A 103,948-nucleotide genomic window follows, 5' to 3' on the forward strand; every position below is an offset into this window, starting at 1 on the left:
AAGACCAAAAACCGCCCTGGAAAATATTTCTAAAAGCGTCTCCTGCCATTGACGGATTTATGAACATATAAATATCAACAGAAATCAAGGCCACACAAAGAACAGAAGCTAGAGTCACTGATGTTAGCTTTCCACACAGAAAATACTTCTCCCTGGATAACACGGAAAATATTTCTTCTTTGATAAGTCACCGAAAAGTCAATCAGAGGGTTCTGGTTAATTTTGGAGACACACATGACGCCACATATAAGCCATGCTTTCACGAAGACGGAGTGGTGGTTATTTTTCTCTTTCCAGTTTTCAGATAAACTTCTTTTCAACTTTTGATCTCTATGGGAAAAAACAGCATGAACTTAGAGGAGAACTTAGAAATAAAGAGAACTGGTGGTGTAGGTCAGTGGTAGTGAGCCTGCCTAGAAGGCCAGGATCCTTATTTCTTTCCTGACACCACAGAAACAAAAAAATAAAATAATAAAAATTAGGATTTTTCTGTACTTCTAAATTGGCTTCAGATAAGAAATACACTGTTTCGGCAGCGACTCAATACAATAAATCATTTTAACGGAAGAGTTCATGCCGCCAATCTGACATCCCTAATGATAAATTTTATAAATTACTCTGGCTGAGCTTCTTTCCCTCTGATAAACAGCATGGGAGCCATTTCTTACCATCACAGTTTTGGTCTTGCCTGATGGTCACATGAAAATGTTTTCATGTAGCTAAAGCTTATTTGGAGAGTTGCTTTGGTCAGTGCTGTTTGGGGAAATCTTCAAGTAAAGTATACAGCAAGATCTACGCATTATTTTACACACACACACACACACACACACACACACAGATAGAAATGAATACAAATTCACTCTGTAGAATCATGACACATAACACTCTTTTTGCTTCTCCTGACTAACTGTGCTATACTTTTCTCTCCCTCACTGCACAGCCCCTTAGCAGCACTAAGTGGCCATGTTGGGCCTGAGCTGGAATCCTGATGCTGGTCACAGGGAAGCCAGGATGTTCCTGGCACAGCTAGCTTACCTGAAGCAGCTCTGTTTTCACGCTTTCTCTGCCCTCAGCACACTGCTTGCTAGATCTCTGATGTGTTCCCAGGCCACCTGCACATGGGCAGACTCCACAGTGCGAGCACACACGGCAAAACGCAGCACAAACTTGTCTCGGAGATGACACGGAACCAAGTGGATTTTTTTGGTGCTGTTTATTCTTTGTAAGAGAGTTTCATTCAACTGGTTGGAGCCCTGGGAGAATGAAAAAGCAGATCCATTGCATAACATAAAGTCTAGTAACACCTAGAGATAGTAGACAATGGAAAAGCCTTCTTTTCTTGTCTCTTATCTGTAAGATCGCAGAAAGTTTGATGAAATGACTAGCGAGGGCTTACAGAACACTTCGCCCTGTTATAGTGTGTCCCCTTGATCTGTATTATCAGAAGTTGACCTTATTCTCTAACTTTGTTTAAGAAAGATGAGGGTCCCTGGAGGCACTGTCAACAAATAGATGAGGATAAACTATGTGACGCTGTCTCTGGTACACCAGAGCAGCTTTAGATAGTGTTCCCACGGGAGGTGTCAACAACAGAGACAATGAAGACCCCAGGCAAGGCAAGCTGTTTTCCGAGAAGAATCTCAAAAGGGCATTTGTAAGTGCGGGAATGGGGGATTATGGATAATCTCTTTACAGCTTCTCTAGAAAAAGAAGAGTCAACAAACTGGAGACAGAGAGGCCAGAGCCCTCCACTCCCAGTGACTGACCATAGATAAGAGGACCTTATCAAACAACACACTGCAAGCCTTCACTTTCCAGCTGGGCCCCAAGTAGACAGGCTGATAGCTGCTCTCAGTCTATCTCTTTCCCTCTCTGGATAAACTGTCATGAAATGGCTTCCCAGCTGCTAAGCCTTTCAGTTTAGTACAAGGGGCTGCTTTTGTGCGTCACTCCCTAATAGTAACACCCTTGCTAGGCTGGACCGTTTATTCTGGAACTTAAGGGTCGAGAGGTAGGAGGATGCATGTAAAAGAAAGTATTACCTCTGCCTAGACCAGGGTAGCTGAACAGTTGCTGGATACAGAAAAACTGTTCTTCGGCTTGGACAGTTCACATGCCTCTAGCTTTGGGTCTGAGTGTGACAGCTTAGAAAATCTTAAGTACACAGTGAAGGGCCTACAAGCTATTTGTACTGTTGGTGTAAATGCTAGAACTGAACAATAAGGTCCTAGTCAAGGAAGATGGAGACATGAACTATGGTACTAAGAGAATGAGCTTTAAAAAAACAACTCGGTGTGAGAGCACACATTTGAAATTCATATAACACAGAAAACAAAAGCCAAGTGCTTAGGAAAAAGTTGTGAGCCAGTTTTCGGTTGCTTTAATTTAGGAAGGATTTTCATGAAGTAGGACAAAAGCAAACAGAAATGATCAGAGTTGCAATCATGAAAAGGCAAAAAGGTAGGACTGCAGAGATGGCTCAGTGGTTAAAAGAACTGACTGCTCTTCCAGAGGTCCTGTGTTCGATCCCCAGCAACCACATGGTGGCTATCTGTAATGAGATCTGATGCCCTCTTCTGGAGTGTCTAAAGACAGCTACAGTTTACTCACATACATGAAATAAAATAAAATAAGTAAGATAAGAGGAGTCTGTCTAGGGAGGAACAAATAACTATGCCATCTCATACTTTATGTCTAATAATGGGCCACAAGGGCCATAGCTTGGTGGAAGGGCAGTTGCCTAGCACCCGTGAGACCCTAGTTTTAATGCCCAATGCCACAAAAACAAATTCTGTATAGTGGATGCTACTTTGAGCCAGCAGAATGGGGCATACCTGTAACCTCACTTTTTGAGAGATAAAGATGAAGCTATATAAACAGTTTGAAGGTAGCTTGGGCTACATGTGATTCTGTCTCAAATCAGATTGGAAACAACAAGGACATGGGGGGTTGTACAATATAGTTATACAGGCAAAAAAATTAAGAAATGGTGCTTGGCTAACATGCTTAAGAAAAAAAGCATAATTGTGGCAAGGAGATAGCAAAGGTTTACAGAAGAAGAGGTTTTTTAGTCAGAGAGTCTGGAAGGTGAGTGTGTGAGGGCTGTGCACACTACCAGGTATGTGAGAAGGAACAGGAACTGAGGCAAAGTATATCTGGTATACTCTTAAATTATACAAATCCACCAATAGTCTTAGCCTTGAAGGCATCATCTTGCCAAGAGTGAAGCAAACAATCACAAAAGCAGTATTATGTAGCAGAAGACAAACACGTTCTGAAGTCATATGATGGTGGTGGCCTCACAACCCTACAGCTATACCAGAAATCACAAAAATGGACAAGCTAAAGGCCAACATGAGTTACAACTCAATAAAACTATTAAAACCAAAATATAAGCATCCCACAAAACTGAAAATATCTCACAGCAGCATCCTACAGTGATGAAAACGAATACGTGGGGGACAGAGAAGTCAGCACAGTAGCAACACCAGTGTTGGTAGACCTGCCACATCCCATGCCCCACACACTGAACTCCAGGGACAAGTATACTTGAGGCTTCCCACACAGGCTGCCTATGGCCTACTTCCTTAGTCCTTTCTTAGACATTAGATTTTATGTTAGCAGAAAGTGTGGGGCTCTTCTCTTGTCCCAATGCTAGTGCTTGACCCTTCTAGAATCTCCCATGCTTGGATCTCATCTCACAGCTCTGAGAAGCAAGATGAGCAAAAGAGATGGTACCTGGGGTGCAGCACCATGAAAATGATATATCCCAGGTTGCTCCTTCTCATGATTGCTGTCTAGGCTTGGACAAGAGGGACTCCTAGCAAGACCTTTAGAACTAATTCAGAAACTTCCAGTCAAGTGTAGGGGCGTTCGTCTGCAGACCCAGCTACTTGAGAGAATTGGAAGTTTCAGGTCAGCCTAAACTGACATTGTGGGGCCCTTGTCTCTTATTTTTTTAAAAGGGGAGAAAAGGAAAGTGGGTTCTGGGAATGTAGCATACTGTGGACTTGTCCAGCGTCTGTGAAGCTCTGGGTTCCATCCCAGTACTGTAAAAAGGAGGAGAGGAAGGCGAGGAGGAAGAAAACAAAACATAAAACTGTTGGCCTATTAAAAGCCATCTTCGTAATGGCCAGAGCATCTGGTTTCATTTATAAGACAGTGATGAACAGGGCCTTTTGAGTAACATGGTTGTGTAAGTCTCTGCAAAGATAGCTTACTCCCATGCCGATCTGGGCAGGCTTCCCTCACAAAGAGAACACGGAGCCCAGGTACCCCCTCTGTGCAGGAATCTTGCAGAGGTATATATAGCCAGATGACTGGGACAGTGGGGTTTGTTTATCAACCCGGTTCCCAGATGTGCTGATGCTGTGTGTCCACAGGTGACCTGGTCACTGAGGCCACAGACAGCTCAGCAGAGGATTACAGTTCCAGAGGTATTGGATGGACTCTTGGCATTGGATCAAGAGGAAAGCATCCAATCACATCATAGGAAACTGGGCAGAGAGTCCACGGAGTAGAGTCTACTGGGCCAGTCAGCCAGCCAGCATGGCCTGCTAAGCACCACAGGTCATGTTATGTAGCCCTTGGCAACTGGTACACAACTTTGCTTGTGGATATCATGAATAATACTTTATCTTATTCAACAAAAACAAAGATGGCTGAAATTGGCATAACATACCTTTAGTCGGAAGCAGACCAACCCAAGAATGACTTCTGTGCAAATTTCAAAGCGAGGGTCCTGGCGTACCAGGGACTCAAATTCATGAGACAGCTCCACGTGCTGGAAAAAGAGAAGGGAAACTTGCTGTCTTTCTCATCACAACTTAAGCCTAACCCTGGCCACCCAGTACCTTATAGGGCTGTATATCTATTTGTCATTCAGATGTGCTGAGCAATGTACTCATTTTCTTCCATCCATAGATCTATGTTTTAACCCCTCCTTCTTTGATAATTTTATAATAGACATTATAAAGAAATAGTTGAAAGACTCTAAAAGAAAGGAAGGCCACCTTGACCTTCTCATGATAGCTTAAAATATTGTGAAAAAACTTTACTAATTTGAAGATAGGAAAGACTCTAGCTAGAAATTAGTGTCGTAGTGAAGGCCTTAGTCCTACCTGGGTTCAGCTGAGATTCATCCATATCAGCTCTATCTGATGTGGACACTGGGGTGACTCTTCTGCAACAAGTGGGGCAGTGGTCCCAGCCTGATTCTAGCTTATAGGAAAGAATCGCCCTTATCTGTCACATTCAAGAACTGTGTGCCCTTTCTCTGGTGTGATGCTTCGTGCTTGTGATCACAGCACCTGGAAGACTCTGTGAGTCTGAGGCCAACCTGATCGACATACAGAGCCCTAGGCCAACCAAGGCTATGTACTGAGACCCTATCTCCAAATAAATAATAAAATAATAAAATATATTTTTAAAAGGCTACGTGATCACATTGAATACACCAATGTATTTAATCTCTAGATGTTTATAGAATTTGAAAACTGATTAAAACCACATATGAACATCCGATCACTGTCCAGGGGCACACTTAGCTGATTGGAACCTCCTGGCAGCCAGCACTAGCTTCCACAAGGCCTATCCTTTAGAGGAACTGAAGCACACAAAGCAAGTACCCATATAAATGCCATAGAAGCAATTTTCCCAAGTCATCCCACCAGGGGGCACCAAAGATTCAGGACTAAAATGAGCTTCCTTTAGCTCAAGCCTAGGAACACCATCTTTGACCGTTCCTATAGTTCCCTGTGAAGGCTGGATTGGGGCCTTTCCAGAAAGAGGTGTGGTGTGTCTTTAACCTGGCACAGGCTAATCACAGTGAGCTGTCCCGAACTGAGAGTCATCACCATCTTTAACTGATAAACCACTTGGGGTTTCTTTCTTATTACACACAAGTTGACTCACCCTCCTTATCCCTTTTGCAATTAGATCAGGGACTATCTAGAAATCTACACACACTCTAGGTTTCCAGTTCTTTCCCCTGTGTAGCTGCTCACAGTGCTTGATGTTTGCACACATTTCCTTACAACAGTTTTGTGATCTGGACAGATGCCAGTTTATAGCCTGTGACAGGTACTCTGCAAACAAATGCTTTTCTGCTAGTAGAGGGGCCTTGGGCATTCAGCCCCTGCCTTTGGCTGCACATCTGGTAATGCAGTGGGACTTAAGGGGAAAGTTGTCACCACCACAGGCTGGAAACCACAGGCATGCTTGCCTCATCAGGATGATGTTGTGGCTTAGAAAGGACGCAGCTGAAGTCATTGGGCCCTCTGCATCCAACTAAATGGTTAGACAAGTCCTGGTTCATATTCAGGCCTTAGCGTCCCCAGCTGCTGAAAAATTTAAAAAGTAGGGTAGTAGGACTTAGAGCTAATCAGTGGTTCCTCAAGGTAGTTTAATGCATATCAGACTGACCCGAATGGCTTGTTGGAACAGAAGGTTTATACTGCCCAGGAAGCCTGCTTGAGACAAAAGGACTAGACGATCTCTATCCCAACCAACTGAAAGGCCTTAGTTTGGGAGGTTTTGTGTTTGTTGTTGTTTGATTGCTTGTTTTGTTTCGTGTTATTCGTGGTACTGGGGGAGAAAACATTGTGTTCTCAGTATTAGCAGTGAAATCTGCTGCTGCACGGATATTTGGAAGACAGTAAATTTACACAATGCTTTTAATGAACTTCCTGGAGCTGATAACCTACATTCTAATGAGAGCGTCTTAGAAGATACACAGGACCAGTTTGTGAGTGCCTTAATCATAAAGACCCGAACTACAGCCCGATTCGAACACTGTGATTGAATCGCTGTTTCAGACAACAGCAGACCATGGCCGCCCTCTCTTTCCAGCCTGAACTTTCCAGCCTATGGGCTGGGCTTCCCCTCCCCCAGAAGCTCTTTCCTATGTAATCCAGACATTTTGGCCTCTTACTCCCCCCTCGCTCCCCCTCGCTTCCCCTCGCTCCCCCTCGCTCCCCCTCTCTCCCCTTCTCTGCATTCTCTCACTCCCTGCATGCGCATGCTCTTTCTCTTTCTCTCTTCCCCCTCCCCTCGGTCTCCCTCCTCATGGCGACTGCCCTCGCCTCGTTTCTTGGGACCAGTGAAACCGCCCCAGAGCTGCTTCCCAAGAAACCTGCCTTTATTCAAACCTGGTTTGAACTGACTCGTCTCCCTGGCGGAGAATAACTTATCACATCCATTCCCCTGTCCCCAAAGGCCTGTCCCTTCTAGGAAACTGTCTATCTCAGCTTGTATATGAAAATTCTGATGCCCTCATGTTTATGAAAGGGCCTCATGATGTACTTTTCAGAGCTTATCCCTGTTGTTAGGCGACGCTTGATGGTGTTTGCTTACAAAGACACCCGAATTCGGTTCTGAGCTTCCTAGGACCCCACCGTTCGAAGGGTACTCAGATAAACAAAGAAGGCAGTCAGTCACCTTTCGGATGTAAGCCTGCAGTCCCTTGACTCCGTACATCCTGAAAACAAACCACATTTTCAAGGAGCGAAATCTTCGCCCCAGTGGGATCTGCCAGTGCTGAAACAAAATATAAAGAACCAGTCAGCGAGAAGCCCGTAAGCAGCCAGGCTCCATTTTAGCTCCTTGGTCGGCCGGTTTCTCCTGGAAGCAGCCAGTTGCCTATAGAATGGCGGGCGGCTTGACGTGTGAGCTGGGGAGAAGAAGAGGGAGACAGGACAGAAGAAACACTGACCGAGGGGCACTGAACTTTGCTAGTTTCAGTGCACAGATGTCTGCCGAGTACACCCCAAAGGAAGCACTCCGGGAAGAAATAGGAAAGATGTGGACCTGCCCTAGGCAGCCTCTGTGGGGGCAAGAGGTCATGCAGGCAGAGGGAGAGGGTGCTGAACTCCTTGTGTGTCTGCTTTTCTCTGCCCAGACGCACTGAAACTGCACTCTGAAACAGTATCAGCGCCTTTGTCTCTCTGACCTCTGGGGAGTGACCCCTAATACCCTTTAACCAAAGGAGCCTGCCTCTGCTTCTCCAAGCTTTTCCAGACGGTCGGCTGACAGGCTGTTCACACTGGCTCCTCACATTCTCCTCGGTGGTGATGGATGATGGTTGGAAAAGCAATAAAAGCACGTAGGAAAGGGCAGGCATGAGACACAGGCCTGTCGGGAGGATGGTCTTGCACTACTTCCTGCCTTTCTTTGAAATTCTTTTACTTGAGCTTACAAAGGGCACGCTGGGGGAGGGGGGCTCTTTACTTCTTATCTATCCCCTGGTCTCCAGTCCTGGTGGAGAAAAAGAGCAGTCTCTCTTCTGGGTGGTGTTCTACAGTCGGGAAAAGCACCCTAAACTCCACACCGCTGTCTGCCATCAGAAACACAGCTAAGAATTAGCCTTAGAAACATCTAAGAATCAGCTCAGTGCTGCTTCTAGGAAAAGAGAGATTGTTTTTTAAATACGGTCCTTGGTCGTTCCTCCCTGAATAAGGGAGTGAGCTACGTGAAATTTGAGACAACACCTAACGTATACACTGTTTTCCTTATACATATATGCCTACGGTATAATTCCTTTTTGTTGAGGCACAGTTTCATTAGGTAGCCCCAGCTGGCGTGGACTCACTTGGTAGGCTAGGTTGGAAGGGCTAGGGGAGCCTCCTGCCCCGCCGCCTGAGTACTGAGATTAAAGGTGTGCACCATCGTACTTTACTCCCTAGCTTAATTCCTTACTATTAAACTGTTTCTTTATGAAGGCCTCTGGCCTTCCTGATTTATTATGCAGCAGGCATACAATTTTACCAGTGTATAAAATCAGAATGAGACAATAAGGCCATAGGATGTGCAAAATTGGTGGGTTTTCTTTTTTTCTTGTTTTTTTTTTTCTTTTTAAAATTATGTATGTATGTATGTATGTATGTATGTATGTATGTATGTATGTATGTATTTGTTTTTAAATTTCACTTCTGCGAAGCTTAAATACCACTGTGGGGACACCAGACCTCATGCCAAGTTCATTTAATATAGTGGAGGTTCTGCTGACAGTGGCTTACAGACTTGCTAAGCTCTGGTTACTGTAGACTGGGAGCGTTTTCTCTCAAAAGTCTGGCATTAGTACCCCCACAAAAGTATTACAAATCCAAAGCCCAGAGCAATGTCAGGGCGCAAAAATTTTTAAGTGACCCTATCCTCAAACTCCTTTTAATATGATTCTCACAGAATCCCTCACATAGTGCTTTCTAAAAGGTAACGTGGATCCTAGCTAGGGATGGCATATACAAAGTTAAAGGAGAGAATGGATAGCTCTGGCCGTACCCTTGTATGCACATGTCCTGGATTTTTCCCGTGGTACAAGCTTCCCTGAAACTCTGGCCTGGGGAAAAATAGAACTAAGATTCCCTGGTAGCCCGCACCTGCCAGCCTGCAGCTGTTATCAGAAGACGGACGGGTACTCCATGTCTAGGAGAGGTAATCCTGCTAGCCCTTTTTATCAGCGGCTGACATACTGCCCCAAGAATTTAGACACACTACTTCGGACGAGATGCTTTGATCGTGCCCTGGGCTCACCATGCACACCCACCTCCCCACCCTGCAAATAAGCCAGGTCGTCTGTCTTTCTTTCTTTTTTTTTTTTTTTCCGAGTCAGAGAGGCAGCAGATGAAGTGGGCCCCTTCACATTCCGAGGGAGGGAACAGATGAAGTGGGCCCCTTCATTTTCCGAGAGAGGGAACAGATGCAGTGGGCCCCTTCGTGTTCCCGGCCTGGCTTGGCTTCTATTCTTGGAAGAAGCCTCCCAGCATTACTTGCGGTTCCAAATTCCTTTCCAGAGCAAAGCTGGGACAACCTGGTGTTTTCAAAAATCCAGAAAACATTTGTGGCGAATAAAAAAAAATGGAGAAAGAAGTAAAGTGAGCAGAGGAAAGTCTGCCAAGGGTACGATCTCCTGTCCAAGAGGCTGGCTCTTCTCTGACTCTGCCCTAGCACTGCCTAGGACAATGCCCCAAGCACAGGCAGAAGGCAGGGGGAAAAATGGCCACGTGGGGTGTGGAGACGGACCCTTGAGGGAGCCGAAAGCAAATCTCCTTCCACTTGTGGAAGGCACTTGGGGCTGGGCCTGCTAAACAGAGGCGTCTGATTTACTGCAAAGCTACCTAATATGTCTATCAGAGCACATTTAGAAGGTGCCTCTTGTGGCCTTCCGCTCAGGAACATGGGAGGGAGGTTGGGGGGGGGGGGACAGCAGCAGCACAGTAGGGACTTGTCACTTCAGAGTTTAGATTACAATGGGCAAAAACCACTCACTTACCCTGTAGTCAGTGATGAGTCCTGGAGAAAAGAGAAAGACAGAAAGAGGCCATTAGAGAGAGCTATCTTTTCTTCCCCCAGGCTTATGTTCTAAATGATGACTTCTGCGGCAGACATGAAACTATCCAAGGACTGGCTAGGGCTACGTGTTCTCTGTGGCTCATTCAAGGTAACCGATTCAAGGGGAGTCCCTGAGAGCAGGATGCCCAGGACACATTTGGAAGGCTGAATTATTAATGGAGCTGGTGATACAAAGAATGATTCAAATACTAAGAGGGTGGGGGTGGTTTTCGTGCCCGTGTTCAAGGCCGTTGGCTGGCATCTGGCACAGAGCAGCTGCTCCATCAATACACTCTTGAGTCAAATTCCTCACACTGGACTCAGTGCCCTCATATTGGTTTGGAAAGACTGTTTAGCACTCTGATGTTCTCTGGAGCCCACTGCCCTAGATCCGAGGACAGTGTGAGGAAGAAGGCCCTGCGAGGAGTCACAAACCACAGTTTCTAGAGTGTCCTGGACACAGACTAGGGGAAAACACAAAGGTTGGCTGCAGCCCTGCTGGGCACAATAGGGAGTCACATATTAGGCACCTTGGAAACCTCTCCCATAAACACAGGCCAAGCAAAGCATGCTGCAGCTTGTACACATCCCTGCTTTCTAGGCAACAGCAACTTCAGCATGGTCGTTTTAGCTGGAACAACCTAATGCACCCACCATGCATTGCACCCGAGGGCTCACATTCTATATTCAGAACTTCTGAAGTCATTGTATGACTTCACTGGGCATCAGGAAAGTCTAGGTCTTGTCTCAGCTAGGATTACGTGGCAGCACCAGGGCCATGCATAACTACCAGTCTCAGCCTATCTTTTGACTAACTCAGAGACAAAGCCTACACAGTTCTATACAGGGTCTTCGACTCCCATCCCACACTCTGACCTTTTCCCCTGGAGCCTCTTGTCAGCATCAGAGCTCATAAACAAACTTGACAGCAGTGGCACGGTGTCAAAAAATAACCTGATAGTGACTCACAAGGGCCCAAGGTACCTGGTCATAACTGCATGACTCATAAGTGAAAATGAATGTTTGACATCGCCCTCACGGAACGTATGTGCCTGGGCCATCTGATAGAGCACCGTTAGTCACATTCAGCTATTTTATTCAAGTCATTGTGTGAAACTAAAGGAAATTGAAAAGGTTGTTCTGCCAGATGAGCCATCTTTCAAGTGTCATCTTCCCCGCTGTGGGTTAGAGGCTGCCATGTGGGCAGCACAGAATTGTAGACCGTTTCCTTGTTGCAGGAAACACAGTGGAAGGACGGGAACAACTGACCACTGTAAGGAGAAGGATTTAGACACAATCGCTCTGGAAGAGAGGGGAGCAGGAGTGGAAATGTGCGTCTTTGTGAGTCTGTTTCGCTGGGTTTGAGTGAAGACTGGCCTCAACACCTGATCTCCTTGTACAGCCAGAGTTGGCAGAAGTAATGCCAACTCTTCCCCTAAACCAGCAAGTTCCTATGATGACAGCTGATAACGCACTGTGGACGGTTTATTATGTCTTACATGCCTACTACATCTTTAACCCTTCATCAATTATTTTGACACAGCCAACTTGTAAATAGAACATTAAAGCACTAAAACTCTGAGAACTACACTATATTGACAATTGTGGTTTGAATGGCAAATGCCTCTCATGAGCTCATAGATTTAAACATTTGGCCCCCCGTTTGTGGTACTGTTTAAGGGAACCTTTGAGAGGCAGAGCCTTGCTGGAGAAACTTCATCACTGGGGGGGGGGGGGTGGGCTTTTCATAGCCTTGCCCTACTTCCTGTTCTCACTCTCTCTGCTTCCTGTATGTGGATGAGACTGTGACCTGTTCCTGTCCAGCCTTACCTTTGTCAGGCCTTTCTCACCACAGTAGACACTATCCCTCTGGAACTGGAAGCCAAAATAAACACTTTCCTCGGTTGCTTTTGTTCGTGATATTTTATTGTAGCAACAGAAAAGCAATTAATACAGAAATATTTGCATCTGGGATGCTGAATTAGGAAATCTAGTTTAACGCTGACTCTCGTTTCCACTTTGCAAAATAGATCGTTATTAACACAGATTATATCTGAAAAGCCCACTTAATGAAAGCAACAATTTCCTTCTTTTGGCAGCAGAAGTCAGCATTTTCTGTTCCATAAAAATCTCAGGCTGGGGATACAGGCTCGGTTGGTAGAATGGTTGCCCAGCATGCATGAAAACCTGGATTTGATCCCCGGAATCATAAACTGGGTGTGGTGGCACATTTCTGTAATCCCAGCACTAGGGAGGTGGAGGCATGACCATTACAAGCATGAGGTCACCACTGCTGGTTACACAGTTGAGTAGAAATACTTGTCGGTGGATTTCTGCTCTCTTGGTGCCCTTCAGACCCCAGCCTACACTCCTAATTTTATACTGGAGGCTGTGGCCTACAAACAAGGCTAATAGGTACATAGGGCGTGGTGCTTTATGCTTTTTAAAGACTTCAGCTGTGTTGGTATAGCAAGATTCAATGAAGAGAGAGTGGCAAAATGTCCCCTGCGTCTCTCTGTACCAGGGAACGTTCTGTCAGCACTTCAAGCCACCGTTCTAGTTTTAGTAGATAGTGACCGTAAAGAAGTGACTTGTAGCCAGGAGGCGGTGCCTTTTATCCCCGGCACTCAGGAGACAATGGCAGGCAGATCTCTGTGAGTTCGAGGCCAGAGTGGTTTATAAAGTGAGTTCCAGGACAGCCAGAGAAACTGTGAACCCTGCCTAAAAATAAAGAAAAGGAGGAGGAAGAGGAGGAGTGTAGAGCTATTGGAAGGTAACTTTGGATCCTTAAGAGGTAAGGGCCTATTAGAATGGTCTTAGGCCCCTGGAGATAGATGTGCGTTGAACATGAGAGCCAGGTTTTCTTTTCCCCTTCTCTCCCCTCTGACTTAAGAAATGTCATAATGTGAGCACTTGTTTTGCTACATGCTCCCACCATGGTGTGCTTCTTTCAACAAAGGTTCACATCTATGAGACTGCCCCATCTTTACTTGAGCTTCTAGAACCATGAATTAATCGCCCCAGGCATCTCACTGCAGTAACGGCCAGACCAGGCTGACTGGCTGACTTATACCGTCACCGAGCTGAAACACCTCATTGTGTCTGCTTTCTGTCATGGTCTCTGGGAAGCACATGGCTTAATTAGAGGCCACCCCAGTTACTGCGGGCTTCCTGCTATGGCTTCTGAAAGGAGTCTGTGTGCCCCACCCCCTCCCCCACACACTTCTCTCTCACTGCTTACTTGTCCTCTTCCTGGGCAGTCTGGGCAGACACTGAGCCTCCTTAACTCTCAGGTAATCAGCACCAGGCATGGAACACAAATCTCCCACAAAATGCAGAAGTGTGCATTGATCCAGCAGCCCTACCTAAGTTTTCTTCATATTTTCTCTTCATTTCCTTTCTCTACCCAGGTTTCCTTCTTTACTTTTCTTTCTTTCTTTCTTTCTTTCTTTCTTTCCTTCTTTCTTTCTTCCTTCCTTCCTTCCTTCCTTTCTTCCTTCCTTTCTTTCTTTCTTTCTTTCTTTCTTTCTTTCTTTCTTTCTTTCTTTCTTTATGGTATGGATGGATGTTGTGAAAATCCTGGGTTTTTTTTTGTTTTTTTGTTTTTTTTTTTTTTTTTTTAGGAAAGACATCAGCACAGTCGCTATTCTAAGTGTTTTGTGTCTTGGAAGACGTGCGTGTACATGTACCGGGGCTGATGGCTGCAGTCCTCTCCCACACGTCACTCAGGCTCTTGGTGCTTGTGGGGGAAGGGAGGAGCCTTGGCCTGAGAAATCCAGCCACTGCCCCCAACTCAGCACAGCATAGAAGTTTCCAGAGTAAACCAGGAGAGCACAAAGGAAGGTGCTATGGGTTTCCTAGCATTCCAGTGCAGTCTGGAAGAACACCCTAATCACACTGCACCCGCAGGCAGGCCTGCTCACCTGAGTCCTGATGACTGTGCTTCAGATAAACGGGGTCCATATTAAAGGCACCGGTTAAGTCCGTTCTCCTTTTCACCCTGATTTGAGAGAACAAAAGAGAAGGTTTGCAAACCCCGGCGGGGACAGAGATTCCCTAAAGAGATATCTGTACCTCTCCCTTTGGCTGTCAGACTTTTAAGAACACCGATTGGAATTTCCCCAGGAATGTCAAACTGGAAAAAAGAAAAGGCTGGTAGGCCGGGCCAGCCAGAGGGTAACTTGTCTCCCAGAAACAGGTTTCACCTAGTTCCAAGGACTTGTCAGACCACTTTTGTAGGAGACAGTGGAGCCAGGGCAGTGATGGGCTAGACCACACATTGACCAGGACTGCTTACTTATGCATATCCCTTGCTCTTTATTTAAACCTGATTTCCATGTCAGGACCCAGAAATGTGGGGAAAGGAACACTGGGCCCCTTTGTGTCTATTCTCAATGTGGCCACACTGAGGAAACATTCTGTTGTTGTTCTTTATCATTATTATGTCTCTTGATTGGCATATTGAGGGTAGGTGGGCAAGCTTTGCTTGTCAGAGCTGCCAGGGCCCAGGCTCTGATGCTAAACACTCAGAGTACACACCTTGCTGGACAGATATGTACATCTGGACTCTACACTGCGCCGGCTTCTGTTGCTTCACGTTTCGCATTTGAGATTGCATTTGCCTCTGTACTGGCCTTTTATTCCCAACCGTTAGTACTGTTTCAGTGTGGCTTTCTGTGTGTTGGTTTTAGCCGAATTTTTTGTTTTTCTGCTACTGGAGATCACATCCACGGCCTTGTTCATTCTAAGTAAGCCACATCAGCAGCCCATGACTGCGATCCTCCTTTGTATTTTTGATCACTGATGGGGCTGGCTACTCTCTACTAAGAGGCTTTGTATCAGACCCTGCATCCAAGTGGCACACATGTACGTTAAATAAATGAAGAGAGAGAGAGAGAGAGAGAGAGAGAGAGAGAGAGAGAGAGAGAGAGAGAGTGTATGTGTGTGTGTGTGTGTGTGTGAGAGAGAGAGAGAGAGAGAGAGAGAGAGTCCTTTTTTTAAAAAAAATATTTAAACTTAGGGGCCAAGCATAGTGAGAAGTATATGCCTTTGCCTTTTGTTTTATCCAACAGGGGTATTTTACCCTAATGCTTTTCTGAACCTGATGTGTTAACTCTGTTTCTTTCTTTCTTTCTTTCTTTCTTTCTTTCTTTCTTTTTTTTTTTTTTTTGTATAGAACAGTTTATTCAGAACATGGGGAGGAGAGCGGAGGGGTTGTAGAGACAGAGAGAGGCAGAGAGAGGAGAAGAGGGCTGCCATGAGCACGTGGTGAGAGGGGGGAGAGGAATGGGGAGAGAGTGGGGGAAGAACAAGAGGGTAACTCTGTTTCTTTAACATGATGAATGACATTCCCTAGCCATCTAACATACACACATGTCTGGAAAATGCTGATGCTGGACTGTTCAACTATTTTGTTAAACAGCACCGGGTTTTGCTGAAGGGGTTTTGCAGAGGTTAGGCAGCTCGGGGCCAAGGACTGCTGCAAAACTCATCACACAAGAGATTTATTAACTTAGAATTCAAAAGGCTAAGTTCGTGGGGTTATCCTACGCTTTGTCTTTTGGGGCTCCTCACCTGGTTTTCTGAAATTAGCTTGATGACATACGCTGTTCCCTGTAAACTACATTTGTTATCGAACTGACACCCCCCACCCCCCACCCCCACTGACCGCTGAGCAGCCTGGGGGGGGTGTTTAATATTTTAAGAATCCAGTGTATGAGTTTGGGGGTTTTCTATTTACTCTTCAAACATTGGAAAAAAGAAGTTTTTGTAGGTTTATGTGTGTGTCGTTGTGGACGTCTTGATTACGTTCCTCTTTCTGTACAATCCCAAAGTTTCTGCAGCCAAACCCTTCCGTCGTCGGCTACAACCGACCAGTGTGTCTTGTTTATTTGTTTCCTTGGCTGTGGTGCTGGGGAATGAATCCAGGACCTTAAATGTGCTAAGGCAGGAGCGATCGCCGAGAACCCAGGCCTTCTTTTATTTTCTTATTCATCTTTCCTGAGATCCTTTGTCTAACTAGATGGAACAATGGCTGATATCTGGCTTTGTCAATCCTCTCTGCGGCTCTGATGGAAAAAGGACATCGAGCCCCATATGAAGGAGTTCAAATATCAAATGAACGTAAAAGCTTATAAACAAAATAATGAGCTCATTAAGAGACTATTTACTATGCTATAGTGATTGCCAGTTTCAGAAGCTTCCATTATCTTGTCCATTTTAATATTTAAAGAAGTCAACCAAAGTATTTATGTTACATTTATGGGCAAACTATTGGTGAAATCTCATTAAACAAAAAAAGAGACAATTCTGTTTTAAAGATTACAAAACAAAAGACAGAGCAAAGCAAAATAAAGCAAGCGAACAAAAACACCTCCAAATCAACCAAACTATTAAAAACAAAAAATCAGGGAGCATATATATATTTGCTTTTTATTTTAGTTAAACCTTAAAACGTACCTGTAAAACATTAACTTGGGACTGTTGACTTGTGTCACATTTTGCAGGGTCTGCAAATGTTGACCACCTGGACCATTTGTATTTACAGATCTCTTGACTGACTGACTCTGGTTTTGCTTTATTTTGACAGGGCAGAACACATTACCAGGGCTAGCGAGAGATTTTTTTTTTTTCTTTTTAAATTATTATTCAGTGGATAGATGTTCAGGAAAGGCGAAAGACCGTTGAAAATGTTCTCGGATTTCATCGTCTAAGTGACTCCGTGACTCCCTGCCACACCATACAAGGCGCCATCTCCCCCTAAAGCCCTCTGCAAACACTCAGAGGGGCCCGCCACCTCCCCAAACCCCTCCCCACCAGCATGCCCCACAGAACCCCTCCGTGAAGGCAGCTGGGCAGAGAAATGCCGGATGGGGATGTTGTGTCTAGCTAGTGACCTTTTGCCTTTAGGCTGTACTTTCTGGGCTAAAATTCAGGGCCTTTTGTAGTGTTCGGAGAGAAAACACAGTCAATAACTGTTTGAGTGAAAGTTGTAGCAGAATGGCTGCCTAATTTTGGTCCCTCTTCACCAAAACACAACCCCTTTCTTCAGCTCCTTCTGGGCCCCTTGATGAATGATCCCCCGCCCCCTCGGTTCCCTGAGCACATCTCTGTGCCTGGGAGTGTCAGATACGAGCTGCTTCCTGTATCTGCTTTTAAATGGTATGCACGAAGTCCAGAATTCTTTCGTACTCTTTTACTCAGCCCGGCACTTTAAGACATCAGTCCACCGGGCCTGATAAGGATCACTCTGAACCCTTTCACAGGAGAAACATCCCTCCCCCTTGTGCCCCCAGCCCTTTCTACCTATCTCTCTATCTGTCTTTCTGAAGGAATCTTGTTGCTCAAGCTGGTCTCAAACTCCAAGGCCTGAAGTAAATCTCTTATCTCAACTTCCTGAGTAGAGACTGTAGGTGCCTACCACCACTGTATTTCTGGATTAGGCCTTAAGCTCTAGCTTCCTTGCTCATAAAACAGGGCAGCAATTCGTGACCCGCAGAGCAATTCAGAGGGAGAGATAAGCTGTGAAGTGCTACATAAATAACAGGCATTTGCTTAGAAGGTAAAATTCTTCAGCAAAGCCCCCTCCCATCCCCACAGGGCGCTGCAGTAAATGTCTGGCATAAGGGTGCTTGTTTCTGGCAAGCCCTTGGTTACTTCTCTTAGGACCAGAAAAAAGTAGAATTCTGTCCATGAGACTGAAGGACTCAGTTGCATGCTGGTTCTTGGCAGAAGTCTGGTGTTGTCACCTAACCTGGCATATCCCTTCAAAAAAAAAAAAAAAAAAAAAAAAGCTGTGCTGTGAGCAACTGTGAAGCTTGTGTTTTCTGGGAGCATCAAGCTTGACCAGGATAAACAGCCTCGTAGGGCTCATGTGCCCTGCCCAGGGCTCTTCAGCTCTAAACCATCCTGATTATGAGACCAACATTTTGAAAATAAGCACGTGTATCTAAAAACACCAAGTTTCAAATTTAGCAGCTTGTCTAAAACAAACTCAAAGCCCCATCTTCCAATGGTTTTGAAATAACCTGCAACTCTTTTTCGACCAGCTCTGAGGTCGGCATTGTCCATTCCACCTCCGGGCCTTCGTGTGCACACTTTCTCACCCCTGCCTGTTCGTTCCCTGTTCAGATGCCTGGTCAAATGTCACTTCCCCAAAGGGCCTTTTCCTGACCTTCCTATCATAAATAACCTGTCAGTGAATGAAAGAGGCGATTCATGGCGTCCTGTGAGCTTTTCCTTCTCATAACCTCTCCTCTGTTCATTGCTCACCCAAATCTCTCTCTCCATCTCCCCCCCAGCCTTCCCCCCCCCCACAGCTTCCCACTCACAGACCCTGAAGCCGCCATCACCTACATTTTATGTTCTGTCGCCTACTATTTTATCTTGTTTCTTAGCTTGCGTCTGTTCTTATTTTATTTCCTGGCACTCTGTGGCCAAGACCACGAGAGTATAAAATATTTTTTGTTTTGTTTTAAGTTCATGCTGCTCAGACCCAAAGGAACTATAAATTTTCTTTTAGTTGCTATCCGAATGTTGAATCCGAATCCTGAAGTAATTAGAAGTTAGGGACTTCGAGGTTTATTAGTTTACAGTGGTTCAGCCTGAGTAAGGCAATGACTGAATACTTCTTATAAAAGATACTCCCTCACCCCGTCCACTGGGTGTGAGCACAAAAAGAAGGAATTGTGTACAAGAAAATGAACCCTAACTTACATGTCAAATCTACCAGGGCCTTAAATTTTTCAACATCTAAGATTGTGAGAAAGAAATTTGTTATCTACTGAGCCTGTGGTATTTTGTTAAAGCAACTGAAATCAACTACCACACACTTTATGGTTTGGATAAATATACCTCCAAAGGCCCAGAAGATACTTGTCTCCAACCAATAGCAATATTAATATGTGACAAAGCCAGCCTTCCAGAGAGGAGGCCTAGTTGGAAATCTTCTGCTGTCAAGCTGTGTGCTCTTGAAAGTGATAATAGGGACCCAGGTCCTTCCTATCTTTTTGTTGTCGCAGCTGGGTGGAGCAAATAGCGTCCCCATCATGTCCCTCCATGCTAAGCCGACTCACCATAAGCCACAGTAATGGAATCTAGACTTGACCATAGACTCGAGTTTCTGAAACTGTAAACCCAAATGCTTTTCTTCTTTTTAAGTGGACTCTTTTCAGTATTTTGTTATTGTAACAGAAAGCGGGATAGTGCAGAGGGTGGAAGTTCTCATATTCAGGCCTGGCCAACCTGAGCGCAATCCTCAGATCCCACAAGATGTTAGCAGCAGTGGCTAACATCTAAGTGTTGCCCTGACTTCTACAAACGTTCCACAGTTTTGTGTATGCCTACACACACACACACACACACACACACACACACACACACACACACGTCACACCACACTCACATACACCACACCACACAGCACACATACACACACACACACACACACACACACACACAAATTAATAAATAAAATTAGTAAAATGTTATTAAAATCTTAGGTGAAAAGAATGTGGCTGAAAAGAATTTGATTTTACAGTAGTTAAAAGATTGCAAATAAACTACAAAAACAATACATTGATTATTTGGTAAACTAAGGGATTTGACCACATTTGCCTAAATTGAGTGAGAGCTGTGCGCCTTCCTGTTTTAAAGTAAAATATCACCCATTTAATTACATTATACTCTGAGCAATTTTGCAAAGTTAGCATATTGAAAACATTAACCTTACATACTAACAAAATTCAAGCAAAAGCTTGCCCCTGGTCACGAGAGTGATTAATCAATTTCTTACCCAGATTTTTTTTTTTTTTTAAAGAAACAAGTTTCATCTGTCCCTGTGTCAGTCCCAGCCATTAGGTCTTAAGGTGTCATTGCATGGGACACTACTACTTGATTTTAAAACTTATTTTTCTCAGGATAACAAAAGTGATTATTGCACTGTTACTAAGAATTTCCAGAGAATTTTAAAGACACGGAACTTTATTCTCAGCGAGTCCTCATAAGTATTTAGATTGTTTAAGTCGGAGTTAGACCAAGAGACTGATGATAAATCTAAGACTAAATACACAGAAGCAACAGAATTAAATATAAAAACTGAAATTTCCTGGGATTTGTTGTCTGCTCTCGAGAGATAAGTCAAATGGCCAGGTTGCCTGTGTCCACCTGCTTGTCCCTTAAGCTAATCTGTCGCAACAATACACTAGAGATAAAAGTTTACAGGCAGAGGGAGATTGAGCAAGAATTCCAGCAGCGGCCTTGAAATGGAGGCAAACGGTAGACTAAGTGGCCATTAGTGCATTCCCTCGGATCTCCCGCGAGCCCCGGATGTGTTCTGGCAAGTAGGCCTCCCTCTCTGGGACCACAGAGGCAGGGGCCAGCACGGGTGACCAGTATCTGAACAACAGAGAAACTTACCACATGGCGGAGCAGTCAAAATTCACCAAAAGCCACTTGTGGGGATTAAAGTTAAAGGAATCTGCAAACTGTAGGGGAATAAAAAAAAAAAACGGCAAAGCGAAATAATTTAGTCATAGCTTTTCAGGGAGAAAGCAAGACCTTGTGTGCTCTAAGAACTCGCAATTTAGGTTCCAGGCTCTTAGATCACACGAGATTCCCTGCATGAGAGTTCAAAGCAGTGGAAATCCTGAATATTCCGTTTATAAAGTACTGTGTCCAGAATATGTGTATTGGGCCCACAAATACTTTAAGTACATCATCCCTTCAGCTTCCTGACCCATCAAACTTCTCAGAATATATTTTGATGATGACAGGAAAGAGAAAAATCTCATAACTAATCTAAGGTGATTAGAAATCGCCCCCCTTTAATTTAACTGGAGGTTCTTTGGCCAGCATGACGCAGAATCACAGCGCTCTCTATGTACCTAAGTGCTTCCCTCCTCGATTTTAAAGACGAGGTCTAAGTTCAGTGATCTCCCGACAGTTGCCAGCTTCTTGGCTGCAGGGTCACAGACAACAACTGTAGCTTTGCTGAGCATGCTTTCAAGGAGAAAATAGATTTCAACCGCCAGCCACAGCTAAAAGGCTCCTGGGTCTCAGCTGTGCACTCACAAATCCAAGAGCTTCACAAAGGCTGCTTTCTGCCATTTTCCAAAAGCAGGCCTCCGGTTCCTGGGTTACTGATGAGAGGAAACGGGTCCATGCGAGTGCCGGGGGATTTTCCTCGGAGCTTAGTTTAGAGAGAAGCAAGGCTCAGTGTAGCCCGGTTTCCTAAGGGGACATCTTTCAAACTTCCCAAGGCTTTACAGGGTTACTCCTCTTTATTTCATTCCAGGGACCCTCGCTAAGGAGGTAGCAAAGCCCTAGGGGGCCGGGTTGGTGTCAGTGGGGCCAGCCGAAGCAAGCTTCCATATGGACCCAAGCTGGAGGTGTCGATTCATTTCCTCCCAGGTTTCAGAAAAAGTAATTTTGAGAAGGAGACAGGAAATTACAGCAAGTTTCATTTGTTGATAAAAGGAAACAAAAGGTTAAAGCGGAGCATTGTTTGCTGGGGATTTTATTAGTTCCCTCCACTGGGGCTGATCTGTTTAAACTTCTTTCATTAAGGTACAGTGATATTTTCCTCCCGCTGACAGAGAGGACGGCCCTTATCTGCAAGGGTCGGGCCACAGCAGGATATTGCGGCCGCTTATCTGACCACGGAGCAGCGGAGCCCTCGGCCAGGCAAGGAGAGAGCAATCCCACTAATGGAGGAGAAATTGCAGCGAGTCCTTGTCCCTGTGAGTGCTGTGAATGGTGTCTGCTGTTGATAGGATCTGGTTGCGGTGCCCATCGCCCTGGTGGTCTGACTGTCCGGCACCCCTCTGTGAAAGGTGAAACCTTTGAGTTGTCAGTGCAGCCTGAAGAAGATCAGGAAACCTTAAACCGCGGACCGAAGACAGGAGCTTCCAGCCTAGGCCTGACTTCAGGATAGGCAAAGGAGAAGCCTACCTTCTCCCCTCCACTATGCTGAGGGGCAGATGGGTTGACTGTCCTTCATCTGAAATGCTTCTTTATATCTAAAAGTATTTACACATATAGGGTGAAGTAGATTAGCTACAGGACCCAAATCTTATATTTCTAAACATGAAATATAAGTGTTCCAAGACACAGCTTGAAAGTTCTTTTACTAAGTGTTTTTCTTTTTTCTTTTTTCTTTTTTTCTTTCTTTTTTTTTTTTTTAATTTCTAAGTATGAGACAAAGCTTCGTGGGATGGAATTTAGCACTTTGGCATGATATCAGGGGTTGGGAAGCTTCAGATTTTGGAGCACTTTGGATGTTGGAGTTTGGATTAGAAACGTCACACACCATCAATCATCCCTTAGATCCAAACATCCACAAAACTAGTAAGGGGTTTGGCATCACAATTATAGGACCACGGCTTCCCATGTGTTAACACAAACCCCAGCACTAAGTGATTTCGACCTCTTTCTACCTCCTAGGATGGATTCAAGTTAGCGTGTATGAAATGCTCAGTAAGAGGATGCTTACTAGTGAGTGCTCAGAGTGGACATACAAACCACAAGGCTATTGGTTCATCGACAAGAAGGAGGATTCTTTTCTTCAAAGATGGGACAATTTGTATTCCATACCTTTGACAGTCGCTTTTCTGTTATTACAGTCTTACGAGAATTCAAAACAGTCATTAGAAAATTGATCGGCAAGTCTGACACAGAAGCAGAAAGAGGTTTAGGGGGGAGTCTCTTTAAGCCCTGCTGAAAAATAATGAAAGCATCTAATGCACGCTCACTTTTCCCCGTGCACTGCGCTCGGCTTAAACCCTTTAAGTGTGATTAACGCAGCCACCCCTTAGGCTAGCTGTACAAAAGAGTCATCACTGGTAAATCCACTTTATGATATGACGGAGGATGCTTGCCCTGCCCAAGGGCACACGACAATTCAAGCCTGGAAGGGTGAAGCCTGCAAGCTGATCCTGCATCCATTACAAGGTGAAGTCTCAGGAAACCACTCCCTCCAAAAAGAAAACAATTCTTTTCTGGCAAAAGCACTGAGTCCCCTAACTTAGCATCTCACTCCTTGAACACACTTCTACAGGAGGCCTCTTGGGGTTCTTCAGTGTATTAATCTGCTAGTTGCCAGGTGGAAAGCTTCCTAGCCTATGGACAGCCTGACAGTAAATTCTGCCAAAGTCTGGAAAGATGGACAGTGGGGCCCAGCTAAATTAGGTCTGTTAAGCCTGCTGTTTTATGCTCTGTTTCTCTGGGGTGAGTAGAGTCCTGGCTGTTTTGATCGTTACTTCTCAACAAAGAGTTTCATTTGGGATGTCAGGATACATTTTGTAATTTTCAGAAGAGTCCGCAGGACATTTAAAATGCATCGGTGACTATCTATGGAATATTGGCCACTGTGACTGACTGTCTTACTCAGGTCTATGAGAAGAATGTGGACAACTTACTGAGCCAGATTGTAGGGGATTGCAAGTTGACATTTTAAATTATTGTTTCACTGGAATTCATAGCAATTTTTCTTTTACTCATAAATATTTTTCCATAGCTTTATACATATAAGTCTAACCTATGATGCATACACAGTTCTGCCCAGGATTTATAGCAACTGGAAAATAGCTGTCTGCCTCAGGAGAGCCTCAAAAGTCAGGCTGCATGACTGGAATGTCCTCAGCCCCTGTCCTGAGGTACTGTATTTATTAAGTTAGTTTTCATTTTTTAAAATTGTGCGCATGGGAGCAGGGCACAGTCTATCTACATGTATGGAGTGCAGGGGTGCACAGGCCAGAGTCATCCCGTCTCCTACAGTTGCAGTAATGAGAATAGATGCTGGAAATCAAACTCAGAACTTCTGCAATAACAGCACACATGTTTATTCCCCGATTAATTTCTCCAGCTCCTTGAGGGTGTTTAATTTCTAATAGCCATCGTAACTGGCTAGAGAGTAGTTTGCCGAAATAAACCAAAGCAATAAGAGTTGGGGTGTCCAATTCTTATAAAAGGAGATTTCCCTGATGACCTTGGGGTAACTGTGTTGCTCGGTGGTAGACTACTTGCCACAGGAACACAGGAGGCCAGTAGGCTTGCTTCCCAGTGCAAAAACAAGAGTCCTTACTGAACAGCTTACTCACCTCCACGCCATTCAGAAGATGCCGGAACTCAGGACAGATAAAGGCACTGCCTGCATACGCAGCATCAATGTGCAGCCATATACCCTCCTGGTTGCCTAGCATCAAAAGCAAAAGGTGAGTTCTCACCTGGACACACCCCCATCCTGTGTGTCTAGCATACATAACACCTATGTATACCGTATTAATAGTACGTGTGGGACAAATAGCTGGATCTCCAAAAGGCCCTCCAATCAGGAGACTTTAGAACTTAGGGCAGAGGTACCAGCAGCTCCTGCCATCTCTGCAGCCCAGAGACTGCTTGGCAAAGGCAGGAAACACAAGCAATCACTGGTTCCTGGCTTCCTCATTCCACACACCTTGAGTGCACACCCTCGTTGTATTTGCTAATCTCTTCTCAAGCCCTCCTTTCAGAAACAGCCTTATGGAAGGTAAGACACATGACCCATACTCTGAGGGTCTTGGTGGCCAATTTCACCAGATTTGGAATCACTCAGAAAGACAAAACTCTTGGCATGTCTGTGAGGATATTTCTAGGGAGGGTTAACGGAGGGTGACAGACCCACCCTGAAAGCGGGTGGCATCTTCCAGTGTAGTAGGTCACATATAAAGAAGTCCCAGGAAAGACACTGTCACCTTTCTGCCTCAGGTGCTATCTCATAATCGGCAGGTGCTGTTCTCTGTTGGTATTTTACTACACCTTTCTCAGCCTTCCCCGATAGACTCAGTACCAGAAACTTTTCAATTGTCTCTAGGTTTTTCAGCAGTAGATAGGGTCTCTGGAGCATCAGTTTCCTAGACTGAGCAGCAACCAAGTTCCTTGTGTCTCTACATAGAGGCAGCCATTGTAGACAATCTAATACATCTCATTTTTATAACATGTATGTGTATAGATGCGTGCATAGGGTATACACACATTCATTTGATTGATCTGTTCCTCTAGAAAACCCTGCAAATACACGCACTAATGATTAGCCTGCCTCTTCCTTGTCCACCACAAACTTAGGTAATTTATCTTAAACTACACTTGGCTCCTGTCATAAGTAACTTATGCTTCGTAACTGAATTCTCCTGCTTTTCTCTTGCTACGATAAAAAATACCTTAACAACTGCTACTTAAAGGAGAGTGGGTTTACTTGGTTCGAGGTTCGAGATAGAGAAGCTCTGACCATGGGAGCTTAGAGCGGGTCATCCTGTTCAACCTATGACCAAGAAGCAGAAAATGATAACCATTTGCCCCCACCTAGCTTTCTACTTTTTAATGAAGTGCAGGACTCTAAACCAGAGAATTGTGTTACCACTTTTAGGGTGGGATTTCTACCTCAATTAACTTAATCCAGATAATCCCCTAAAGGTCTGGCCAGCAGCTAATCTAATCTAAATTAGGGTACTGGTGTGCCTGGTGTGTCTCCTGCAAGAGTCCAGATGCTATCAAGTCGACAAACATCACTAACCTTCTCTCCCACCACACAAAAGAGCCTTAAAGATAGAGTGCTCACATTCTTTGAGGATGAGAAAGCCTCCTTGGCAAGCGTATATGTGCCCTTAGTCACGTAACCTAAGCTGTATTCTGAGGGTAAGGCTGATAACTACAGCTTTGAGTAGACACTAGATAATGCTATTCTGTCACGTTGGAGTCAGTGAAAAATTATTAATTTTTGAACAGAGTATAGTGGCACACACCTTTAATCCTAGCACTCAGAAGACAGAGGCAGCTAGATCTCCATGAGTTAGAGGCGAGCCTGGTCTAAAAAGCAAGTTCCAGGACAGCCGAACTGGGTCTCAAAAAAAAAAAAAAAAAGAATTAATTTTCTTGTCTTGTGTAGCAATATACAAATATTCTCTGGTAGTTCCTGAAATTCACAAATTTTATAAAATGCCCACCTCACTTCACCCAGCTTCCCAAAGTTATATTAATAACTTTTTAAAAAATTTAATTAATAATAATGGCTCCTAGGGAAAGAAGACTGGCCAGAAAAGCTGCAAGGTATGCTGGGATCCCCAGGTTGCAGCTTCTGTGAGATATCAGCCAAGCTGGGTTTGGCTTTTCAGTGATGGAGCTACTCCTGAGTAATCCATGCTCCTTTGAGCAACTTCTCACCCAAATGCCTGTAAATAACTCCAATACAATCAATGTTTCACTAAGTTGGATGTTTGTGGAATTGTTAATTAATTTGGGTCTTTAATTAGTTTCTTGTCTGAGGTGAGTAATGCTTCTCTGTGTCTTATCTAGGAAAAACACACCATGAGAAACAGCTCAAGTACCCAATATAGTCACAAGGTAGTTAAGATAGGAAGGGTGAAGCTACAGAGAGGACAGCGGGCAGCATCTCTGCACAGGTGAAGAGCCTGATGCCCTTGGATTTATACAGAATGACAGATCCACCTGATTTTCCATTCATAATGGCCTAATATTATTGTGTGTGCTGTGAGAAAAAATGAGTCATTGTGAATTCTGCTGATAAAAGATATAAGAAACATTTCAAAGCTTTGATTCAGTTATTCTTCAAAGTAAGACTTTTGGTAAATCAAGGTCATATGAATATAAACTTGTGGATACCACTATGTCAGGACACCATCAAAAACTAAGGTACATGAAGAAACCCCAGTCATCTGAAGCAAGGGTGAAGGTGTCAGTCTCATCCGGTATTAAGAGGCTCCCCAGTTGGGTTCAGCAAGAAACAGAGTCTTAGGACAACACAAGACTCTCCCCAAGGAGCAACAGGATTGTAATGGACGGCCATCACAGCCATTACTCAGATTAAACGTGAGGCCGGAAGAACTTTACATTCCTTTGTAAGACAAAATAAGCTGTAATTTAAATGTCTATTAAATCCTAGCCTTCAGGGTAAGGGCATTGCCTTTGGGAAGTAGGCAGATCATCATGGTGGAATTCTGAGACACCAGACAGACTGCTTGTACCCTTTACCATGTGATCATACATAGAAAGTGCCATTAGCCAGTTCTCTCTAGTCATCAAATCAACTGGTGCCTTGCTCCTGCCTTTCTATACACCAGAAGTGTAAATAATGAATTCCTGCTGTTTACAAACCCTAGGGTCTGTGCTGTTGTGTGGAGCATTCCAAATGGACTAAAATAAGACAATGCCATGTTTTCCATGGGTGCTGCTTGGGTACCACATAGACCTCTATTTTTAGATTTTTTTTTTTTTTTTTTTTTGGTCTGAGGTCCTCTAATTTAGCTCCACAGATCCTATTGTTTATGTTCAATTCAGGATATCGGATGAAGGAGTGAGACAGAACAAGATGGAGCACCTTCATGGGTCAAGCATAAGAAACCCTCATATCTTGGCATGGGGAAGGTAGGTTCTAGAAGACCATTTAGGCTTCTCTTTCTCTCACACCTTTCTGTTGTTCCTCCCGTATCCTCCACCCTGAGAGAAGGGCATGCTGAATAAGTCAGTAAAGCCTTGAAAAGAAAGCAGGCCATTCAGCTGTAAGTGTCTCAGAGCCTGTTTAATAGCATCCAGACAAGAGAGAACTTAGTAGGGAATAACCAAGGCCACCCGCTCTAGAATGCTTCACCCATAAACCTGGTTCAGTAGGTAGGAAAATAATCTATACTGGTGGTTCAAGTTTACCTGCAAAATCTAATCTCTCTCTATTCTGGTTTCTGAGAGATGACCTATAGACCTCTGTTTTCACCTGGGACTTTGGCCCCAGAAAGTCTGATACTATGATTTGTGATAGGGACACTGGGCAATTTTCACTTCTGGAGGAGTTGGTCTATAAAGGTATTTTATACTAGTTGGGCTTCCATGAGGGCCTGAGTAGAACCAAATCCACAGAAAAATAAATGGCAAAAGCTTAAGGGACCTTCCTGCTAGGGAAATGTCATTACTCAGGGCACATGGTTATACTTTATACATAGCGAGAGCATTTCATACCCTATGACTCCTCCAGAGTTCACCAGAAGCCCTGTGTGCTCACACTTCAAGGGTGTCCTGTATGTCTTCTTGACTGATTTTAATGTCTCGTCTTCAGCCACTCCTGTGAGATAGTTCTCAGAAGGGTTAGAGTCTTTAGCAGTTTATGGGATCTAAAGGAGTTAGAAGAGTCCTTAGGTTGTAGTCAGTGTCCAAACAAGGGTACTCAGTCGCAAAGACGGCCTTGTGGAGACTATCTTCTTCAACTTGGATCAACCACAAACTCCAACAAGAAATAACTCACAAATGCTCCTTAAAGCTTCTCTATGGCCTTCTCCTGGTCCTAAGGGGAAAAGGGAGTGGCACTGGCAATGTCTGTGTGTTCTGCATCTTGCATGATTGGCTGATACCAGCCCCATCATCCAGGTGTTCCAGCATTTGAACACATGTAGAAATTATGTGGATGTAGTACGAACACACAACAGCCAGATACAGAGAATTACAGATGTCCGACATATTATCACTGAGGCTGCGCCACCTATGGCTTCCGAAGCCACTGGCCTCCTGTTGTGACTACAACCGATTGTCTAAGAGGCCACAACAATATGCAGAAGCCAGGCCAGGTTGACCATGGCAGTACAATGAAGCTGTGGCAGGCTATAATATCCCCATCCTTCCCCTATTCCCCTTCCTTGGTGTCCCCATGTGTGTATCTAAGGCTGCCACCCCTCTGTCCATTTACTGTAACTTATCCTCTCCTTAATAAATGCCACTCTCTACCACCACCCCACTCCCCCAGCAAACAAAAGACAGGAGACTACAAAGACTTAACTATAAGACACCACCACCGGTTAATAATGCCGCACTCATATACGAACATGGAAAAACATGGCCATGCATGAGAGGGTTAGGTGTTGGCCTGTTAGCATCTCTGACACTGTCCAACAGCAATCTCTGGGTTTGAACCCAAACTGCAAAGAGCATATCAGGCCCTGCCCACAGGACCCAGACCGCCTGACAGAGGGAGCTGGAGGACAGCAGGGCAGCCTGAGCCCTGTTCATCCAGCCCTGTGAGCATTAATGGCAGGGGTCACCTGCTGGCTGTCATCTTCCTGCTCCTGTGGGGAGCCAGATTGAGTTCAGGGATAGCAGCCTTGTAGTCTCTATCTGGCAGAAGACTTCAGTGCTTTAAATCCGATAGCCCTGGGGAATGACATCAGCCGGCTGTTGGCCAGGACATTCAGTCCTTGGCCTGACATCTGAGTCAGAGGACTTCGACTTGCTTGGCTGAGCTTGTGAAGGTCTGCAGCTAACGAGGCCCACAGTACAGCCATAGCTTCAGATGGCCAGCTAGTTCAGTGTGTTCTCAGCCTGCTGTGTGTGGCTGTCTTTAGCCAGTAATAATCACAGCTGTGCCATAGCTCAGAACAGGTGGAGCCAAATCCTGGGTGAATGGCCACACTGTGTCCACCCCACTTCTCACGGTTGGTGATGAGCCTCACGGTCTTGGCAGTACAAACATGTATTACACGCAGTACATGCCTTTCCTACAGCCTATTGTCTGCAAGAACTCCCCTGAGCTGCACTGTGAAGGAAATACTGTTTTACCATTATGAGAACCGTTTTTCTTTCCAATTTTTAGATAGGGGAAAATGAAGGTCAGAATTTAAGACATGCAGCTGTAAGCTATAAGCCTCTCTGCCACTTAAGGTCACGGCCAGCCCCCACCTCCACCATTGTCTCCTGCTGGCCAAGGGAGAAGAACCCATTCCTGAGAAGAGACCACAAGCAAATCAAGGGGTTAGGAGAGGTGGGAAACGTGCTTGGCCCACAAGGAGTGACAATGAAACCAAATGCCAAGCAGGTGGCGTGATGTCTGGCACAAGTCGGAGGACTGAGGTCAGAGAGCTTGCTAGGGACAGCTCCACCCGAGCCTTCACATCCCTGAGAAACAGGGAAGGGTGAGCTTCATGGGCTGATATATCCTTGGTGCCTTAGAAACAGTTCCAAGGCCTGCTGAGTTCCCAGAGCTCATAACAAAGGTGAAACTTTAGAAACACGGGCATTTATTCATTTTGCAACTAACCCAGAATTCTAGTCTCGACAAGAAAGACAAAATGTCCTGACTGAGGGAATAAAGAGGCAAGCATGAGGCCAGGAAATTATCTGAAGCGGAATATCCTTTGTAGAAGTTCAGCTTGAAAGTGTTGATTTGCTAAGTCCACACTAACAACTATGTACTGCTTACTGATGGGCACGTCTGAGGAATTTGTCATTCTACAAGGCAGTCCTTGGGAAAGCACTGTAGCGATGTGCTTATAGGCACCTCAGAAGGAATACGTGGCATTCTAACCAGTGCTTACCCTCACGGAAAATGTCACACAGCACAGCACAGCAAAATCAATATGTCAGTCTGTCTTTCCTTTGTTTCTTTTGAGATAGGGCTTCTCTGGCTGTCCTGGAACTCATTCCATAGACCAGGCTGACCTCAGAGACCCGCCTGCTTCAGCCTTTCAAGTGCTGGGATTAAAAGCATATGCCAACATTCTCTGGCTTACAATTATTTATTTTCTTAAAAAGATACTTTAAAGTGGGTGTGGCTAAAGGCTGGGTTGAAGCACAAACACTTCATGCTATGTGTATGCCATGCCTACACAGCACCTTCAAGGAAGGCTAGTAGGGTAGTTGCTCCAAATATTGAAGAGCTAAGTTGCCTTAACATGGCCACCATATCCTAAACATTATATTAACATGGAGTGCTTGGACACTTTCTCTCCTTTATAGCATATCACTGTTAAGCTTAGCCATTGTTTAGTTAGCTCAAACTCTGAGTTTGTGGGATTTAAGACAATACGGTTACATTATTGTAAATATAAGACAAAACATGCAAATCATGATGATTAGAATTATTGATGATAAGCACCCCTCAAAGAGAAAGGTTGGGTAAAACTCCCCACTCCATGTCAAAAGGAAAACAGAATTCGATACTTACAGATGGGACCCACTTCTAGGAGATTGTCAAAAGAGCAGCAAGATGTGGTTCCTAGTGTGGCAACCACCTAGGAGGTAAAAAACAAACAACCTTTTTAGTGCCCACTTTGCTGTTGTAACCCAGCCAGTGGCTTGCTTAAGTATAATCCTAGTGAATATCTATGTGGAGATGGAAACCCATGCATATGTGCTTAATCTTTTGATTAAAGTGCCATGGGGAGAAAGAGAACAAACCTATGAACAGAAGTCGGAACTGTGGGCTGGGAAGATGGCTCACTGGGTCAGAATGCTTTCTGTGAAACCAAAAGGAACTGAGTTCACATCCCCAGCTCCTACCTATAACCTAGGCAGGGCCTCACGAGTTTGTAACCCCAGCACTGGAGGGGCAGGCACTGGTGAATGCTGAAGACTTTCTGGTCAATTGGCTTAGCTAAAACAGTGAGCTTCAGATTCTGTGAGAGACACTGCCTAAAAGAGTAATAAAAGGGCTGGAAACATGACTTGGCGTTAAGAACTCTTACTACTCTTATAGAAGATCCAGGTTTGGTTCCCAGAGCTCACATGACTGCTCATAACTGTCAATAACTCCAGTTTCAGGGGATCCAGGCAAATACATGGTACAAATACATAAATACAAGCAAAACATTCACAACCATAATGTGTGTGTGTGATTTTAAAATATATATTTATATATAGTTGAGAACACAATACGGACACCAATATCTTTCTGTGGCCTCTACACACGCATGTATAGATATGCTATGAACATGTACATGTGGGCATATACCACATTCACAGAAAACACACACACATACACACACACACACACACACACACACACACACACACTGCTGTGCAGCAATTTTCTCCAAGATAAAATTATCTATCTTGGAGAGATGATCCTTAAGACACAGGAAGTTCTAAGGAGAAGTCAAACATTCCATCCTGCAGAAAAGCTCTTTAAGCTCAGGAAGTAAACAACTCAATGGCTTCAGGAAGTCCTTAAAACTAGCCAGATTCAGTAGGCTCTTCCACCAAAAGCATATATAAACAGAAAGGACTTCTAAGAGAACTTGTCAGATGAGCTGCCTGGAAGAGGGTCAGACCAACAGAACTACCTGCAAAGGACACTCCAGCCTGTTGTTTTGCCTTTGCTTCAGGATTCCAGCTGTCATTTAAGCAGGGGGAGGCTTGGGTGATACAGTTGCCTTGAGTCATTTCTGTTCCTGTAACCAACCCCTTACCCATACTCTTAGAAGTAGTATACTTACTCAGTAAAACTCATTGGTTTACTATATTAGACTTTGGTGACATTCTTGCTTTGATCTCTCATGCGTTCCCAATCTGGGGTGGGTGGATGCTTGTTCAAATTTCTTTAGAAATAGTTACACACATATACACACCATGAATATACACAAATCTGAGCTTGAGGCTAGGAACTTCCTCCGGTTTTCATGGATGATAACCCACACTTAACTTACAAAAGATTTTCAAGGTATGGTGCTTTGAGTAAAAAAGAGGAAATTCAGTGATATGAATAGTTATCTCTATACACTATTTTATCAGTTGTATCTGTTGGAGCTAAGAACACAGTTCCCATAGAATAAAGAATTTAGGCATTTTCCCCCTCATTTGGTGTTGGTGATAGTGATGGTTGTGGTGGTGGTAGTGGTGTGTGTGCATGTGTGTAAAACACAGTGCAAGCACACCAGAGAGGACATGCATTGAGGCCACATAGGATGTGTGGAGGAGTAGAATGGTTCTCAGAGAGCCACAGCTAAGGCCAGTTAAGACACACCAGAACATCCTCCCAAAGATTTGCTTCAGTCTTCCAAAGGTCTCTGAGAAAGTTCTATTGCTGTTGACAATGATGCTAACTGTTGTGCTGAGAAACCATAGGGTATTGTGGGTCCTGCAATGGGAAACATGACCCAGAATCCATCCTCTCAGCGCCTTGTGGTGATATTGGCCACGTTGGACATTCATGTGACTGGCTCTTCCTCCAGACCCACAATGTTCTTTGGTTTTGTTTTTGTTTGTTTGTTTTGTTTTTTTTTTTAAGATTTATTTACTTTAGTTATATGAGTACACTGTTGTTATCTTCAGACACATCAGAAGAGGGCATCAGATCCCACTACAGATGGTTGTGAGTCACCATGTAGTTTCTGGGAATTGAACTCAGGACCTCTGGAAGAGCAGTCAGTGTTCTTAATCGCTGACCCATCTCTCCAGCCCTCACAATGTTCTTGAAACCAGGTCTTTATATAGTAGGAATTAGTACTCTGCTAGATGTGTAACTGTCGCTGATGTATTTGATGAACTGACACCAGGTGATTAAAATAAAAAGTCTTGCTTATGAAAATTAAGGGTCAGTCTGATCCTGGAGAGATCATGCCGTTGGGATAGTGAACGTTCTCCTTTGGCTTGATGGAAACATGTAATTGCATGCACCCTTGTGTCAATTGCACGTCAAATGTCAAGGGTACATGACTGTTCAAGTCTCCCCAGAAACAGTGTTACATAATACTCTTTGAACAATGTTTTCACCATCGTGTCAAGTCCCCCTCTCCAATAATGTTGACTACACTACGGGACCCAAATTTATACATGGTTATCTCCAAGGTCTTTCTGGTTCCGTTTTACAGATGACCACCTATGGTTTGCCCTGAAAGTCAAACCTACCTCCCATCAGATAATAGCTTTTTCCCAGGTGACCTGGCATCTGTGGGTGTCTCACCTGGCTGCCCGAGTCCTGCTGCTTACCTAGAAGCCTGTGTTTGTGGGAGGTGCTTGGCACTATGTCTCATAGGCAGTGCCTTTACTGAGTTTTTCTATAATCAATTGGAGGAAATGGTGGTAAAGTAAGCGCTGGCAGGGCTCTGACAGGTTCTCTGTAATACCTACTTATGTCCATTAAGGTCTTCTCCTCACAGAACTGTCCTCAGACTCGGCAGAGGCAATTTAAATGCAGGTGGGGCTGGAGAGATGATTCAGTGGTTAAGAGCACTGGTTGCTCTTGCAGAGGACCCAGGTTCAATCCCCAGGACCCATATGAGAGCTCACAACTGTCTATAACTCCAGTTCCAGAGTATCTGACACCCTTACACAGACATGCCTGCAGGCAAAACTACTAATGCAAAACAAGTAAATTATAAGGTGGTGGTAAATGCTCATCTTCAATCCTAGCACACCGGGGAGGCCAGAGCAGGGGGATCTTTGTGAGTTCACGGCCTCTCTGGTATACAGAGAGAGTTCCAGGACCGCTAGAACTACACAGAGAAAGCTCTTCCAACCCTCTCTCAGTAAGTAAGTAAGTAAGTAAGTAAGTAAGTAAGTAAGTAAGTAAGTAAGTAAATAAATAAATAAATAATACAGGCTTTGTGATTACGCAGGTGCGGTGACCCAGCAGATCACAAATGCCACCCACTAAGATAGGTTGTCATCCCTACTCACAGGTCCCAAGAGGAGAACCATGTCATACCATCAATACACCATGGGGCCCTAAGAAGAAGCTCTAGAACCTGTCAAAGGTAAGCTCACAACTGTGAGCAGAAGCCTTTCTCTTGGTGTTCATGGGAAGTTACAGGCAAGGCAAAGAGGCTGCTTTGGTTAGTTTTAGTGGCTTAGACTGCCTGGAATGATTTGGTACCTGGCTGGTTCAGAGGTAAATATGACAGGGAGACAGCCCACTGGCAGGAGAACCTCACAGGCGTATGAGTGGTGGCTTTGCCACTCAGTCTTGATTCAGAAGAGGTAAGCCCTCTTGTGACATCTTTGCCCAAAGATGTCAGAACATCAGAAAAGTAGACAACGAAAGTCAGGAGAGGTCACATGGGTCTGCTCTCCTAGCTCTCAGGAGTGGAGGCAGCTGGACCTCAGATTTGGACTATGTCAGTTTAGACTATATAGGAAGAGCATCTCAGGGAAGGCAAGAAGGTTCAGCACATAAAGCTTCTTGCCACCAGCCTGATGACCTGGGTTTGATGTCCAGGGCACAATAAATATAAATGTAATATATTTTCAAAACAGGAAGACCCTGTTTCAAAACGACAACAACAACAAAAACCAAATGGGTGTGTGTGTGTGTGTGTGTGTGTGTGTGTGTGTATGAGAGAGAGAGAGAGAGAGAGAGAGAGAGAGAGAGAGAGAGAGAGAGAATACATATATATTTGTGATGACCCAGCAGATCACAAAGTCATCCACTGAAGAAAGGTTGTCATCCCTACTTACAGGACCCAAGAAGAAGACCATGTCATGCCATCAGGTATACCATGGGGCTCAGTTGTATTACCTTGGGAAACATACCAAGGTAATACCGGTGCCAATGAACTTCCAGGCTCTCCTTTCCTGGAGCCTCAGATTTTCTCCATCTCAGCCCAGTTCCTTCACTTTATACACTCAACATTATCTCTGCTATTTGTAATTTCACCCTGATATTTACCTAAATGTTAAAATTTTTTTGCTTTAGATACCTGGCTAACTGGGGTTAATTCATTGTATGACTCAAAGTGCTTTGTCTGTGTTATTTGGGGTAAAAAATTGTATGGTCTCAGTAAAAACAGTTTGGCTTGAGATATTAAGACTGCATTATTGTCCCCATTCTGTGTCTCTTGGAAATGATATATCTACAGTGCAGTGATTGCCTCACTCCATCTCATTTTCTCCTCTAAACACTAATTGGCCTAAGAACAACAATTTCTGCTGCTAAATTCATACATGTTAAACATTCGCTTGTTAAAATCAGCTGTTATCTATTACTGGGCGTGCAGAGTTTAGAGGGGGATTTCTGCCAAGTATGATTACTGCTTATCGCCTGAGATGAGCTTGTGGTCAAACATAAACGTTCGTGCTTAAATTTGCAGGCAATTATTGATTTCCTTGTATTGAGCTTGAAACAACTGTGCACAAACAACAGCATTCTATCTCGTTCTGCAAGGAGTCCTGCTGGAGAATAAAAACGAGCTGGTTGAGTGCTTTGTTTGCTGTTTCTGGGGTCACTCATCACAATGGCCTTAGATAGGCTCACCATCCCTGCTTCATACTTAACTAAAGGAAGGTGCCAGAGCAGGTAATTGTCCAAAAGCACGTAGGCAAGTACCGATTAACTGATACTGATAGCTACACCTTTGGAGGGCAGGGTCTTAAGTGTTTGCCAGAGGCCCCAGTCCTTCCTAGCTGCAGAGCAGCGCCGTGGGCAGGCAGAGGGGGAGATGGTGCAGGGGGCTGCACGGGCAGTGTTCTAATGGCTTGTCCACGTGCCGTGGAGCTACAAGTCAGCTTGTCCTAATTCTCAGAAGCCATATTAAAGCTAGCACCTGCTCTGCTCCAGGCTCTGATTACCCCGGCTCAGCATCACTCAGCGCCGCTAACCTGATTTCAGTGGGCTCTGCAGAGCCCTAATCACATTTGTGCAGCAGGGGGAGGAGGGCAGGAGCCTGAGCGAGGCTCTATCTTGAGAGCCTGAGGCCTTCCTGCTGGTGACAGAGCCTGTGTGACCTCCTCCTCCCCTGCCGTCCGAACCCCACCAGCCCTTTCTCCTCACAGCCGTTGCCCTTTGCTGATTTTATTAAGTTGGCTTATTGGAGAAGCCAGCTATCATGAAGAAAATAGAAAGACAGAGACTTTATTATAAAACCCAAGCTAGTCCCTGGAAGAACAGAGTCAGCTTTCTTGGTCAAACTCTACCAAAATATGCCTCTTATTCTTGGGAGTTGGTCTCCAGTTCCAGACGCTTGAAATTCTTGAGGTATACTGAAGGCTACACACCTTTATCCCAGGAGAGCACATGTGGCCGTTACACAGGCACACACAGAAATACTTATGACCACAAAGAAGCCTTAGAAAACTAAGACAAGGCCGAGCTACCCTCCCTTCCCCATCTGAGGCAGGAGGGTGTATCCTAGTCGAATAGCCCCAAGCTGCACGTTGAAATAACAAACCAACCATTTGTGCTGTTCCAAAAAAGCCTGTGCTTTTTCACACTAATGAGTGTTATTGGTCCTTATACCCTAAGCAAAAAAAAAAAAAGCAAGGCACCATGAGTCCCTGCCTGTCCAACCTCTATTATAGAGTTGCTTAGCAACAGGCATTATTGATCCTCATCAAAGCTGATTGCATTTTCTACTCTTGTCTGTATATGTAAGTCACCATGAAATGGTGCAAAGACTAGACATATCTAGGCATATCTGTATCTTTGCCCCAAGAAACCATTTTAAGAGGAAATAGACCATGATTGGTCAGATATCCTCAGAGATGGTACAAGGTACACTGAGATGCAAGCGTTTGATAAATGTATGGCATAGATGGAAAGGTCACACAGTTCATTTGTGTATGAATAGCAACAGTATCCATATATATACATACATACATATATATGTATATATATATATGTATATATATATATGTATATTTGCAATATGGGTATTTAAAGCACTATTCAAAAACTGGAATAGCTCCTGTGTAAAAACAGAACTTTATTTGAATGTACTGTGCAGTGTTCACTTAATGTTCCTGTGTTTTGCCTCAGCCAATTTCTCCAGTTGAGCACATGAATACAGTTGACCCTCTGTATCTGAGGTTTGATTTTAGGTTGGGTTCCAACAACCTCAAATCAAAATACTAGGAAAAATTCACTCTCCACAAGATAGAACCCACTTTTGACACTGCTTGGGTGGCCAAGAATCTGAGACCACAGACTTAGGGGAAAACTGAACACTACTGTTCTGCTATAGGAATGGAGCAATAAAACAACTCTTAATGGCATCCTGCTCCACTCATACATCACTGTCTCACTCGGCCATCATTAGGGAAGCCTCCTCCTGTAGTAGATGGGAACTAATGCACACAGAATAAGAGACTGCTCAGTCCTAAAAGGGAGGTATTCATCAAACTCCTGCCCTCAGGGCTCAGGGAACTCTATGGGAGAGGAGGCGAAAAGATTGTAGGAGCCAAGGGGGGTTGAACGATACCAAAGAAACAGTGTCTTCCAGACAAAACAGGACTGATACACACATGAGCCGACAGAGTCCGAGGCAGCAGGCACAGAGCCTGCGCAGACCCAAACCAGACAGGATTCCAGAACTGGGGTGGAGAAGTGGCTCCCATCTCTGGCCAAAGATTTATCTCCATTTCAAAATTGCTTGCAGAGGAAAAATTAGTTTCTCCAAAGGAGTCTCACTGAGTATATGAAACACACTTCAGGGCAGGCCCCATACTTAACGCAGATGGCAAATAAAAATGAACTCAAAGGTACTTTTTGAAGATTTTTTTTTTGTCCCTATTACTTTGTTTGAACATTTTTTTAAAAAAGCCTTGTTGGTCTTTTACTTGTATATTATGGCTTCTGGTTTTGTGTTTTTAAGGTAGGTGTGTGTGGTGTTTGTGTGGTATGTGTGTGAGTGTGTGTGTGGCCTGTGTGTGTGTGTGTGTGTGTGTGGTCTGTATGTGAGTGTATGTGTATGCATTTTTTGTGATCTTTCTTTGTTTCTCTTTTCTTTCTTTTATTTGTTCGTTCTTTCTTTTTGGTTTTGGTTTAGAAAAGTCTTTCTTGTCTTTTGCCTGTACATTATGGCTTCTGATTTTGTGTTTCTAAGGTATGTGGTGTGTGTGTGTGTGTGTGTGTGTGTGTGTGTGTGTGTGTGTGTGTTCTGAGTCTCTGTGTTTATGTGTGTGTATGCATTTCTTGTGTCTTTCTTTCTATTTGTTAGTCTGTTCATTTTATTTTATTCTTGTTTGTCCTCTTTTTTTGTTTGTTTTCTTAAGAGACAGAGACAAAGAATGTGCAGAATTGTCAGGGTGGAGAGGTGGGAAGGACTTGGGAGGAGATGAAAGACAGAAAGCTGTGATTCAAATATATAATACAAAAATAAATCTCTTTTCAATTGAAAGTAAAGATTTAAAAATATTAGGGAAACATTCCAGAAAGTTCCAATGAAGCTACTTTATTCAGACACTAGAAATACTTAAATATGTAGGAAGGTACCAGGTTATATGCAAAGACGTAACCTTTCATCTAAGGCTCTTGAGCATCCACAGGCATCCTAGAAACAATATCCTGTGCATAGTGAGAAACAACTGTACTCACAAACCTCTCTTTTCTGCACATTTTCCACAAGCCCAATGTATATATTGAATGTAAACATTTCATTACAAAAAAATTAAACTGAACACAGTAATGCAGGAAACCTGAGAGGGTGCTGGTTAGTTTTTTGTCAACTTGACACAAGCTAGAGTCCTAAGGGAATAGGGAATCTCGACTGAGAAAATACTTCCATCAAATTGGCCTGTAAGCAAGTCTGTGGGGGCATTTTCTTGATTAATGTGTGGTGTGAGAGGTCTAAGCTCACTGTGGGAAATACTACCTCTGGGCAGATGGTCTGGATTGTTTAAGAAAATTGAGCAAACCCTGAGAATGAGCCAGGAAACAGGACTGCTCCATGGCCTTTGCTTCACTCCCTGCCTCCAAGTTTTTGATTTGAGTTCCTTCCCTGACTTCCTTTCTTAGGCACTGAGCCATTTTTTGAAGACTTTTTATTTTTTTAATTTTAATTACACATATATATGTGGATATGTGCATGTCAGAGACCAGAGGGAGTGTCAGATTTCCTGTGATCTGACTGGGGTGGGTTTCTGGGAATTGAACCAGGTCCTCAGGAAGAGCAGCCAGCGATCTTAACCACTGTCTCCAGCCCTGCCCTTAACTTCCTCTGTGAAATACTGTGACTGGGTTGTACAAGTTAAATAAACCCTTTCCTCCCCAAGCTGTGTTTGGTCAGTGTTTATTGCAGCAATAGAAAGCAAACTAAGTCAGGGGTATTATATGCCACATAGAAAAAATTAGGAAGCTGCAGAAGAAGGACTTCTCACATTAATAGTCAGCCTCATGAAGAATAGAAAGGTTGAGGAAACTGATCAGTCAGTAAAAATGTCTGCCATGAAAGCTTGAAGGCTGGAGTTTGACACCAGCATCCAAGTAAAACACTGGGTGAGGCAGCATGTGCCTATAATCTTACTGCTTGAGGAGGTGGAAAACAAGTAGATCCCAGAGCTCACTGAGAAGCCAACTTAGCTCTAAATTCAGTGAGACAGCTTGTCTCAGGAATTAATAACGGGGTGATGGTGGTGGTGGCGGCACACGTCTTTAATCCCAACACTTGGGATACAGAAGCATCTCTAAGTTCTAAGCCATCCTGGGCTATAGAGCGAGTTCCAGGACAGCCAAGAATACAGAGAAACCCTGTCTTGAAAAACCAAAAATAAATCAGTAAATCTAAATAAAAATGAAGATGGAGGACAATTGAGCAATGGAAGGAAGTAGGTAACATTGACAGTACATGTACATACACAAGGACATGTGCACATATTAGTACATGTAAATAACATGTATACACACGCATGTCTACACCACGCACCGACAAAAATACAGACACTCTAGTGTGTGTTACAGCATGGAGGAACACTGGAGCTCTTCTGCTAAGTGAAGAAGTATCTTTCATGAAAAGAAGGACCTAGAAGAACTCGAAGCAATGAAATTGATAGAGACACATAAGGTAAAAGAGTGATTTCCAGGGGCCTGAGGGAAGGAAAGTTACCATCTAATGACATAAAATGTCAATCTTGTGAGGGAAAGGGAGTTTTTTGTATTGGCAAATGTAATGATTTCACATAAACCAATCACTTGAACATTCAGTAGCTTAGGAAGTTATATGTACATGCACAGAGTTGCAAGGAGGAAAATTTAATATTATAACAATGATTATTCTGAAAGCTCATATTTCATAACACACACCCAGATGGTGCCTGACTTGAGGTGGTGCAACTTCAGACTCTCACGCTGTGGCAGTGATACACAGCAGAAAGTTCAGGTCGAGTGTTCTAAACAGCACTGAGCTACACATTTGGAAGTGGTTAATGTATTTTACACTATGTTTATTTTCCCAAAATCAAAAATTAAAAAATTCACAGAGGGTAAAGGGGCAGGGTGGACAACACAGCAGCAACAAATAACTTCTCATGATGCTGACGGGACAGTCCCCCCAAGAAAACAGCAAGCCTTATTAAAATGCATCTTTCATCAAAATGTACAAACTAAAAATTGAATAACCTGTGGAAAGCGATGAGACAACCCTCACAGTTGAAGACTTAAATGCAAGAAACATAAATGTGATAAAGACATGTTCGAATTGCAAAGTGCCATTAATTATTTGATTTAATAAATCTGTAAAATACTTCATATAAAAATCATAAAAATGTAACTTCCTCACATGTTTATATGAAACATTCACTAATGCAAGTCACATTCTGGGCCGTAAAAGACATCTCAGTAAATTTGAGAGAATAGTTATTATACAATATATGTTTTTAAATTACAGTGGAATTTAACTAGAAAACAAGTAACTAAGAAAATAGCTAGAGTTAGATAGATATATTCCAGACTTTGAATAATCATAAAACACATACTAAATGTCAAAGAAGAATCCCCAAGAAATACCAAAAAGTACTTCAGCTCATAGAAAATGATACTGCATCTCAAGATAATTTATCAGTGAGAGTGCTTAATGAGAGACTTACAGCATTTAACGCATAAACTAGAAGACAAGTCTAATCTATAATCTAAGTGATCACCTTAGAAAATTAGTAAAACAACAACATTAAGTGCAAAATGATCATAAGAAAATAAAGAGAAATATCAATAAATCAATGAAATGGAAAAATAGTAAAAAGTTGATTCTTTGAAAACATCAATAAATGTGAAAGACTCAGTCCAGATTAAACAATGACAAAACAATGAAGTCAAAAATTATTGACATTAAAACTGGAACCATCCATTCATTGCCTTGAAAAGGCAATAGAAAATATCGTGGACTCTGAGTTCATAGAGATTAAAGGGATGATCAGAAATATCGTGGGCTCAAAGTCCACAAAATTTAAAGATGCAAATGAAATGCATAGTTTTCTTGAGAAGTTCAACGTAAATCTTACAGAAATGTGTAATCTCAGTAGAGCTGCATTTCTGAAATTATGTGAGTAGTCAGTAACTTGCAGAATTAAAAAGTACCATCCTCAGCTGGGTTCCTCAGTTGTTCCACTGAACATTTCAGAAAGAAATGTGAAAACAAAACAAAACAAAACAAAACAAAACAAAAAACAAAAAAACAAAAAAAAAAAAAAAAAAAAAAAAAACAGCTCATCTATGATACTAACATTGCCACAATATCCAAACGAGACAGGAGCTTCAGGAAAGGCTATGATAGCCAAGTATCATAAACATAGATGTAAGAATCTTTCATAAAATATTAGCACAATTATCCAACAGTATGAAAAGAATTATATACTACAACCAAGTGTGCTTTACTTTAGACTGCTGGTTGAATGTTCAAAACCAAATATCATCTGGCTAAAGAAAACATATCATTACATATGATCTGAAGCAAAGTTACCTCTAGGCAAACCAGGATTATGTGCAACTTCCTCAGCTTGATAATAGCCATGAGTCTCGTGGTAGATATTAAATGAATCTGAAGTTTATAATCAAGAGTTAAAAAAACTCTAAAAGGAAAGAGAATTCATTTTAATTTAAGCCAACTTAACTATGTGCCTGAAATAACCAAGACAGTGTGGTCTTAGAAACAGCAAGAGATGTCTGGAGAGATGGCTCAGCGGTTAAGAGCACTGACTTCTCTTGCAGAGGTCCCAAGTTCAATTCCCAGCAACCACATAGTGTCACACAGTCATCTGGAATAGAATCTGACGCCCCCTTCTGGTGTGTCTGAAGACAGCTCCAGTGTATTTATATACATAAGACAAATCTTTAAAAAGAAAGGAACACAAAGAAAGAAAGAAAGAAAGAAAGAAAGAAAGAAAGAAAGAAAGAAAGAAAGAAAGAAAGAAAGAGCCAGACCAGTGGGCCAGAAATAGGTCTATACATGTAAGCCAAGCAGTGGTTGAAGGAGAAATGGTTGTTTAATGGAGGAAGTATAGTCTTTCAACAGATCACTCTGAAACAATGGCTCATCACAAGACTCACATACGCACACCCTCAAAGGACTGTAAACATATTTTACCGCTTTCACAAGACTCAGCTGAAAATAGATTATAGATTTAAGTATAGAGTAGGAAACTACCAAGTGCCTAGAATGTAACACTGAAGAAAATCTATCTGGTCATGGTGTTGAATCAGTTGGCTGGAGTCCCTTTGTTCTGTTTATACAGAAATAATGTGTAGCCAAGGAGACAACCTTCGAGTTCTGGGCCCTTTTGTTTCCCTTGGTGCTTTGCAGCAGTGAGTGACGGCAGTAAGCAGGTGGGAGCAACAGCAGGTGGTGCCTTCTAGTGTTACAATCTTCATGCATGCCTTGAATATTGGGACTCTAAGCGCTGTACGTGCTACAGCTCTTGTGTAAGCCTAGAAAGCTGGGATTTTTCAGCCCTTGCTTGTAATTAGGGTTGAAGTTTGTGGGCCGCAGAGTATAAGGGTTTCTCAGCTCTTGACAGCAGCCGGTGTCACAAATCTTGTGTAGGCCAAGGAAGTTGAGATTCCTGAACCCCACACTCTGAACGGTGTTACGTGCTAGCCCCGGGGGCCTCTGAGACTCTTGGTCTTAACATCTGACAGGTCTCTGGAATGTCTCTGGCAAACAGGGCCTGCAGTTTTTCTTTTCTGACACAGTACGCCCTTTTCTTCTACTCCAGTCTCAGCTGCCCACCTTCTCCCCATTGCCTCTCCGTGTCCCACCCTCGCAGCTCATCCGGGTCTTCTTCAGCTGTCAAAACAGCTGCCTTGCCTCCCTCACCGGCCAGCCTGCCAACTTGCTCAGCTGTCGCTGCTACTGCCATACACGGCTGCCTTTGCCATCTCAGCAGCTTCGCTCTTTCTGTTGCTCAGCCTCACTTCTAAAAGAAAAGAAAGACCACGGGAGAGACCCCTTTTATGAGGCCTAATGTTACCACACCAGGGAAGGCAACACAGTACAACGTATTGAGGCTGACACACTTAGCCTGGGAAGGCAGAGAGTTCAACCTGAGAACAGGCATTCAGGCAGAAAAGTGCCTTTTGTTTTGAACCCATACAGCCTTACCTCTTAGCACCAATCACACCACTGAGACCCGTTTTGGGATCAATCTCAGCCTTCTCTCTTTACCACCAGTCAGAGCGGTTTCTTTGCTAGGCCAGTGTGGTGGTTTCCTTTTGGCTTACGTGGATGTGGTTGCAGGCTTAGACAGATATAGCTCTTGGAAGCTTGAGGTAGCACATAGGCTGGCCTGAACTGCTTCAAACAGCCCTGGCTGAAGCAATGCTTTTCAGTACTTGGGACAATCAACTATGGCCGTCTTGTTTAGTTTTCTCAATGTCTGCGAACTGTTTCCAGTGGTTGGCGCTGGTGTAAGGGTGGTTGAGTATTTGGCTTGACAGCTCTGTTCCAGCTAAGGCAGCAAGGGAGAGTATAACGCTGCTAATTAGGGAGTCACATTGGGTCATTCTTCTACGTGTTTGCTTCTGAGGAAAGAGACATCACAAAGAGTACTTAAAGACTGTTTCATTAACACTGATAGCTAGCGTTGTTTCTTGGTTTTGTTTGTTTTAATGGTATTTAGCACTATTCCAAGGAAGGAAAGGTTCCTTGAATTATCCTGGCTAATAAACTTTTATGTGTAACACCGAAGGTCTGAATCTGTGGAAGGAACGGATAAATGGCACCTCACTAAAATTAGATATCTGTCTGACAAAAGACACAGATCCAGACCAGAACAACAAGCCACAGACTGCGAGAAGACATTTGGAAAACATGTAAGTCAGTATGGAAAGTTTCTATTCTATTTTTTGTCTGTGAATCTGCAGTATGACTTGAATGTGGAATGTCCCACACGGGCTTATGTGTTTCAACACTTGCACAGATGGCGGTGTGGCTTTAGAAGGCTGTAGGCTATTTGGGACATGGGGCCTAGCTAGGGGAAGTGGGTCATTGTAGGGCAAGCCTTATGGGTTCTTGGCCGGCTCCCTTCTAGCCTGAGCTCTCTGGTTTTTGACTGCTAATGTGATTTAACAGCTGCCTCAAATTCCAACTGCCCTCCAAACAGCCCCTGCTGCCATCTGATAGCCTGTGTTCCTTAAACCAGGAGCCAGAATAATTCCTTCCTCCTTGAATTATTTCTGGTAGGTATTCTGTCACGGCAGCAACCTAAAACTGCTCTAACAAAATCAGTCTGTTACCAAAAAAAAATCAACCCAGGGTTGACATTGATGGCTGCCAGGGAAGGAGAGTCGAGTTTTCCTTAAGGGTGCGGCCCTTGGTATGTCAACTGTGCTCCATTGGATGGTCTCACCCCCATGAGTATCTAGGCAATGCAAAATAGACTCAGTGGGTTATTTAAAAAAAAAGACACAGATTTGTGAGTAGATAGGGAGGTGTGGGTAATTTCTGAAAATAACTAGGGAGAGGAACTGGGGGTAAATATTGTCAAAATGCATTGTACAAAATTCTCAGTGAATTCATAAAACATTATATTTAAAAAGAAAAAATTACAAATCAACGCAGGAGTTGGAAAGATATACATACTGTTTTTGCAGAGAATCCAATTTCAGTCTCTAACATCCATCATGGGGCAGCTTACAACCACCTATAACTAACTGTGGCTCTAAAGGAGTCCAGCAACTTCTCTGGACTCTGAGGGAGCCTGCTCTCTCTCTCTCTCTCTCTCTCTCTCTCTCTCTCTCTCTCTCTCTCTCTCTCTCACACACACACACACACACATACACACACATGAGCACGCACAAGTTCTAACACGCACTTAAAATGATTTCACATTTTACTAAAAACATATGGATGGCGAATATCCACATGAAAAGATATTTAACATTATCAGTCATCAGAGAAATGATTATTATGACCCTAGGAGATGTTATTATACCCCTCTCCATAGAACTCCAACAAAGAAGAGTGATAACACAAATGCTCGTGAGGAAGCCAAAGACCGTGAACTTTTCTAGCTGAACAGCAGAGAGATGAGACAGTCTATTAATTTCTTACAACATGTATCCCAAAGAAACGGAACGGTTTCTCTGTCCTACTTATCTGCATTAACGTTCCCAGATGCTTTCTGCGCATGGGTGGAAAATGAGAGCAACTAAAGTGTTTCTCACTAGGTGATGGAGGAGCAAGTCCTGAGCTACACAGTTTGCTACCAAGTCTGTGGTAGAGCAGCCAAACAGACCTAGATGGATGGCAAAGGCACAGCTCAGAGTGAAAAGATGCCATTCTCAGCTTTTCATGGACTATGTGACCCATTTGTGTGACATCCCAATATCACCGAAACTTAGAACACAAAACAGATTGTGAGAATAACAGAAGACAAGAAGGGGAGAGTGAAGGAAGGGGCATCAGAAAAGTATATCCGTTCAGAAACAAAACATTTCAGCATTTGAACTCAGAGAGTAGTTAGAGGAGTCTATAAATGTAAAGACAGAACTATATACCACAGTTCTATTCGCTGTGACACTTGGGAAGGGGGAGGGTGTAGGATGTCTTTGTTTTAATTTTGTAATCTTTAGAAGATTTTTCTTTTGTTATTTTAAACGATGTGCTTGTGTCTGTGTATGGATGTGTGCATAGGAGGGCAGGTGCGCACACAGGCCAGCGCCATTCAATTTTCCTGGAGTTATAAGCAGCTATGACACAGGTGTTGGGAACTAAACTTGTGTCTCCTACAAGAGCAGCTCATTCTCTTAGTCAATGTGCCAGTTCTCCAGCCCCTGGGATTTTTAATGAATTCATAATTGTTTCAAGATTAAAAGTTACAGATTTTAATATTTATAATTAAAATGACAGCTTTAGACAATTAACTAAACAAGCTAAAGAGAACACTGGAGAGATATGAGCAGGTCAGGTCAAACCATAGATTTCTTTTTTATTACAGACACAAAGCATGGAAATGAGTGGACGAGGTACCTGACATTCAGTAGAAAGATGTAACTACGTGTACCCATCGCCCTAGAGTGAAAGGAGTGAGGAAACAGGGAGAAGTACACTGTGAGAAGAAAACAATGGATATTTCCCAAAACTGCTACTACTGATGTGGGAAGGCTCTTCTTAATTGTAAGCAGGACCATACACCCATCACAGGACATCTGGGCTGCCAAAAGTGGAGAAACAAATCTGAACCTGAGTGTGCATGCATTCATTACTCTTGATGCAATCACTTAGACTGTGAGCTCAAAATACAAAACAAGCCGGGGCTTGAAAGATGGCTCTGTCTTTAAGAGCACTGGCTATTCTCCCAGAGGACTGGAGTCTGAGTCCCGGGACACTACAATCTAATGATGTGCAGAATATATCCAGCAAAATTCAAAATAAAATAAAAATCTTTAAAAAAAAAGCACCCTTCTGACTTATGTCAGGAAAATTTCTGTCAAACGTAAACAGAAAATAAAGATGTTTTTATGGAGATAAAATTCACCGACCATCCTGTCGATTCACTAAGATAAACTCTAAATATGTTTCATATAAAATAAAATAAGAAATATAAAATAAATGAATATTAATGAAACATAATGTAGAGTTATCTAGACTTAGGTTGCTCTTGTAACATTGCAATGTCTAGTAGAGTTAAAATACATGTAGATTTAAATAAAATAATCACACAAAAGATGTTGGGGACATATAATTTAAAAAATAACCAAGATATTAAAAAATCAGCTATAGGAAAACATATATAAGAAGTGAGCCAAACAGAAAATAAATACCAAAATGGTAGATAACATTTAAAACCATCAGCATTTAGCTTGGGTGTAGATGAGGAACTTTGGTAACAATTGTTACAGTGGGTTTAAAAACAAATTTTAAAAAGAGCAACAGTCATGGGTGGCTCACCTGGGTGTTCCCAGGTAAACACACAGAGCTAGAGAGAAAGAGAACATTTCCTAACAGCAAGAAGTGAGACTTCCAGACACCCCAACACCACTTGTTGAAGATGTGGGTTTTGTCTTTATATTTTTTGTCAAAAATCAGATGACTGTAGGTACTGTCTTACTTAGACATTTGATTCTTACTTTATACCTTCCAGAAAGATCTATTTAAAAATGTACTAAAGACCCCAATACTGTGCCCAAAATATCTAGAGGGGACAATGAGAGGCACCGTTCAGGGTATAGACTCCGGTAAACTTCCCTATAGAACCCCAGGTGTACAGGAAACAAGGCCACCAGTCACAAGCTGGCAAGCATGAAATGAGAAAGATTCTGTGCTCCACTGGAGACTGAGTGAAGGCGCAGCACAGGAAGGAGAGAAAATCCTTGCCAGCTATGCATCTGACAGAGGATCAGAGTCTAGAATATGCAGGGGACTAAAAAACCTAATTATCAAGGAAACAAACCCTATTAAAAATGGGCTGAACACGGAACAGAGAGTTCTTAAAATGAAGAAATACAAATGTCCAAGAAATATTCTTAGCCAGCAGGGAAATGCAAATTAAAACTACATTGGTGTTTTACCTTACCCCAGTCACAGTGGTCAAGAGCAAGAAAACAAATGACAGTAAATGCTTTTGAGGTGTGAGAAAACAGGAGCACTCACTAGTGATTGGATACAAACTGGTGCAGCCACCATAGAATTCAATGTGAAGCTTCCTCCAAAAGTGAGTACCTTGTATACCTTGTGACCTAGCTATATCATTCTAGGGCCTATACCCAAAGAACCCTAACTACAGACTCTTTTATATGCACAGAGAATATATATCCATACACACACATATATAATAGATAATATAGTCTTATATATACAGAGAATATATATTCATAGATATATATACAAACAGGCACACATATATACATAAATTCATACATACATACACACACTGATAACTGCTCATCCATATTCATGGCTGCCCTGTTCGCAATACCGAGGAAATAGAATCAGCCATCTATTAGCTAACAAATGGATAATGAAGACGTGCTTTTTACTCATGGTAAAATTTAGTTTCACTTTAAAGGAAAACAAAATTCAAGTGGATGGAGTCAGGTAATAATGGACCCAGAAAGACTAACACCACATTTTATCGCCCATATGTGGACCCTAGTGGCAATCTTTCAATTTGTGTGTTTACCTTGAAGTATAAAAACCAGGATGAAAGAATAGTAGAACACAGGTGGTGTGAAGGTGGATAGGATAATGGAACAGAAAAGAGTGCATGGGGAGAGAGATAAGGAGTGCGGTGTCAAGCAGGAGCTGAGGAGGGATAACTTGACACTGGAGAGTGATTTAAAAAGCCTTATGAAAAGTTATTATGCCATGAGTTTACCACCACCAGTAATAATAATAATGATAACAACAACAGCAATAATAATAATAATAAAAAGGTTTGGATGCAGCTACCCTACACAAGATGTTAAGGCTACTCCTAAGAGCCCTGGGTTCCATCTCCAACACTGAAAAACAAAGGGGACAATAGAGATTCTTCTAAACATCTTTTTCAAACCCAGATGCACACTGCAATCTTGCTATTTAATGTGCCTGGTTCCACCCGTGGTCATGCTTCCAAAATTCTACAGGAAAGGGGCCCAGAGTCAGCATTCCTAAAGCTCCCTTGGGTAATACTGTGTAGCCAGACAGAATATCCACAGAGCCACAGTCATGACATTCTAATTGCTTCAAACATGACATATTAGTCCCAGGCAGAACATACTGCTGAGGCTATGTCAGAAACATGACAATTCCCAGATTCCAGGTGCATCCCCCACTAGAATGCAAATCTAGGCACAAAAGAGGCTGCATGCCATTTGGCTAGCTAGCTAGTTTTATGTTGGAGGGAAAAGTTACTGTTTGCTCTCAAGCCTCACACAAAAGAACCTTCTTAGCATCTGCTGAGAACAACCAAACCTGGGCAGGAAAGCTTATACTTATTCTTTTTTAAAATATAACTTTATTCCTCATTATTTTGATACACACTATAACACATTCTGATTACTATGTGGGGCATTTCTCGTTCAAGTCACCACAACAAGGGAAGACAATGACTACCTCTTCCCAGCACACACACAGACACACACACACACTGTAAACTCTACCCCAGGCCCAGAGAGGACCCAGAGGACCCTACAACAAGGGAAGACAATGAGTACTTCTTCCCAACACACACACACACACACACACACACACACACACATACACACACACTACAAACTCTACCCCAGGCCCAGGGAGGATCCAGAGGACCCTACAACAAGGGAAGATAATAACTACTTCTTCCCAGCACACACACACACACACACACACATACACACACACACACACATACACACACATATACACACACACTACAAACTCTACCCCAAGCCCAGAGAGGACCCAGAGGACCCTACAACAAGGGAAGACAATGAGTACTTCTTCCCAGCACACACACACACACACACACACACACATACACACACACTACAAACTCTACCCCAGGCCCAGGGAGGATCCAGAGGACCCTACAACAAGGGAAGATAATAACTACTTCTTCCCAGCACACACACACACACACACACACATACACACACATATACACACACACTACAAACTCTACCCCAAGCCCAGAGAGGACCCAGAGGACCCTACAACAAGGGAAGACAATGAGTACTTCTTCCCAGCACACACATACACACACACACACACACACACACACACACACACACACACACACACTACAAACTCTACCCCAGGCCCAGGGAGGATCCAGAGGACCCTACAACAAGGGAAGATAATAACTACTTCTTCCCAGCACACACACACACACACACACACACACACACACATACACACATATACACACACACTACAAACTCTACCCCAAGCCCAGAGAGGACCCAGAGGACCCTACAACAAGGGAAGACAATGAGTACTTCTTCCCAGCACACACACACACACACACACACACACACACACACACACACACACACATACACACACACTACAAACTCTACCCCAGGCCCAGGGAGGATCCAGAGGACCCTACAACAAGGGAAGATAATAACTACTTCTTCCCAGCACACACACACACACACACACACACACACATACACACACATATACACACACACTACAAACTCTACCCCAAGCCCAGAGAGGACCCAGAGGACCCTACAACAAGGGAAGACAGTGAGTACTTCTTCCCAGCACACACACACACACACACACACACACATACACACACACTACAAACTCTACCCCAGGCCCAGGGAGGATCCAGAGGACCCTACAACAAGGGAAGATAATAACTACTTCTTCCCAGCACACACACACACACACACACACACACACACACACACATACACACATATACACACACACTACAAACTTTACCCCAAGCCCAGAGAGGACCCAGAGGACCCTACAACAAGGGAAGACAATGAGTACTTCTTCCCAGCACACACACACACACACACACTCACACATACACACACACACACATACACACACACACACACACACACCTCAAACTCTACCCCAGACCTAGACAGGATCCAGAGGACCCTATAACAAGGGAAGACAATGACTACCTCTTCTCAGCACACACACACACACATACACACACACACACACACACACACACACATAGACACACACACACAGACACACACACCCCTCAAACTCTATCCTGGGTAGAAGACCCCCATAGTGCAGTCATCATTGAACTTTGAACTTACAAAGAATGGAATCAGACCAGCTGCCTTGTCTTGCTCCAAGGCCTCCTGAAGGGCAGAAGCTCTCATGGAAAAGTTGCCATCGGAAGGAATTGCTTTTAATTTTACTCCACCAATCAATCCAGCTCTTTCTACAGAGGAGTGCGCCTGTGACAAGAATGAGAAGGAAGGCAAGAATAGCCCCTGAGTCACAGGTTCTGCAGAGCACTTCTGGGTTCTTGATACCCCATGAAGGTGACAGAGTTGATATCTTTCCCCCCTCTTTTTTGAAAGCACCCCTTTCCTGGACTTGTTTCTTTCCTAAGGGTCTTGTTTTCCAGTCTAACGCATCCTACCAGAGTGGGTGTTGGCTCTACATTAAGTTCTTCATCCACTTGTGTGATTTTAAATACACATAGATTTAAGTGTATAACAATTTGCACACCAAAGGAGACAAACAGGGCTATATGATAAAAGAATACACTGAGAGTGGGAGGGGGAGCACACTCCTTTAATCCCAGCACTTGGGAGGCAGGGGCAGGCAGCTCTCTAAGTTTGAGGCCAGCCTGGTCTACAGAGTTCCAGGTCAGCTGGGCCTACACAGAGAACCTATTTCAAGCCCCCCATCCTACCCCTTAAAAAACAAAAAAAAAAAAAAACAAAAAACAAAACAAAACAAAAAAAAAACCTGACAAGATAAAATAAAGAAAAAAAATAGGAACAGTGAACAGAAAAGTCAAGTAAGTACAGTAAGTGGGCTAAAACTACTAACTTTCTATTTACTTCTATTTGTAGGGTTTTGTGAGCACCATAAATGAACTTTAAGTCAGCCCTCTCAAGCCACAAGCTGGACTGACTGAGTGCTCACAGCAGAGATGTTTTTTTATCCCTTTTAGAAATAAAAAAAAAGTAGGCTTTGAGAACGTACATGATTTACAAAGCTGGGATTTGGCATCAGGTTAGAGCCTCACTTCCAATTTTTCCACAGTGGAGCTTGAAAGGCAGGCCACAGGGGCCCTGAGCAGTTCCACACTACAGAAATGGTATCCTGCCAGTTGTGGAGGCTCTCAGTACGTGTATTTTATTTCTGACTAGATCTATCAAGCTCCCACGATAGAATAAGGAGTTCCTCCGCCCCGTGATCCCAGAGGAACAGCTTTTGGATTTGACGTGATGCTAGCTGTTCCTTGGACTCAGCTCTGCGGTGGAGGATGGGGGTGGGGGATGCTGGGTGTTGGGTCAATGCCTATACCAGCACATTTACCTGATCAGATGTGTAAGCAACCAGCTTTTCCATGATTGCAGCTTCTGTCAGCTCTGGGGAGGATGCCTGCCGCTGGCGGATAACTTTAGTTCGAGCAGCCAGTAGGGCCACCAAGGTGGCTTCACTGGCACTTCCCTGAAGCCAAGAGAAAAAGGCCAAATGGAATTTGAAATGTTGCAAAGAAGTCCCAGTCTAAACTTTTGGAAGACATATTATTTATGTCCATAGTTTCCTTTAAAAGTTGAGCCAGAAATTGCAAAATTCACTTTTTTTTTTTTTTTTTTTTTTTTTTTTTTTTGCATCTAACATCTGCAGGGGCTGGTTTAGCTCTTGTAATTAGTTTGACATTGTTTTATCCATATTATGTCCCAGTGAGCTAACCCTCTGATCCTGTAGCATATACAAGACTCTGCAGGTGTTCTCTCAGGGGTTCCTTAGGCCTGGTCTGGGACATACTGTCTCCACTTCCATCAGAGGAAGAGACTGATCCAGGGCAACCTGCCCAATTCCTGCTCTGTGTTCCTATGCATGTGGACAGAACAATTTGTATTTGCTTATAACATAGGAATGCATTTTCCTTGACACGCAGAGGTTGACTTGGAAAGTTTCTCCCAGTCCTTATTGTAACAAGCTGAACTGTGCTCCCTCCCTTTAATCCATGTACTCAATCTTTGGACCCCAGCAACTCAGAATTATCCTGCACTTATAGAAATATGACCTTTTAAACAAAACCCAGTTCACACTCTATGCATACGGGTAGTCTTAGTGCTAAGGAGGCTGAGGCTTGAGGATTACTGTGAGTTCAAGGCCAGCCTGGGTATATAACAGGCACCAAGCAAGCCTAGGCTACGGTTTGAGAGAGTCTCAAAATACCTGTAAGAAACGAAGGAAAAAGGCAAGACTGTTAGAAAGCAGTAAAGAGGGCGGGAGAGACAGAAGGGAATGTAAAGTAATAATGAAATCTCTAGGGTAGACCGGGAACCAACCTGAATGGTGTGCTGAGAAGAAATGAGGCAGCAGACATGCCGTGCATGGAGGTGAGGCCATGAGAAAGCAGAAGGGAGAAGGCAGTCATGAGCAATTCAAGACTAAACCTCAGGAAAAACAATCCTGCTGACACCTCCATCTTTGCCTTCAGACTTCATGCAGGGACTCAGTCGGGAGCAAAGAACGTGCTGTTCCAGCCATCTTTGCCCTGTGCTTTCTTATGGCAGGCCTAGTGAAGCAGTGCAAGAAATCCCAACCGTTCGCTTCGGCAAAGTGGAAAAGTTTTGTATGCAATTCATCTTTTGATTGAGAGTGAGAGAAATGGGTTCCGTGCCCACTGTATTACTTATCCGGTTTCATTTGTAAAACAATCTTATTTTTAATGGTTTTCCTCCTCACATGGGCCTCTGTCACATCCCAGCAGATTTGCAGTCTGACTTGGGCAAAGTTAAAAATGAAGCTCCGTCTCATCTTTCTTGGTACCTCCTAGAGTTTATGCTGAGCTTCCCTGGGAGAGAAATCCCAGGAGCAACCCATCAGATTTCTGCTGACTCTGACAGTTTATAAGACCATGGAGTATTTCAGCTAAATATCCAGCGAATTGTGTAGAAGTGTTAAATTTTCCTATTCGTATTTTACCCCCACTCCCTTCATCAATCACGATCTCCCACTGTGATTTTTCCCATCCGCTGCTTTTACTTAGTCTTTTGAATCAAGTCCTGTTCCCTGAAGAGTGGGGAGAGCTTTCAAGCTAGGTCCACGGATGGCTATTTCTGCCGCGGTGATGCATGAGTTCAGATAAACAGAGCACGGTCTTCACTCGGCCTCTGAGTGACTCACACATTTCCTTCGGGCTGTACTTCCAACACTCGTCCTGCATAGTTTCAGACCACGTCAAAGAAGGCCGACAAGACTGGCCGCCATTTCAGGAAATTCAAGTCTGTGAGAGCAGACACTGCGTCTCCCAGTTTGCCTGTACATCCCATTGTTTTTCCCTCCTGGCTTGCCTATTTCAGACTCCCTGGCCACATTTTGTTTTTCAGGGGTCTGTCTGTTAAAAACTAAATCGGGGGCGCCTGGCATGGTGGCGCATGCCCTTAATCCCGGCACTCAAGAGGCAGAGGCAGAGGCAGGAGAATCTTTGTGAGTTCGAGGCCAACCTGGTCTACAAAGCGGGTCCAGGACAGCCAAGGCTATGTTTTACAAGAGAACCCCTGTCTCAAAAAAGCAAAACAAAACATTCAAAAGGTGGATAGTGGTACAGGCCTTTAACCCCTGCACTCAGAAGACAGACAGAGATAGGCTGTTCTCTACTTTTGAGTCCACCCTGGTCTACATAGTGAGTTCCAGGACGTCCAGGGCTATATAGTGCGACGTTGTCTTGACAAAAAAAGGGGGAAAAATTTTTTTTTAATCTACCTTTTCTTCAGAGCCCTGAACACCATTATAATTCTGAGTAGTTTACTATGGACTTGGAGGGCACTCCATATTCTGACAGAAATGTCTTTCTTTTTGTCAACAAAACATAATGTAAGAAATACCAACAAAGTTAGGTGTAAAAAAATAATCATTTTTAGAATATTGGATCTCAACATGATCCAATTCGGGCAAATTTGAACAAGGCAAGCGGCCCACGCTGATCGTTGTGTTTCGTGGCAGAGAAACGGGGGTGGTGTGGGGGGAGTGGGGGGCATTGAACAGCCCTGAGCTGTACGGAGCTAAGCCCACACACTTGATCCTTCCTTTACCTGGAACCGGTTTTCCCCACGTCTTTGTGTGGCTCGCCAATGCCTTTGCTTCAGACAAAGGTTGCCATGGCGAGCCTGCTCTGAGGTGGGAGGGACCTTTTGGGAGAGTCCGGTGCTCCGGGCTGCTGATGTCCTGAGCGAAAGGTCCTTTCATCTTCTAGGTTTTACAAATGTCACCTCACACAGGGTAAGAAATTGGCAGCTTTTCTTCCACGAGAGCTTTCAAACCCAATTAAGAGACCCATTTTGCAGGTCTCATTTGTCCGGCCTCTCAGTGATGGTGTGCCGTTGGGCTCAGACACCCACTGCTGCGCCTCCGATGCTAAGCTGTGATTACAGCTCTGAGGGGATCGATAAGGCAGGCTGCCTCGCGGGCTGTCACTGGGCTCAGTGCTCTTTAAGGCCTCACAAATTACAGGCAATCAGCCTCATGAGCTGAAAAGGGCCAGCCAGCTCCCTGCAGTAAACACAAGGAAGTCTGCTTTCCACCAACCCAAACGAAGTGGGTTGAGCTCAACAGGGCTTTGTTGAAGCCTGGGCTGAGAGATGCCAGAATTAGCCCTAACCTAAGGCTGGGACTTCTCAAAATGAGATTGCCATTACTGAAAAGATGGTTTAACCCAACGGCAGCATTCAAACCTCCAGACGCTCTCCCAAGCAAAAAGCCTGAGCAAACTGGTGATAAATACTTAACATCAATTAGTTCCTGCTGCTGGACTTGTCTAAGCCTCAATTTTTTTTGCTATGAAAACTGAGGCTGATAATGCAACCAATCCTCATAAGTATACTGAGGATGAAAATCGATTATATAAAGCACATTAAATAGGCTAGAACGCAGTCAGATTTATAATAGTTACTCAATAAACGTTGTTAACTTGTAAAATTTTTTTGAGAAGTACCAAACCAGAAGATTCATCTTCGGATGCTAAAGACTGGAAAATGAAATTGTTTTCACTGGATGGCAAGTGACCCAGAAGTACTCTCTTCTGTGGTCCTCTTCTGGTCTCAGTGGAGCCCTTATGTGACAGGAGGAGGAAGCTGATGGTCTTGGAAGACAGTTGTTCCTCATCCTAAAGGCTGTCCTCCAAAATCTTACACAACTAAAAAGAGTAATATGACATGAAGATCTTAGGTGTTATTTACATAAATTGTGGCGCATCATAAATTGTACAGTAATAATATTCTCAAAAAATATTTGGACAAGATGGGTGGGGGCGACCCACATGAGAGTAAGGGGGGGGGGGTGAGGGAGAGTGCCGGAGAAAGGAGATAGATAAAAAATAAAGTACCACAGCCTGTGTGTGGCAGTGCTGTGGTGAAGCCCACTGCTTTGTTTACTCCTGAAAAATAAGTCAAGAAAACGTTTTTCAAAAGCTGAGGGCCAGCAAGACAGCGGAGTGAGAAGAGATTAAGAAGAGATGTCCTTCGAGTCTAGTGACTCACAGGAAGGTACCAAAAAAAAAAAAGAACTCAACGTCACAAAGTTGTCCTCTGACCTCCCCGAGAGAGTCATGGCATAAGGACCCGTGTGCACCCACGTGTCCACATACAATAGTAACAGTAGTAAGAAATTAAAATATTCACACCGTGAAAAATATAAGAAAATATTATGCCGAAAATGTATATGTATTGTATCATCTCAGTGTGTGTAGCACAGGCAGACAGAGATACTGGCCTGTATCTAGAGAAAATTAGGCTCTAAAATAGTTACTGTATTTTTCCATTTTACAGTGAGTGCCCATTATCCATAAGTACAGAGGACACGATCATTTTTAAAAGTAACAAAGTGTAATCGAAATTGACATGGGAGATAGTAAATTGGCAATGGGGAAAATTACAGTGATACACAGAAAACCATGAGCAATTCACTGAAAATATAGAGGAGAAGAGGAGAAAAATTACCAAAAAGAAAATATCCAGAGAGAGAGAGAGAGAGAACTTAAGAAAAAAACGGTATTAAGTCTATGGAAACTTAAGCCTCTGAAAAGAGTTGAAATGGCCTCCTCACTAACATAATGTAGGACAGAAGGAATGCCCCAAGGTAGACAAAGGGCCGAGGCAGCAGGGTTTACCAATGCTAAAATCTCAGCCAAGATGTGGAGTTACGCTGAAAAGTCTGCTCTAGGGTCAGACCTACTGTGAAGAGTGAGATGCCTGCCCAGAAATAAATAAACAATAATTCCGGGCCATGCCTCTGAAGACAGCTCTGCTGGCCTCTGAAGCCCTGAATGGCTGCAGACTTTCTCTGGACACTCTGACTTGATTGTCCTAGACTGTGCATTTTGGGGACATGTGCTGCAGCCCCTTCTCAGGCTGAAAGAACACCCATGAGAAGCCTTTTTGTAACATTACCCAAGGAAGTTTGGCTGTGCTGCACAACCTCTGGGGAAAAAAAAAAAAAAAAACCGTTTTGTGAAATGATATTGGGACTTCCCTAGAACATTTCTGGTTCACGGTATCCGTTTATACTTCGGTTATGATACAGTATATATGTACACTTACTTATTACATATATGCAGTAGCCAGTAGTATATTATAATAACAATCCATATGATAACATTTATTATTTATTTTTAATAGGGTCTCATGTGGCCAAAGTTGGCATGAATTCACCAAAGATGACCATGAACTCCTGATCCTCCTGCTTCCTCCTCTCAACTGTTGGTATTACAGGTGAGTCTCAGCCCACCTAACTCTGGTAGTTCATTTTTATCAGCTCCTTACTTCCAGTGACAAAGGGACATACTCAAAGGATGGAGAGTGGTTTGAGCCATAGGACTGTTAGCCTGCCCATTCTAATGCATTAGAACGAACAATATTGACCTTCACAGGCCCACTGCTGAGTCTGACTCTCTACCAGCAGAGGCTAGGAACCCACTGAGAACAAATCCCTTCAGGACTCCCCTGCAGGCTGCATGCAACACAGGCTACATCTCCCAGCACCAAGATGCCAGGCCTCTTTCCCAGACTGAGATTGTTTACCTTTCAGGGTGAAGGGGACTTTGCTAACGTGATTACATTAAGAACACTGACTTGGAAAGATTACCTTGGATTATCAGAGTGGACCCAATCCTATCACACGGGTCCTTAAAAGTGGAGACCCGATTTCACATCTGCAGTTAGAACATCACAGTAAGAGAAAGGTCAGTGAGATGGAACGCAGCTGCTTTGGGAGGTGGAGATGGGAGTTGCAGGCCAAGGAATTCCAGAAGGCTTTAGAAAACTTGAGGAGGTGGGGAGATGGATTTTTTCCCTTGGGCTTCTAAGATGACAATCTTGATTTTGGTTCATGAAAACTTTCAGACTTTCAGAACCATAGGCTAAGAAATATATTTGAAGCCACTAAACTATGTGCAGCACCCTTAAGAAAGAGACCATACACTGGAGGTTAAGACACGTGTGAAGTTAAAACAAATAGTCCCAGGACTAAAAACCAAGGGCCTTGCTTCCTAGTTTAGTTTGTCCACACTGGACATATGATCTTCCAAAAAGGCATTCTCCTATTAGCTCTGGTGCTCTCATGCGTAAAGTATGTGGAACCATCCCTGCTTATCAGAGTTTCTGAGAAAACTGTGTGTGTGTGTGTGTGTGTGTGTGTGTGTGTGTGCGTGTGTGTATACATACATTAAAATTCCTTTACTCTAAGGTTAGTAATACTTTCTCAGTGTTACAAACATGAACTTGACATGAGAAAAATAACATAAGGAGGAGTGATGAGTTAAGGTAGTTCATCTTCTGTGTTACAAAATGGTTTTTTTTAAGATGCACATTTGCCAGGGCATGGTGGTACATTCTTTTAATCCCAGCACTTGGGAGGCAGAGCAGGTGGACCTCTGAGCTCAAGGCCAGCCTGCTCTCCATAGTGAGTTCCATGCTTTAAAAAAGGGCGTAAATCCCAATCATTCACTCTGAAGATCCTGGTGGAATGGAAAATTCACCACGGCTGTCATTTGCATCTGTTGTGTACCTCATGTAAGCTCTACAGTTGTTCGTGATGAATACGAAGAATGAATTAAACGTATGCACAGACATAGCAGAAGCCTTAGGTAAGCTGCTGGCATGCAGACAAATAACACATAGAGCCAAGTAGCACATACAGCCATTGAGGCATGGCCACAGCTGTCACTGGTGGTAAAGACAGGGCTCTGTGGTGGCAGTAAGACCTTAAGTTCTAGAATGCACAGACACAAGGTCTATATCTTCCAAGCTAGAAGCTGAGGGGTATGTTATCAGTTGTTTTGTGCCTCAGTTTCCTTGGTTGTCAAATACAGTACCCAATTCACAGTGAGATGTCAGTGCATCTGGAAAGTGCTTAGGCATGGTGGCCAGCAACGGATAATCCCAACATCTGCCCATGCTGTGGCCACTGTTCTGTCTACTGGGAGGGCCAGCAGAGATGAGGACTTGTCACAGGTCATGGGAAACAGCACCAGGATCTAAATCCAGATCCCATCAACTCCAGGAGCAGAGTTCCCTAGCTTTTCCTGTTCTCTGGAAAAAACCTAAAGGCACTACAAAAAGCAACGTGGGCATTGCTTTCTGTTTGCAGCTGTGGTCCTTTGTGGAGCCCACACTGGGAAAAGTCTGCCTTCTCACTCCCCCCTCCTACCCCCCTTACCTGGATCACTCCTCCCCCTTCCCCAGCTCTTCCAGCCAAAAAGGCCTCTGGCAGCTCCAGCATCTTCCCCAGCCAATCCATCATCACTGTCTCCAGCTCTGTGCACGCTGGGCTTGCAGCCTGCAGTGGGGGTTGGGGGAGAAAGTGAACAGCTAAGCCACAGGGCAGCTGGCCTCTGCACAAAAGAGCGACACAGGAAAGCATTGTTTCTTTGGTGGTTTTTATTTGATCAATTTAACAAAAAGTTCACATTTTTGCCCCCCAAATCCACCCTTGGTGGGGAATTAATCCCTTGGTTTCTGGGATTTGAGTGTGTCTCCCACATTCATATGTTGAAACCTGAACCCGAAATGAGAGTATTAAGAGGCGGGGGACTTTACGGGTCAACCAGCCTGTGTGGCTCCTTGCTCATGAACTGAGGGAAAGCGGGTCGTCTCAGGAGTGGATTAGATGGAAACGAGGAAGTTCACCCCAAGAACAGAAGTTTTTGTCTGCTTCGTGCGGGCCTGCTGCACATTCTCTGCTGCCACCACACAGCAGACCAGATGCCAGATGCCAGTAGCGTGTTCTTCACACCCTCGAGTAGACGGCTAATGTTTATAAAGGATTCAGGCTATGGTATTTTGTTCTCCCCCAGAAAACGGATTGAGACAATGCTATGTTCTCATTTCCCAGAGATCCCAGGGAGCCTGGGGGGTTGGCTCTGCCAGGAGGCCTGGAAGCAGGGCCTGTCAGCATTGACAGAGCTTTACAAGGAGGACATTTTCTCTGCTCGCCCTCATCTCCTTCCAGATGAGCTCCATCAGGGATCCACGGAGGGCAGATAGCTATGAAGCCCTTTTGAGTTAACTCACCAACTGTACCATCTCTCCACGACAGGTCACAGGGCATAAGCTGAAAACAGTCCCCAGCCCCACCACGCACACAGCCGTGGTTCTCTAAGAGCTAATGCTGAAACAAGGGCCCAGTTGCTGAACAATTTGGGGTCCGTGCCTGGCTAAATCCCAGATTTAAACTCTCTCAATCTCAGATGGGTCTCAAATGCTTGAACTCAGTCTCAGACATAGATTCTTTCACCTGTGCAGAATGGCACCATGCCTGCCTGCTTGTGCATGGTGTGTTTGATCATAAAACAGAACATTATATTAAAAAAAAAAAAAAAAAAAAAAACTACTGGAAGGCTCCTCAGTGGCCACGAACAAATGTGCAGGATGGGGCCAAGGAAAAGGGCACTGGCTACTTTGCTCCACTAGGTGACACCAGACAAGCCACTCATCTTATATAGTCTTTTAATTCACCAGTGACTTGGTGTCTGGCTTCTCTCCTCAAATTGCACACCGAAGGTGTACTCTCTGGTCCAGGCAAAAGTGATGTGAGCCTCCATTTTTGTTTGGGTCTTTACCTAAGGGGCATAACATGACCAGGGTGCTCTTGTGCATTCTGGAATTCCAACACATTAATGACAGGAGGAACTGAAGATCGTCACCCTGATTGGTCAGATGGCTATCCCCATCCTGGTAGGTTCTGTGGCGGCCAGGTTAATGCTAATTCCCAGCATAGGAACCAGCACCCCATGTTAAAAACCACAGCTATCCAGCAACACAACCTCTATGTCAGAAAAGTAGGCATTTCCTTACTCAAGACCACCCTAGGAAAGCAGATAAATCAGAGGTTGATGCTGGGTCCCAGACAGATACACAGTGGCTTGTGGAGCAGCAGACCTACATCGACGGAACCTGCCACAACAACATTTAATGAAAGTAAATAAAGAATACTTCTCCTGGTCTGTTTCCAGGAGAAGAAGGTCCCAAGTACAGTGGTGCCTGTTCAGCAGGAAGACCATCTCAGCCCTTCCTATGAGCTGTGACACCCACTAGCCCAGTCCCTGAGGGTCCCAGCTGGAAGAAAACCAGGTGCCATGTGGTGAGTCAGTCAGCTCAGCCGGGCCCTGATGGTTGCCGTGAATTCATAAGCTGGACTCCCCCTTCTATATCCCAGGTCCTTGCTCAATGTTAGTCAATACCATTGGGCTCCAAGGCACAAATATGAGAAATACTCTCTAACAGAGAGTCAAAGACAGTTCTAGGCTTTGGGGAACTCTTCATGTGTGAGCAGGCCCTGATCCTGAGAGCCAGTGGCATCTGCTTCAAATCTTGTCTGAAGCACACAGCTGGCACACAGAGAACTGGGAAACCTAGACCAAATGCCTTCAGAGTAGGAAGCTTTCTCAGTCTTTACTCCACATAGAAAAGGACCTCACACAGGAAGGGATGAGTAGCCTGTAGGCAGGCACGGGACTATTTTTAGCACTTTTGCTCTGCCTACTTGCCCATCAGATAGGCTGGGCAGTAGGCTAGTGGGAGGCAGATGAATGAATCCAGGGTAGAAACATTCTCCAAAGTCAGAGCGCATAGCAATCTTCTGGTTGGGGGGGGGGGGGGAATGGAAGCCTCACAGCCTTGAATGGGGATTTTTGATTCAAATCAAGTGGTTATTAAAAACAAAAAAATAAACAAACAAAAACCAAAAATAAGTACTATGCTGAATCCTCTTCTTTTCTCTTCTCTTCTCTCCCTTTTGCTTCCCTCTGCTCCTCTCCCCTGCCCTCCCCTCCATTCCTATCCTCTCTCCTTGCTTCCCTTTTCTTCCCCTTCTTTCCTCCCCGTTCCCCTCTCTCTTTTCTCATTCTCCTTCCTCCCTCTCCCACATTCCACTCAGAATTTATCTTCCCTTAGAAACTCCCTCCCTGGGGCCCAGACTCTACTTTCTGCAAAGTAGTTCTGTGTACTGAAAAAGGCGACAAAGCCACCTGTTTCTGTTCTGTGTGCAAAGGGATCACGTCTCCATGCAAGAATAGACCCCATCACAGGGTCTTGGAGATACTCACCCAGGAGAAGCCAATGCAGCCGATAGCCCCGCACAGCATGTCTGCAAGCATAGCTGGGTATGAGCTAGCCGTAGGGAAGTAGGCGAAGAAATAGGGACTGTGCCAGTGAGTTACCTGTGGGGAGGTGGACAGTTACTCTGGGGCAAAGGAAGAAACCAGTGAATTCCTCTGGATGCATGCAGAAGGTAACCTGGCAATTCTTATGGGCAATTATTTCACACTTTCCATCTGAATTTTGCCCCATTATCCCACAGTAAACAGACTCCCTATTTGTGCTTCAGTATCTTTCCTAGTCAAGAAGAAGACAAGGTCTTCATAAAATAATATGGAAAGCTATAGTTGGTCATAAGACGTGAAGTCTCTAGGTAGGAATGACAGCAATACTGCTTTGGGTCCTTCCTGAGTGCTCTAGACAGGGAAAGCTCTGCCCCAGACAAGCAAGATCCCAGAGCTAAAAGCTTGGTTTTCTCAAAACTGCCCTAAAAACTTTAGTTTCTTCTGTGTATTTTGGTTTCCTGTTTTTAATGCCCAATTAAAAAACAATTTTTTTTGGTATGGTCCATTCCCATTGGCTTGTGAAACCTACTCCCTCCAACTTAATAAGAGCTGCTGCTACCTCAGTTTCCCATAATAGCCACCATCTCCCCTGCTTCCTCCAGCACAGAAGAAGCAAACACCTACTCTGTGCCAAGCCTGGGTTGGGTACAGAGGAAAATCTCAGGTTTACAGGGAGGAGAAGCTCCTAGGTGGTAATCTTGGGAATCCCAGGGATGATGGGAACCAGGACAGTGGTGAGGATACACAGACCAGTATTGGCTCCATGAGCAGTCTTTCCTTGCAACGTGTGTGTTGAAACAACATCTCCAGCCCCAAATGGCAGTACTAGAAGACACGGCTTTGGCAAGGTACTTAGACCATGAGAGTGGGGCTTTGTGGTGGGATTTGGGCTCGTATAAGGAGATATGAGACTGATCATAGACTAACAATTCCAGAATCTACAGAGGGCACGGACGGACTGTATCCATTTGGAAAGTTTGAGCACAAATCCCACCCCACCACTGAATTTCATTAAACAAGAAATTCCACTTTTGAAATATTGAAAGTTGATCTTCTGTGTGGTGGTTTGTAGCAAGCTAAGGAAACATTTCTCTCTGCAAAGTTCAGAATGCTTATATGGTTCTGATCAAAAGATTCTGGAAAAATGGTCCATTCCTGATTTCCCAAAACCAGAAACTATGTTTTTTTTTTTTTTTTTTTTTTTTTTTTTTGTGCATCATTAGCCAGGTGAGACTATTTCTGACTTTCTTCCTCCATATTCTAGTCAAATAAATGTTTCTTTTTCATTGATTCTGAGATGAAAACTCTGTTGAATTTTAAAATCTCTGAAACCAGGATATATTTTCCAGTGTAAGGAACACACACAGAGAAACTATTCTCTGTACAAAGTAGAAATTTCTGTGATGAGGCACAGTATTAAGCTGACTTGAATAATATTTTTAAAGTATATGTCTGTCCTGGGGAAGAGATTTCACAAAGTGAACTGTGGGCAGACATGGAAAAGAAGCATTCATTCTTCACCAGGGTAGAAGGAAAGATGATCCCCGCAAGCAGGGTCCTGTCATTATAGAAGCTGGGAGCTCAAATCACTCCATGTAAACATTGAAGGGAAGATGAAAGTAGGGGTCTGCAGGATGTGAGGAGCATTGGGTGTCAGGCAGAGAAGGAGCTATTAGAAGGAAGACATTAAGTGTGGTGGGGGGGTGGGAGACCAGAGAGCCAGCTCCCCACCGCTGCGGGGTACAAAGCTGTTCTCTGTAACTTAAGAAGCCCTTATCTGAACTCAACCTCCAAAAACTTGAGAAAAGTCTGCCTCGTCTACATGTTTTATTATAACAGCTTGCTATGGTGTGGCTGTTAAGAATCCAGAAAGGTGCTTGTGTCAGAGGCTCACTCCCCAAGGTGGCAATAAGGGGAGATACTGAGAGGCCTGTGCTGATTTTGTGCCCTCAAAGGACACTGTGGTGGCCCCTCCTGTGTCTCTCTGCAATGCTTTCCAGCCATGTGGTGATTTCCAGCATTTCCTCTGCTGTGTGCTTCTGCCGTGATGGACTGGCTCACCACAGGCTAAAAGGAACAAGACCAAGGAGTCCAGTAACCGAACCCCCAAAACTACAAGTCAAAATGAACCTTGTCCCCGTGAAATCTTGTCATTCCAGCAGTGTTACAGGGTCAAAAAGCTGACTAACACATCGCTTTTTTTTTTTTTTTTTCATAGTCTTTGCAAAGATATAAACATGTCTTTTCTCAGTAAAACCACACACTAGGCCTTTATGTGGCACGAGCAAGCTCTGATTAAGAAGATAGCCAACTAGGATAGCTCATTAAAAACTGGAAGATTCCAGCAAGCCTCATTGCAAGTCTCTCTCCAGGCCTGGGAGTGGGACAGAGCCAGAAGGGGGGGGAAAGTGAGAGTGGAAGAAAATCAGGGTAATCAAGAACAGGAAAGGGGGAGGGAGGGAGGAAGGGAGGGAGAGGGAGGGGCTGACAGTGAGTCTCAGAGGCTCTGGAGAACTTCACGGGCTGAGTGATGTGTTCAGCAGAGCAGGAGTGAGGCCCTTGAGGCTTTAGGGGGGGGGGAAAGAATGTTCAGATAAAAACCAAAACATCTGTAATGGTAACGCGCTTGTCTTTGCGGAAATGCCTTTATAAAGTGTAATTGCAAAGCCCCACAGAGGAAGAGGCCAAAGACAAATGCAGAGGGGCCAGAGGACACAGATGGGGCCCAGGGCCTCAGTTTCTTTCAGGTACCCGGAGGCTCCACGCTGTCTGCAGCTCTCTCCCTCTCTTCACTACCCACGGTCTTGGAAAGGCCGGGGTGAATCCTGACTGGAAAGCACACGCCTCTGCCTTCCTCTCTGTGAATAGCCACAGAGCATGTGGCGTGGATAGTCCCACACTGGCTCTGTACAGCGCAGACTCTTCACCTAACTTCTGGTTAACCACAGCTAGCGGCGGGCTGGCTGGATCTGTAACTCAGGAAACGAATGCCAGAGCCCCTGCATTTTTCCAGCCTCACTCTGTACAGTAAACACTCCTATAGAACACAGGCTCCTGCAGGACAGCACGTTTTTCCAGTCCTGTTCTCCTGTATTCCTACTTGGCCTGACATTTGACTATGCCTCCCTGTACTGGCTTTATGCTGAACGGCTTAGTTTATTTGCTCAACTCGCAGGCCAGAGCCAGAATTTTGAGTTATATTCAAAGAACAAATGCCATGGGAAATCTCCTGAAGATGAAACTTGACAAGGGCTGTGAGAGATGTTCTGGAACTGAGGAGCTGACTCTGAAGCCGAGGACTTTGGCTGACTATGCGCCTCCCCAGAGCCTCTGTATTCTCTGTGAAAACAAGAGCTGAATATCCATTCTCTCAGATTCCCCCACCCACCCCCCCAGCCTGCCTGTTTCTTGGTCACCTTAAAGCCACAACCATCCAAAAACCCGTGGGTGGCTGTGCAATCTGCCAGTTTTGCCAGCACCAGGCCCAGACTTTGCACGTGAATTGATGGTCAGGGTCAGATCCATTTGTTCAGAGCCATGTGAAAGAATAGGCTTTTAGGTAAATTGCTTGCTGTGTAAAGTAGGACTCTGGAGACGTGGCCCAGAGATTCACTGCCACCCTTTGATCCCTCTGACTATGGGGGATGATAGCTCAGCCATTCTGCTGCCCTGGGGCAGAACCTGTGCACAACTACCCATGCCCAAACAAAAGGAAGAAAATGTTCCCTCTCTACATGAAAGCTATCCTTTGGCAGATTAAAGAATGATGCAAGCACGTTTATTTATGATGATTAATGAAAATGCTTGCAATCAACCACCAGGAGCTTTTTTTTTTTTTTTTTTTTTCTCTTGCTATCAAAGGATAACATACTCTAGGAACCTAGTATGGTGAAACAAGTACTGGTCTTGGAGACTTTGGGAGAAATCCCTCACACTGCCTCTAGAGCCTGTGTAGTTTGGATCCGTCATTTACTAGCCCGTGAGGGCTTCGTAGACCACCTACCCTCTCTAAACCTCAGTTGTCTCAGCTGATAGCAAAACAACAGTTAGGAGTTTCTCTTTAGCCTACCTGTTGTGGTGACCCCATGACACCAGCTTTCAGTGGGTGCTCTATAGGCATAAGCCCAGCTGTCATTTGACCTCAAATACATACTCACTCCTGGCATGATTATCTTCTCAACGTCTTTGATTATGTCCTCATATGCTTCTGGCTCCTGGGGGGCACTGGTGGGGATCAGGGCCCGGAGGTAGCCAGGCTCCACGTCAGGGTACACTGGACGTTCCTCGATGCTGTCCAGATAGTCAGCTATATAGTCCACCATCTCCTTCCCTCTCCTCCGGAATTCACGTGAATCCATGTTGGAAGCTGCCCACAGAGAGAACAGAAATCAACCTCTGAACTGGAGGGGCAAGGAGCAGTGACTCTATATCCTAGAGACCCTCAGTCCCCAAACCAGCCACCTCGCCACCTTCTATGTCTGGATGAGGCAGATGTGGGTCTGGATCCACACAGTGCTGCATGATACCCATTCCATACCCCACAACATAGTCGGCAGAAGGCAGGACAGAACCCTCATTAAAAAAATTTTTTTCTCCAGTAAAATGGAGGAAGCAGATAGTCATGGATCCTTACAACTTTAACAATAAATACCGGTTCCCGTTCCGGCCCACATTCTGCCTGTGTGTAGCCTTCATTAGCCATCTGAATGAAAGCCTCGCACTTTGAGCCCCATCTTTCATCTGAGAGGTGACGATGATTGTGGCAGCCTCTGAGGAATGGGTAAGGGCAGGACCACAATCTGTGGGAGCTCGGCCCAGAGCCTAGGACAGCACAGCCCTGTCCAAAGCTAAATATGTCTTTTCCTGGAATCCCATCTCCTGGTGACCTGCACCTTTGCCTATAATCCGCTTGTCAGGACGGTACTTTCTTTATATTAACCAAGTCTCTCACACGCAGGCAGCTATCAGAGTTCGAGTTTGTTATCTCCCTCAACGTTCCAACAGCCTGAGTGAGGCTGACACGGTCATTTTTCTACCAGGCACTTACTGTGGCTCACTCGGGCTGCAGGTCATGAGACGACCCTTTTGCAGTACATTTCAAGGGTCATTTTAAACAGTAAAATCACAAGAAAAACAGAAACAATATAAAGGGGGGGGGCTCTTAATTTACATCACAAGAGCTCAAGCCAGAGTAGTTCCCCTTGTTCAACCTCAGAGGTATTGTGTGCATCTGAAGATTCAGAGTTCCCTGGCTCTGCATAAGGTCAGGAAGGCACAGCAAGCCTCCAGTGAGGATGCAGATACAAGTGAGCATGCTGTTGAGTCTGAGTGTCAGGAATTCGTGTTTGGTAAAAATCAAATGTATTTACAAAACAAGAGAGATGGACAACCTGCTAGATTCCTGTCATCCCCATTTGTCACATGTGTCTCTCTTGAATGGTTTCTAAATTTGTGAGATACAATTGAGAGCTAAACAAAGGATACATTTCTAAATCCCTCTCTTAGTCCGGAGCTTTGTAATTGAAGATGGATTTTCCATCAGAGTAAGTACTGGGGATGAGTCAAATCCATTGTGATTAGCATTGGAGCTGACCTTCAAGTCCTGTTCCCAGCACTTCTCCATGCTCCCCATTGTCTGGGATGGGAGGGGGGCTGGACAGATTTTTGTGATGTTCAATGCATTAGAAATGATTCATCAGACACTTTTTTAAAACGGGAAGACAGATTTTTTTATTCAAGATTCCTGCACAGGGGAAAGACTTTGACCCCAACTTTGAAGCACCAGGGACAGATGGAGAACTGTAGGCCAAGGGAGATTACTCGGGGCTCTCCAGAGGAGTGAAGCCCACCATATACATATACTTCTAACTACAAAGGGGAGTTTATTGGATTGACTCACATGCTCAGAGGCTGTTTCTTTCCACAATGGCTGTCAGCAAGCTGGAGGACTAGAAACCAGTTGCCACTTAAGTCCAAGAAACTGGAAGTCTCTGTACAGGATCAAGTAGTAATGAAGCACCAGCCAGAAATCAAAGACCTGTAGGTGCCACAGGGAGTCACTGGGTGCTGGCATTCATTGAGAGGCTGAAGAAGCCAGAGTCCGATGTGCACAGGTCACAATAGCAGCAAAAACCGGATGCCCACTCGGGCAGAGCAATGCAGCTTCCTCCTTTGGCCTTTTGATCCATCTGACCCAGCCTTCTGGTGCTGCTCAAATGCAAAGCTAGTTTTTCTGTCAGTTCGGTGACCACCCTCCAAGAGTTTCTGGTGATGTCTTCCCATAAGCACCAAGAAATGTGCTTTACCAACTTCCTAGGTGGCTCTCACTCCAACCAAACAACCGACGATAGTCATGACAGCAGCTGCTAAAAGCCGGCGAATAAGAAAAATTACTGAGAACACAGCAGTTAGTCTCAGGGTTGGGAGGAAGCAAGCTGGATCAGATACCAAGGGTGGAAAGAGATGAGATACAAGCAATATCCGATTTGCAGGGCTTCTTTGTCAAACGAAGCTTAAGCTGACTAATGTTGAGCTAGAAGATAGCTGGTATCCAGGGACAACTAACCTGCCTGATCAGGTTTTTCCTTCCTCTGGTGTTTTCTGCTAAAGGGACTACACGGGGGCACAATTTATAGATGACCCAGCCTCTATTTCAGAGTTACCATTTGGGTGCACGTTTCAGCCAAGAGTGTTCAGGGGACAAGATGATGCGTGAGATAAGATGTAAATTACAGCAGACTCGAGAGCTAAACCGGCGGCAGGAGGGAAACTACACTGATAAATGCATTCTGTCCTGTGCCTTCTCATGATGGCATTAGCACAGGCACACTGGGACCTGGCTACAGTCAGACGGCGCGCATGTAGCTTTTGAGTATCATCATTACTTGCTTCTGGCTCTGTTCGTGGGAAAGGGTGGAATGGAGGTCAAGCTGCTGGGCTGGGCCTCAGGGTCAAGAGACGAACTACGCAGACCCTAACTCATGTTTAGTGGCTATTCACCAACACTCCGCACGAATTGCTGCCATATTAATCCTCATTTTCCTTAACTGAAAACAAAGATCAAGATAACGAGAGTACCGCCACAATCAATTTTATTGTATTGAAGAAAATACACAGGAACAGCTTTGGAGGGTGTTACTAAGAATTGTGAGTTATAGTAGCTCCTGATTGTTTACATTTTCCTCTTCTGAGTCAACCTCCAACCCAAAAACACTGAATGGAAAATATAGGATTTGCAATTTTTAGGTTGTGCACCCTTCTGGATAGCAAACTGACATCTGTGCCTTCCCGTGCTGTGTCACCTAGTACATGAATCATCCTTCAGTTCAGTGTTTCTCCATTGTGTATAGTCGTCCTCACAACACAGCAGCTCTTTTGTCAAAGTAAGTCTGTGCTAGTTGCGTATTAGCTACCATTAATGCCTTTCTGTGTCTCACTTATTAAACATGCTTCCTCACGGGAGCGTACGCGTATGATACACTTCTGTCCTTAGTTTCAGGGAGGTCTTGAACGCTATCTCCCTGTGAAAAGCAGGCGATTACTTTAGTAGCTTTTAATAATAACTCTAAAGCAAGCCTCGAATCTGTTCTGCATGTTTTTGCTTCACACCAAAAAAAAAAAAAAAAAAAAAAAAAAAAAAAAAAAAAAAAAAACCACAAAAGTCCTAAAAGTGAAGACTGTTCATTCATTTCTTTAGGACAATTTTTTTTCTAGAGTTGTATGGCGTTAGTGTTTTTTAAATTATCCTGCCACATTTCTCTGGGCACGCTGTTTTATCAGGTTACTCCTTTGATGGGGAGGGCTGTACAGTCACCAAGGTTAATTTTAAACTTAACCCGTCTCATAAGCATGAATGGTTCTCTTTTAACTCTGGCTGCTGAAATCGACCAGTGCTCTGGTGTTGCTTTGACGTTTGGATTTCTTCATTTATGAATTGCTCTTTCACTGCATCTTCTACTTAGATATTAGGGGTCTTTTATTTAATTGCAAGGATCCTAACACATTAAAAAAAACCATCTACCCTCACATCTGTTTATTTATGTTCTGTGACTTTTTCCTCCGGGTTTTTTTTTTTTTTTTTTTTTTTTTTTTTTTTGCCTGACCTAATCTGGGATGATTTTATTCTGACTTTTAAGAGTCAGAATAAAGAGCTCTTGTAGGAGATTTGATTTTTATGTGACACAAACCTCACAAATTCCCCCTTATGATTTCAACCTCGAATGTGATTTTTATGCCTTTAAAAGTAACCATTTTGTAGTCTTTTTTTTTTCTTTTTTTTTTTTTCCTTTTTTTTTTTTTTTTTTTTTGCTATCCCAAGGAAAGTGCTTGTGATGTGGGGAGCTGAAATGTCTGAAAGAGGAATTCTGCAAACCCGAGAGGGGCCCCAGGCTCCCAGCACACCAGTGGTGTCTTTCAGCTGGGAATAACACAGTTCTATGGACAAAGCAGGATGTGCCAGGGAAAAATCAAATAAGCATGCACCAAACCCACTATGAAAGGAAATATTCCTAGTCAAACTGTAATATAATACCTGGTTATTCTTTTCAAACCATCCTGTCATTTATTTGCAGATTATTTTCCACTGAAACCTTTGCAGAAGGCACTTAGAGCAAAGCCTCAAGAGACTCTCAGGCTCATTTTGGACCCGTCTGATTCATGGCTCCGAGCTGGGCAAATATTAGCTGGAAGATGTAGACTGTGATAAGGCCAACGGCCTACACTTCTCCAGACCCTGAAAGGGTTTCTGTTGACACAACCTGATTTGTCTCAGCAGCAGCTGCACCGCATAGATTTTGCACGGAGCCCCTGTCATACTTGGTGCACGTGTGGTGAGCCAGGCACCTCCCTGGATACTTTATCACAGGAGTGACAGCACAGTTCTTTATGCACAGGCTTCAGAGAGATAAGAACTCCCCTGAACTCTTCCAGAACTCCCAATCAACACTCAGTTGTGAAGTCGTTTTTGTTGTAACTTTCTGTTCCACTGCTGTCCTTTGGTAACCGAGAATCAATGAATAGCTAAGTTAGTGAATCAGTTCGGCCTTCTAAATATTTTATTTCTGCTCTGTTGCACATCGGATCCTAGCCAGCTTTTATGACAACTCAAACACACACCTCTGGTCCAGTCATAGCTCCTGTAGCGACACCCATAACCTTCCTCATTTGCTCTGTGATGTGGATCATTTTCCCAGTGCCCAGACTATAGTTTCTACTCTGCAGTTTCTCTTCTTGGACTCCTCTGCCGTAGCCATTTTCCCAGAGCTCAGTCTAGGCCCCTGTTTACATTCTTACAAATGAAATGGGACATAGTATAGGAATTCTACTTCTGTGGGACCTCAGTGAAGAATTTTGGTCGTGGACCCACGGTGGCATGTTCCGGGGTGTGAGGTCCTATGGGCCGAGGGAAGAACAGTGAAATTCCGAGCACCCGTGCATGGTCCTGCCTAGCATTTCACATTTCTCCACGTTTCCATCTGAAACCATAAGGTTTCTAGCCATGAGAAATTTCTAGTAATCTGAAGAAAGACTATATGAAGCTTCACCTCAACAACAACAACAAACTTTAAAGTCCCCTGAGCCTTTTTAGACTCTTAAGATGCTAGCTAAATGAAATGCTTTTAAATGAAGTTTTTGGCCAGCTCCACCCCACCCCAACCCCCCTGTTGACTGTGAGCCGGTCTTGGTATGTGCCAGTGTCAGGTGACCCAAGGTCAAGGGTGCTCCTTCAATTACCGTGGAGCCTTCAACCTTCAACCTTTCTAAGGTTTCCTGTCAACTTCTGCAAAAGCAAACAGGCATGAAAGCACCCCCAGGAGTGCCATCGGTAGGATGAAAAGAAGCTACACGCTGAGTGCCTGCAGCCCAGTCTGCAGTCAGGAAAAACTTTTATTAGGCCGAGGGGAGGGGGATGGGATGTGAGAATGCTGCCTCTCCTTCCCCTCCCCTCCCCTCCCCTCCCTTTCCCTCTCCTCTTCTTTTCTCTTTCTGCTTTACCTCCTGCATCCCAGCCTAAATTGAGACTCTTGATGTAGCTCAGGATGGTCTTGTACTCCTATTCTTCCTGCGTCCAACTTCCCACGTCTACAAACCACAGCCTAGTCTGCTCTACACCAGGCTCAGATTTAGTGTTTTAAGTGAGGGGGAATTCACTGGGCGCAGCACACCGTTTTCTGGCTGTAGAGGCCACTCTCACACAAGATCTTGCTTGCTTGCATTTCTGCCCTACGGCTCACAAGCTTCCCTTTACCGACTGGAAAGCCTGCCGCCTGCCCTTCTGAAGCCACCATTTCCTTTTCAGTCTTGAAAAGCAGCCTGCACTAACCACAAATTTTCTAAACGTCAGAGCCAGGGACCGTGGAGCCAACACTCAGAGCTCAAGTCTGTGCTTGTGACTGATTTGGGTCTGTCTTTGGCTGGCTTGTGTTTCTGGCCACTGGTGAGGCAGGAAACAAAGAGAGAAGAGGGCTCTGGGTCCCAACAGTCTCCATCTCAGGGATATCCCAAAGACCTAAGGACCTTCCACTGGATGTTGTGTCATCTGCCAATAACTCCATTCTGGAGTATAACACGTCACTCCCCCAAATTAGAGTAATCCCTGTTAGCAAGATCCTATTTTAGCTGAGTGCAGGTCTGGCTCCTACGATCACTGAACTAACATGAGCTATGGGCATCTTAACGGATGCTGCAAATGCCCATTGCCTGGCAACCTCTAGAAAAGTGTCCTAAAGCAGCATCAGAACTTGAGACCCTACCATTCCCAGAGCCTTAGTCACAGTCATGATCCCCAAGCGCCTCCCAGGGCACATAGCATAGCAGCTTCTGAGGCACATTAGTTGTTGAGAAGCCAAGTTCATCACAAAGGGAAGCAAGAAGGTGGTGGGTTTGGACAACACTTGCTGAGATGTAACTGTAGCCAGTCTTTCACACTTGCCCATTTGTGCCACTGCAGAAGACAGGACAAACCAGGTGGCTTAAACCCCATAAGCAACTGTTTTGTAAAGCTGCAGAGGCTAGAATTCTGAAATCACATTTGCTTTCTGGGGAGGTGCCCATCCCAGGCTCACACTATTGACTTCTTGCAGTGTCCTTGGAGAAAGATAAGAGGGCTCACCTTAGGGCTTCTATGAGGGAGTCCTTCCCATATTCTAGACCAAAGCACCCTACAAGGCCTCAAATCCTAATACCACCACGTCCTGGAACATATGAAGCCACAGGCCTTTGAACTCTCTTTCCAACCAATGAGATATCCACACAGAACTGTAATAATATCTCAAGATGCTCACGGGCTGCCAGTTCTCCCGACCCTTGCCCTTCTGCAGACCAGAAAGGGGCCACAGATTTTTTCTCATCTCCTGATTCATAACTGTGCTGCATCTAAATATTTCTGACAATGGACGGAGTTAAAGTAATGATTTTCAGCTCTGTTCTCCTGGGGAAAGACTATTTCAAATCATATCACCATGCTGCGACCCAAGTTATAGAAAACTGGGGAAAAAAATCGTAATATTTGTGACTTTAAAAGAAAAGAAGATATTATTTGCGACTGAGAGATCACTTTCTTTCCTTCTTTCCTATTTTCCTTCCTTCCTTCTTTCTTTCTTTTCTTCTTTCTTTCTTTCTTTTTGTATTTGGCTTTCTCCGTATGCCTACATGCAAAAATAGAACATAGCCACATCACCTTTCTCAAAACTGGGACCTTACAAATTATTAGATGCCCATTCGATCCCTCCAGTGAGTAGACATCTGGTGTCACTGCCAAGGGTCAGAAGGAGGGGGCTGCAGCAGCATCACAGGGCAGGTGCCACCATCAAGGGTGTCTAGAAATGGTGTGAATTCCCAATGCAGACAGGGTAAGTTGCATTGTTCATTTTGCATAGGGCCTAATCCTTTCTATTAAAAAGCAGCAACACTACAGAAACCTCAGCTCTGCACACAGATAACATAAACCTGCATCACAATAGGCTTTTATCACCCACTCGAATTCCAGTTTTAAAAGCATTAAAATCTTTTATTCCTGTTTGCTACTTTTTAAGTTTAGCAAAGAAGCATCGGGTGATTCTAACCTAAAACTTCCTCCTTTGTTCCTGTGTTTGATCACCCTGAGAGTTTGTTGCAGAAGAAATGTTTTTCCCACACTCTACGATTCCTCCTCAATTTTTCCCCTTTTCACTTCTGTTCTTGAAGTCACACGAACAGTTTACCAAGGCTCACTCGCCTTTCCTGGAGGCTAGAGACTGCTCGGGCTGCGTTCCAGTGGCCGCCTCTCTGTAATAGTCTCATATTGGTTTATTGTCTTTGCAAACATCGACACCTGGCACTGTGGGTTTATTTGGTGCCCTTTGGTACCCGCTTCTGGTAGTCTCAATTTTCTCTTAAGAATGAGGTCAGTGGTAAACACTGACTTCTCAGTTCCTCATTATCCCTTGTATTGCACAGTTGCTGGCCTGTCACTGTGTTGCTAAGAGCCCTGTATTTCAGGCCCTTCCACATTCAATTCTGAGAATACATTGACATTTGGTTGTCACATTCTATTGTCCAAGAAACCAAACAAATCGGCATCTCCTAACCTTCTGCTAAGCACATGGTATTCACAGTATCTTACTTAATACTCAGTAACCCTGTGAGGTGAGGTGAGGATTATTATTATGGACAACCCAAGTCACAGAGCCAGCAAGTAAATGGATGGGCACAGTCTTCTCTCCATCTGAAGCCAGTCTCTTTGCAATCAGTCCTTGGTCTGGGCATCCTATACTGTCTCTGTAGCCAGAGAGGCATAGGTGGATCTCAACAAGCGCTCCTACCAGGACTGATGGGGATGTTACTTGCAACCTCAAGTGCAGTCTCAGTGGTCCTGCCTATGCCACTAGGTTCCTGCACTCCTCACTCAGAGGAGAACAGAGGAGTAGCTTCAGGAGGAGGACTAAGCCAACCATGCTGCCTACCATCCTATGTACATGCATGAGAACAGGATGGGCTAGCTCTGCTGTCCTCGGTTGCCTCCATTTTCACATCAGCTCTGCAGAACAGTGAAGGAAGAGAGTAGGCAAGGGGCAACAGTCGGTTGGCTTGCACATACCTATTTAGATTAAAAGTGGTGTGTACACACAGGCCTGTCCCAGCAGAAAGGCAGGCCTACTTCCTTCCCACCTCATGTCACTCCGTCAATGGGATTTTAACCTTCCCTATGACCCTGCTCTACTTGACTGTGAGGTACATCTGTACCTCCTGAAGGTCTTCCTCCCAGAATGCCTAGGGTAAAGAATAGGTAAAGAAACTTAAGATTGTTCTAAAATACCAGCGAGCAATCATTCCCCATACACTCTTTCAAACTTAACGCCAGACAGAAGATGAGTTTGCAAAAGTTCAGGGGAAAGTCTTCATGGTAATCAACAACCCCAGGAGAGGAAAACAAACAGAATTAGATCCCTGGACATTTCTTAGGCTATGTGGAGTTTTAAAGGAAAATGCAATTTTCTTTATCTGATTAGCATGATCCATGTGTGGAGGCCCACACACCATGTGCCCAGGAAAAAGACAAGGATGCTGTTACAAATGACAAGGTCTTATTTTTCTGCAGACATCCAGGTTCTCTGTCCCTGGTAGCTATTCATTGTCCTGGGATACCCTGACCTAGGATATGGCAGGCTCTCACTGAGCTTGGGGGTGATCCTGAACAAAGTCAGTTTCTCTCCGGCACCCCTCAAAGTTCTAAAGGAGGCCAGCTTTCCTGAGATTGTCACCTTTGCTTTGATCCTGTTTTAGAGGGAAAACATAGTGTTTCTTCCTAACAAGAAATTGTGTATAAGGAGCTGAACTGGAAGCCTTTGAAGAAGAAAGAAAAAAATGGGGGGGGGGGCAACTAAGAGGAAAACCCAGGTCACTTGACCAAAGTTACCTTGGAAACTGCATCTAAGAAGATACGGAGGGCAGAGTGGCTGTACCTTTCCACTTGTGGTTGCCTTGCTCATTTACAAAAGAGCTCCCAGATACTGAGCATCTATTGTGTGCCCAGCCCTTTAGGAATGAGATTACTACAATATGTCGCAGGATTTTGTTAGTCATCCTTCACCCGCAAAGCACACCTAGGTCCGTGGCCCCAAAGCTGCCTCTTGCTTTCTATCTCACCGCTGCAGGAATCTCCTGAAAGCGAGTGCACTCATTTTTCGATGTTGCCACATTAGTTTAAATAGCAAGGGTTAAAAAGCCACCACAAGTTCCTGGTTCTCTGCTGGACTCCTATAGCAATGATTCAAAATAGACAGGCAGAGGCTGGTACCTAATTTCTCAGGAAGTTCTCTTAGCAGCCCTGTCACCTGTGCATGCTGGATGCTTAGCCTTCTCAGCCAGCGGCATCTCCATCCCTAGAAAGACATCATGACCAAAATCAACCACAGACGCCCACTCCAACCCCAGGGTCGTTGCCTACCAGAAGTGGGTGCTGGGGTCTGACCCTGAGCCATACAGACAAAGAGCTGTACTCACAGGCAGCTGGAGTCGCCTCCTCTCTATTCGCTCTCTCTCTCTCTCTCCTTGGTGACAGTTAAAAGACACAGAGGATGCGATTGCCATTTATGTAGACAAAGTGTCCGCCTCCCGAAGCCAATCAGCAGCTTTCTCTGCATTATTTACCCAGAGCTTCTCCTGCTCCCTCTCCCTGTATGCCTCCTGCTACACAGGATGGAGCCCAGCAGAGCAGAGGGAACAATGGGGCCTGGAGAAATGGGTCCTGGGTGCCCTGTCACGGTGTGGATCCCAGATTAGAGACCAGGGCTCCTAGAGACTCCTGGCAACTCAAAACCCAGATTTCATTCTAGGGGAGAATTCTGGCTCAGGCCCTGCTTCATCTACAGAGACCACTGGAATGCTACCTGACACAGGGGCTGTGAGGTACTGAGAGTATCAAACCTAAATCTCACTCAACTCCTTCAAAGTACAGTACTGGTCACTTTGACCAATCACCATCCAAACCATGTTGGGCTCTGTCCTTTTACCCATTGGATAGAAACGAGAAGCAGCAGGCCATGCACCCTGACAGGCAGCGTGGCTTACAGGTCTAAATTTGTTTTCTTTTTGAGGGGTACACATCACCATGTGAATCTAGAACAACGTCCTTGGCCAAGCAGGAAGGATGTAAGAAGGGCTGACTTTAAACAACAACACCATGCAGAAACTTCTATCAGAACCAGAGGCACAGGAGCACAGGGAATACATAATACACTCACAGAGAACACATGTGTGCATAGAGAACATATGTGCACAGAGAATGCACACATGTATAGAGAATGAACACACACAAGCACAGAGAACACATATACATACAGAGTATACACACATGCAGAGAGAGCAGATGTATGTAGAAAACATACACACATAAACAGAGAGCACACACATAATGCATACAGGGTACCCACACGTTTATAAATGGCATATTCATGTACAGAGTGCACACGCACATGAACAGAGTATACACACACGCAAAGAGAGTAGACATATGTACAGAGAACACACACAAACAAACAGCACACACAAATGCATAAAGAGTACACACCTGTGTACATGGAGCATGCACAAGCAGATGGCACACACATGCAGAGTGCACGCATACATTAATAGAGATTCATGTGCAGAGAACACACACATATGAACAGAGAATGCATACACTCATGTACACAGAGCACACACACACAGAGGTACACATATATAGAAAGGCACACACAGGCACACAGGAAACATACACACAGGAACATACAAATGTGAATGTATGTGTGTACATACACCAATACAAATGTATTCATGCAAATCACCATGCTCATGCATATGCACACTTAAAATGCACATGTATGCAGGCATATGCATACATTGATATATACACATACACAGATGCATATACCATACAGACATGCCATGTTCAGTGTCTATGGAATTCTCCAAGGAGAGCTGAACCATCCACGATGTGGCCCCAGCAGGATTTCATTAAAGGCACCTTTGGGACAGTGGAATGTATAAGAGGTGAGGGTGGTGTTGCAGGAGAAGCCAGCGTATGGCCATGGAAGAGAGACCCTGGTCCCCAGCACAGGAAGCTCCCTCTACTACCAATGCAGACAGCAGCCATGGGCACAATGGAGGAGGTAAGGAGATTAGCTAGGTCTATCTGCACAGATGGAGCTCCCCAGCTACTGGTACCACCCTTGGGGTTGGGGGAGGAAGCCTAGCTGAATGAGGAGGCTACCCCCTATACCCCAATTTACCTAGACTACGAGAGATAGCCACAGTGAGGTGGGAAAGGCTGTCACAAGCTGAACAAATATACCCATGTTCTTATGAGGAAAAGGAGTCCCCAGAACCAGTTTATAGATGAGGAAACAGTGGCCCAGAGAGATTGGGGTACTTACTGAAGATCACACAGCAGCAGACAGACATTTGAGGACATAGGCATATTTAACCTAATTGAAATACTATTCAATGAATACATGTATGGAAGCATTACTCCAACACTATATAAAATGTTTCTATTAAAAAAAAAAGTCAGTCAACAAAATAAGATAGGTGCTGGCAAAGCCTAGGAAAAGTCTGGGGACACTGGGGACACCCAGAAACCACGGGGTCAGGATCAAAGTGAGCCTTCAGCCTTCAGAGCTTTGAAGGAGAGTGTGGGTGTGTCTCAGGCTCATGTGTAGAAATTCATACTGGCATTTCTCAGGAAGTGAACTGGAGGTCGACTGGCAAGAATGGGAGTACATAGATGTAGAATGTATTTAATTAGAAAGGGAAAAAGACCTGAAGTGTCAGGGAAAGGCCTGGGGTCAGGCCAGCAGGGAGGGGGAACTCCCAGTTTTTGCACAACAGTGAAGCAGACAAATCAGTGCTTACAACAGAAGCAAAGCAAGAGGAAAGGATCTAACAAAAGCTGGCAAAAGCTCTGAAGGGTTGTGGGGAGACACACGGGAAGAGGAGACTAAATGGGAATGAGCCAGCGCTGGATAGGAACAGCCAGGGTTATAAATACTTGAATTCTTCTCTAACAGGTGAACAGACTCAGCGGCTCAGCAGCACTGTAATAAAAACCCAACACTTGTCTCACTCCGAAATAGAAATGGAAAATCGGAAGTCCAAGGAAGGCCAGTGGAGCTCAGACATGGAAGAGCATGGGGGTGCAAATAGACTCATGGGTAGTTAAATAGAATAAAGATTCCAGAAGGGGGAAAAAAAAGTCCCGAGTATGGAAAATTGACAGGTGCACATTGCAGACCGAAATGGAACGGGTGTGGTGCTAGGCGAGCCACAACTGTGCTCCACTTGGAAGGACATGAAACTGCACTCTCTCCTCACTCCATCCTGACCTGCAGGGGCGAGCTTCTAAAAGAAATGGAGACTCATGGCTTTCATGATAATGGAGCAGAAAAATTTCCTAGATGATTTGCTTTTTCAGCTAGCCATAAAAGATAGACAAATTGGATTTTTTTTTTTTTCTCACTGGTACTTCAAACTACAGAAGTAAGAAACTAGAGGGCAGCTTTGAGAAGCATCTTGCTAACTATGGATGAGCAGTTTTGAAATAAAATAAAAGAGATGGGCAATGGCGGCACAGGTCTTTAATCTTAGCACTTGGGAAGCAGAGGCAGGAGGATCCCAGAGTTTGAGACCAGCCTGGTCTACAGAATACATTACAGGACAGCCAGGGCTAACAGAGAAACCCTGTCTTGAAAAACAACCAAAAAAACAACAGAAGAAGAAGAGGAGGAGGAGGAGGAGGAGAAGGAGGAGGAGGAGGAGAGAGATGGAGAGGAAGAGGGAGAAAGAAAAAAGAAAAGAAAACTTCATGGAAAACCAGCATTGTGAGACATAAAATTCAGTATTCTCATGAACATGTGAAGGCATCTTTGTGGTTGGTAATCAGAGAAAGGAACTGTTTATTATTAACAGATAGGGCTGAGTCAGCATGTTATAGGGCAACCCTTGTCCTGGCACTTTATCTTAAAAGTTTTAATATGTTTATTAATTTAGGTGGATTTCAAGGTCAACAGTCATACCCTCTCTGAGAGTGAAAGTTAAAATTTTGAAAGTTAAAATAGATTGTTTATAAATTGAAGCATTTCCCCCATTAAACACAATGCTAGTGTATAACTGTAATTGAATAGTATTAAAAAAAGCAAAAAGCAAAAAGCAAAAAAAAAAAAAAAAGCTCTGTTTTCACTCATTGGTGGTGATGATACACGTTTTACATTTAAGATGTGGCTCTCAGCACATCTAAAATTTGAAATTACTCAGGTGCCTGGCCCTGAAATTTCTTACTCCTAAACAATATCGAAAAACTTTTACTTCGGAACAATATTGATTAGAAGCAGTTAGCAAGCAACCAGGTCCTATTGACTTTGAAAGAAACGCTCCTAACATTTTGCTATTAATTAAAACTGGGAATTCAGCATTGGATTTTCTTCTGTTCTTATAATAACTGCTTAAGTGGATCAGCCTTTATATTGGGAGATGAAGCCATATAGCCTTTCTTTCCCAAACTGTTGACTAACAGGTAGTTTGGATCTGGAATAACCCAGAGGACATGGGCAGAGCCCCAGCCATACCTCCCCCTACTCCTGCACCATCAGTGGCGTTATTTGGAGGTGGTGGAAACTTAAGGGTTGGATCTGCTCGAACCTTGGTCACCGATATCAGGAAAGGGATATCGGGGCCCCAGCCCCTTCCTCTTTCATTTATATTTGACTATGATGTAAGGGGGTTAGGTTTCAGGGATGCTCTATTTACAAGATGAAAGGTTCTATATATATCCGATAAACTGGAGGATCCTCAACTGTGGGCTTGACTAGCCGTGCATCAGAAATGTTTTTAACATTACATCTGCACTGAGCAAGCCCGTGCTTCTTGTCCTTATCCCTGTACAGTAGAGTTTTGTTGTGCAAAATATTTCATCTCAATCGGGAGCTTCTATCCACTGTGGAGTATTTAGGTCCCCAGTAAATGACACTCGGGGACGTTAATTTGTAATAAGCCTTGATCAACAGTAGAGCTGAGCAGAATCTGTCCTCTAAGCTATTGTGTCTAGTTCCCTGTCAACAACCCTGCTATATGGTTTGCCATGTTTTGTCTGGGCCGCTCATAGCTCAAATTACCCAGTCTTTGTGGACATTATTTTTAGATTCTCCTCTCCCTCTACCTTCCTTTCTCTCCTCATGGTCTCCGCAGACCCCAAGCTTGGAAACCCCAAACCCTGTCTATGTCTCTTCTGCCAAGCTATTGGCTGTCGGCACCTTTATTTAACCAATAGTTTTAAATTAGTGATCAAGGTCACATTATATGTGTGGATTCTCTCTTTTCTGGAAGCAACCAGGCTTTAGAGTCCAGTATTTACACCATTACAATACCCACCAAAAGATCAAACCTCAACAGAGTATAGTGACAATTTTAGAATTTTGGTTTCTTTATCCTAACACAGGAATATTGTAAGAGTTCATTTTTGCTTTAATCCTAGACATAGAATATGAGGCTTGGACCCAGGGGCTTGTCCCCAGCAGCTGACTATGATTTGCCTCCTGCTCTAAGCAGAGGAGTGATTTTGCCAGTGACAGATAGTTTCTAGGATTGTATGACTTTTGGAATTTTGGGGACTTTTCAGAGGGTAAGTGAATGCCTGGGACCTACGGGGTGGGGTAGGTTGTTGGCTGTTTGTTGTTGGTCACAGTTTGTTAAGTGATTGTGTACAGAGAAGAAACAACAGGAAGAAATTAGATATCCTGAGGGCAAAGATCAAACTTGCCCCAAGAAACTCAACCCAGCTAATCAGTCAGAGGTGGAGTGATGGTCTATTGTTGCCCCTTTCCCTTTATCCTTTTCTCTCTTATCTAGTGTTAGGGAAATGGTGGGTAAAGGGTGAAGAAGGGTGGAAGCAAAAGAACCCACAAAGTAGCAAATGCTGGCTACTATGGAATATTAACAACCGTTCACACGGTGTTATATGTAATCTAGATATGATTTACAGGTATGTAAAACACTATCTGTTGGTTGAAAGCCAAGCAGGCCACCTAAATAAAAGATGTATTTATTGATTTTATGTATATAAGTACACAGTAGCTCATCTGCAAATTGTAGCTGCCTTCAGACACACCAGAAAAGGGCATTGGATCCCATTACAGATGGTTGTGAGCCATCATGTGGTTCCTAAGAATTAAACTCATGACCTTTAGAAGAGCAACCAGTGTTCTTAACCACTGACCTCTCTCTAGCCCAAATATGCCACTTTTTAAAGGTGCTTGAAAATCCATGCGTGTTGGTTTTTGCAGCGTTCCAGGATCCATCCCTCATGAGTGGTGATATGTGGTAAAGACATGCTGGAATTTTGCATCCTAGTGGCATATTTTTAATTTCTCCCAATAAGTGTATGAAGATTTCTTATATATATTTGAAGTTCTATGTTTTTAGAATTGTCTTATATGCTTATCCCCCCCAACATAATATTTTTATTATTTAGTTGGGCATTTCAAACATACACCCTGATCACACTTCCCTTTCATTATTCCCAGTTCTACACCCCCACCCTTCTCTCCTTTCCCACAAAGCAAGCAAACAAAGAAATAAAAGCCCAACTTGTGCTGCCCATATAGTCATTGGAGCACGATCCAAGTCCCAGATTTTCTCAGATCTCGGAGCGTGAGCATAAATTTAATTTTCACAGGAACCTTGCAAAGTAGGTTCCATTAAAACCCCCATTTTCCAGATAAGGAGGCCTAGGGAATGAAGTCCCTGGTGCCCCCTTGTTGGGCGTAGTATCGTGAAGGAGAAGCCCTGTCTCCTTTATCTGCCACTAAACTGCAACTGTGAAGTCATCGTGTCACCGCTGCATGGCGGTGCCAGTCGTGCCTGCATGCATGCACACATGTCCAACCAACTATGCAAGTGCAGTAGAACCGGTACGTTTGCCAGGGCTTCGGCACAGAGGGACCGTTTTGTCATCGATAATCCCCATTTTCAGGAGAGCCATCGTTTCAGCGCACATTCAGTAACGTGGAGAGCCCAAGAGTCACACTAGAAATGGTGCCTATTCAGCAACTATCGTCTGGTAAAACATACTACTCACTTGCTCGGGATTTGGATTCTTCACAGGTCCACGCTGTTGCTAGGCTTGTTCAGCTCTGCGCACTGTGGAGAAGGTAGAGGCACAGCTGTGAACTTGGTGCTTGGGCAGGTTACTATCACTGCAGCTTGGAACTGATGCATTTCTGTCCTTGTATTTCAGCCTTGTATTCTGGTTAAACATTAATTTCTGGTGGTATAAAGGTCAAAGAAGTCTAGAGAAAGCACACACACATAGGGGTTGGTGTGAAGCCCTTCTTCGGGCTCCTAAGAAAGCTTACCTAAGTGAGTCTGATTCACAACAAGCCCTGACAGCATGGCTTTTTCTTACTGCATAACCCTACCATCTATGGTTTTGCACATAGGCCCAATTTCATGTTGTTAGTCCTACTAAGTGATTCTATAACGTCAATCCCTGTGTTGGGAAAAGATTGTCCTATTGAAGATCATTCCCTCTTTCCAAAGCCTTTAATTGCCAACCTATTCATAGGATCTCTAGAGCCAGACAATGGGCAGAGCCCACCTGCTAGCCTTCATTCCCAACCCATTGACACTTGTGATAAAGAAGACAAAATAGCAAATGCAACTTTGGTTAGCTTCAGGAAATCCAAGACTGACAGTTTCACTGGAGCATCAAAGAATGCCAAGGAAGAACTGCTGAGAAGGCACATGGGAAAAGTCCACAGAGCACTAAGTACTTGCCTTCCAGGCAGGTCGCCAATTTGGACTGGTGGGGACAAAGGTCAGAGTCAGTGTGAGGTTGTTTTTTGGGAAACCTGGGAAAGGACTGGGTCCAGGCAGCTGAAGACAAAATGGCTGTCACCAGAGGTAGCTGCCACAGGCTAGGGGATGGCGTGGTCTGTGTCCCACAGTAGGGACAGGAAAGTGGTGGGTGTGGGTTGGACCCAAGGATTCATACTGTCAGAACTGAGACCTGAGAGAGAATGACACTGAAGAGACTCTACATCCGTCCAAGAATATTTGGAGAAAAGAGAGCAAAAGAAGCACTCCAAGCACTGGGATATTCTAGAAAGCACTTCCCTTCTCTTCCTGGTATCTTAGCCTCACCGTGACTCCAGTATGGAATTCATACACATGAGGAAGTAGAGTGGACTTCTCTTTGTTTTCCTGAGGGAAGGGAAGCACCGGGCTCCAGGAGGGAAGAATGTTGAGATAAGGAAGTTAGACAGGTTTAACATACACTTGTGCCTAGGTATACATACATACATACATACATACATACATACATACATACATACAAGCATGTGCACACACACGCACATCAGGAAGCTTCTGGGAAGGGAGAGAAACCACAGAGATGGGGTTCTTAGGCATGAAACCCAAAGGCAGTTGAGACCAGCTTTGTCTCAGGAGAGACAGGAGACAGTAAGCATTCACTTTGGGAACTAAATTTCCGATGTCCTCTTCTTATCTGAGAGTAAATATCCGCTTGAGCTTCACATTCAGAAGAGATGTCTGGACAGGAAATAAAGTTATGAGTGGAAGGGATATGACAGGAAATAATAAAAAACACCCAGCTTGAGCAATATGAGCAGGAACAGTGAGAACTTATCACCTAAAAAGTTTTGCCCCAAATATTATTCTCAGCATTCACATAAGAAGGTGGGGGCGCTTAAATGTACATGCAGCCTCTGTTCTCAGAGACTGGAAACAGGAGATCACTGAGGCAGTCTGAGTCCAAAAGTTCCAGAGTCAGAAGCTCTGACATTTAAGGACCTAGGACAGGTGTCACAGCTAAAGTAGAGAGAGAAAAATACCACCCTCTTCTCCCAAATGATCTGCTCTTGCCATCAGTGTCATGGGTTGTGTGGCACCTTGGTGACGGTAGACCCTCCTTATTTATTAGTAGATTGGATTCTTCTACAATTTTATCCATGGACCCTATGTATGTGATCCTGCTCCCAGCCTACTCTCTCCTAGTTTCCGCTCATGCTCACTAGCCTTCTTCCTCCCTACAGCTATCTCTCCTTTTAGATGTTTTGGGTTTGTTTAGTGCTCCATGGGTTTAATCAGGAACGTTTGTATGATCCTAAGTTTGGAACTAACCATCAGAAGCTGGCCTTGTAGTAGGCATATAACTAGATAGTATGTTTTCCTCTCTCAGAATCTCTGGTTTCTAATAGACCAGTGCTAGGGTCCCAAGAATTCTTCCCCCTCCAAACCGACCATTAGAGAGCCTAACTTCCATAGACCCAATTCCAGTCTACATAGCTGTTGTGATTCCATGGCTGTCATGCTTAGAAGATGGTACTCTGTAGCCTTTCTCCCCTTCTCTGGCCTTTTCCAGTCTTTCTGTCTCTTTTCCTGTAACGTTCCCTAACACCTTAAAGGGGCGGCTCAAACGTGCCATCCAAAGCTGAGCTCTCAGCAGTCCTTTGTTCTGTGTCTAATCCAGCCATGGGTCTTTGCATTTCTCTCAGTTCTCTGCAAGAAATGGTTTCTCCATTTAAGACAGAGAGAATCAATCATGTCACTGTGGGTATAAACAGATACTATGTCAGTTAAGATACTAAGTCGCCATCTTAGGTTACCATGCCACCAGGTCTAAGACCTCTTTAGTCATGGGTTTTGGATCATGTTTACAGTATCAGGCATGGATAGCCTTGTATATAGCAAGCCCCAAATCCACTTATAGAGTGGTGGTTTGTTACCTCCGTAACAGCCATGTGGTGAATGAGGTGATGGGTATATCTTGCCTGGCAGGTTTGTATTATAATTTGTTGAATTCTCAGATGGGTGAGATTATTGGTACTTTTACTAACACAGTAGTCTTGCATAGCACCATCTAAAATCGTGAGAGACCAGCTTCACCTTGATTTCTTTACATCTTACATCTGCAGAGCATACTCTGTACAGTAGTAAGGTCTCATAAAATAGTTCTGGCGGGAAACCAAGGGAAACTGAAAGAATCTGTATTGTTTTGAGGGACTTGGGGTCCTCTCAGATCTACCTCTTATAGAGGTGTCTCACCCTTGATCTTGGAGGTTTTGTCTCATGACCCATTTCTTCTAGGATCTGCATTGTCTAGTCCTGCTGAGTGTCTGTCTTCATATCTTCCTTCATGTTTTTATATTGGCGGGTCAGCTAATACCTTACTGAGTGGTTTTATCATAATCCCTTCCTCCTATTTGACTCCCTCCCTGTTTTCTCTCTCTTCTACCTCACCACCCCTCTACCTGTTTGAAACTTTCCATCCCGAATATACCGTCTCTGCCCTCATTTAATTGGTGGTACTGTAGTGCTATCTTCCTTCTACCTCCCTTGTGCTTTCTTGGGTTCTCAAGGTGAAGCTGTCTATTTGTTATTCCATCTACAGAGCCAAATGTTAATTTCTTCCAGAAATGCTTTCCCAGATCCACTCAGAAATAATGCTGGACATTGCTTTTTCAGGCACTCTGACACACAAAAATACCATGCTAAGCACCGCTGACAGGATGGAGAGTTTGAAGGGAGCTGTCTTGGCATTGTAAGATGTTCAGCCACATCTGGACTTTGTTCGTTAGATACCACTTATCATCATTGTGACAACCATAAGTGTCTTCAAGCATTACTCTCGTTGTCTGCTGGCAACGTGATGATGGCTGAGAACTGTCGATGTAATGTGACCTTGCTGTGACCTAGGGAAGCAGAAGGCAGCACATGCTGCTGTTCCTGAGAGGGGGTGACTTTGTTCTGCTATATGAGCTACTCTGTGAGTACAGATGTAACTGAGAAAGAAGGTTTCAAGGTAGAAAGGATAAGGCCACCCTACAGCATCAATACTGTGGTTGAATACACAGACAGGGAGTGCCAAGGCAATCAAAAGTTCCTAGAGAAGCTACCCTCACCGAGACCTAAGAAGACTCTGACCCCAGTTGTATTTGCAGAGAAGATTTAAAAATTATAATTTATCCATTCTACTTTCGAATATGTCATGAGTGCAGGGATGCACTGTGGTTCACGTGGGGGGGGCACAGGACATTCTTGAATGTCAGTCCTTGCATTCCATCTTCAGACACAGTCTCTCTTTTGTTTGCTGATGTGTGTGCCATGCTATCTAGACTGTGAGCTTCTAGGGATTCTCCAGTCTCTCCCTCCCATTTTACAGCTGGAACACTGGGATTCCAATGCAAGCTACAGTGCCTAGCAAACACTTCCTACTGACATGCCGCCTCAGTCCTTGCACAGGAAAATTCAACTTTAATGAAGGCTGTCCACTTTTTTTTTCTTTTTCCTGCTGTTAGGGATTTTTCTTAATAGTTGTACTGAGGGGGGAAAAATCAGCTTCAAACCCAAGGTCACTTCGATTTGCTTTTGGATTTTCTTCTAGAAGTTTTATAATTCTGTATTTAGACTTTAGGTTTGTGATACATTTGGAATTGATTTGGAAAACGGTGTAAGGTCTCAGATCTATGTTTTTCCTGATTGGTTGATAGCATGTAGCTCTGCATTTGCCCTAGCTCTCCTTGATGAAAGTGCCTTGGCTCCTTTGTCAAGGACCAGCTGGCTATGTTTGTATGCATATGTTTCTGGGTTGTTCATTTGGTTTCATTCAGTGTTTTATAAATTGCTGGCCTTAGCTTACCCGTGGGTCATATAATCAATTTGGAAGGCCTTAAGATCAGCATTTAAAGGAAAAAAAGAAAAGAAACGAGTAGAAAAGAAGGAATATTGCATTTAATGATCAAAATGTTATTTTCTGAAGCTTCAGTTTCTAGTACCTACACTATGTGCAGCCTTTGTCACAATTTATAATGTTTTTCCTACTGTAAAGAAAACGTCCAAAACCCTCTATAGAGAGGTGCTACCCTTCTTTATAGCTCTCCCTCTCCCTCCCTCTTCACTCTCTCTCTCTCTCTCTCTCTCTCTCTCTCTCTCTCTCTCTCTCTCTCTTTCTCTCTCTCTCTCTCTCTTTTGGTCTCATGCCTGGCCTGAACTCACTATAGAACTGCAGTATGCGGGATTTTACTGCCTCTGCCTCTCAGGTGCACAGCTAAGACCTGATCTCTTTCTGTAGAAGTAGAGAATCTCAATCTGAAAACTAGAATTAATTAAACAGTGGCTATAGAAGGCTAGAGAGGGCGACTCCCATACGCAGCCAGTCGCCCCTGTTATTACTTTTAGTTTTATGAAGATTTCATACAAGAGTTACACTGTATTTACACTCTCTAGCCATTGAGAGCCTGAGGCTCTTCATCTATGGGTGGGGCATTATGAAAATCCCCCCATACAAGGCGGCATGTTAATTGGTGTGCTCCTGTGCAGATCTTGGGCTGGTGACCAAATTGTTGAGAATTTATGAGTTGTTAAGAATTTGCTACCTTTCAGGCGTCGTCTCAGTCCCTTGGTTTCTACCTTCTTTCTCCTCCCTGCTTAGACTGTGCTAACCTGGCCCAAGAGGTTTCAGTGGAGAAGAATTCCAGTATGTAGCCTCGAGACTTTTTTTGTGTTATTTTGGATGAATGTGGCTGCTGCTCTTTGGTGTTGTCCTAAGAGTCTGCCTGAGGCTAAGGTGAAGAGATTTAGATTAATTGCTTTAAAAAGAGAAGTCTCAAAACAGCCTGGTATAAATTCTGTTGGTGGTTACTAAAGTTCACTCTTATGAAAAGCATTTTAATGAAAAGGAGCAAGTTGAGAAATGAAAAATATAAAATATATGGTTGGTTATTAAAGGGGCACCCAGAAGTAAAACGGAGCTAAATCCTACATTCAAGGATATTACTTTGAATTAAGGGAGTAGTAACCTTGGGGCTAAATTTAGGTCCAGGCGTGGTAGTAGTGGAGTCTTTAACCCCAGGAGGCAAAGACAAGCAGAAGTCTGAGTTCAAGGCCAGCCTAGAACACAGCAAATTCTAGGAAGAAAAATTTAAATCTAGGCTTGGTGGACCACACCTTTAATCCTAGTGTTTAGGAGACAGGCATGCAGATCTCTGAGTTCAAAGTCAGTCTACAGAGCAAGTTCCAGGACAGCTAAGCTTAGAAGTGAAGGAGCTGGAAAACAGAAAGCTGATGGTAATGTAATAGAACAAGGAGGGCCATGTTCCAGGCCCAGCAAGCAGCAGAACTTGGCAGCTCTGGCCACGTGCCTCTGGCTTTAGAGTCAAGAATAGAAGGGGTTACCGAGACAATTGATGCTGGTCAGCTGGAGCTAAAAAATTAGTGGTGATTAAGAAGAGACCAGCATCTTCTGGGAAGTGTTTTCTGAGAGCACAAAGAAGCTGTGTTCTAGAGATAGTCAAGGTTATTCCTCATGCTTCAGCTGTAATTGGTAATGTGTAAGAGTCACCCAGATGGTATTGATTTTGAAGGAATGAAGGGGTCATGAAGAACAGATGAGGCTTGGCAATGTGAGAGGCCATGGAAGGCTATTGGTGAAGGTGCAGCCTCAGTTGCAGTTGATGGCCCAGGACTGAAGGAGTCATGCAAAGGAGTTCAGACTTGGCACTAAATGAGAGCCTATGTGAAAGGAAAAGTCACGGGGCACCAATGTTGTTAGAAGGTGACATCCCAGGTTTCGGCACCAATGTTAGGAGAAGGATGAAGAGGGTGGGGGGGCATATGGCCCATGCAGGTACAGCAGCGAGGCCTGTGGGCAAGGGAGATTCCTCTGAGGGGCCCATGTTTGGAATCCCTTCCCCCTGAGGGACCAGCCACACAATGGTATAGTACAGAATAGAGTTTATTCAGGTCATGGGAGAGTTAAGAGGGTAGTAGAGGCAGAGAGAGAGAGAGAGAGAGAGAGAGAGAGAGAGAGAGAGAGAGAGAGAGAGAGGAATAGAGTAGAGGCCGGCCATGAGCATGTGGAGAGGGGGAGAAAGGAAGGGGAAGAGGAGGGATGGGGGGAGAGCAAGGCTGCAAGAATGCAAGAGATAGAGGAGGGGGCAAGCAGCCCCTTTATAGTGTCAGGTCATTGGGGCAGAGCATACCTGGCTATTGCCAGGTAATTGAGGAGTGAGGTTTACAGAATCCCAACACTATGAGATGCTATTGGTGAAGCCTAGTTGCAGTGGAGACCCTAGTGTATTGGAGATGGTAGTACAGTGGGATGATCACCAAGAACAGCAGCAACAGTGAAGTGGCTCAATCTGAGCTTAGAGTGCTACAGAGGGCAGAGCTGGAGAAGTGAAGATCATGCATGCGTAGATCCCAGACACTGAAACAGAAGCTGTAAAACTGAAGTTGTCTTGGACACCCAAGATGTTTGAGATGCTAGAGCCATAGGATATCTGCTGAGGAAAGCTGCTAGCAGGGAGTGGGACCAGCCCAGGAAAATAGCTTTGTTTTAGTCAACAAAGATGAAAAAGGAGTTGGAGATCTGAAGACCACTTTGACATCAGACGTGGAGATGCAGAGTTTGGAGTTTGCCCAGCTGGTTTCCTGTCATGATTTGAGGATTACAGTTAAGTAATTGGATGGATCTCAGAAGAGATTTTTAACATCGTTAAGACTGCTATAGGCTATGCGGACTTTGGAAGTTGAACTGAATGTACTTTTTTATTATGTTCTAGTTAGATATGGCTCCCATAGACTCACAAGTTTGAACAAGTCTACCAGGGGGCAGGGAGTAGAATGTGATGGTTTGTTTGTATTTGCTTAGCCCAGGGAGTGGCACTATTTGGAGGTGTGGCCTTGTTGGAGTAGGTGTATCACTGTGGGTGTGGGCTTTAATATACAAATTCAAGCTGCCTGGAAGCCAGTATTCTGCTACCAGCCTTCAGATGAAGATGTATAGTCCTTAGCTTCTCCTGCACAATGCCTGCCTGGATGCCACCATGTTCCTGCCTTGATGATAATGGACTGAACTTCTGAACCTGTAAGCCAGCCCCAATTAGATATTGTCCTTATAAGAGTTGCCTTGGTCATGGTGTCTTTTCACAGCAGTAAAACCCTAAGACAAGGTCTTTGATCCACTTGGACTTGAGTTTTGTGCAGGGTGATAAATATGGATCTATTTATGTTCTTCTACAGGCAAACATCCAGTTAGACCATCACCATTTGTTGAAGATGCTTTCTTTCTTCCATTGGGAGATAGGTAGAAAGAGGGGAGAGAGAGTGAGAAGGAGTTGGGGTAGCTGAGCAGTCTTTCTTATATGCAAGGTTGGCAGACAGTGAAAAAAAGCTGTTGCTAAGTAGCTATTGGGTGTATCCTAGCAGAACTGCAACAAGATATTGTTGATAACTTTTCTACCTTTGCAGCTTGCACCCATCTTCTGATGTTATGAGTACCAGTCCCTAGCAGGAGGCTTCCAAGTCCGAACCAGCTTGATTTTTTTTTTTTCATGTACTGTGATCTAAGTGTGTAGCATCTTCAACAATGGGGATTTAACCTTAAGATTTGGGAGGCAACTGTGTTAGTTTGTCAGCTTGACACAAAGAGCCATCTGAGAAGGGGGAACTTCAATTGAGAAAATGCCTTCTTGAGATTGGCTGAGAGGCAAGCTTGTAGAGCGTATTTTCTTGATTGGTGATTGGGGTAGGGGAGGGGTAGCCCACTGAGGATGATGCCACCTCTGTTTCATTTCCTGCCTCCAGATTCCTGCCTGTGTTTTCCAGGTGCTTGTGGTCGTGGTGTTTATCAGAGCACTGGAAAGCAAACCAAACAGCAGCCAAGTGTAGTAGCCTGTATTATGTAGTGGGGGAGGGAGCTTCTTCAACTCCCATGTCAAAGTACTCTAAGGAAGTGACCCCTTACCTGGTTCTGTTTTTCTTTTCTTTTTTTTCTTTTCTTTTCCTCACATTAGTTTATGGTTCCTGGGGAAAGCAATATTCCTCAGTATGGGGTGACTTCATTTATTCAGACTTATATATGTATTTATCATATTGTATATATTTAAGTAAGCTTATAATACAATAGATTTCCCTGTGGCTTTTTCAGGTTTCCTTATTCTGCCTCCTTCCCTCTCCCTCTGTATACCCACCCCCCCACCCCCCCACCCCCCCACAGCATGAAGTCCTTTGCTTGTTTTTCCTGATTTCCACACCATAGCACATAGTCTCTTCCTGTCTCTAGCGCTTTTTCTGCCTGTTTCCCCTGTGGTTCATTTCTGAATGCTAGGGGCTCAGTCAAGACCCAGAAATAGCTGCTCTGTGGGTGGAAAAGGGAGAAGTTTATTCTACACTGCCAAGGGTGTCTGCCAACCAGAGAGAAGGGCAAGGAGGACTAATCTCCACATTAGAAGGGACTGTGTAGGTTCCTGGGAGAAAAGGGAGCCTGTAAGCTGGAGTGGGGGTCTTTGAAATATATAACAGGTACTTGTGAGTACACAGAGGGAGTTTACAAGCAACACACACCTTGATTTGTTGATAGGCTCACAGGCTTATGTTAATGCAAGAGCCATACTTCCCTTTTGCTGGCGATAAGGAGTCACTCCTTTTGGCAAGCAAGAACCAGTTTCACAAGTTCCCGAGGAATGCTGGCTTTTGTCTAACTGCCAGAATTTGGGGAAATGGAGTTTCCTTCAGCCTGGACAATTTCCACTCTCCCAGCTTCTACAGTAACTGCAAGTTATAAAGCCAAACCGAAAACTTTAGAGCTAGGATCCACAAATACGAGATAACACGTGGCATTTGACTTCGGAGGTTTGGGTTACCTCACGTAATGTGTTTTCCAGTTCCATTCATTTGCTTCCAGATTTCATGGTTTCAGTTTTCTTTAGAGCTGAATTCCATTGTGTGTATGTGCTACATTTTTATTACTCATTCATCAAGTGATGAACATCTAAGCCGCTGGCATTCACCAGCCATTGTGAATAAAGCGGCAAAGAACACGCTAAGAGAGTGTCTCTGTAGTAGGATTTTGAGTCTTTTGGGCGCATGACAAGGAGTTATAGCGATGGGGCATATGTAGATCTGTTTCTGGTGTTTGGAGACTGCTCCACAGTGGTTTTCATAGCGGCTGCCCTAGTTTGTAATCCCATCAATAGTGAAACAGTTCCTTCTCCCTCACCCACTTCTGTGACATTGTTGTCAGTTGCTTTCTTTTGTTTTTGTTTTGTTTTGTTGTTGGGTTTTTTTTTGTTGTTATGTTTTGTTTTGTTTTGTTTTTCAGAGAGTTTCTCTGTGCAGTCTTGGTCTTTCTGACTGGGGTGAGATGAAATCACAAAGTTTTTTTTTTTTTTTTTTTAAATGACTTTATTTTACAAAACAAAGATAAATGTACAGATTTTAAACATTTTTTGCTAAAAATTATACATTTTTGTCAGTACTGTTTTTTCAGATATTAAAATAATTTTTACATAAAACTCTGAATATATTTTTTAGTCAGTACTTGATTTTTTCAAGGGCTTGACAGTATGCATTGAAAACCTAATAGTTATAATGAGCGTAAAGTACATGCAAAACAAAATGCAACATGGAAATAGTCAAAGTCTTCTTGTTTTGTGAATATATGTATATTTTTTGTTTTCTTTATTTCTTGGACTTCATACAGTCTGTGAGTTGTTTCTGGGGGAGTGCTAGCCTCTGGGGTTAGCATCCCACTATCAGTGACTGCATATTATGTCTGTTCTTTTGTGACTGGGTTATCTCACTCAGGATGATCTTCTCTAGATGCAGCTATTTTAAGAATTTGGTTAAGTCATTGTTTCTGGTGGCTGAGTAGTATTCCATTGTGTAAATGTACCACAATTTTTGTATCCATTCATCTTCTGAAGGACATCTGGGTTCTTTCCAGCTTCTTGCTATTATAAATAGAGCCGCTATGAACATTGTGGTCACAAAGTTGTTTTAATTTGCATTTCTCTGTTTGCTAAGGATGTTGAACACTGAGATAAATTTGTTTGTCTGTTTATTTATAAAACTATCCTATCCAGTCCCCCTTTTAATTGGATCATTTGTTTTCTTAATTTTTTGTTTTGTTTTCTTTTTTTTTTTAGTGTGTATATTGTGAATATTCTCCATTGGACTACTTTTGGTAACTCCCCCTCCCCCACTCTATTAGACTCCTCACTGGACTGTTTGTTTTGCTGCAGAGAACCTTTTATTTTTATGAGGCTGCTCCTGTCAACTGGTATCATTAATTCATAAGTGAATAGAGTCCTATCCAGCAAGTCCTTCCCCGTGTCTATATCCTGCAGCGAGCTCTGTATGTTTTCTTCTGCAGTTTCATAGCTTTATGTTTTCACACTAAGCATTTTTGATGCGTTTAGAGTTCATTTTTGTACCGGATGAAAAATAAGGATCAAGTTTTATTATTCTACATATGGACATTTGAGTCCCTCCACATATGGAGTTTCCCCAGCACCAAATGTTGATGCTGCTGCCTTCCTTCCAGTGTGTATGTTGGCATCCGTGTTGAATACTGGGCTGTAATTATGTGCACTTAAGTTTGGAGCTTCCCTTCTGTTCCACTGGTTTACATGTCTGTTTTTGTGCCAATACCATGCTGTTTTTATTGTTAAGGCTCTGTAATATAACTTGAAATCCAGTATAATAATCCTTCCCCGCCCCCCCAGGATTGTTTAGGCTACCTAAGAGTCTTTTGTGCTTCCATATAAACTTCAGGATTCTCTCTCTCTCTCTCTCTCTCTCTCTCTCTCTCTCTCTCTCTCTCTCTCTCTCCCTCTCTCCCTCTCCTTCTCCCTCTCCCTCTCCCTCTCCCTCCCTCCCTCCCTCCCTCCTTTTCTCTCTCTCTCTTTCTCTCCCCCTCCCTCTTTCTGCCTCTCTGAAGAAGATAATGGGAATTATACTACAACTGCATTAAGTCTATAAATTGTCTTTTGTAAAATGATTATTTTCCCAGTTAATTCTACTTACCCATGAATATGGGAGGTTTTCCATCTTCTAGTATCTTCCTCAATTTCTTTTTTCAAAGACTTAGAAGTTTTCATTATTAAAACCTTTTGTTCCTTAGCTAGGCTTATGCCTAGAGATTTATATTTTAAAAGGATTATTTTAATTTTAATCAAGGGGGAGGAGCATGTGTGTGGGCTTGCATGTGAGTGCAGATGTTCATGGAGACCAGAGGCACTGGATCCTTGGGGATGGAGTTTCACACAGTTATGAATTACCCTCCCCTCCCCTCCCCTCCTCTCCTCTTCTCTTCCCTCCTCTTCTTTGAGGTTATTGTGAAGGAATGTATATCAGAATGTATGTTGTTAGCTTTTAGAAAGGGTACTGATTTTTTTTAAAGGTACATTTTGTATCCTGTGTCTTTTCTGAAACTTAGAAGTTTAGTGAAATCTTTGGCATCTCTTATCGATCATATAAGATTATCTGCAACTAGAGATAGTTTGCCTTTTCCTCTGAGTATCTGTAAGAAAAATGAGGCAGAGAAGATAGACTCAATCTCAATATACCAAAGTGGCTTTATCAGAACAGCAATGAACCATAACCATTCTTCAGACTAGAAGTTAATCACATTTAGAGGGGGCTCCGGGACACATATTCAAAGCTGCTGGAAAGTTGCGGCGTGCGTGCGTGCGTGCGTGTGTGTGTTTTGACGGATGAGCTAAGTGAGATGTTTTTGAAAACATTGTGCCTGCAGGTAGAATGGTCATGCTGAAGCTAAGCCTGACTCCATTCCTCATGACTTGAGATTATTGCCCAACAACAGGATTCACTTAATTTCCTTGTCTTATTGCTCTAGTTAAGGCTTTAAGTGCTAGACTGAAAAGGAGCTGGGACAATAGACACCCCTGCCTTATTCCTTATTATTTTTAATTTTAAAAAAGATAACAAATTTTATTTGAGTTTAATATGCACTTATGTGCATTGAGGACTTTCTGTAAAAGAAGCAGCCCCTGAGAAGTAGATTGACTTGAGAAGTCATGTACCACTTTAACAAACAATAGCACAATCTGGTGTCAGCTTAACATAAAGAAAAAAGGTTTGAGTTTGGAGTATTATGTTAGACAGGTAGAAATGACGTGGAGGAAAGCGATGGAAGAAAAACCCTTCTGTAGATTTGTTTTTATATCACCTTTGGGGTGATAACCGACCTAACTCAAATGTTAAGGTTTGCTTCTTATTACAAAAAGAACTCCTTTCCCAAAGGAAATTTATGTACCACTTTTTGATAGAAAGGCCAGGATCAAGAAGCTTTTATTAAAAAAATGTTTGAGAATTTTACATATTCGAATAATGCATTTCTATCAAATTCACCCTCTAGTTCTTCCCTCCTAATCCCTTCTTTATTCCTTCCCCAGCCAACCTTTTCTTTTCATTTTTTTTTTATAACCACTGGATCTAATTAATGCTGCTTGTGTATACATGGAGGTAGGGCCCTGAACTGGAGTGTGGGCAGCCACTTGGGAACTACATCCTTGAGGAATGGGGAGGAAGAATCATCTCCATTCCTGATTTCTCTGAGTTTGTCTCCATTTACGATGTAGGCTGTGTCTTGTAGGATTGAACCTTTATTATGATGAAGTATGTTTCCCCTAGTACTTTGGGACTTTTTTTTTTTACAACTTTATTTTAAAAAGAGAGACACATGTACAGATTTTTAAAAGCATTTTGGCATAAAATTTTATGAACATATTTTTGTCAGTACTTGATTTTTTAAATGTTTGATAGTATGCATTGAAATCTTACTAGTTATCATAAGCATAAAGTACATGTAAAACAATACACAACATGGAAATAGTCAAAGTTTTCTTGGTGTCTATAGATTAGACATAATGATTTTTAAATACCAAAAATTGCCATAAGGCTATCTTCTTAGCTCATAAGTTATTAATGATTTAAGGTCTAGGTGTACCCCACTCTGAGAGGGTGCTATACACTTATTTTTGTTATTTATTTATTTTTCCTATGGACTGAGGCTTCCAATTTTTGGCCTTTTTTTTTTTTTTTTTTTTTGAGCTTCATATGATCTGTGACTTGTTTCTTGGGTATTCAGAGCTTTCTGGGGCTAGTATCCAATTATCAGTGACTGCATATTATGTCTGTTCTTTTGTGATTGGGTTACCTCACTCAAGATGATATTCTCTAGATACATCCATTTTCCTAGAAATTTCATAAAGTCATTATTTCTAATAGCCGAGTAGTACTCCATTGTGTAAATATACCACAATTTTTGTATCCATTCATCTACTGAAGGGCATCTGGGCTATTTCTAGCTTCTGGCTATTATAAATAAGGTGGCTATGAACATTGTGGTGCATGTGTCCTTATTGTATGTTGGAGCATCTTTGGGGTAAATGCACAGAAGTGCAATAACTGGGTCTTCAGGTAGGACTATGTCCAATTTTCTGAGGAACCGCCAGACTGATTTCCAGAGTGGTTGTACCAGTTTACAACCCCACCAAAAGTGGAGGAGTGTTCCTCTTTCTCTACATCCTCACCAACATCTGCTGTCATCTGAGTTTTTGATCTTAGCCATTCTGACTGGTGTGAGGTGGAATCTCAGGGTTGTTTTGATTTGCATTTCCCTGATGACTAGGGATGTCGAGCACTTCCTTAGATGCTTCTCAGCCATTCGATATTCCTCAATTGAGAATTCTATTTTTAGCTCTGTACCCAATTTTTAAATAGGATTGTGTGATTCTCTGGAGTCTAACTTCTTGAGTTCTTTGTATATATTAGATATTAAACCTCTATCTGATGTGGGGTTGGTAAAGATCTTTTCCCAATCTGTTGGCTGCCATTTTGTTTTCTTGACAGTGTCCTTAGCCTTACAGAAACTTTGCAATCTCATTAAGTCCCATTACTTGACCCTTGGTCTTAGAGCACAAGCCATCGGTGTTCTGTTCAGGAAATTTTCTCCTGTGCCTATGTGTTCTAAGGTTTCTCTTCTAATAGTTTCAGTGTACCTGGTTTAATGTGGCGATGAGCTTTGTACAAGGAGATAAAAAAGGGTCTATTTTCATTCTTCTGCATGCTGAGTGTCAGTTGAGCCAACACCATTTGTTGAAGAGGCTGTCCTTTTTCCACTGAATGTTTTCAGCTCCTTTGTCAAAAATCAAATGATCATATGTGTGAGGGCTCATTTCTGGATCTTCTATTCTGTTCCATTGATCAACCTGCCTATCTCTGTACCAGTACTATGTGGTTCTTAACACAATTGCCTTGTAATATAGCTTGAGGTCAGGGATGGTGATTCCCGCAGATGTTGTTGAGGATCTATTTAGAAATTCTAGGTTTTTTGTTATTCCAGATGAATTTACACATTGCTCTTTCCAACTCTATGAAGAATTGGGTTAGAATTTTGATGGGGATTGCATTGAATCTGTAGATTGCTTTTGGCAAGACGGTCATTTTTACAATGTTGATCCTTCCAATCCATGAGCATGGGAGATCTTTCCATCTTCTGAGATCTTCCTCTATTTTCTTCAGAATTTTGAAGTTCTTGTCATATAGGTCCTTCACTTGCTTAGAGTCACACCAAGGTATTTTATATTGTTTGTAACTATTTTAAAGGGTATTTTTTCCCTAATTTCTTTCTCAGCATGTTTATCCTTTGAGTAGAGGAAGGCTACTGACTTGTTTGAGTTAATTTTATATCCAGCCACTTTGCTGAACTTGTTTATCAGCTGTAGAAGTTCTCTGGTGGAATTTTTGGTGTCACTTAAGTATACTATCATGTCATCTGCAAACAGTGATGTTTTTACTTCTTCCTTTCCAATTTGTATCCCTTTGATTTCCTTTAGCTGTTTAATTGCTCCGGCCAGGACTTCCAGTACTATGTTGAATAGGTAGGGAGAGAGTGTCCAGCATTGTCTAGTCCCAAAAATATGGAATGGTTCACGAATTTGCATGTCTTCCTTGTGCAGGGGCCATGCTAATCTGTATTGTTCCAATTTAATATATGTGTTGCCGAAGCCAGCACATACTTTGGGACTTTTATCATGAAAACATGCTGGATTTTTCAAAGGACTTTTTATGTACGTTGAGATGATTATATGATTGTTGTCTTTAAGTTCTTTTACCCAATTTACTGAATCTATTAACTTATGCATTTTCAACCATCTCCGAACTTTTAGGATAAAACCAACTTGATCACAGTGAATGTTCTTTCTGAGAGATACCAGCATTCTGTTTTCTGCAGCCACACTAATACCCAATCAAAGGCAAGAAGGGGCATGCTGTTGATATGAGCCTTAGATAGTTGTTATCAGTCTTCCTGTAAAGAAACTCTCCTCTTTCTCCAGCTTTTTAAAAGTTTATTTTATGTGTGCCTGGCCTGGGAGATGAACCAAGCTAGAATTAGGATGCCTATCTTAGTCAGTGTTTGTATTCCTGCACAAAACATCATGACCAAAAAGCAAGTTGGGGAGAAACAGGTTTATTCAGCTTATACTTCCACATTGCTGTTCATCATCAAAGAAGTTAGGACAAGGACTCACACAACGCAGAAACTTGGAGGCAGAAGCTGATGCAGAGGCCATAGAGGAATGCTGCTTACTGGATTGCTGCTTCTCCTGAATTGCTCAACTTTCATTCATTCATTCATTCTTTCTTTCTTTCTAATTATTTATTTTATCTATATAAATACACTGTAGCTGTCTTCAGACACCACAGAAGAGGGCATCAGATTCATTACAGATGGTTGTGAGCCACCATGTGTTTGCTGGGAATTGAACTTGGGACCTCTGGAAAAACAGTTAGTACTCTTAACCTCTTGAGCCATCTCTCCAGCCCCTCAGCTTGCTTTTTATAGAATCCAAGACACCCAGCCCATTGATGGCACCACCCACCTTGATCACTAGTTGAGAAAATGCCTTTCAGCTGGATCTCATGGAGGCATTTCATTTCTCTGTGACAACTCCAGCTTGTGTCAAGTTGTCACACAAAACCAGCCAGTATAGATGCCTATGTTGAAATGAGCTCTGTGAGTAGAGCTTAGAGAGTAAGGCTAGCTAGAGTTTGGTATGCTGCTGGTTAGTTAGAGCAGGACTAGCTAGAGTCTGGTATTGTGCTTGGAACCCAGGACAGTAGGAATAAGTGAGACAAACTCGGAACTCCTTTGCTAGTCACCAGTTAATATGGTTGTTGACTACCGTTTTCTTTCTTTTTCTTTTCTTTCTCTGCGACCCCCCCTTTGGGAGACATGGTCTCAGTATGCATTTCAGTATGAGTAATCCCTAGCTCCCAATATATCTGAGGTTAGCTCTTCCTTTTTCTGTGTCAGTCTCATAGGTGCTGGGATTAGAGGAGTATGCCAAGCTTGACCGACATACTCATTTCTCAATCTCTCTCTTTCTCTCTCTCTCTCTCCCTTTCTCCCTTTCTCCCTCTGTTCCTCCATCCCCCCTCTTCCTCCCTCTCTCTTTCTCCTCTCCTCCCTCCCCCTCACTCCCTGGCACTGAACTGCATCCCCTCTATGATATACTCTCTTGACCCAGGCTGATTGTAAAACCTTTAAAACCGTGAGCTAAAATAATTATTTTTTTTTCTAGACAAGGTTTCTCTGTGTAGCCTTGGTTTTCCTGGAACTTATTCTGTATGTAGCCCAGGCTGGCCTTTGAGATTACCCTGTCTCTGTCTCCTGAGTGTTGGGATTAAAGGCAGGTACTGCAGCTGCAGCTACCACCACCACCACTGGCTTCATTTTCTCTTTAAGTTATCATCATTATTATTATTATTATTATTATTATTATTATTATTATTATTAAGTTATTGTCATAGTTATGGAATGCTACCACCATAGTGTATTACAGTCAGATTTTAAGTAACACTAAAAATAGTGTACTTCACCGTACGCACAAATTAAAAATTCATCGGTGAGTGCCTTTTTCTCAATTAAAAACACATCAAGAATCTCTCAAACTTAAAAGAGGCTGGGGAGGTAAACTGGCCTTCCAAAACTAATAAAAGAGAAAACACCGGTATGCTCTACCTAAATAACTTTTGAATCATGAAATCTGCTTTAACTTAATTAATTGATTAATGTTATGTTATAGTGCCATGGGGGCATTCTGCCATTGAGCCACACCCTGGACTACAATCTCTACTTCAAATGCAGTTGCCAAGGCAAAGTTGTCTTTTTGAAATATTTTTATTTATTTTTATTTTTTAATAATTTACTTTAAGTTTTTTTTATCTCTTAATAATTTACTTTTATTTTCTGCACATTGGTGATTTGACTGCATGTATGTCTGTGTGAGGGTGTCAGATCCCATGGTACGGAAGTTACAAACAGTTGGGAATGGCCACGAGGGGGGTTGAACCCGGAGCCTCTGGAAGAGCGGCCAGTGCTCTTAAGAGCTGAGCCATCTCTTCAACCCTCAGCAGGGTCATCTTTTGGGAAGTTCTGCCAGCCGTTTTTCCTCTCACTCACACAGATGTATCAGCTGGCTTTGTACAGGCCAGTGTGTTCTATATGGGGACAGTTGGGGTTTCTCTGTGCAGCTCTGGCTGTCCTGGAGCTTGTTCTATGGACCAGGCTGGCCTCGAACGCAGTGACCCTCTCATCTCCCTCTCAAGCGCTGGGATCAAAGGCATATGCCACCACCGACTGACCTTCTAGATGAATCTCCCCTCTGACCTTCATACTTTTTTCCCTTGGCATTCTGTGCTGCACCCCTCACAGACATCAGTGTATATGGGAGAAAGCATGCAGTTCTGTCTCTGTTTATCTATGGGGGATTGGTTACAATATCTCCTATAAATAAAACAAATCTGCACATACCCAAATCTGTATATTCTCAGGTCCCGTATACCAAATAGCATCATATCAGTATAAAACCAAAATATATCCTCTTGTAAATGTTATATTGTCAATAGAATACCTGTAGAGTACCTAATATAATATAAAGGTTTTATAATAACTTCCATCCTATGCTGCTTAGGGAATAAGGAAAACCAAGGCTATAAATATTCAGTATCTACATAACCTCTATGAACCTAACTAGAGAGTACACATCTGCAACAAGGCAACTGTCTTAGTTCAGGTTTAGTTAAATCTACTGAGACCGGTGGATACAGACGTCTGGCTATAATTCCAACAGAGATTTTATTACTAAGAGAATTGGCCATAACTTTTATTCCAAACAACAAGCTTCCAAAATGACATCTGATTAATATTCAACGGGAAAAAAAAACCAAGTAAAAATGTTTTTCCGGTTGTAGAATTTATTGGAAAGCATCTCGGGAGAGCCATCTGGAAGGTGTGAGTCCCAGTGTAGGAGGATGATTTGATGAGATGAGCCGTTATAATCGCCTTGAGCTATCCACGCAGCCCTTTGTCACAGGGCTGGCTGATGTGTGTGTCAACATCAAGGAGTAGCTGAGAAGGTAGCAAAGAGTAGAACGGGCAGTAAAGGCTTTGGGACGGGCAGATGCCAGGAGCAGCCGGGAAAAAAAACCATCCAACATACAAACGACTGAGCTCTTTAAAACCAAATGAAGGGCTTGGGAAAACAGTTCAAGTGCTAGAATGCCTGCCTAGCATGCAGGAGGTGCTGGGTGTAATCCC

At 43.7% G+C, this 103,948-nt stretch overlaps 1 protein-coding gene across 1 annotated transcript; it reads right to left on the reverse strand.

Annotated features, from left to right (window-relative positions):
- Positions 1-207: 207 nt before the first annotated feature.
- On the reverse strand, positions 208-67,868 carry DDC (dopa decarboxylase; the record flags this gene model as incomplete). The annotated part of the gene is made up of 14 exons (XM_080918747.1): positions 208-330; positions 1,036-1,253; positions 4,682-4,783; positions 7,438-7,536; positions 10,268-10,287; positions 14,250-14,326; positions 20,743-20,810; positions 24,423-24,517; positions 31,298-31,364; positions 51,974-52,117; positions 53,214-53,348; positions 60,567-60,686; positions 63,454-63,567; positions 67,668-67,868. The coding sequence occupies 13 exons, from the start codon at positions 67,866-67,868 to the stop codon at positions 1,053-1,055; spliced, it is 1,443 nt and encodes a 480-aa protein (XP_080774873.1). The 3' UTR covers positions 208-330; positions 1,036-1,052.
- Between the last annotated feature and the right edge of the window lie 36,080 nt (positions 67,869-103,948).

Source organism: Micromys minutus (genome assembly GCF_963924665.1).
Source record: "Micromys minutus genome assembly, chromosome: 1".
In the NCBI taxonomy this organism is placed as follows: Eukaryota; Metazoa; Chordata; class Mammalia; order Rodentia; family Muridae; genus Micromys; species Micromys minutus.